Below are 144179 nucleotides of genomic sequence, written 5' to 3'. Positions count from 1 at the left end.
GGCTCGGTGTGAGCGGTGCATCGTTGGTTTCCCTGTGGCCATCTTCCTGAAGCTGTGGGCGGCGATTGCGTGGATAGAGATCTCGGCTGACCTCTTGCACTCCATTTTCCTGAGACTGTGGGCTTGAGAACTCGGTGGCCCTCTGCTTCAGAAAAATGGCCGCCGGAGGCCTCATGTGCGCAGATTGAGATCTCGGCGGCCATTTTCCTGAAGCCGAGGGCCACCAAGATCTGTCTGCGCATGGGCGGCCTCAGAAAGATGGCCGCTGAGAAACCTGTGATGCACTCGGTTCTGCTTGCCGTGGTCACTGGGCCACAACGTTGCCACATTTCCTGAAGGAAGGGACCCTGCTCCATGCAACGCACTCTGCTCTGCCTCACTGCCGACACCGGACCCGCAGTATCGCACCGCTGGGATACCCTGGGACTGCAGCATTGCCTCACTTCAGCCACCGGCGGCTTCCTGAGGGAGGGACCATGCCTCCTGTGACCACCACTGGTCCTCAAAGTAAGATACCTTAAATTTGGACTCCATCTTATAAAAATCTTTTTCCTGCTACTTTCCACCCCAAAATTTGGGATGCATCTTATGGTCCGGTGCGTCTTATAGTCCAAAAAATACGGTATGCTATTACTTTTTAATGTACATTGAGCAGAGAGATGAGCAGATGTAGGAAAACCTGGTAAAAGAAAGTGCATAATTTTGGAGAATCGGTTCACAATCACCAAAGCACTGAACAGTCTAATCAACTAGGTAAATCTGTTAGAAAGTCCATAGTCAAATGGGTCTATGGGGAATACGGAGCAGGTAAAATGAGCAACAGGCAGGTGGGATTTTGGAAAGCACTCATGTTTAGATGTAGAAATATCCTTGGAGAAATATCTCTAGTATGAAATCTGCTTTCTTCAATTTTGTTAAAGGGAGTCTGGCACCCATTTTTCGTGATATGATGTAAAAATATCATTCAACTTAGTGTCACATAAGCATTATAGCAGCACTTTTGATACTCCTGACTCCCCACCTTTGATGCATAAATACAATTTTTAACTCTACTGGTGTGTATGTAAATCTCCTCGGTATGGTCCGATGGGCGGGGTTATTCTCCTTTTCTCCCCCCCCCCCCCCCCACAGCTTGCTGTACATATTGTGATCTGTGAATATCACAGATCCTGTAGAGTTGCTGAGCGTGCACATTGAAATGGCCTCTCAACTGCGGGCAAAGCTAAACAGCATTAGTGCGCATGCGCCGGAAGTACTATGTCCTGGAAGTCTTTCTCTGTGTTCTGGGACATAGTTCACCGGCGCATGCGCACTAATACTTTTTGGCTTTGCCCGCAGCTGGGCAAAGCATACTGCGCAGGAGGCAATTTGAAGGCGCACGTGCGGGACCTGTACACGAACAACGCTATTCACAGAACGGAACTCGCACAGCACGCCGATTTGGGTTGGAGAGAGAGACCAGAACCAATACCTATCGGACCGGACCAAGGATATTTCCATACAGCGCGGGAGCAATATAAAAGATTTTATGGGGGATTCATGGGGAGTCAGGGGGTTTCACAAGTAGTTGGGGAATGTATAGCTCACACTCTATTAGATGATGATTTTATTTGATAGGCCAAAAAACTGGTGACAAATTCCCTTTAAAGGAAGGTCTTTCCAGGAGAGATAGCTCAGATGTTAATTAGAGCCTCTGGGATAATATAATTGTGGACAGTGCTGAGGTTCCGTAGCCTGGTTGGTAGGGTCAAAAGAATGAGATATGGTCTGCTTTAACATTCTTGTCTGAAAGGCAAAAGTGTGAGTAAAAATCAAAGTAGGAGAATAGCAAGGAAATTCATATCAGGAGAGACAGAAAAAAGTCTTTAGAGAAAAATCCAACAACGGAAAATTTCCCAGTCATTCTGTGGTTAATGTGAGTGTTAGGACAAAAATAATATGTCACTACATGTTATTTACTTTACATATAGTCGTCACAAAAAATGTGGACTAGGCCAGCACTCCTATAGCATTGAATGAATGAATACATGATGCTAAATTAAGGATCAAAGATGAATTGAAACAATAATCCTTAACCAATTGAGGGCTGAACTATTATTTGCCTCAAAAATCAATGTAAAAATTAGAAATCACTTGTGGATCCAGTTTGCATTAATTTAATCACGGAAAGTCAAAAAGTGACTCCGGAGTGTGTAAGGTGCTGATGTGCCAGTATTTTACTTCTACAGTATTTGTTAAGGGTAAAGATGTGAACCAAATTACTCTATTTTTCCATCTACAGGACAATCCTTACTATTAGACAAACTCCAGTTTTTGATGGTAAAAAAAACAGAAATAAGACATTTCTTACTAATTAAAACTTCCCAGTTGCTGTAGTGGAGGGGTAAATATCACTAATTTTAAAACACTAAAGTAGAATAGGAAGAGAATAGATCTATTGCTAATGTTTCTCAGTAGCATATGTATTGTACTCCAGTACAACAACACTGTTGCATGTATGGTGGCTCAGTGGTTAGCACTGCAGCCTTACAGCACTGGGTTCCAATCCCACCAAGGACAACATCTGCAAGGAGCTGGTATGTTCTCCATGTGTTTGCGTGGGTTACCTCCCGGGTACTCCGGTTTACCCCCACACTCCAAAGAAAAATAAGAGAGTTAAAATAAGTAAATTAATAAATGTACAGTACATGCACACTCAGATTTGCTACACAAACACATCTCTGCCACCCTCTCAGAGATCTACTTAACATACACTCTCAGCTCAAATATATAATCAAAACAGACACATAGCTCAGTTATGACACTCAGCTCACATACATCATCAAAACTCCTCACAGCTCAACTACAGCACACTTAGATCACCTATATCATCAAAACACATACATCTCAGCTACAACACACTCAGACCTTGTACCTCATCAAAAACACACAGCTCAGCTACACCATCAAAGCACACACCTCAGCTATACCACAATCAGCTCAGCTACATCATCATAACACACACACATACAGACATATTTATTGTATACGTTAGCATGATTTAAAGTTCCTTGCATGCATGTGTGACTGACCTCATTGTTGTGAATTTGCTTTTTGCTCCCTCTAGTGGTTACTAGTTTTTTGACTCTGGTTTTTCTGTCATTCCTTTTATCCGCACCTGGGTCGTTAGTTAGGGGTGTTGCTATATAAGCTCCCTGGACCTTCAGTTCAATGCCTGGCAACGTAGTTATCAGAGCTAGTCTGCTGTGCTCTTGTCTACTGATCCTGGTTCCAGTTATATCAGCTAAGTCTGCCTTTTGCTATTTGCTATTTGTTTTGGTTTTGTATTTTTGTCCAGCTTGTTCCAAAACTATATCCTGACCTTTGCTGGAAGCTCTAGGGGGGCTGGTGTTCTCCCCCCGGACCGTTAGACGGTTCGGGGGTTCTTGAATTTCCAGTGTGGATTTTGATAGGGTTTTTGTTGACCATATAAGTTACCTTTCTTTATTCTGCTATCAGTAAGCGGGCCTCTCTGTGCTAAACCTGGTTCATTTCTGTGTTTGTCATTTCCTCTTACCTCACCGTCATTATTTGTGGGGGGCTTCTATCCAGCTTTGGGGTCCCCTTCTCTGGAGGCAAGAAAGGTCTTTGTTTTCCTCTACTAGGGGTAGCTAGATTCTCCGGCTGGCGCGTGTCATCTAGAATCAACGTAGGAATGATCCCCGGCTACTTCTAGTGTTGGCGTTAGGAGTAGATATATGGTCAACCCAGTTACCACTGCCCTATGAGCTGGATTTTTGTATTCTGCAGACTTCCACGTTCCTCTGAGACCCTCGCCATTGGGGTCATAACAGTTTGCCAGGCCACTATTAAATGTTTAATGCATTGCAGAAGAGGGATTATAAGAAAGAAGATTCTGAGTTTTTTTTTTTTTTCTTCTTCCCCTTTACCTCAGAGTGGCTATGCTTGCTGCAGACATGAATGTCCAGACCTTGATTACAAGTGTGGACCAGCTGGCTACTCGTGTGCAGGGCATACAAGACTATGTTATCAGAAATCCTAGGTCAGAACCTAAAATACCGATTCCTGAACTGTTTTCCGGAGACAGGTTTAAGTTTAGGAATTTCGTGAATAATTGTAAATTGTTTTTGTCCCTGAGACCCTGTTCATCTGGAGATTCTGCTCAGCAAGTAAAAATTGTTATTTCGTTCTTACGGGGCGACCCTCAGGATTGGGCTTTTTCGCTGGCGCCAGGAGATCCGGCATTGGCTGATCTTGATGCGTTTTTTCTGGCGCTCGGTTTACTTTATGAGGAACCCAATCTTGAGATTCAGGCAGAAAAGGCCTTGCTGGCTATGTCTCAGGGGCAGGACGAGGCTGAAGTGTATTGCCAAAAATTTCGGAAATGGTCCGTGCTGACACATTGGAACGAGTGTGCACTGGCCGCTAATTTTAGAAATGGCCTTTCTGAAGCCATTAAGAATGTTATGGTGGGTTTTCCCATTCCCACAGGTCTGAATGATACTATGGCACTGGCTATTCAAATTGACCGGCGGTTGCGGGAGCGCAAAACCGCAAATTCCCTCATGGTGTTGTCTGAACAGACACCTAATTCGGTGCAATGTGATAGAAAAACCGCAAATTCCCTCATGGTGTTGTCTGAACAGACACCTGATTTAATGCAATGTGATAGAATCCTGACTAGAAATGAGCGGAAAATTCATAGACGCCGGAATGGCTTGTGCTACTACTGTGGTGATTCTACACATGTTATCTCAGCATGCTCTAAACGTATAGCTAAGGTTGTTAGTCCTGTCACCGTTGGTAATTTGCAACCTAAATTTATTCTGTCTGTAACTTTGATTTGCTCACTGTCATCTTATCCTGTCATGGCGTTTGTAGATTCAGGTGCTGCCCTGAGTCTCATGGATCTCTCATTTGCTAAGCGCTGTGGTTTTACTCTTGAACCATTAGAAAATCCTATTCCTCTTAGGGGTATTGATGCTACACCATTGGCTGCAAATAAACCGCAGTATTGGACACAGGTTACCATGTGCATGACTCCTGAACACCGCGAGGTGATACGTTTCCTGGTTTTACATAAAATGCATGATTTGGTTGTTTTAGGGCTGCCATGGTTACAGACCCATAATCCAGTCCTGGACTGGAAGGCTATGTCAGTCTCAAATTGGGGCTGTCGTGGTATTCATGGGGATTCCCTGCCTGTGTCTATTGCTTCTTCTACGCCTTCGGAAGTTCCGGAGTATTTGTCTGATTATCAGGACGTCTTCAGTGAGTCTGAGTCCAGTGCACTGCCTCCTCATAGGGACTGTGACTGTGCTATAGATTTGATCCCAGGCAGTAAATTTCCTAAGGGAAGACTGTTTAATCTGTCGGTACCTGAACATACCGCTATGCGTTCATATATCAAGGAGTCTCTGGAGAAAGGACATATTCGTCCGTCTTCTTCCCCTCTTGGTGCGGGATTCTTTTTTGTGGCAAAAAAGGACGGATCTTTGAGACCTTGTATTGATTATCGGCTTTTAAATAAGATCACTGTCAAATTTCAGTATCCTTTACCGCTGTTGTCTGACTTGTTTGCCCGGATTAAGGGTGCCAAGTGGTTCACCAAGATAGACCTTCGTGGTGCGTACAACCTTGTGCGCATTAAGCAAGGTGATGAATGGAAAACCGCATTCAATACGCCCGAAGGTCATTTTGAGTACTTGGTGATGCCTTTTGGTCTCTCCAATGCGCCTTCAGTTTTTCAGTCCTTTATGCATGACATTTTCCGGAAGTATCTGGATAAATTTTTGATTGTTTATCTGGATGATATTTTGTTTTTTTCTGATAATTGGGATTCGCATGTGGAGCAGGTCAGGTTGGTCTTTAAAATTTTGCGTGAAAATTCTTTGTTTGTCAAGGGCTCAAAGTGTCTCTTTGGTGTACAGAAGGTTCCCTTTTTGGGGTTCATTTTTTCCCCTTCTGCTGTGGAGATGGACCCAGTCAAGGTCCGAGCTATTCTTGATTGGACTCAGCCCTCGTCAGTTAAGAGTCTTCAGAAGTTCTTGGGCTTCGCTAACTTCTACCGTCGTTTTATCGCTAATTTTTCTAGCATTGTGAAACCTTTGACGGATATGACCAAGAAGGGCTCCGATGTAGCTAACTGGGCTCCTGCTGCCGTGGAGGCTTTCCAGGAGTTGAAACGCCGGTTTACTTCGGCGCCTGTTTTGTGCCAGCCTGACGTCTCACTTCCCTTTCAGGTTGAGGTGGATGCTTCGGAGATTGGGGCAGGGGCCGTTTTGTCGCAGAGAGGCCCTGGTTGCTCTGTTATGAAACCTTGTGCCTTTTTCTCTAGGAAGTTTTCGCCTGCCGAGCGAAATTATGATGTGGGCAATCGGGAGTTGTTGGCCATGAAATGGGCATTTGAGGAGTGGCGTCATTGGCTCGAGGGTGCTAAGCATCGTGTGGTGGTCTTGACTGATCACAAAAATCTGATGTATCTCGAGTCTGCTAAACGCCTTAATCCGAGACAGGCCCGCTGGTCATTGTTTTTCTCCCGCTTTGATTTTGTTGTCTCGTATTTACCTGGTTCAAAGAATGTGAAGGCCGATGCTCTTTCTAGGAGCTTTGTGCCTGATGCTCCTGGAGTCGCTGATCCTGTTGGTATTCTTAAAGATGGAGTTATCTTGTCAGCTATTTCTCCGGATCTGCGACGTGTGTTGCAGAGATTTCAGGCTGATAGGCCTGAGTCTTGTCCACCTGACAGACTGTTTGTCCCGGATAAGTGGACCAGCAGAGTCATTTCCGAGGTTCATTCCTCGGTGTTGGCAGGTCACCCGGGAATTTTTGGCACCAGAGATCTGGTGGCCAGGTCCTTTTGGTGGCCTTCCTTGTCAAGGGATGTGCGGTCATTTGTGCAGTCCTGTGGGACTTGTGCTCGAGCTAAGCCTTGCTGTTCTTGTGCCAGCGGTTTGCTCTTGCCCTTGCCTGTCCCGAAGAGACCTTGGACACATATCTCCATGGATTTCATTTCTGATCTTCCGCTATCTCAGGGCATGTCCGTTATCTGGGTGATATGTGATCGCTTCTCCAAGATGGTCCATTTGGTTCCTTTGCCTAAGCTGCCTTCCTCTTCCGATCTGGTTCCTGTGTTTTTCCAGAACGTGGTTCGTTTGCACGGCATCCCTGAGAATATTGTGTCTGACAGAGGATCCCAGTTCGTTTCCAGGTTCTGGCGATCCTTTTGTAGTAGGATGGGCATTGATTTGTCGTTTTCGTCTGCTTTCCATCCTCAGACTAATGGACAGACGGAGCGAACTAATCAGACTTTGGAGGCTTATTTGAGGTGTTTTGTCTCTGCTGATCAGGACGATTGGGTGACATTCTTGCCGTTGGCTGAGTTTGCCCTTAATAATCGGGCTAGTTCCGCCACCTTGGTTTCACCTTTTTTCTGCAACTCTGGTTTCCATCCTCGCTTTTCTTCGGGTCATGTGGAGCCTTCTGACTGTCCTGGGGTGGATTCTGTGGTGGATAGGTTGCAGCAGATCTGGAATCATGTGGTGGACAACTTGAAGTTGTCACAGGAGAAGGCTCAGCGCTTTGCCAACCGCCGCCGCGGTGTGGGTCCCCGACTACGCGTTGGGGATTTGGTATGGCTTTCTTCCCGCTTTGTTCCTATGAAGGTCTCCTCTCCCAAATTTAAACCTCGTTTTATTGGGCCTTACAAGATATTGGAAATCCTTAATCCTGTATCTTTTCGTCTGGATCTTCCTGTGTCGTTTGCTATTCACAATGTATTTCATAGGTCCTTGTTGCGGCGGTACATTGTGCCTGTAGTTCCTTCTGCTGAGCCTCCTGCTCCGGTGTTGGTTGAGGGCGAGTTGGAGTACGTGGTGGAGAAGATATTGGATTCTCGCCTCTCCAGGCGGAGGCTTCAGTACCTGGTCAAGTGGAAGGGCTATGGTCAGGAGGATAATTCCTGGGTGGTCGCCTCTGATGTTCATGCGGCCGATTTAGTTCGTGCCTTTCATGCCGCTCATCCTGATCGCCCTGGTGGTCGTGGTGAGGGTTCGGTGACCCCTCACTAAGGGGGGGGTACTGTTGTGAATTTGCTTTTTGCTCCCTCTAGTGGTTACTAGTTTTTTGACTCTGGTTTTTCTGTCATTCCTTTTATCCGCACCTGGGTCGTTAGTTAGGGGTGTTGCTATATAAGCTCCCTGGACCTTCAGTTCAATGCCTGGCAACGTAGTTATCAGAGCTAGTCTGCTGTGCTCTTGTCTACTGATCCTGGTTCCAGTTATATCAGCTAAGTCTGCCTTTTGCTTTTTGCTATTTGTTTTGGTTTTGTATTTTTGTCCAGCTTGTTCCAAAACTATATCCTGACCTTTGCTGGAAGCTCTAGGGGGGCTGGTGTTCTCCCCCCGGACCGTTAGACGGTTCGGGGGTTCTTGAATTTCCAGTGTGGATTTTGATAGGGTTTTTGTTGACCATATAAGTTACCTTTCTTTATTCTGCTATCAGTAAGCGGGCCTCTCTGTGCTAAACCTGGTTCATTTCTGTGTTTGTCATTTCCTCTTACCTCACCGTCATTATTTGTGGGGGGCTTCTATCCAGCTTTGGGGTCCCCTTCTCTGGAGGCAAGAAAGGTCTTTGTTTTCCTCTACTAGGGGTAGCTAGATTCTCCGGCTGGCGCGTGTCATCTAGAATCAACGTAGGAATGATCCCCGGCTACTTCTAGTGTTGGCGTTAGGAGTAGATATATGGTCAACCCAGTTACCACTGCCCTATGAGCTGGATTTTTGTATTCTGCAGACTTCCACGTTCCTCTGAGACCCTCGCCATTGGGGTCATAACACTCATGCCCTGCAAGTTCTTTTAGCTAGTCAGGTGAAAGCTGATTCAGCTAGTCAGGACATACAGCGTTTGTGCACGTCTTGGTAGTTTTCTCTCCAGCCCTGCACCGATCAGATAGATCAGTGTCTGGCAGGAGGAGAGCAGTTTGCTCATGGATGAAGAAGGATGCTGTGTCTCTATATTCTCACAAAATGGCCTGAGTCTTAATATTGTGTCTATATTCTTGAGACTTTGCTGAGAGATACAGAAAATCTTCATTCATGGTATTTACGAGCTTGCAATCCCGAAGGAGTTGGTCTACGTCAAGTATTATTTATTTTTAGAGCACCACTGATTCCATGATGCTGTACGTGTAGAAAGGGGTTACATGCAAAACATGAATATGGATTGCATGAACAAACTAACAATGGCAGACTGGAACAGGGGGATAGAGGGCCCCTGCCCTTGGGGCTTACTATCTACAGGATAATACAGAAGAAAACAGTAAATTTGGGGGTTGCGGCAGCTCCCGGTGGTGAGGTGACAGTGAAGTCATTGCAGGCTGGCAGCTTTCTTGAAGAGATGGATTTTCAAGTTCCGGCTGAAAATTCTGAATGTGGTAGATAATTGGATTTGTTGGGTCATAGAATTCTAGAGAATCGAGGATACTCATGAGAAGTTTTGGAGGCAATTGAGTGAGTAACCTACCAGTGCGGAGGACAGAAGGAGGTCTTGAGCGAAACTGAGCTCAATGATATTTAGGTACTACCTAATGCCTCCTTTTTCAGCATTGTCTTGCTGTTTCCTCTCTGGCTCTCCTATAGTTACTTTCATTTAGAACAGAACAGAATATATTGATTCACAATTGCTATTGCTTCCTAACTGCACAGATTAATATCCCTGAAATTTGTCCGAGTTGGGATTATACAGTGCAAGTGTTCCCATTTTTGACCAGTGTATATATTTTAAGTTGTCTTTTAATGTTTTAAAAGGTGGAGCCTTAGTAGGGATGTTGGACTGGCTCAGTGATAAACTGGCTATTGGATTTAGGAGGGCACTCTATTTCTGTGCATGTTTCCAGAAGGACCATCCCCGCTGCTTGTAGCATGTGTACTCCCCATCAGGCATGTTCACTGAGCGCGTCTCCCTAAATCAGATTCTAACACGTCTGAAGGGCGGCAGAAGTAACATTTTTCATGAGATAATCTACCCATACACTATAAAATAATGACGAAGCTGCAGTGTCTGGGAAGTAAAACAAAAAGCGAGAACCACAGAAAAACCAATCAAAAAGTCCCGTATATTATAATGTGAAAACATAATAGTTTATTAGTTGAACAGGTACAATAACGGAAAAAACATGAATAAGGATTTTACATTAAAATTGCACACAAACAAGGACCAGGGGAATAAAATGCTGAATAGAAATGCCAGAGTAAATATAAACAAACAAAATTTAATAAAGTAAAATTAAAACCAATGCTAAAGAGCACAGAAATATGTGAAAAATGAATAAAGTGCTTGTGCAAGAAAAGAGGAAGAATCTAAATCGCGATTAATATAGTGTAGCATGGCTAAAGGGTGTGTAGTCGACGGGAGATATGTGTCGCATAGGTGGCTTGTTGCTGTAATGTAGCCCGGAGTATTTCTTTGTTGCACATAACCATGTATATATATCTGTTTCAGGACCTGTGGTGATGTCAGACCACATGGCTAATCATGTGATGGGTTACTGGGTGTGGTTAGCTCTATATAAGACAGGCTAATGCTTAACACAGTGGATATGTGTGGAGGTGCTAGCCTCCAGAGGATGTTAAGGCTCTAGGTCTGAGCCTGAAGGAATGGACAGTTGTTTTTTCCTTTTGCCTGAGTTAAAGGCAATTTGTTTTTCTGTTTATGCTAACTGGTTTATGAAGCAATAAACCTCTGAACTTTTGTTGGAACCTGCCTCCTAAGTGTCAGCCGTCGCACCTGAGTGAGTGAAACCCCTACAATTGGTGGTAGACATGCGGGCAGCGTTCCCAGTGGAGACGTAAGTCTATTTTTGAATGTCCTGGGTCAAGTCGGCTGTAAGGCTACTTTCACACTAGCGTTAACTGCAATACGTCGCAAATGCGTCGTTTTGCCGAAAATACGCATCCAGCAAAAGTTCTTGCTGGATACGTTTTTTCGTCATAGACTAACATTAGCGATGCATTTGCGACGCATTGCCAAACGTCGCGTCCGTTTTGCGACGCTTGGGCGTGTGGTAGCGGACCGTCGGGAGAAAAAAACGTTACATGTAACGTTTTTTGCTCACGACGGTCCGCTTTTTCCGACCGCGCATGCGCGGCCGGAACTCCGCCCCCACCTCCCCGCACTTCCCCGCACCTCACAATGGGGCAGCGGATGCGTTGGAAAAATACATCCGCTGCCCCCGTTGTGCGGCGGAGACCACGCTAGCGTCGGGAACGTCGGCCCGACGCACAGGGACGGGTCTTTCCCGACGCTAGTATGAAAGTAGCCTTAGCCAGCAAGCATTGCCGGGGAAAATGGAGGACCTGCTGAAACTCTTGGTCCAGTCGCAGTCACAGCAGAAAGAGGCTAACAGGCTGTTTATGCAGCAGTTGCAACAGAACCAGCAAGAGACCAACAAGCTGTTGATGCAGCAGATACAACAGAGCCAGCAGGAGCAACTGCAGAGCCAGCAGGAGCAACGGCAGAGCCAGCAGGAGCAACGGCAGCAGATGCAGCTTCTGGCAACCGCCATCCAGGGCAAGACGAGCGCCCCAACCCCAGGTTTGGCTGATGACACCCACGTCCGGAAGACGGTAAGACGCGCATTACAGAAAATGACTCCCGGGTATGATGTTGAGGCCTTCCTGACGGTGTTTGAGAGGGTCGCTGAGAGGGAAAAATTTCCGCCAGAGCAGTGGGCAGAGGTGTTGGCACCTTACCTGACGGGGGGAACCTCAGAAGGCATACTATGATTTGACCTTGCAGGATGCCAAGGAGTATGACAAATTGAAAGCTGAGGTTCTCGCACGTTTGGGGGTGACACTGACTGTTAGGGCACAGCGAGTTCACTGCTGGGCCTATCACAGGGACAAACCGCCTCGCTCCCAAATGTTTGACCTGTTACACCTGATCCAGAAATGGCTGCAGCCAGAGTCCTCTACGCCTGCACAGATGGTAGAACGGGTGATGATGGATCGGTTTGTGCATTCCCTCCCGAAGTCCATACAGACTTGGGTTGCCCAGGGTGATCCCCAGAATGCCGACGAACTGATCGGACTGGTCGAGAGATACCAAGGGATGGAAGGCTCCTTTGGGAGGCAGCCCATACCGTACTGGGGGTCCCAGAAAGCTGCTGAGTCCCAAAAAGGGGTGGCGCATCCAAGGTCACAAAGGGCGGGGGAGGTGGTGCCCAAGGTCCCTACGGGTGATATTATTTGCTGGAGGTGCCACGGGCCAGGACATATAGCTGCCCGTTGTTCCCAGACCACTGAGCAGATGGACTGCAGCATGGGATGCCGTAGTTCATACTATGCGTATCCAGCCTGCAGTGTGAACTCTCCGCCCAACGAGGGACCTCAAGCGTGTCCCGTAAAGGTGAACGGTCGAGCAGTCACGGCACTGTTAGACTCGGGGAGCCTAGTGACCCTGGTGAGGGCCACTTTTCCTCTCCTCCTGCTCCCGGGAAAGAAGGTCGGAGTGCGGTGCATACATGGTGATGCAAAGGACTACCCTTTGGCCAGGGTGGACATTGAAACGGCATGTGGCACTGAGTCCCACATAGTCGGCGTCGTGCAGGACTTGTTGCACCCTATAATTATTGGCCGGGATTTCTGTTTGTTTTGGGATTTGTGGGGAAAAGGTTCTGAGCTCCCTAGCAAGAGTAGGGAACCAATGAACCCTGGAAGGGTGTCGCCACACCCAGAGACAGACAGGTTTCCTTTTTGTGTTCTGGTTGGGGATGAGGAGGAAGTGTCTCCTGCATCTGACATTATGGAGTTAGAGGTAACTGGTGAAAATTTTGGGACTGCCCAACATAGGGACCCCACTCTGAGGGAAGCCTTTAATAATGTCACAGTTATTGATGGGGTGGTACAGGAGCCGGGGGCAGGCACAAGATTTCCCCATTTTCTGATGAGTGGGGAGTTGTTGTACCAGGTCACGAAAATAAGGGAGGAGTTGGTAGAGCAGTTGGTAGTGCCGGGTCCATATAGACGGAAGGTGTTGGACATGGCCCATTCACACATCTTGGGTGGACACCTAGGGGTGGAAAAAACGCAGGAACGGGTTGTGCAGAGGTTCTATTGGCCGGGTGTCACCGGGAAATAGTGAACTATTGCAAGTCCTGCCCTACATGTCAGCTAACTGCTCCCACTCCTCATTTCCGGAACCCCCTTGTGCCACTGCCCATTATTGAGGTGCCGTTCGAGAGAATTGCCATGGACTTGGTTGGTCCCTTAGTTAAATCAGCCCGGGGCCATCAGTATATATTAGTCATCCTGGACTATGCCACACGCTATCCTGAGGCAATTCCCTTGAGAAATTCTTCCTCGAAGAGTATAGCCCGCGAGTTGGTCCATGTCTTTTCCCGGACAGGTCTGCCGAAGGAGATCCTGACTGACCAGGGGACACCTTTCATGAGCAAGGTGATGAGGGAGTTATGCAAAGCCCTGAAAATCTCCCAGTTGAGGACCTCGGTGTACCATCCCCAGTCAGATGGCCTTGTTGAGAGATTTAACAAGACACTGAAGAGCATGCTGAGAAAAGCTATAGAGAAAGATGGTAGAGACAGGGTAAGAGACAATCCCAATCTGATGTTTTCCATTCGCGATGTTCCACAGGCCTCCACAGGGTTCTCACCGTTTGAGCTTCTATATGGTCGACATCCGCGAGGACTCCTGTATATAGCCAAGGAAACCTGGGAAGCCGAAGTCACGCCCCACAGAAGCGTCATTGAGCATGTGGCACTGATGCAGCAGAGGATTGCAAAGGTGATGCCTATCGTGAAAGAACACCTCCTCCAGGCACAAGAAGCTCAGGCCAGAGTCTACAACCGGTCTGCAAGAGTGAGGCAGTTCAATCCGGGAGACCGAGTTCTTGTGTTAGTTCCGACGGTGTAAAGCAAGTTCTTGGCCAAATGGCAAGGGCCATATGAGGTTGTCAAGAAACTTGGTGAAGTAAATTATAAAATTCACCAACCAGGAAGACGGAAACCATTCCAAGTATACCATGTCAACCTCATCAAGCCGTGGCAAGATAGAGAGCCGACAGTAACTCCATCGTTGTTAAGCAACCCAGAAGGTGAGGTTGGAGTGGTTACTATAGCGGAGACGCTATCGAAGACCCAGAAACAGCAGTGCCGGGAGTTACTCCAGAAAAACAGGGACCTGTTTTCAGAGTTGCCAGGACACACGAAGGTCATAGAGCACGAGGTCCTAACAGAGCCACATGTGCGGGTGAACGTGAAGCCCTATCGTATTCCTGAGGCTCGTCGAGAAGTTATCTCCAAGGAAGTGGAACGTATGTTGAAGCTTGGAGTCATTGAGGAATCCAAGAGCGATTGGTCGAGCCCAATTGTCCTGGTCCCAAAACCTGATGGAGAGTGGAGGTTTTGCAACGACTATCGGAAGTTGAATGAGGTCTCCAAGTTTGACGCTTATCCCATGCCCCGCGTTGATGAGCTCATCGAAATGCTTGGGCACGCCAGATATATATCCACCTTGGATTTGACAAAGGGGTATTGGCAGATCCCCATGGCACAGGAAGCCAAGGAGAAGACGGCCTTTTCGACACCTGATGGATGCTTCCAGTATGTCCAGATGCCGTTTGGCCTACAGGGAGCTCCGGCGACTTTCCAGAGGGCTATGGATAGAGTCCTTGCACCCCATAAGGCCTATGCTGCTGCGTACCTAGATGATATCGTCATCTTTAGCCCAGACTGGGAGAGTCATCTGGAGAAAGTCCAAGTGGTGTTTGATGCTCTGAGAGGCGGGGTTTACAATAAACCTGAAGAAGTGTGCCTTGGGTAAGGAAGAAGCTAAATACCTAGGCTATATTGTGGGTCGGCGAGAAATAAAGCCCCAAATCAGGAAAGTGGAGGCAATCCAAACATGGCCGAAACCACTCTCCAAAAAGCAAGTTAAAACCTTTCTGGGAATCGTGGGATATTACAGGAGGTTCATCCCGAACTTCGCCACAGTGGCTGCGCCTCTGACTGATCTGCTAAAGGGGACAAAATCGGTGATGTTTAAATGGTCTGAAGAGACAGAGTCAGCCTTCCAAGAGTTGAAAGGGGCTCTATGTAAGCAGCTCGTTCTGATGGCACCGGACTTCAAGAAAGAATTTCTTCTTCAGACAGATGCCTCGGATGTTGGGGTAGGAGCAGTCCTTTCCCAAGAGCTACATGGGGAGGAGCATCCTGTTCTCTATCTGAGTAGAAAGCTGTCCTCATCTGAGAAGAACTACTCAGTCGTAGAAAAAGAGTGTTTGGCCATAAAGTGGGCGGTGGACAAGTTACGGTGCTATCTGCTGGGTTGTAAATTCAGACTAATATCTGACCATGCCCCACTTAGATGGATGAGGGAAACAAAAGGTAGAAATGCTAGGGTCACCCGTTGGTTCTTAGCCTTGCAGGACTTCAGTTTCCATGTGGAACATAGGGCCGGAAAGCTGCACGGTAATGCGGATGCCCTATCAAGAATCCCTTGTTTAGTGGGGGAAAGTGCCAAGCCCCACGGCTTTAGGCAGAGGGGGGAGGTGTTGTGAATTCCGCTCTTGGGCTCCCTCCGGTGGTTGTAAGTGGCACTTTTGCAAGTTCTGCTCTTGGGCTCCCTCCGGTGGTTTTAAGTGGTACTGCTGCTCCTTGGATTTAGTAGTCAGCAGCTGCTTCCACTGATTGTCTTTCTGGCTCGGCTATTTAGCCTGGTTCCATCCTTCAGCCTGTGCCAGTTGTCAATGGTTCCTTGTTGGATTCACATCTCTGCTTGGATTTCCCTGATATTCTGACCAGTTCAGCAAAGATAAGTCCTTGCTTTGTTCTTTTGTAGTCCACTTGTTGTGGACTTAATCTTTCTGCACTTTCTATGTTTTTTCTTGTCCAGCTTGTCAGTATGGATTTATTCAGTTAAGCTGGAAGATCTGGGAAGCAGATTTACCCTCCACACCTTTAGTCAGGTGTGGAGATTTTTGTAAACTCTGTGGTGGATTTTTCTAGTTTTTAATACTGACCGCACAGTAGTCTGTCCTGTTCTTTTTATCTAGCTAGAATGGCCTCCTTTGCTACATCCTGGTTTCATTCTGCGTATGTCATTTCCCTCTTCACTCACAGTCAATATTTGTGGGGGGCTGTCCTATCCTTTGGGGATTTTCTCTGAGGCAAGATAGCTTTCCAGTTTCTATCTTTAGGGGTAGTTAGTCCTCCGGCTGTGACGAGGTGTCTAGGGAGTGACCGGAACATCCCACGGCTACTTCTAGTGTTGTGATAAGCTCAGGAACTGCGGTCAGTACAGGTACCACCTCCTCCAGAGCACGTCCCATGTTGCTCCTAAACCACCAGTTCATAACAGGGAGGTATGTAGCATGGCTAAAGGGTGTGTAGTCGACGGGAGATATGTGTCGCATAGGTGGCTTGTTGCTGTAATGTAGCCCGGAGTATTTCTTTGTTGCACATAACCATGTATATATATCTGTTTCAGGACCTGTGGTGATGTCAGACCACATGGCTAATCATGTGATGGGTTACTGGGTGTGGTTAGCTCTATATAAGACAGGCTAATGCTTAACACAGTGGATATGTGTGGAGGTGCTAGCCTCCAGAGGATGTTAAGGCTCCAGGTCTGAGCCTGAAGGAATGGACAGTTGTTTTTTCCTTTTGCCTGAGTTAAAGGCAATTTGTTTTTCTGTTTATGCTAACTTGTTTATGAAGCAATAAACCTCTGAACTTTTGTTGGAACCTGCCTCCTAAGTGTCAGCCGTCGCACCTGAGTGAGTGAAACCCCTACAATAGGTACATGGTAAATATCCAACTGTAGGTCATTAGATTCAAAAGTGCTCATTGTGAATGTGAAAAAATAATTAGCATAATGCAGCACTGAGTAAGGTGTGTGTAGATGCACACCTGGAAGATAGTAATCAATTTTAAAAAGGAACTAAGTAGAAAGTAACTTACAGTGGCAATAAGGATCCCTGACACCCGGATGGTGTCCACTCCAATGTGCATTTCGGCACGCTGCCTTCATCAGGGAAGTGAACGTAGAGGACGTTGTTACTCTTCTATCTCTATAGCTTTGTAATGATGAAGGCTTTATGATTCTATGTCTAGGCTAGCCAAACTCTGTATTAAAATACAGTACAGATCGCTATAGTACTGACATACTCCATGACAAATGTATACATCATGAAGAAGGTCAGGTGTGTGAAGCTGCTCAGGAACTCAGAATGTTCCACAAATGGCAATTGCCAGCTTTGTTATACAGTCTGCATTTTCTGATAACAGCAGGGATTGTTTTTAGCTAATGGTTTGTTTCAATAGCAAAGTTAAAAAATAAAAATACCACAACCTGTTGACCTAATATAACCTATTAGTCCCCGCTTTGACGTTTACTGCTGCCACCACTGCTTTTAATTGAATTATACTACAATCTGTATAAAATTATTTATGTAGAAATGTTATAACATATATACAGTGGGGCAAAAAAGTATTTAATCAGTCAGCAATAGTGCAAGTTCCACCACTTAAAAAGATGAGAGGCGTCTGTAATTTACATCATAGGTAGACCTCAACTATGGGAGACAAACTGAGAAAAAAAAATCCAGAAAATCACATTGTCTGTTTTTTTAACATTTAATTTGCATATTATGGTGGAAAATAAGTATTTGGTCAGAAACAAAATTTCATCTCAATACTTTGTAAAATATCCTTTGTTGGCAATGACAGAGGTCAAACGTTTTCTGTAAGTCTTCACAAGGTTGCCACACACTGTTGTTGGTATGTTGGCCCATTCCTCCATGCAGATCTCGTCTAGAGCAGTGATGTTTTTGGCTTTTCGCTTGGCAACACGGACTTTCAACTCCCTCCAAAGGTTTTCTATAGGGTTGAGATCTGGAGACTGGCTAGGCCACTCCAGGACTTTGAAATGCTTCTTACGAAGCCACTCCTTCGTTGCCCTGGCGGTGTGCTTTGGATCATTGTCATGTTGAAAGACCCAGCCACGTTTCATCTTCAATGCCCTTGCTGATGGAAGGAGGTTTGCACTCAAAATCTCACGATACATGGCCCCATTCATTCTTTCATGTACCCGGATCAGTCGTCCTGGCCCCTTTGCAGAGAAACGGCCCCAAAGCATGATGTTTCCACCACCATGCTTTACAGTAGGTATGGTGTTTGATGGATGCAACTCAGTATTCTTTTTCCTCCAAACACGACAAGTTGTGTTTCTACCAAACAGTTCCAGTTTGGTTTTATCAGACCATAGGACATTCTCCCAAAACTCCTCTGGATCATCCAAATGCTCTCTAGCAAACTTCAGACGGGCCCGGACATGTACTGGCTTAAGCAGTGGGACACGTCTGGCACTGCAGGATCTGAGTCCATGGTGGCTTAGTGTGTTACTTATGGTAGGCCTTGTTACATTGGTCCCAGCTCTCTGCAGTTCATTCACTAGGTCCCCCCGCGTGGTTCTGGGATTTTTGCTCACCGTTCTTGTGATCATTCTGACCCCACGGGGTGGGATTTCGCGTGGAGCCCCAGATCGAGGGAGATTATCAGTGGTCTTGTATGTCTTCCATTTTCTAATTATTGCTCCCACTGTTGATTTCTTCACTCCAAGCTGGTTGGCTATTGCAGATTCAGTCTTCCCAGCCTGGTGCAGGGCTACAATTTTGTTTCTGGTGTCCTTTGACAGCTCTTTGGTCTTCACCATAGTGGAGTTTGGAGTCAGACTGTTTGAGGGTGTGCACAGGTGTCTTTTTATACTGATAACAAGTTTAAACAGGTGCCATTACTACAGGTAATGAGAAGAAGTTACAGGTCTGTGAGAGCCAGAAATCTTGATTGTTTGTTTCTGACCAAATACTTATTTTCCACCATAATATGCAAATTAAATGTTAAAAAAACAGACAATGTGATTTTCTGGATTTTTTTTTACTCAGTTTGTCTCCCATAGTTGAGGTCTACCTATGATGTAAATTACAGACGCCTCTCATCTTTTTAAGTGGTGGAACTTGCACTATTGCTGACTGACTAAATACTTAGATGACTGTAGCTCAGAGGAACATTTGATATTTTCAGATTTGAAAGCAGATGATCGTGTTATCACACCAGATACATGTGAAGAACATGCCATTATCCCAGGCAAACCTCCAGCTATTCACAGTAATAATCTACCATCTGATCCTTTTCAATGGCTCCCATCATCTGGTTCATCGACTCTTAAGCAGAAGAATAATAACAGAAGAGATGATAAACATAAGAGTCCAGACTGTGGAGAAGTCACATCCATGTTTGCAGTGTGGGAAATGTTTTTCAAGGAAATTAACTCTTGTCACGCATATGAGAAGTCACACAGGGGAGAAGCCATTTCCATGTTCAGAATGTGGAAAATGTTTTACACAGAAAAACCATCTTAGGGCAGTCTCACACGTCCAGATAATTCCGGTACCGGAGTTATCCGTGTCCGTGTGCCCGTGAGCTCACGTAGGCCATACGTGCGGCACACGTGTGCCGCCCGTGTGGCGAGCGGGTACCACGCAGAGTGTGCAGGAGACAGCGCTAAAGTTTAGCGCTGTCCCCTGCATCGTGCTGAAGCCGCGATTCATATCTTCTCTGCAGCAGCGATTGCTGCATAGAAGATATGAATAATAGTGTTTAAAATACAGATCTGTGTCCGCCGCCCCCCCACTCCCTGTGCGCCCCCCCCGCTGTTCAGAAAATACTCACCCGCTTCCCTCGTTGGCTGTCGCTCCTTCCTGGTCTGGCCGCGGCTTCCACTGTATGCGGTCACGTGGGGCCGCCGATTACAGTCATGAATAGGCGGCTCCACCTCCCATAGGGGCGGAGCCGACTATTCATGATTGTAAATGAGCGGCCCCACGTGACCGCATACAGTAGAAGGCGCGGGGCAGAGAGGAAGCAGCGACAGCCAACGTGGGAGCGGGTGAGTATTTTCTGAACAGCGGGGGGGCGCACAGGGGGTGGGGGGGCAGTGGACACATAGATCTTTCATTTAAACACTATTATTCATATCTTCTATGCAGCAAACGCTGCTGCAGAGAAGATATGAATTGCGGCTTCAGCACCATGTGGGGGGGACAGCGCTTACTGTAGCGCTGTTTCCTGCATGCCACACGGAGAACGTCCGTGTGAGGTGCGTGTTTTACACGGACCCATTGACTTTAATGGGTCCGTGTAATACGTGCGCTCCCACAAACACTGACATGTCTCCGTGTTTGGCACACGGAGACACGGTCCGCAAAAAATCAATGACATCTGCACAGATGCATTGATTTGAATGTGTCTACGTGTGTCAGTGGCTCCGGTACGTGAGGAAACTGTCACCTCACGTACTGGAGACACTGACGTGTGAAACCGGCCTTATTACACATATGAGAATTCACACTGGGGAGAAGCCGTTTTCATGTTCCAAATGTGAAAAATGTTTTACAGATAAATCAAATCTTGCTGTACATCAGAGAAGTCACACAAAAGAGAAGCCTTTTTCATGCTTAGAATGTGGAAAATGTTTTGCAGGGAGATCAGGTCTTGTAATACATCAGAGAAGTCACACAGGGCGAAAGCCATTTTTATGTTCAGAATGTGGGAAATGTTTTAATGAAAAATCAGGTCTTGCAAAACATCAGAGGACTCACACAGGGGAGAAATATTCATGTTCAGAGTGTGGGAAACGTTTTTCAGAAAAATTTTCATCTTGCAACACATCAGAGAACTCACACAGGAGAAAAGCCATTTTCATGTTCCATATGTGGGAAATGTTTTACAGCAAAAGCATACCTTGTTGCACATCAGAGAATTCACACAAAGGAAAAGCCATTTTCATGTTCCGTATGTGGGAAATGTTTGACAGAGAAATCAAGTCTTGTAATACATCAGAGAAGTCACGCATAGGAAAAGTAATTTTGATCTTCAAATTATGGAAAATGTTTACTCACTAATCATATTTTCATGATCTTCAGAGAACGGACACGGGAGAAGCCATACTCATGTTCAGAATGAGAGAATATCTGTACAAAAATACTGTCATGTTAAACAGAAGAGAAGTTATTTTATTTTTAAAATCATTTTATTGACATTCTACAAGAAAAAAATGCAGTACATTAGTTCATATACAAGAAAAAGGGAATGCAATTTAGAGCACCAGCTGATAGTTTGGAAATGTATGCAATTACCAATAAACATCTCTAATTGGAGAGCAAACAATCTAAATAATACATATACGGTAATCATATGTTAAATATATTCTACATTTATATTGTGAGTATATCTGTTTTAAAAGGGTTGTCCAATGATGCACTCTTCCTCACAATTTAACATCTGTCGTGAACTGAGGCTGCTAAACTTGATTAAAACAGTTACCCAGTCAACCATCCAATACCCCACTTGTCTAATCATATGAACAGGATGTCCTTTTAATTAGATGAGTCCACCAGGAACTGCTCACATAAATCATTGTTTATCCACTCTTGATATCAGATCAAATGTGAGTGGTGGTCCAACAATGTTATTAAAACCTGTCATTATTAAACAATTTGCTGTTAAAACTTTTACCTTTGTGTTTGGCCTGTATTTCTTTATTTTTTCAATGTTAAGATATTTCCTTGGAGCCTATGAAATTGAGGGAGAACTGATATTTTGTATTTATATTACTGCACAAAAAATTAAGTAGGTGTGGGAAAAAATGCTGCAAAGTAGGAAATCCTTTAAAAATAGAAGTTTTAATAGTTTAATTTTAACAATTAATACAATGAAAAGTGAATAAACAAAAGTCAATAATTAAGTCAAATCAATATTTGGTGTGACTACGCTTTATCTTCAAAACAGCATACATTTTTCCAGGAAAAGAGGAAACTCAGTATGTTTAAAGGTGTAAACAGACCTTGATATATATAGGGCAAGGCCGAGTGTAGCGATCCAGCGGCATTCAAGCTGGGTCAGTTTCCATTTCAAATCACCTCCTGAAACCCACTACATATTCTGTCAATCCCCCTAGCTTTTAGGTGCTTAGGATCACACTGATGGTGTAGCCTAAAATGTCGGGAGGTTGTTTTGAGGAGTGTTATGTCAGAGACATCCCATGCTGCCATGATGTCCATCACGAGGTGAGTCCGATGTATATAAGTCCAGAATTGCATGTTGTGTAATATACAACAAAACCAGTGCTGCATAAAATGTAATTTAACACTACCAAAATAAGGCAACATACTAGATACTAGGAGAGGTGAGATAGCGCTAAATAGTGCCAAACTACCCCTCACCATAGAAAACCAACTCCATATAAGCCATAAGAGAAAAGGAGAAACTCTGGAGTATATAGGTAATAAATACTTTATTGATACAAATACATAATAGTTCATCCATACAAAAGAGGATCATTAATAAAATACACAACCAGGATGGTAAAAAACATGAGTGGGGATCACCAGGTGTGCACCACCTATGGGGCCAGCATGCAAGCCATAATTAGTAAGAGACCCATTGCTACAATAGCATGTGAATCTATAAGCCAAACTGGCATGAAAAAGACCAATAGTGAAGGTAACTCTTACCGCTGCTGGACACCCCAGTGGCGCACACCCGGACAGATCCTTAGGCACAGTCCCCTGACGCACGTTTCGCCCACGATGTTGAGTTGCTTTATCAAGGGGAGATGCCCCTGAGCGTAACCGCCATCTTTTTAATGTGGCCGACAGGAACCCATGTGACCGGTCACATGTGATACGGCAACCAATAGAAGCTGGATGTGTCGGCGCATGCGCACGCCGCACGCCGAGTCCCAGGCCGCAGAGGGCGTCATGCATCGCAGGCGCGCCTGGGACCAAAGACCCCAGAGCGCACGCGCGAGGCAGAGGAGACGCCGCTACGGCAAAGGACAGGGGGAGAGGCGGCGCATGCGCGCTCCAGCATGTGATAAGTCAGTAAATATACTTAGAGAGTAAAAGCTCATTACAGGCTCAAAACAAGCCGAAGAATCCATGTCACAAATGATTATAATACATAAGGAACAATTGATGGCATAGATAGAAAAAGCCGCGCCCATTAATAAACATTTCCGCCGCAGAGAAATATATCTGGCAACAGTATGGGACATCATAGTTGAAAATCAGAAGAGTCGAGTCCATTTTGTTGTGGAGCAGTGGAGATTACAACGTGATGAAAACCATTCTGCCACGGACAGAGATGATATAAATATGAGATGGTAAAAGAAACGCTCAGACAGCAATACGTTAAAACTGCAAGAAAAATGTAATCAAAAAAGAAGAAAAGAAACACATTAATAAAGTATAAAAACAAGTTAAAAAGCCGTAATGAGATCCTACGTGGATACCCACCCACGGGGGGAGATGGTAAAGGGGGCACAAAGTGGTAGAGACGACAGAGGCGTAATTGAAAACAATACTATTTAGTGTGTACTTGACTAACATGTGATACTAGGAACCAAGACCTTCACAAAAAGGAAGAAAAACTTAAGGACTCATTGAGTCCTTTTGGTGTCATCGTGTCCACTCGGACAATCCAGCTAGCCTCACGCTGAGCAAGAACCCTTTTATAGTTGCCACCTCTTAATCCCAGGTGGATATTCTCGATGCCTCTGACCTGAAGAGTCCTCGCATCACAATCGTGAAACAGTTTGAAATGGCGAGGAATTGTCTTCAGGTCAGAGGCATCCTTTACAGTCCTGGCCGCCTGTATATCCCTGACGTGTTCACGGACTCGAATCCGTAACTCCCTAGATGTCAATCCGATGTAGATCAAAGAGCATCCACATGTGGCGTAATACACCACATTGGATGTACCGCACGTAATGCGCTGCCGAATTGAAAACTCCTTGCTACCATCAGAGGATTTAAAAGTTGTGGCCCGAATGATGTTTTCACACGCCAGGCAGTGGCCACACTGAAAGGAGCCCAAGATCGGGCCCCTAGTACTAAAGGGGTTAGTATGAGGTGCGATGTAATGGCTACGGACAAGTAGGTTACTTAGGTTTGGGGATCTTTTTGCAGTCATTAGAGGGAAGTCACCCAGTATCTGCAAGGGAAGGTTCAGTCTTTAAAACCGGCCAATGTTTTTTTAAAATCTCTCTCATATGTGACCATTCATGGTTATAAGTTGTTATGAACCTAACCTTGTCGTCATTTAACCTTCTTCCACGTTTACTGCCATCAGTATATAGGAGATCTCTCCGGGGCGTCCGCCTGGCCCTATCGAAGCCCTTCCTGATGCTTCTACGGCTATATCCTCGATCCCTAAAGCGTCCCTCTAAGTCAACCGCCCGCGCAGCAAACCTATCCTCTGTAGAACAAATCCGCCTCATTCTAAGGAACTGTCCGACTGGGACAGCCCCAATGGTGGAGGGGTTATGTGCCGAATCGGCACTTAATAGAGCATTGACGGATGTCGACTTCCTGAACACGTCGGTCTGGATACGGCGGGTAGTGTCGATTTCCAACGTTATGTCCAGGAAGTCGATACGCTGTAAATCAGAGTTATACGTCAGCCTGATGTTAAAAGGGTTCGCATCAAGCTCCCTCATAAAATCCCCGAGCTGCTGCGCCGTCCCCCCCCACAGAAAAAGGACGTCATCTATATATCTGAGCCAGCACAGCACATGGGCAGCGGCCTGCACCCCCCCATCCCCAAAAATGTGCCTCTCCCATGAGCCCAGGAAGAGGTTGGCGTATGAGGGGGCACAGGCCGCGCCCATGGCCGTGCCACACTTCTGCAGATAGAATGCGTCCTTAACCCCTTCACCCCAAAGCCTGTTTTCACCTAAGTGACACGGCCAATTTTTACAATTCTGACCACTGTCACTTTATGAGGTCATAACTCTGAAACGCTTCAACGGATCCTGGTGATTCTGAGATTGTTTTCTCGTGACATATTGTACTTTATGATAGTGGTAAAACTTCTTCGATATGACTTGCATTTATTTGTGAAAAAAACAGAAATTTGTCGAAAATTATGAAAATTTAGCAATTTTCAAATTTTTCGTTTTTATGCCCTTAAATTAGAGAGTTATATCACATAATATAGTTAATAAACAACATTTCCCACATGTCTGCTTTACATCAGCACAATTTTGGAAACATAATTTTTTTTTGTTAGGGAGTTATAAGGGTTAAAAGTTGACCAGCGATTTCTCATTTTTGCAACAAAATTTGCAAAACCATTTTTTTTACGGACCACCTCACACTTGAAGTGACTTTGAGGGGTCTATATGACAGAAAATGTCCAAAAGTGACACCATTCTAAAAACTGCACCCCTCAAGGTACTCTAAACCACATTCAAAAAGTTTATTAACCGTTCAGGTGCTTCACAGGAATTTTTGGAATGTTTAAAAAAAATTGAACATTTAACTTTTTTTTCACAAAATTTTTACTTCAGATCCAATTTGTTTTATTTTACCAAGGGTAACAGGAGAAATTGGACCAAAAAAGTTGTTGTACAATTTGTCCTGAGTACGCCGATACCCCACATGTTGGGGTAAACCATTGATTGGGCACATGGCAGAGCTCGGAAGGGAAGGAGCGCCATTTGACTTTTCAATGCAAAATTGGCTGGAATTGAGATCGGAACCCATGTCGTGTTTGGAGAGCCCCTGACGTGCCTAAACAGTGGAAACCCCCACAAGTGACACCATTTTGGAAAGTAGACCCTCTAAGGAACTAATCTAGATGTGTGGTGAGCACTTTGAACCTCCAAGTGCTTCACAGAAGTTTATAATGTGGAGCCGTAAAAAAAATTAATATTAATTTTCACAAAAAATGATCTTTTTGCCCCAAATTTTTTATTTTCCCAAGGGTAGCAGGATAAATTGGACCCCAAAAGTTGTTGTGCAATTTGTCCTGAGTACGCTGATACTTCATATATGGGGATAAACCACTGTTTGGGCGCATGGCAGAGCTCGGAAGGGAAGGAGCGCCATTTGACTTTTCAATGCAAAATTGGCTGGAATTGAGATCGGAACCCATGTCGTGTTTGGAGAGCCCCTGACGTGCCTAAACAGTGGAAACCCCCACAAGTGACACCATTTTGGAAAGTAGACCCTCTAAGGAACTAATCTAGATGTGTGGTGAGCACTTTGAACCTCCAAGTGCTTCACAGAAGTTTATAATGTGGAGCCGTAAAAAAAATTAATATTAATTTTCACAAAAAATGATCTTTTTGCCCCAAATTTTTTATTTTCCCAAGGGTAGCAGGATAAATTGGACCCCAAAAGTTGTTGTGCAATTTGTCCTGAGTACGCTGATACTTCATATATGGGGATAAACCACTGTTTGGGCGCATGGCAGAGCTCGGAAGGGAAGGAGCGCCATTTGACTTTTCAATGCAAAATTGGCTGGAATTGAGATCGGAACCCATGTCGTGTTTGGAGAGCCCCTGACGTGCCTAAACAGTGGAAACCCCCACAAGTGACACCATTTTGGAAAGTAGACCCTCTAAGGAACTAATCTAGATGTGTGGTGAGCACTTTGAACCTCCAAGTGCTTCACAGAAGTTTATAATGTAGAGCCGTAAAAAAAAATTAATATTAATTTTCACAAAAAATGATCTTTTTGCCCCAAATTTTTTATTTTCCCAAGGGTAGCAGGATAAATTGGACCCCAAAAGTTGTTGTGCAATTTGTCCTGAGTACGCTGATACTTCATATATGGGGATAAACCACTGTTTGGGCGCATGGCAGAGCTCGGAAGGGAAGGAGCGCCATTTGACTTTTCAATGCAAAATTGGCTGGAATTGAGATCGGAACCCATGTCGTGTTTGGAGAGCCCCTGACGTGCCTAAACAGTGGAAACCCCCACAAGTGACACCATTTTGGAAAGAAGACCCCCTAAGGAACTTATTTAGATGTGTGGTGAGCACTTTTAACCCCCAGTTGTTTCACTAAAGTTTAGAATGTAGCGCTGTGAAAATCAAAAAATAATTTTTTCTTTCCACAAAATGATGTTTTAGCCCGCAATTTTTTTCCCCCCAAGGGTAACAGGAGAAATTGGACAACAAAAGTTATTGTCCAATTTGTCCTGAGTACGCTGATACCCCATACATTGGGGGGAACCACTGTTTGGGCGCACGGCAGAGCTCGGAAGGGAAGGAGCGCCGTTTGAAATGCAGACTTAGATGGATTGGTCTGCAGGTGTCATGTTGCATTTGCAGAGCCCCTGATGTACCTAAACAGTAGAAACCCCCCACAAGTGACCCCATATTGGAAACTAGACCCCCCACGGAACTTATCTAGATGTGTTGTGAGAACTTTGAACCAACAAGTGTTTCACTACAGTTTATCACGCAGAGCTGTGAAAATAAAAAATATTTTTTTTTCCACAAAAATTATATTTTAGCCCCCACATTTTTATTTTCCCAAGGGTAACAGGAGAAATTGGACAACAAAAGTTGTTGTGCAATTTGTCCTGAGTACGCTGATACCCCATATATGGGGGGGAACCACTGTTTGGGCGCACGGCAGAGCTCGGAAGGGAAGGAGCGCCGTTTGAAATGCAGACTTAGATGGATTGGTCTGCAGGTGTCATGTTGCATTTGCAGAGCCCCTGATGTACCTAAACAGTAGAAACCCCCCACAAGTGACCCCATATTGGAAACTAGACCCCCCACGGAACTTATCTAGATGTGTTGTGAGAACTTTGAACCCCCAAGTGCTTCACTACAGTTTATAACGCAGAGCCGCGAAAATAAAAAATATATTTTTTGCCACGAAAATTATATTTTAGCCCCCATGTTTTTATTTTCCCAAGGGTAAGGCTGGTTTCACACTTGCGTTTTTTAAAAAAACGCATGTGTGAAAAAACGCATGTAATCGCGGTAAAACGCATGCGTTTTTTTAGACGCATGCGTTTTTATAGAAAAACACAAGAAAACAAGAAAAAACCAAAAAACCCTAACCCTACCCCTAACCCTACCCCTACCCCTAACCTGAAATACGTGGCACTGAAATACGTGGCACTGAAATACGTTTATATACGTATATACGTATATACGTATATAAGTGCCACGATATTTCAGTGGCCACGTATATAAGTGCCACGTATATAAGTGCCACGTATATAAGTGCCACGTATATAAGTGCCACGTATTTCATGTACATGCCATGATATTTAAGTGCCACGTATTTAAGTGCCACGTATTTAAGTGCCACGTATTTAAGTGCCACGTATTTCACGTAAATGCCACGATATTTCAGTGCCACGTATTTCACTGAAATACCGTGGCACTTAAATACGTGGCACTGAAAATCGTGGCACTGAAATACGTGGCACTGAAATACGTGGCACTGAAATACGTGGCACTGAAATACGTGGCACTGAAATACGTGGCACTGAAATACGTGGCACTATGACTGTCAGAAAATGTTCATTAAACGGTTAGGGATGAGTTTAGGGGTAGGGTTAGGGTTAGGGTTTGGATCCCTTTATCACCTTGATGGTGGTGGGTGACTTTTCAGTGTGTGTTCTGTTTTTTTTCTATAAAAACGCATGCGTTTTTAACGCAAACAAACGCGTTGCGATCGGACGCCATGTCGCGTTTGGAGAGCCCCTGATGTGCCTAAACAGTGAAAACTCCCCAATTCTAACTGAAACCCTAACCCCAACCCTAACCCTAGTCCTAACCCTAGCGCTACTTTCACACTAGCGTTTTTTTGCATACGTCGCAATGCGTCGTTTTGGCGAAAAAACGCATCCTGCAAAGTCATCTGCAGGATGCGTTTTTTCCCCATAGACTAACATTAGCGACGTATTGACACACGTCGCAAGCGTCGTGCGACGGTTGCGTCGTGTTGTGGCGGACCGCCGGCAGCAAAAAACGTTACATGTAACTTTTTTTGTGCTGACGGTCCACCATTTCCGACCGCGCATGCGCGGCTGGAACTCCGCCCCCACCTCCCCGCACCTCACAATGGGGCAGCGGATGCGTGGAAAAACAGCATCCGCTGCCCCCGTTGTGCGGCGCTTGCACAGTATGTGTCGGTATGTCGGGCCGACGCAGCGCGACGGCCCCGTACCGACGCTAGTGTGAAAGTAGCCTAACGGGAAAATGGAAATAAATATATTTTTTAAAATTTTATTATTTTTCCTAACTAAGGGGGTGATGAAGGGGGATTTGATTTACTTATATAGCGTTTTTTGGGCGGATTTTTATGGTTGGCAGCCGTCACACACTAAAAGACGCTTTTTATTGCAAACAATAGTTTTTGCATCACCACATTTTGAGAGCTATAATTTTTCCATATTTTGGTCCACAGAGTCATGTGAGATCTTGTTTTTTGCGGGACGAGTTGTCGTTTTTATTGGTACCATTTTCGGGTACATGACATTTTTTGATCGCTTTTTATTCCGATTTTTGGGAGGCGGAATGAACAAAAACCAGCAATTCCTGAAATTCTTTTAGGGGGTGCGTTTATACCGTTCCGCGTTTGGTAAAAAGGATAAAGCAGTTTTATTCTTCGGGTCAGTACGATTACAGCGATAACTCATTTATATAATTTTTTTATGTTTTGGCGCTTTTACACAATAAAAACTATTTTATATAAAAAATAATTGTTTTTGCATCGCTTTATTCTGAGAGCTATAACTTTTTTATTTTTCTGCTGATGATGCTGTATGGCGGCTTTTTTTTTGTGGGACAAGATGACGTTTTCAGCGGTACCATGGTTATTTATATCCGTCTTTTTGATCGCGTGTTATTCCACTTTTTGTTTGGCGGTATGAGAATAAAGCGTTGTTTTTTGCCTCGTTTTTTTTACGGTGTTCACTGAAGGGGTTAACTAGTGATATAGTTTTATAGGTGGGGTTGTTACGGACGCGGCGATACTAAATATGTGTACTTTTATTGTGTGGTGTTTTTTTTATTTAGATAAAGAAATGTATTTATGGGAATATATTTATTTTTTTTTCTTTATTTAGGAATTTTTTTTTTTTTTTTTACACATGTGGAAAAAATTTTTTTTTACTTTTTTACTTTGACCCAGGAGGGGACATCACAGATCGGTGATCAGACCGTGTGCATAGCACTCGGTCTGATCACCGATGTGACAGGCACGTTCCACAGGCTTGCCGGCGCCTGCTATGAGGATTCTCAGCAGACGCCGGCAAGCAGGGTCATCTTATGACCCGGAAGGAGTCCTGCGGCCATCTTGGATCCGGGGACTCCTTCCAGGTCACCGGAGCAGCGCGATCTCATCGCGCTGCTCCGGTGGGAGAGCGCAGGGAGCCCCCGTCCCTGCGCGATCCCCCTCTATGCCACTGTCACTATTGACAGCGGCATCAGAGGGGTTAAATGCCCGCGATCGGCGACAGCGCCGATCGTGGGCATTGCTGCGGGGTGTCAGCTGTCATATACAGCTGACACCCGCACCCGATCACCGCGGCGCTCAGCGTGAGACCGCGGTGATCGGGGCGCCGTACTAGTACTGCGGCTGGCACTAATGCAGTGCCGGCAGCGCCGTACTAGTACGGCGCATGGCACGAAGGGGTTAAATGTAAAAAAAATTATGGGTCAGGGCAAAGCGCAGCAACTCGAGGATTAGTTCACACATGGGGCTGCCCAAGTCGGAGGCCCCCAAGAAGAGGCGGACTGCTGCTAAGCCATGCTCGTGGTCAATGCACGTATATAATGTCTGTACGTCGGCGGTGACCAGAAGGACGCCAGGCTCCACAAAGACGCCGTCAACCCGTGTGAGGACGTCCGTCGTGTCCCTAACGTACGATGGTAATACTTCTACAAGAGGTTTTAAGAAGAAGTCTATGAATTTACAAATTGGGTCACATAGGCCCTCAATGCCCGACACGATCGGACGCCCCGGTGGGTTGACGGGATCCTTGTGGACCTTTGGGAGCAAGTAGAAAGTTGGTATCCTTGGGAACCTCACCGTTAGGCCATCTAGCACCTTCCTGTCAATAATGCCATCCTCAAAGGCCCTACCCAAGATAGCCTGGAGTTGAGAGGAGAAGGAGGACAAAGGGCTATGTGTCAATTTAGTATATGTGGAGGTGTCCCGCAACTGGCGGAACACCTCTTTCTCATATTTGTCACATGGCCAGACTGTGCCTAAGGATCTGTCCGGGTGTGCGCCACTGGGGTGTCCAGCAGCGGTAAGAGTTACCTTCACTATTGGTCTTTTTCACGCCAGTTTGGCTTATAGATTCACATGCTATTGTAGCAATGGGTCTCTTACTAATTATGGCTTGCATGCTGGCCCCATAGGTGGTGCACACCTGGTGATCCCCACTCATGTTTTTTACCATCCTGGTTGTGTATTTTATTAATGATCCTCTTTTGTATGGATGAACTATTATGTATTTGTATCAATAAAGTATTTATTACCTATATACTCCAGAGTTTCTCCTTTTCTCTTATAAAATGTAATTTGTGATCCTATATTCTTGTTTTAGATCTGAGGAAGTAAAGGATGTGCAGCGGATCATGTTTCTACATGCTAAACAATCCCCACGGGGTAAAAGCCCCACTTCTGTTTACCTGCATTGAAAAAAATCCCTGGTTTTACTCACGTAGTAGCTTCTGACTAGAATAGCTCGAAGGTTTTTGCTCCTCCTAGCTGTCATTAGGGGGTACTAGACAGATATTTAGAAAGTGGGGGTTCTGTTGTAAGAATGGGCCAATGACGATAGCGCATCTTACGCATCGTTTCCCACTGGTGATTATTGGTCGAAATATAGTGTCTGGCTGTTTTGTTTTTTCGGTCTTAGAGTGGATGATTGTATCATTTTGTTAAAATTTTTTGACATATAAGTATCCCTTTTTCACGCATCTCCTTCTGTACCGTCTATCCATAAACCTCTCCCCAAGGTCTCTGGCCTGCATCTTGAACATGTTATCAGAGGAACATATCCTCCTAGCATGGAGAAAGTGTCAGATCACCACGTTCCCCCACTGTCCGCCGAGGCATGTGCACCCTCGTACACTAATCTCTTTCTGGGCTACTGGGAGAGAACTGTGTTCTCTGGGGAGCACATTCTGCTCCTCAAATCCTTAGATGTTATAGACATATTGATGATATTTTGTTTATTTGAAAGGGTTCTGTTCAGGACTTAAATACGTTTATGTCATCACTGAATCGCAAATTGCAACAGGTCCAGCATCAGGCTTACATATAATTACCATCACAGAGAGATCCAAGGTCTATGACAATGGGTATGTTCACACTGATCTTTTCCGCAAGGAGACATCAGTGAATGCCCTCTTACATGCCTACTCAGCATATACAACATCTACCACCCAAGCGGTGCCCATTGGACAATTTCTCCGTGCTAGGAATGTGAATGTCACTTTGTGATTGGTGTATGAGTAATTTAAATAATTGTGAGTCTTTCCACCAAAACACGCCCCAGAAGATTAGGCAAAACGTGCGTCGGGGTTAGAGACACAGCTGATACTCTGACTTCTGTGGTTTCTACCAGGTAAATAAATGCACTAGCACTAATCGCAATGTGGTATTAATCTAATATGTATTTTGCTGCCAGTATTCATGGCACTATTTTGTCTTATGGAGTTTGCCTATCTACATATGGAATGTTCTTATTGCCTGAGATATGAGTTACACTTATAATCCATATGCACTGAGGCACCTTTCTGCAGTTCGGTTTATCCTGTGGTTACATATACATCTATGTTTACATAGTGGAGGGCATTTGGCTCTGTGACTTTTTCCATCCCTAGGCATACATTTAAATCTACATGCACTGAAGCACCTTATGGCAGTTTGGTTTACCTGTTTATGATCCTCTGGTTACATACACATTTATGTTTGCATAGTGGAGGGCACTTGGCTCTGTGACTCTTTTCCATCCCTAGGCAAATGGTAATGTAATAAACATTACCATGGGAGTGGACTCCACAAGACCATACAGTTGTTGCACATTTAATTTTTTATGGAAAAATCTATTTTATGATTTACATATCTTGCTGCATCCCTTTTGATGACATGAGGCATCTGATTTTAATCTGTGATTTATTAATAAAAATTTGTTCTACTGTTTTATATACACTCCCTGATCTTGGAATTTTTTTCTGGATTCTGGTTTCATGATGTTATACGGAGTGTGACCTTCTGTTGAAAAAGTTATTTTTTTGGACGAATATGTATGCCGTTGTATTTATATGCTGTGTTGTCCGCCGCATTTATCTATGTCTGAGCGTGACAGCCAGTTGTCAATTAGCATGACATGAGCAGTGGCATCCCATCGACATAGCAGTGTGGAAGAAAAGAAACAATTCTGTCAACGAGGCATCACAGGAAGTAAGAGAATCACCACAAAGAGTGGTCCGTGACAGCTTTGAGCTGGGAGAGAATGTCATATTGCACAACTGGAAGCTATTGGGGCTGCATTATACTCTATTGATGACTATTGGTTGCATCACACTGTATGGGGGCTGCATTATACTGTATCACGGACCATGGGAAATGCATTATACTATATGGGACCTGCATTATACTGTATTGTGGACTATGGGATGCATTATACTATATGGAGGACTATGGGGAGCATATTATACTATATGGAGGACTGTTATGACCCCAGTGGACAGGGTCTCAGAGGAACGTGTAAGTCTGCGAGATTCAAAAATCCAGCTCATAGGGCTGTGGTAACTGGGTTGACCAAATAGCTACTCCTAACGCCAACACTAGAAGTAGCCGGGGATCATGCCTACTGATCGCTAGATGACTCGCGCCAGCCGGAGAATCTAACTACCCCTAGGAGAAGAAAACAAAGACCTCTCTTGCCTCCAGAGAAAGGGACCCCAAAGCAAGATACAAGCCCCCCACAAATAATAACGGTGAGGTAAGAGGAAATGACAAACACAGAAATGAACCAGGTTCAGCAAAGAGAGGCCAGCTTACTAATAGCAGAATATAGCAAGATAACTTATCTGGTCAACAAAAACCCTATAAAAATCCACGCTGGAGATTCAAGAACCCCCGAACCGTCTAACGGTCCGGGGGGAGAACACCAGCCCCCTAGAGCTTCAGCAAAGGTCAGGATACAGATTGGAACAAGCTGGACAAAAATACCAAACAAAACAAAAGCAAAAAGCAAAGAAGCAGACTTAGCTTGAAATACAGGAACCAGGATCATAGGACAAGAGCACAACAGATTAGCTCTGATTTCAACGATGCCAGGCATTGAACTGAAGGTCCAGGGAGCTTATATAGCAACGCCCCTGAACTAACGGCCCAGGTGAGGATATAGGAAAAGACAGAAGCTCCAGAGTCAAATCACTAATGACCACTAGAGGGAGCAAAAAGCAAAATCACAACAGTACCCCCCCCTTAGTGAGGGGTCACCGAACCCTCACCACGACCACCAGGGCGATCAGGACGAGCGGCGTGAAAGGCACGAACTAAATCGGCCGCATGAACATCAGAGGCGACCACCCAGGAATTATCTTCCTGACCATAGCCCTTCCACTTGACCAGGTACTGAAGCCTCCGCCTGGAGAGACGAGAATCCAAGATCTTCTCCACCACGTACTCCAACTCGCCCTCAACCAACACCGGAGCAGGAGGCTCAGCAGAAGGAACCACAGGCACAACGTACCGCCGCAACAAGGACCTATGAAACACGTTGTGGATAGCAAACGACACAGGAAGATCCAGGCGAAAGGATACAGGATTAAGGATTTCCAATATCTTGTAAGGACCAATAAAACGAGGTTTAAATTTGGGAGAGGAAACCTTCATAGGAACAAAGCGGGAAGAAAGCCACACCAAATCCCCAACAAGTAGTCGGGGACCCACACCGCGGCGGCGGTTGGCAAAGCGCTGAGCCCTCTCCTGTGACAACTTCAAGTTGTCCACCACAAGATTCCAGATCCGCTGCAACCTATCCACCACAGAATCCACCCCAGGGCAGTCAGAAGGTTCCACATGACCCGAAGAAAAACGAGGGTGGAAACCAGAGTTGCAGAAAAACGGCGAAACCAAGGTGACGGAACTAGCCCGATTATTAAGGGCAAACTCAGCCAACGGCAAGAAGGTCACCCAATCGTCCTGATCAGCAGAGACAAAACACCTCAAATAAGCCTCCAAAGTCTGATTAGTTCGCTCCGTCTGTCCATTAGTCTGAGGATGGAAAGCAGACGAAAACGACAAGTCAATGCCCATCCTACTACAAAAGGATCGCCAGAATCTGGAAACGAACTGGGATCCTCTGTCTGACACAATATTCTCAGGGATGCCGTGCAAACGAACCACGTTCTGGAAAAACACAGGAACCAGATCGGAAGAGGAAGGCAGCTTAGGCAAAGGAACCAAATGGACCATCTTGGAGAAGCGATCACATATCACCCAGATAACAGACATGCCTTGAGACACCGGAAGATCAGAAATGAAATCCATGGAGATATGTGTCCAAGGTCTCTTAGGGACAGGCAAGGGCAAGAGCAACCCGCTGGCACGAGAACAGCAAGGCTTAGCTCGAGCACAAGTCCCACAGGACTGTACAAATGACCGCACATCCCTAGACAAGGAAGGCCACCAAAAGGATCTGGCCACCAGATCTCTGGTGCCAAAAATTCCTGGGTGACCTGCCAACACCGAGGAATGAACCTCGGAAATGACTCTGCTGGTCCACTTATCAGGCACAAACAGTCTGTCAGGTGGACAAGAATCAGGCCTATCAGCCTGAAATCTCTGCAACACACGTCGCAGATCAGGAGAAATAGCTGACAAGATAATACCATCCTTAAGAATACCAACAGGTTCAGCGACTCCAGGAGCATCAGGCACAAAGCTCCTGGAAAGAGCATCGGCCTTCACATTTTTTGAACCTGGTAAATACGAGACAACAAAGTCAAAACGGGAGAAAAACAATGACCAGCGGGCCTGTCTAGGATTCAGGCGTTTAGCAGACTCGAGATACATCAGATTTTTGTGATCAGTCAAGACCACCACACGATGCTTAGCACCCTCGAGCCAATGACGCCACTCCTCAAATGCCCATTTCATGGCCAACAACTCCCGATTGCCCACATCATAATTTCGCTCCGCAGGCGAAAACTTCCTAGAGAAAAAGGCGCAAGGTCTCATAACAGAGCAACCAGGGCCTCTCTGCGACAAAACGGCCCCTGCTCCAATCTCTGAAGCATCCACCTCAACCTGAAAGGGAAGCGAGACATCAGGCTGGCACAAAACAGGCGCCGAAGTAAACCGACGTTTCAACTCCTGGAAAGCCTCCACGGCAGCAGGAGCCCAATTAACCACATCGGAGCCCTTCTTGGTCATATCCGTCAAAGGTTTCACAATGCTAGAAAAGTTAGCGATAAAACGACGGTAGAAGTTAGCGAAACCCAAGAACTTCTGAAGACTCTTAACTGACGAGGGCTGAGTCCAATCAAGAATAGCTCGGACCTTGACTGGGTCCATCTCCACAGCAGAAGGGGAAAAAATGAACCCCAAAAAGGGAACCTTCTGTACACCAAAAAGACACTTTGAGCCCTTGACAAACAAAGAATTTTCACGCAAAATTTTAAAGACCATCCTGACCTGCTCCACATGCGAGTCCCAATTATCAGAAAAAAACAGAATATCATCCAGATAAACGATCAAAAATTTATCCAGATAGTTCCGGAAAATGTCATGCATAAAGGACTGAAAAACTGAAGGGGCATTAGAGAGCCCAAAAGGCATCACCAAGTACTCAAAATGACCTTCGGGCGTATTGAATGCGGTTTTCCATTCATCCCCTTGCTTAATGCGCACAAGGTTGTACGCACCACGAAGGTCTATCTTGGTAAACCACTTGGCACCTTTAATCCGGGCAAACAAGTCAGACAACAGCGGCAAAGGATACTGAAATTTGACAGTGATCTTATTTAAAAGCCGATAGTCAATACAAGGCCTCAAAGATCCGTCCTTTTTAGCCACAAAAAAGAATCCCGCACCAAGAGGGGAAGAAGACGGACGGATGTGTCCTTTCTCCAGAGACTCCTTGATATATGAACGCATAGCGGTATGTTCAGGTATCGACAGATTAAACAGTCTTCCCTTAGGAAATTTACTGCCTGGAATCAAATCTATTGCACAGTCACATTCCCTATGAGGAGGCAATGCACTGGACCTGGATTCGCTAAAGACATCCTGATAATCAGACAAATACTCCGGAACTTCCGAAGGCGTAGAAGAAGCAATAGACACAGGCAGGGAATCCTCATGAATACCACGACAGCCCCAACTAGACACTGACATAGCCTTCCAGTCAAGGACTGGATTATGGGTCTGTAACCATGGCAGCCCCAAAACAACCAAATCATGCATTTTATGTAGAACGAGAAAACGTATCACCTTGCGGTGTTCAGGAGTCATGCACATGGTAACCTGTGTCCAATACTGCGGTTTATTTTCTGCTAATGGCGTAGCATCAATACCCCTAAGAGGGATAGGATTTTCTAATGGTTCAAGAATAAAACCACAGCGCTTAGCAAATGAGAGATCCATAAGACTCAGGGCAGCACCTGAATCTACAAACGCCATGACAGGATAAGATGACAGTGAGCAAATCAAAGTTACAGACAGAATAAACTTAGGATGCAAATTACCAACGGTGACAGGACTAACAACCTTAGATATACGTTTAGAGCATGCTGAGATAACATGTGTAGAATCACCACAGTAGTAGCACAAGCCATTCCGGCGTCTATGAATTTTCCTCTCATTTCTAGTCAAGATTCTATCACATTGCATCAAATCAGGTGTCCGTTCAGACAACACCATGAGGGAATTTGCGGTTTTTCTATCACATTGCATCACATCAGGTGTCTGTTCAGACAACAACATGAGGGAATTTGCGGTTTTGCGCTCCCGCAACCGCCGGTCAATTTGAATAGCCAGGGACATGGTATCATTCAGACCTGTGGGAATGGGAAAACCCACCATAACATTCTTAATGGCCTCAGAAAGGCCATTTCTAAAATTAGCGGCCAGTGCACACTCGTTCCAATGTGTCAGCACGGACCATTTCCGAAATTTTTGGCAATACACCTCAGCCTCGTCCTGGCCCTGAGACATAGCCAGCAAGGCTTTCTCTGCCTGAATCTCAAGATTGGGTTCCTCATAAAGTAAACCGAGCGCCAGAAAAAACGCATCAATATCAGCCAATGCCGGATCTCCTGGCGCCAACGAAAAAGCCCAATCTTGAGGGTCACCCCGTAAGAATGAAATAACAATTTTTACTTGTTGAGCAGAGTCTCCAGACGAACAAGGTTTCAGGGACAAAAACAATTTACAATTATTCCTGAAATTCCTAAACTTAAATCGGTCTCCTGAAAACAGTTCAGGAATCGGAATCTTGGGTTCAGACCTAGGATTTCTGGTAACATAATCTTGTATACCCTGCACACGAGCGGCAAGCTGGTCCACACTTGTAATCAAGGTCTGGACATTCATGTCTGCAGCAAGCTTAAGCCACTCTGAGGTAAAGGGGAAAAGAAAAAAAAAAAAAAATGAGAGAGGGAAAAAAAACCTCAAAATTTTCTTTCTTATAATCCCACTTCTGCAATGCATTAAACATTTAATACTGGCCTGGCATACTGTTATGACCCCAGTGGACAGGGTCTCAGAGGAACGTGTAAGTCTGCGAGATTCAAAAATCCAGCTCATAGGGCTGTGGTAACTGGGTTGACCAAATAGCTACTCCTAACGCCAACACTAGAAGTAGCCGGGGATCATGCCTACTGATCGCTAGATGACTCGCGCCAGCCGGAGAATCTAACTACCCCTAGGAGAAGAAAACAAAGACCTCTCTTGCCTCCAGAGAAAGGGACCCCAAAGCAAGATACAAGCCCCCCACAAATAATAACGGTGAGGTAAGAGGAAATGACAAACACAGAAATGAACCAGGTTCAGCAAAGAGAGGCCAGCTTACTAATAGCAGAATATAGCAAGATAACTTATCTGGTCAACAAAAACCCTATAAAAATCCACGCTGGAGATTCAAGAACCCCCGAACCGTCTAACGTTCCGGGGGGAGAACACCAGCCCCCTAGAGCTTCAGCAAAGGTCAGGATACAGATTGGAACAAGCTGGACAAAAATACCAAACAAAACAAAAGCAAAAAGCAAAGAAGCAGACTTAGCTTGAAATACAGGAACCAGGATCATAGGACAAGAGCACAACAGATTAGCTCTGATTTCAACGATGCCAGGCATTGAACTGAAGGTCCAGGGAGCTTATATAGCAACGCCCCTGAACTAACGGCCCAGGTGAGGATATAGGAAAAGACAGAAGCTCCAGAGTCAAATCACTAATGACCACTAGAGGGAGCAAAAAGCAAAATCACAACAGAGGACTAAGGGTAGTCTACTAAAGTATATGGAGGGATATAGGGATATGGGGCACATTATACTATATGTAGGACTATGGGGTACATTATACTATATGGAGGAATATGGGGTGTATTATACTATGTGGAGGACTATGGGGTGTATTGCACTAAAAAAGCAAAATGCTGCCAATTCATCAAGTTATTGTATTGGTTATGCCTGGACAAAAATCATTGTTCTCGGCAGCATATCACCCAGTGAAAACTGCAGATAAGATGATAGTGTATGGGTACAGATTGATCTGCTAGTGATCGTTCTGTGCCCATCATTCTTCCTCAGCTGGTGTAAAGAGGCTGGGAAACAAGCATTGAACAACTTCATTATTGTCGATCACACTCGTTTAACTGCCTAAATTCAGCACATGTAAATACAGCCTAAATGTTTCTGTGTGGTGGTGCAATATGTAAGCATTTGGGGCCCCACTTAAAACTTTTGCCAAGGGCCTCACTTTGTCTAAAACTGGCCCTGCCCTGAGTGTTAACCTTTTGTCCATCAGGACTCTTTGTAGGTAAGGACCCAGTGCCTTGTAGGCCCTGGGAACCTAATCAGACTGCTCTTTGTACTATAAAATGTTATAGCAATAGCTTATTTGAATTGGGCGATAACAGGCTATCTATAGGTTTGTTCTCATGTTTAATTGCTATTTATTTACCTGCTTTCCACGGGCTATTCTACTAATGTTTGAATGTCGGTAGTTTAACTCCTTAGTGACAGAGCCAATTTGGTACTTAATGACCGAGCCAATTTTTACAATTCTGACCAGTGTCACTTTAAGAGGTTATAACTCTGGAACGCTTTATCGGATCCCACTGATTCTGAGATTTTTTCGTGACATATTGTACTTCAAGTTAGTGGTAACATTTCTTCTATATTACTTGCGATTATTTATGAAAAAAATGGAAATATGGCGAAAATTTTTAAAATTTTGCAATTTTCAAACTTTGTATTTTTATGCCCTTAAATCAGAGAGATATGTCACAAAAAATAGTTAATAAATAACATTTCCCACATGTCTACTTTACATTAGCACAATTTTGGAAACAATTTTTTTTTTGTTAGGGAGTTATAAGGGTTAAAAGTTGATTAGCAATTTCTCATTTTTACAACACCATTTTTTTTTAGGGACCACATCTCATTTGAAGTCATTTTGAGGGGTCTATATGATAGAAAATAACCAAGTGTGACACCATTCTAAAAACTGCACCCCTCAAGCTGCTCAAAACCACATTCAAGAAGTTTATTAACCCTTTACGTACTTCACAGGAACTGAAACAATGTGGAAGAAAAAAATGAACATTTAACTTTTTTTTGCAAACATTTTACTTCAGAACCATTTTTTTTAATTTTCACAAGTGTAAAAACATAAATTTAACCACAAATTTTGTTGTGCAATTTTTCCTGAGTACGCCGATACCCCATATGTGGAGGTAAACCACTGTTTGGGCGCACCGCAGAGCTTGGAAGTGAAGGAGCACCGTTTGACTGTTTCAATGCAGAATTGGCTGGAATTGAGATCAGACGCCATGTCGCGTTTCGGGAGCCCCTAATGTGCCTAAACAGTGGAAACCCCCCACAAGTGATACCATTTTGGAAACTAGACCCCTTAAGGAACTTATCTAGATATTCGGTGAGCACTTTGAACCCCCAAGTGCTTCACAGAAGTTTATAACGTAAAGCCGTGAAAATAAAAAATCGCATTTTTTCTACAAAAATGATCTTTTTGCCCCCAAATTTTTATTTTCACAAGGGTAACAGGAGAAATTAGACCACAAAAGTTGTTGTGCAATTTCTCCTGAGTACGTCAATACCCCATATGTGGGGGTAAACCACTGTTTGGGCGCACCGCAGAGCTTGGAAGAGAAGGAGTGTCGTTTTACTTTTTCAATGTAGAATTGGCTGGAATTGAGATCGGACGCCATGTCACGTTTGGAGAGCCGCTGATGTGCCTAAACAGTGGAGACCCCCCACAAATGACACCATTTTGGAAACTAGACCCCTTAAGGAACTTATCTAGATGTGTGGTGAGCACTTTAAACCCCCAGGTGCTTCACAGAAGTTTATAACGTAGAGCCATGAAAATAAAAAAATCGCATTTTTTCTACAAAAATGATCTTTTTGCCTCCAAATTTTTATTTTACCAAGGGTAACAGAAGAAAATGGACACCAGAAGTTGTTATACAATTTGTCTTGAATACGCCGACACCCCGTATGTGGGGGTAAACCACTGTTTGGGTGCATGGCTGAGCTCGGAAGCAAAGGAGCGCCATTTGACTTTTCAATGCAAAATTGACTGGAATTGAGATCGGACGCCATGTCGCGTTTGGAGAGCCCCTGATGTGCCTAAACAGTAGAAACCCCCCAAAAGTGACCCCATTTTGGAAACTAGACCCCCCATGGAACTTATCTAGATGTGTAGTGAGAACTTTGAATGCCCAAGTGCATCACAGAAGTTTATAATGCAGAGTCGTGAAAATAAAAAATATATTTTTTTTAACAATAAAGATTTTTTAGCCCCCAAGTTTTTATTTTCACAAGGGTAACAAGAGAAATTGGACCCCAAAAGTTGTTGTCCAATTTGTCATGAGTATGCTGGTATCCCATATGTGGGGGTAAACCACTGCTTGGGCGCACGGCAGAGCTCGGAAGGGAAGGAGCGCCATTTTGGAATGCAGACTTTGATAGAATTGTCTGCGGGCGTTATGTTGCGTTTGCAGACCCCTAATGTATCTAAACAGTAGAATCTCCCAACAAGTGACCCCATTTTGGAAAATAGACCCCCCAAGGAACTTATCTAGATATGTGGTGAGAACTTTGAATGCCCAAGTGCTTCACAGAAGTTTATAATGCATAGTAGTGAAAATAAAAAATATTTTTTTTTCCCACAAAAAAAGATTTTTTTAGCCCCCAAATTTTTATTTTCACAAGGGTAACAAGAGAAATTGGACCCCAAAAGTTGTTGTCCAATTTGTCCTGAGTATGCTGGTACCCAATATGTGGGGGTAAACCACTGTTTAAGCGCACGGCAGAGCTCGGAAGAGAAGGAGCGCCATTTTGGAATTCAGACTTTGATAGAATTATCTGTGGGTGTTATGTTGTGTTTGCAGAGCCCCTGATGTACCTAAACAGTAGAAACCCCCCACAAGTGACCAAATTTTGGAAACTAGACCCCCTAAGGAACTTATCTAGATATGTGGTGAGAACTTTGAATGCCCAAGTGCTTCACAGAAGTTTATAATGCATAGTAGTGAAAATAAAAAATATTTTTTTTCCCACAAAAAAAATTTTTTTAGCCCCCAAATTTTTATTTTCACAAGGGTAACAAGAGAAATTGGACCCCAAAAGTTGTTGTCCAATTTGTCCTGAGTATGCTGGTACCCAATATGTGGGGGTAAACCACTGTTTGGGCGCACGGCAGAGCTCGGAAGAGAAGGAGCGCCATTTTGGAATTCAGACTTTGATAGAATTATCTGTGGGTGTTATGTTGCGTTTGCAGAGCCCCTGATGTACCTAAACAGTAGAAACCCCCCACAAGTGACCAAATTTTGGAAACTAGACCCCCTAAGGAACTTATCTAGATATGTGGTGAGAACTTTGAATGCCCAAGTGCTTCACAGAAGTTTATAATGCATAGTAGTGAAAATAAAAAATATTTTTTTTCCCACAAAAAAGATTTTTAGCCCCCAAGTTTTTATTTTCACAAGGGTAACAGGAGAAATTGGACCCCAAAAGTTGTTGTCCAATTTATCCCGAGTACGCTGATGCCCCATATGTGGGGGTAAACCACTGTTTGGGCGCACGGCAGAGCTCAGAAGGGAGGGAGCACCATTTGACTTTTTTAGCGCAAAATTTGCTGTCGTGTTTGGAGACCCCCCTGATGTACCTAAACAGTGGAAACCCCCAAATTATAACTCCAACCCTAACTCCAACACACCCCTAACCCTAATCTTAACCCGATCCATAATCCTAATCACAACCCTAACGATAATCACAACCCTAACCCCAAAACAGCCCTAATCTCAACCCTAACCATAACCCTAATCAAAACCCTAAATCCAACACACCCCTAACCCTAATCCCAAACGTAACCCTAATCCCAACCCTAATCCAAACCCTAATCCCAACTCTAACCCTAACTTTAGCCCCAACCCTAACCATACCTTTAGCCCCGTCGTCACAAAAAAAGTTCAATGTAACCTTTTTTTTGTACGTCGCGTCCGCCATTTCCGGGCATGCGTGGCCGTAACTCTGCCCCCTCCTCCCCAGGACATAGACTGGGCAGCGGATGCGTTGAAAAACTGCATCCGCTGCCCACGTTGTGCACAATTTTCACAACGTGCGTCGGTACGTCGGGCCGACGCATTGCGACCGCCCCGTACCGACGCAAGTGTGATAGAAGCCTAAGGCTACTTTCACACTAGCGTCGTACTCGGCCCATCGCAGTGTGCCAGGCCGACGTACCGACGCTGGCGTTGTAAGCGCCGCACAACGGGTGCAGCGGATGCTGTTTTTTCAACGCATCCGCTGCCCCATTGTGAGGGGAGGCGGGGGCGGAGTTCCGGCCGCGCATGCGCGGTCGGAAATGGCGGACACGTCGCACAAAAAAGTTACATGTAGCTTTTTTTGTGCCGACGGTCCGCCAAAGCACGACGCATCCGTCGCACGACGGATGCGACATGTGGCAATCCGTCGCAATGCGTCGCTAATGCAAGCCAATGGAGAAAAAACGCATCCTGCAAGCACTTTTGCAGGATGCGTTTTTTCTCCGACGCATTGCGACGGAAGCCAAAAAACGCTAGTGTGAAAGTAGCCTAACCCTAACCCTAGCCCTAACCCTAAATGTAGCCCCAACCCTAACCCTAGCCCTAACCCTAGCCCTAACCCTAACCCTAAATTTAGCCCCAACTCTAACTCTAACCCTAACTCTAACCCTAACCCTAATTTTAGCCCCAACTCGTCTTCTCCTGCCGGCCGGCAGATGGCAGCAGATGGCGGGCGCACTGCGCATGCGCCCGCCATAAGGAAAAAGCCGGCTGGCAGGAGAAGACAGAAGAGGACCCAGGGACACCGGGTGAGTATGATAGGGTCCCCGAATCCCCCTATTTCTCTGTCCTCTGATGTGTGATCACATCAGAGGACAGAGAAATACAGATCGCTTTTTTTTTTTTTTTTGCGGTCGCCGGTAAACTGTTAATTACCGGCGATCGCAAAACAGGGGTCGGTGCAAACCGACCCCGATCATGTTCTTTGGGGTCTCGGCTACCCCCGGCAGCCGAGACCCCAAACATCTTCCGGGTGCCGGGCGGCGGGCGTACTGCACGTGCGCCCACCATTTTTTCCCGGAAAAAAGATGGCGGCGCCCATGGGGACCCACGAGGAGCACCGGGGGAGGTAGGTAAGTATCGGGGGGCTATTGGGGGCCATCGGGGACCCTATTTCTCTGTCATCCGATGTGTGATCACATCGGAGGACAGAGAAATTAAACGGCACATTGCGTTTTGTTTTTTTTGTTGCGACCGCTGGTAAACGGTTAATTACCGGCGATCGCAACTCGGGGGTCGGTAAAAAAACCCCGAATCATGTTCTCTGGGGTCTCGGCTACCCTCGGCAACCGAGACCCCAGAGAAAATCCGACTCTGGGGGGCGCTATTCACTTTTTCCACAGCGCCGTTAATTAACGGCGCTGTGGTTTAAGTACCCTTAGCGGCCGCCGTTAAAAGGCGTATCGGCGGTCGTTAAGGGGTTAATATGTCAAATGTGTCTAATTTATCTAGGAGCTACTTCATAGCATGCTTTCCTATTCTCCCCCTGTTTAGGCTGGAATATTGGTTTAGTTCCTGATGTAGGGGATCACCACCCTGCTTTTGTTTTCTCTACTGATTTTACATGGCTTAATTCCTTCCTAATCATTCTTCTTCTTTTTTCTCTTTTTTTTTTTTACTTGGGACCTAGCGGCATTCTTCCACAACTAACGTCCATCCAAACATAAATGGTGGATCTAAACATCGCCTCTTTTAAAGCAAAGGGACTCAACACCGCCAGAAAAAACACTCCCCGTTTCTCCTTGATTTTCATCGGTGTAAGGTACACACTATCTGCTTCCAGGAAACACACTTCAAAGCCAGTAACTCGCCACTAATCTAACAAACATTACACAACCTGGTATTTAGGCACTCACTTGCCTTCTGACCTTGCAAAACTGTTTTCACGCAATTTCCACCCATTTTCATCTAAACTTGAAGAATGTGTCAAATCCTGGAATCAAGGTCAATTCTTCTGGTTCGGTAGGATTAATATTCTTTAAATGGCTGTTGTTATACTTATTGCAAAATATTCATGCACCCATTGTTAAATTCTCTTTACATGTATAATTTCACTGTGTTTGATGTTTCTTTAACCCCTTAGTGACAGAGCCAATTTGCAGCGCAAAAGTGACACTATTCTAAAACTGCACACCTCAAGGTGCTCAAAACTACAAATGTAAAAAGAGAAAATTAACCACAAAAGTTTTTGTGCAATTTCTCCTTAATACACTGATACCTGATATTTGGGTGTAAACCAGTTTGGTCACATGGCAGATCTCGGAAGGGAAGGAGCATCGTTTGACATTTTCAATGCAGAATTGGCTGGAATTGGGATCGGACGCAATGTCGCGATTGGAGAGCCCCTGATGTACCTAAACACTAGAAACACCCACAAGTCACACCATTTTTGAAACTAGACCCCCCCAAGGAACTTATCTAGATGTGTGGTGAGAACTTTGAGCTCCCAAGTATTTCACTAAAGTTTATAACGTAGAGCCGTGAAAATAGAATTTTTTTTCCACAAAAATGATTTTTTAGCTACCAATTTTTTATTTCCACAAGGGTCACAGGAGAAATTAGACTACCAAAGTTGTTGTGCAATTTGCCCTGTATGCGGAGATACACCATGTGTGGGGGTAAACCACTGTTTGGGTCCACGGCAGAGCGTGGAAGGGAAGGCGTTCCATTTGACTTTTTCAATGCAGAATTGGCTGGAAATGAGATCGGACAACATGTCGTGTTTGGAGAGCCCCTGATGGGTCTAAACAGTGGAAACCCCCCACAGGTGACCACATTTTGGAAACTAGACCACCCAGGGAACTTTTCTAGATGTGTGGTGAGCACTTTGAACCCTCAATTGTTTCACTAAAGTTTCTAATGTAGAGCCGTGAAAATTTAAAAAAAAAAAATTCCTAAAAGTTGTGAAATTTGTCCCGAGTATGCCGATTTCTCATGTGGAAGGAGGGGGGGGAACCACTGTTTGGGCGCATAGCGGAGCTCGGGAGGGAAGGAGCACCGTTTTGGAATACAGATTATGATAGAATGGTCTGCCGGCGTCATGTTGTGTTTGCAGAGCCCCTGATGTGCCTAAACAGTAGAAACCCCCCACAGTTGACCCCAATTTGGAAACTAGACCCTCCAAGAAACTTATGTAGATGTGTTGTGAGAGCTTTGGACCCCCAAGTGTTTCACTAAAGTTTATAACAGAGCTGTGAAGATAAAAATAAAAACTTTTTTCACAAAAATGATTTTTTTTAGCCCCCATTTTTTTATTTTCACAAGGGTCACAGGAGAAATTGGACTGCAAAAGTTGTCCAATTTGTCCAGAGTACGCCAATACCCCATATGTGGGGGTAAACTACTGTTTGGACGCACGGCAGAGCTCGGAAGGGAAGGAGCAGTTTGACATATTCAATGCAGAATTTAGATCGTATGTCATGTTGTGTTTGGAGAGCCCCTGATGTGCCTAAACAGTTGAAACTCCCCAATTCTAACTCCAACCCTAACCCTAAAACATCACTAACCCTAATCCCGACTCTAGCCATAACCCTAACCACACCCCTAACCTTAATCCCAACCCTAACCACCAACCTTATCCTAATCTCACCTCTAACCCTAATGCCTATCCTAACCTAACCCTAATCAAACTTCTAACCCTAATCCCAACCCTAACCCCAACCGCAAACGTAATCCAAACCCTAACTCTAGCCCCAACCCTAACTTTAGCCCTACCCTAACTTTAGCCCCAACCCTAACTTTAACTCCAATCCTAACTTTAGCTCCAACCCTAACTTTAGCCCAACCCACTTTAGCCAACCTCTAACCCAAGTGAAAAAATGGAAATATATATTTTTCATTTCATTATTTTTTCCTATCTAAGGGGGTGACAAAGGGGGGATCATTTACTATTTTTTTTTATTTTTATCACTGTGTTAGGGTCTATCACAGTCATCAAAATGAACCAATAGGAAAAAATCCCCTATTGTTGCCGGGTGCCGGCCGGCAGATCTCGGGTTGGCGGGTGCACTGCGCATGCGCCCACCATTTTCTTACTGGAAGAAGAGGCAGGAGGACTCAGGGACACTGGTAAGTATCGGGGGATCCTATTTCTCTCTACTCTGATGTGCGATCACATCGGAGGAGAGAGAAATTTAATCGCAAATCTGACTTTATTTTGCAGTCGCCGTTATACGGTTAAAAACGGTGATCTCAACCCTGGGGTCAGAAAAAAACATCCTAAATCATGTTCTCTGGGGTCTCGGCTACCCCAGGCAGCTGAGACCCCAGAGAAAATCCGACTCTGGGGGGCGCTATACACTTTATCCACAGTGCTGTTACTTAACGGAGCTGTGGTTTACCCTTAACTACCACCGTTAAGACGTATTGCGGTAGTTAAGGAGTTAAAATGTCAATAACATTTTAATATTAAAATAAAAATATTAACAACAACCAAATGGACTCCATGTATTTTTTAAATGCAGTATAAAAAATGCTGTTCTTCTAAAATGATTAATCATAATTCAAAACACATAATATCTAATAGCACAGGTGAAATTTGTGATGTTAAATCAAAGACTGTCTTGTAACTCGGATTATGTCATTTATGTGGTTAACTGTAAAGGCTCGATGCAGGTGTAAGGTGTAGTGTTTTTTAATTAACAGTATTTACTTTACATAATACTTTTGTTTTATCTGCACTATTCCATTTCATCTCAACGAGAGCATCTTTATCTGGTTTGTTTCACTTCAAACCACATTTCTTCTTATCCAGAGGCTTAGCTAGGGTTTAGGTTGAGGGGGGCGAAGCTTCTGAGTGGGCCCCTAACCAGGTAACCTTGATTACAATTCGGTGATGCGCCCTAATAGTGGAGGAGAACCTCAGCAGATGATGGCGCTATTACTGAAGATAATCTCTATATAAAGACCAACATAGATATTACCGCCATATGGTCAGTGGTAGATACCAGTCCTGCAGAACATATAAGAGATCACAGCAGTTACAGATAATGACTTACCGCTGACGTTCTCTAATGGAATCGTCACTTTTCCCGTCTTTTCCATCTGCCCAGACCGACATGATGACTTCTTCCAGCCACGACTCGTCTGCAGAGAATACAACAAAGACATGTTTCACTTCTCACATTCCAGCCCCATCTCCATCTATTCCCAACCTGCACAATCTCCTCATCCTGCTGATACCCCAGAGCCGCTGCTGCCGTATGTGTCCCTATTACTGCACCTGATACCCCAATACTGAGCTGCTGCTGCTGTATGTGACCCTATAACTCCACCTGATACCCCAATACTGAGCCGCTGCTGCCGTATGTGTCCCTATTACTGCACCTGATACCCCAATACTGAGCTGCTGCTGCCGTATGTGACCCTATTACTGCACCTGCTGTGTAAATTCTAAAGCACCCCTCTATGATATAGTAATGCCGGGTGCAAGTGCCCTAGAAAACAGTGCCTGTATTTTGCCCCCTAGAAAGTAATATTGCCCTGTGTGCCCCTTTGATAGTCACAGTAACCCGAGTTCCCCTATAACAATAAGTGCCCACTTTACATATAATAATATCCCAAGTCTCCCCCTGTACAGCTCCCATATACACAGTATAATGCCCCCTCACTGTATAGAACCACCCACACAGTATATTGACCCCTTAGTAGACTCCAAACTGTTTGATGGCTCCAACACTGTATGATTGCCCCATAGATAACCTCCATATAGTATAATGTGTGTTATGATCCGGTGGCTTTGGAGCCGCATGAGACTTTCTCAGGAGAAGTGGAATCTATACTGACCGCAGACCCTGAACTGACACCGCAACTAGAAGTAGCCGTGGGGTGTGCCTAACAAAACCCTAGACACCTCGACACAGCCGGAGGACTAAATACCCCTATAGATAGAAATAGGAATACTATCTTGCCTCAGAGCAGAACCCCAAAGAATAGGCAGCCCCCCACAAATATTGACTGTGAATAGGAGAGGAAAGACACACACAGGCAGAAAAACAGATTTCAGCAAACGAGGCCACTCTAGCTAAACAGGGAAAGATAGGACAGAATACTAAGCGGTCAGTAATAAAACTCTAAAAATATCCACAGCATAAAATACAAAAAGATCCACAATCTAACTAAAGACATGGAATTTATATCTGCAACTCCTGAGAATCCAGCAAGACTAAGAAAATACTGATACAATCTAAGCTGGACAAAAAAACACTGAATAGCACTAAACTGTTAAGCACACGGCATGTGTGCCACAAGAACCAGACACTTATCTTTGCAGATTTGGCAGCAAGGCAGGAAGGAACCAGGCAAAGACAAAACCTCCAAAAACAATGGACAACTGGCAAGGACCAATGAATCCTGCAAGCCTAAGTACCCCAGTCAGAACTGCAATTAGCAGAAACACCTGACCAGGACTGCAACTCAGGGACAACTGCACTACCACCCACAACCACCGGAGGGAGCCCAAAAGCGGAATTCACAACAGTACCCCCCCTTGAGGAGGGGTCACCGAACCCTCACCAGAGCCCCCAGGCCGATCAGGACGAGCCAGATGAAAAGCATGAACCAAATCAACACAATGTGAATGAGCGGGCACCATCCACTTAAAATTAAGATAAGGGGATCACCATATGCATACTCTATATAATATACCAAGCAAAAGAATGTGTATGCACAAAGATAGGGATCACCACAACGGTATTGAAAAAAATATAAACAATCTTTATTTTGAAACAGTACACACAAGAAAATATTAAAAACATTTAAAAACCACACAGCCTTTCTGATCGGATAGACCGGACATCATAGGGTTGCAGGGTATTTTCACCCCGGAAGGTTAGGTAAGAGCCCTTCCTTTGCTGAGGGGTTGGAGTGGGTATAAGGCATTAAGGCATTTTTGCCTCTATATTTCCACTATTTGGGACTTCGTTTTTTGCTGTCCCCCCCCCCCTCTCTGCAAGTATCTATAGGTAGGAGATTAGGATTAGGTGGCTCTATTATACCTGCCAATCATACTGGCACACAGGGTGATTGGAAATTCAACCTTCGTGTATGGACTGGCATACGTGATCTGTTTATGTGCATTTGTACTATATCAAGCATTTGGCTGCTGTGTGATTTACACTTATTTTGTGATATTTATCTGTTATTGATGTGGACCCAGTACCCAACAATAATGGTGTGGGGTTTTAAATGTTTTTAATATTTTCTTGTGTGTACTGTTTCAAATTAAAGATTGTTTATATTTTTTTCAATACTGTTGTGGTGATCCCTATCTTTGTGCATACACGTTCTTTTGCTTGGCATGAACCAAATCAGCAGCATGGACATCAGAGGCAAAAACCCAAGAATTATCCTCCTGGCCATAACCCTTCCATTTGACAAGATACTGAAGCCTCCGCCTCGAAAAACGAGAATCCAAAATCTTCTCAACCACATACTCCAACTCCCCATCAACCAACACAGGGGCCGGAGGATCAACAGACGGAACAACGGGTACCACATATTTCTGCAATAAAGATCTATGGAAGACATTATGGATAGCAAAAGAGGCCAGAAGCGCCAATCGAAAAGACACCGGATTAATAATCTCAGAAATCCTATAAGGACCAATAAACCGAGGCTTAAACTTAGGAGAAGAAACCTTCATAGGAACATGATGAGAAGACAACCAGACCAGATCCCCAACACGAAGCCGGGAACCAACACCCCGACGACGGTCAGCAAAACGTTGAGCCTTCTCCTGAGACAACACCAAATTGTCTACCACATGAGTCCAAATCTGCTGCAACCTGTCAACCACAGAATCCACACCAGGACAGTCAGAAGGCTCAACCTGCCCAGAAGAAAAACGAGGATGAAAACCAAAATTACAAAAAAAAGGCGAAACCAAAGTAGCCGAACTAGCCCGATTATTAAGGGCAAACTCGGCCAATGGCAAAAAGGCCACCCAATCATCCTGATCAGCAGACACAAAGCATCTCAAATAAGTCTCCAAGGTCTGATTAGTCCGCTCAGTTTGGCCATTTGTCTGAGGATGAAATGCAGAGGAAAAAGATAAATCAATGCCCACCCTAGCACAAAAGGCTCGCCAAAACCTAGAAACAAACTGGGAACCTCTGTCAGACACAATATTCTCTGGAATACCATGCAAACGGACCACATGCTGGAAAAACAACGAAACCAAATCTGAGAAGGAAGGCAATTTAGGCAAAGGCACCAAATGAACCATTTTAGAGAACCGGTCACAAACAACCCAGATAACCGACATCTTCTGGGAAACCGGAAGATCAGAAATAAAATCCATAGAAATATGCGTCCAAGGCCTCTCAGGGACCGGCAACGGCAAAAGCAACCCACTAGCACGGGAACAACAAGGCTTGGTCCGCGCACAAGTCCCACAGGACTGCCCAAAAGAACGCACATCACGTGATAAAGAAGGCCACCAAAAGGACCTACCAACCAAGTCTCTGGTACCAAAAATACCAGGATGACCAGCCAACACCGAAAATGAACCTCAGAAATCACTCTACTAGTCCATCTGTCAGGAACAAACAGTTTCCCCACTGGACAGCGGTCAGGTCTGTCAGCCTGAAATTCCTGAAGAACCCGTCGTAAATCAGGGGAAATGGCAGAAAGAACCACCCCTTCTTTCAAAATACCGACCGGTTCCAGGACCTCAGGAGAATCAGGCAAAAAACTCCTAGAAAGGGCATCAGCCTTAATATTCTTAGAACCCGGAAGATACGAGACCACAAAATTAAAACGGGAAAAAAACAAAGACCATCGAGCCTGTCTAGGATTCAACCGTTTGGCAGACACGAGGTAAATCAGATTCTTTTGATCGGTCAAGACCACAATACGGTGCTTAGCTCCCTCAAGCCAATGTCACCACTCTTCAAACGCCCACTTCATAGCCAGCAACTCCCGATTGCCGACATCATAATTGCGTTCAGCAGGCGAAAATTTACGGGAAAAGAAGGCACACGGTTTCATCAAGGAACCAACAGGATCCCTCTGAGACAAAACAGCCCCTGCCCCAATCTCAGAAGCGTCAACCTCAACCTGAAACGGAAGAGAAACATCAGGTTGACGCAACACCAGAGCAGAAGTATATCGACGTTTAAGCTCCTGAAAGGCAGAAACAGCCGCAGAGGACCAATTCGCCACTTCAGCGCCTTTCTTAGTCAAATCGGTCAAGGGTTTAACCACGCTGGAAAAATTAGCAATGAAACGGCGATAAAAATTTGCAAAACCCAAAAATTTCTGAAGGCTCTTTACGGACGTGGGTTGAATCCAATCATGAATGGCCTGAACCTTAACCGGGTCCATTTCAATAGATGAAGGAGAAAAAATAAACCCCAAGAAAGAAACCTTCTGCACCCCAAAGAGACACTTAGACCCCTTCACAAACAAAGCATTGTCACGAAGGATCTGAAACACCATCCTGACCTGTTCTACATGAGACTTCCAATCATCAGAAAAAATCAAAATATCGTCCAGATATACAATCATGAATTTATCAATATAAGTCCGGAAGATATCATGCATGAAAGATTGAAAAACAGATGGAGCATTAGTGAGCCCGGATGGCATCACAAGGTACTCAAAATGGCCTTCGGGCGTATTGAACGCAGTTTTCCATTCATCACCCTGCTTAATACGAACAAGATGGTCAATCTTTGTAAACCAACGAGCCCCCTTAATCCTGGCAAACAAATCGGAAAGCAAGGGTAAAGGGTATTGAAATTTGACCGTGATCTTATTCAAGAGGCGATAATCAATACAGGGTCTCAAGGAGCCATCCTTCTTAGCAACAAAAAACAAAACCCGCTCCCATCGGTGAAGAAGATGGCCGAATATGCCCTTTCTCCAAAGACTCCTTAACATAACTCCGCATCGCGGTATGTTCAGGCACAGACAGGTTGAAAAGTCGGCCCTTAGGAAACTTACAGCCTGGAATCAAATCAATAGCACAATCACAGTCCCTGTGTGGTGGAAGAGAACTGGACTTGGGCTCATCGAATACATCCTGAAAATCAGACAAAAACTCTAGAATTTCGGAAGAGGAAGAAGAGGAGATGGACATTAAAGGAACATCATTATGAACCCCCTGACAACCCCAACTAGTCACAGACATAGACTTCCAATCCAACACAGGATTATGTACCTACAACCACGGAAAACCCAGCACGATAGCATCATGCAAATTATGCAACACCAGAAATCGACAATCTTCCTGATGGGCTGGCGCCATGCGCATGGTCACCTGAGTCCAAAACTGGGGCTTATTTTTAGCCAAAGGTGTAGCATCAATGCCCCTTAAAGGAATAAGATTCTGCAAAGGCTGCAAGGGAAAACCACAACGCCTGGCAAACTCGAAGTCCATTAAGTTCAAAGCGGCGTCTGAATCCACAAACGCCATGACAGAAAATGACGACAATGAGCAGATCAGGGACACAGATAACAGAAATTTAGGTTGTACAGTACTGATGGTAAATTAACTAGCGATCTTCTTTGTCCGCTTAGGGCAGACTGAAATGACGTGAGAAGCGTCGCCACAATAACACAACTTATTCTGACGTCTGAATCCTTGTCGTTCTGTTCTAGAATCCTATCGCACTGCATTGGCTCAGGACTCTGCTCTGAGGACAATGCCACAGTACGCATAGTTCTGCGCTCCCGCAAGCACCGATCAATCTGAATGGCCAGAGACATAGAATCACTCAGACCGACAGGCGTGGGAAACCCCACCATAACATCTTTAACGGATTCAGAAAGACCCTTTCTGAAAATTGCCGCCAAAGCATCATCATTCCATTTAGTCAACACTGTTATGACCTGGTGGTTAAGGAGCCACACTGATATGACGTGGTAGCTAAAATGCAACATGGGACGAGCTCTGAGGAGGTGGTATCTCTACTGACCGCAGTTCCTAATCCTAACAACAACACTAGTAATAGCCGTGGGATGTTCCTGACTCTCCGTAGACACCTCGCCACAGCCTAAGAACTAACTACCCCTAAAGAAGGAAATAGAAAGCTATCTTGCCTCAGAGAAAACCCCAAAAGGAAAGATAGCCCCCCACAAATATTGACTGTGAGTGGAGAGGGAAATGACGTACACAGAAATGAAATCAGATTTTAGCAAAGGAGGCCAATACTAAACTTGATAGAGTAGAAAAGATACTGTGCGGTCAGTATTAAAAACTAAAAAATCCACGCAGAGTTTACAAAAATGAACTCCACACTGACTCACGGTGTGGAGGGGAAAATCTGCTTCCCCAGAGCTTCCAGCTAGCCTGAATATGACATAATGGCAAGCTGGACAAAAAGAGACATATTTGCAGAGCAATAGAGTCCAAAGCAAATGGACAAACAAGAATTAGCAAAAACTTATCTTTTGCTGAAAAGGACAGGCCATATGAGAAATCCAAGGAGAGAACCAAATCCAACCAAGAACATTGACAGCTGGCATGAACTAAAGCCCAGAGCAGGTTTAAATAACAAACCCAGGCAAGGCGATTAGTGAAGGCAGCTGCTACACCTACCTAAAGGAGCAGCAGTTCCACTCAAAACCACCAGAGGGAGCCCAAGGGCAGAACTCACAAAAATACCATTAGCAACCACAGGAGGGAGCTCCAGAACGGAATTCACAACAGTACACCCCCTTTGAGGAGGGGTCACCGAACCCTCACCAGAGCTCCCAGGCTGATCAGGATGAGCCAAATGGAAAGCACGAACCAAATCGGCAGCATGAACATCGGAGGCAACAACCCAAGAATTATCCTCCTGGCCATAAGCCTTCAACTTGACCAGATACTGAAGCTTCCGCCTCGAAAAACGAGAATCCAAAATCTTCTCCACCACATATTCCAATTCCCCCTTAACCAACACCGGAGCAGGAGGATCAACGGAGGGAACCATAGGTACCACATATCTCCCCAACAAGGATCTATGGAACACATTATGAATGGAAAAAGAAGCTAGAAGGGTCAAACGAAAAGACACCGGATTGAAAATTTCAGAAATCTTATAAGGCCCAATAAAACAAGGCTTGAACTTAGGGGAAGAAACCTTCATAGGAACATGACGAGAAGACAACCAGACCAAATCACCAACACGAAGCCGGGGACCAACACACCGACGACGGTTAGCAAAACGTTGAGCCTTTTCCTGAGACGTCAAATTGTCCACCACATGAGTCCAAATTTGCTGCAACCTGTCCACCACAGAATCCACACCAGGACAGTCAGAAGGCTCAAGCTGCCCCGAAGAAAAACGAGGATGAAAACCAAAGTTACAAAAGAAAGGCGAAACCAAGGTAGCCGAATTAGCCCGATTATTAAGGGCAAACTCGGCCAATGGCAAAAAGGTCACCCAATCATCCTGATCAGCAGACACGAAGCATCTCAAATAGGTTTCCAAGGTCTGATTGGTTCGCTCCGTTTGGCCATTTGTCTGAGGATGGAATGCTGAAGAAAAAGACAAATCAATGCCCATTCTAGCACAAAAGGACCGCCAAAACCTAGAAACAAACTGGGAACCTCTGTCAGACACAATATTCTCTGGAATACCATGCAAACGAACCACATGCTGAAAAAATAATGGAACCAAATCAGAGCAGGAAGGCAACTTAGGCAAAGGTACCAAATGGACCATCTTAGAAAACCGGTCACAAACCACCCAGATGACAGACATCTTCTGAGAAACAGGAAGATCAGAAATAAAATCCATGGAAATATGCGTCCAGGGCCTCTCAGGAATAGGCAAAGGCAAAAGCAACCCACTAGCACGGGAACAGCAAGGCTTAGCCCGAGCACAAGTCCCACAGGACTGCACAAAAGAACGCACATCCCGCGACAAGGAAGGCCACCAAAAGGACCTAGCCACCAAATCTCTGGTACCAAAAATCCCAGGATGACCAGCCAATACCGAACAATGAACCTCAGAAATTACCCTGCTAGTCCATCTATCAGGAACAAACAGTTTCCCCACTGGACAGCGGTCAGGTTTATCAGCCTGAAACTCCTGAAGTACCCGCCGCAAATCAGGGGAGATGGCAGAAAGAATCACCCCCTCCTTGAGAATCCCAGCCGACTCAAGAACTCCCGGAGAATCAGGCAAAAAACTCGTAGAAAGGGCATCATCCTTCACATTCTTAGATCCCGGAATATACGAGACCACAAAATCAAAACGGGAGAAAAACAGAGACCACCGAGCTTGTCTAGGATTCAACCGCTTAGCAGACTCGAGGTAAATCAGATTCTTATGATCAGTCAAGACCACCACGCGATGCTTGGCTCCCTCAAGCCAATGTCGCCACTCCTCAAATGCCCACTTCATAGCCAACAACTCCCGATTGCCGACATCATAATTACGCTCAGCAGGCGAAAACTTTCTGGAGAAGAAAGCACACGGTTTCATCAAAGAGCCATCAGAGCTTCTCTGAGACAAAATGGCCCCTGCCCCAATCTCAGAAGCGTCAACCTCAACCTGAAAAAGGAGAGAAATATCTGGCTGACGCAACACAGGGGCAGAAGTAAAATGACGTTTAAGCTCCTGAAAGGCCTCAACAGCCGCAGAGGACCAATTCATCACATCAGCGCCTTTCTTCGTCAAATCGGTCAGAGGCTTCACCACACTAGAAAAATTAGCAATAAAGCGGCGATAAAAATTAGCAAAGCCCAAAAATGTCTGAAGGCTCTTTACAGATGTGGGTTGAGTCCAATCATGAATGGCCTGGACTTTAACAGGGTCCATTTCAATAGCCGAGGGAGAAAAAATTAAACCCAAAAAAGAAACCTTCTGAACTCCAAAGAGGCACTTAGACCCTTTCACAAACAACGCATTAGCACGAAGGACCTGAAATACCATCCTAACCTGCTTCACATGAGATTCCCAATCATCGGAAAAAACCAAAATATCATCCAAATATACAATCATGAATTTATCCAGATAATTCCGGAAGATATCATGCATAAAGGACTGAAATACCGATGGAGCATCAGAGAGCCCGAATGGCATCACAAGGTATTCAAAATGGCCTTCGGGTGTATTAAATGCTGTTTTCCATTCATCACCTTGTTTAAATGGCACCTGTCACCCCGTTTTTTGAAGATGAGCTAAAAATAGCGTTAAATAGGGGCAGAGCTGGGCGTTACATTAGTGTCTTTGTGTGCCTTTATTACCTACCTAAGCTGCCGAAATACCTTTGTAAAGTCGCCGTTTTCTGCTGTCACTCACGCTGGTCTGGTCCTATGGGCATGGTGACAGCGCTGTTTCTCCCCCAGAATCCTGCTCATCATTACGTTGGTGGCGTAGTGGTGTGCGCATGTCCAAAGAGAAGATCCACTGCCCAGGAGATTCAAAACAGCGCGGTCTTCGCTATTCGCCGTTTACCGGTGGGCGCGGCCATCTTTCCTGTGGCTGCGCGTGCGCAGATGAAGCGCTCTGCTGCCCAGGGCTTCAGGAAAATGGCCGCCGCGATCTCCATCTGCGCACGCGCGGAATCCCACGGCCATTTTCCTGAAATCCCGGGCAGCAGAGCACTCCATCTGCGCACGCGCGGCCACAGGAAAGATGGCCGCGCCCACCGGTAAACGGCGAATAGCGAAGACCGCGCTGTTTTGAATCTCCTGGGCAGTGGATCTTCTCTTTGGACATGCGCACACCACTACGCCACCAACGTAATGATGAGCAGGATTCTGGGGGAGAAACAGCGCTGTCACCACGCCCATATGACCAGACCAGCGTGAGTGGCAGCAGAAAACGGCGACTTTACAAAGGTATTTCGGCAGCTTAGGTAGGTAATAAAGGCACACAAAGACACTAATGTAACGCCCAGCTCTGCCCCTATTTAACGCTATTTTTAGCTCATCTTCAAAAAACGGGGTGACAGTTTCCCTTTAATACGAACAAGATTATACGCCCCTCGAAGGTCGATCTTAGTAAACCAACTAGCACCCTTAATCCGAGCAAACAAATCAGAAAGCAAAGGTAAAGGGTACTGGAATTTGACCGTGATCTTATTGAGAAGGTGATAATCTATACAGGGTCTCAAGGAGCCATCCTTCTTGGCAACAAAATAGAATCCCGCTCCCAACGGTGATGAAGACGGGCGAATATGCCCCTTCTCCAAGGACTCCTTTACATAACTCCGCATAGCGGCATGCTCTGGCACAGACAGATTGAAAAGTCGGCCCTTAGGGAACTTACAGCCAGGAATCAAATTAATAGCACAATCGCAGTCCCTATGAGGAGGCAGGGAACTGGACTTGGGCTCATCAAATATATTCTGGAAATCCGACAAAAACTCAGGAACTTCAGAAGAAGGGGACGAGGAAATTGACATCAAAGGAATATCACTATGTATCCCTTAACAACCCCAACTAGTTACAGACATAGATTTCCAATCCAGCACTGGATTATGTACCTGTAACCATGGAAAACCCAGCACAACAACATCATGCAAATTATGCAACACCAAAAAGCGAATATTTTCCTGATGTGCTGGAGCCATGTAGATGGTTATCTGTGTCCAGTACTGAGGTTTATTCTTGGCCAATGGCGTAGCATCAATCCCCCTTAAGGGAATAGGGCTCTGCAAAGGCTCCAAGGAAAAACCACAGCGCTTGGCAAATTCTAAGTCCATTAAGTTCAGGGCAGCGCCTGAATCCACAAATGCCATAACAGAAAAGGACGACAATGAGCAAATCAGGGTAACAGACGAGAAATTTAGGCTGTACAGTACTAATGGTAACAGACCTAGCGACCCTCTTAGTACGCTTCGGACAATCAGAAATAGCATGAGTAGAGTCACCACAGTAAAAGCACAGCCCATTCTGACATCTGAATTTCTGCCTTTCTGCTCTAGTCAAAATCCTATCACATTGCATAGGCTCAGGACTCTGCTCAGAGGACACTGCCATATGGTGCACCACCTTGCGCTCGCGCAGGCGCCGATCAATCTGAATGGCCAAAGACATTGATTCATTCAGACCAGCAGGCGTGGGAAACCCCATCATAACATCTTTAAGGGCTTCAGAAAGACCCTTTCTGAAAATCGCTGCCAGGGCATACTCATTCCATTTTGTGAGCACAAATCACTTTCTAAATTTCTGGCAGTATACTTCTGCTGCTTCCTGACCCTGACACAGAGCCAGCAAAGTTTTTTCTGCCTAATCCACAGAATTAGGCTCGTCATACAGCAATCCGAGCGCTTGAAAAAATGCGTCAATATTGAGCAATGCAGGATTTCCTGGCTCAAGGGAGAATGCCCAGTCCTGCGGGTCACCACGCAGCAAACAAATAACAATCTTCACCTGCTGAATGAGGTCACCAGAGGAACGGGGTCTCAGAAAAAAACAATCTGCAATTATTTTTAAAGTTCAAAAATTTAGATCTATCCCCAGAAAACAAATCAGGAATAGGAATTTTAGGCTCTAAAACCAGAGTCTGGACAACATAATCTTGGATACTCTGTACCCTTGCAGCAATCCACACGCAAGGACAGACCCTGAACCTCCATATCAGCACCAGAATCCTGAACCACCCAGAGATTAAGGGGAAAAAAAGACAAAACAAGCTACAAAGGAAAAAAAAAGGACTCAGAACTTTCTTTTCCCTCTTTTGAGATGCATTTAACACATTGCGGGCCAGCTGTACTGTTATGACCTGGTGGTTAAGGAGCCACACTGATATGACCTGGTGGCTAAAACGCAACATGGGACGAGCTCTGAGGAGGTGGTATCTCTACTGACCGCAGTTCCTAATCCTAACAACAACACTAGTAATAGCCATGGGATGTTCCTGACTCTCCGTAGACACCTCGCCACAGCCTAAGAACTAACTACCCCTAAAGAAGGAAATAGAAAGCTATCTTGCCTCAGAGAAAACCCCAAAAGGAAAGATAGCCCCCCACAAATATTGACTGTGAGTGGAGAGGGAAATGACGTACACAGAAATGAAATCAGATTTTAGCAAAGGAGGCCAATACTAAACTTGATAGACAGAGTAGAAAAGATACTGTGCGGTCAGTATTAAAAACTAAAAAATCCACGCAGTTTACAAAAATGAACTCCACACTGACTCACGGTGTGGAGGGGAAAATCTGCTTCCCCAGAGCTTCCAGCTAGCCTGAATATGACATGGTGACAAGCTGGACAAAAAGAGACATATTTGCAGAGCAATAGAGTCCAAAGCAAATGGACAAACAAGAACTAGCAAAAACTTATCTTTTGCTGAAAAGGACAGGCCATATGAGAAATCCAAGGAGAGAACCAAATCCAACCAAGAACATTGACAGCTGGCATGAACTAAAGCCCAGAGCAGGTTTAAATAACAAACCCAGGCAAGGCGATTAGTGAAGGCAGCTGCTACAGCTACCTAAAGGAGCAGCAGTTCCACTCGAAACCACCAGAGGGAGCCCAAGGGCAGAACTCACAAAAATACCATTAGCAACCACAGGAGGGAGCTCCAGAACGGAATTCACAACACAACACAGACCATTTTCTAAATTTCTGACAATACAATTCTGCCGCCTCTTGGCCCTGAGACAGAACCAACAAGGTCTTCTCCGCTTGATCCACAGAATTAGGTTCATCATACAATAGTCTTAAAGCCTGCAAAAAGGAATCTACATTAAGCAAAGCAGGACTCCCAGATTCCAGGGAAAATGCCCAATCCTGTGGATCGCCACGCAGCAGGGAAATAACGATTTTAACCTGCTGAATGGAATCACCAGAGGATCGAGGTCTCAAAGCAAAAAACAGTTTACAGTTGTTTTTAAAACTCAGAAATTTAGACCTTTCACCAAAAAACAAATCAGGAGTAGGAATCTTCGGCTCTAAAACAGGAGTCTGAACAATATAATCAGAAATTCCCTGCACCCTAGCAGCAAGCTGGTCTACACGAGAAGCTAATTCATGAACATCCATGCTAACACAAAACTCCTCTGCCACCCAGGGAAAGAGGGAGGAACAGGCAAAACAGACTACAGAAAAAAAAATGCCTCAACACCTTTCTTCCCTTCTTCTGAGATGCATTTAACTCATTGTTGGCCAGTTGTACTGTTATGATCCGGTGGCTTTGGAGCCGCATGAGACTTTCTCAGGAGAAGTGGAATCCATACTAACCACAGACCCTGAACTGACACCGCAACTAGAAGTAGCCGTGGGGCGTGCCTAACAAAACCCTAGACACCTCGACACAGCCAGAGGACTAAATACCCCTATAGATAGAAATAGGAGTACTATCTTGCCTCAGAGCAGAACCCCAAAGAATAGGCAGCCCCCCACAAATATTGACTGTGAATAGGAGAGGAAAGACACACACAGGCAGAAAAACAGATTTCAGCAAAAGAGGCCACTCTAGCTAAACAGGGAAAGATAGGACAGAATACTAAGCGGTCAGTAATAAAACTCTAAAAATATCCACAGCAGAAAATACAAAAAGATCCACAATCTAACTAAAGACATGGAATGTATATCTGCAACTCCTGAGAATCCAGCAAGACTAAGAAAATACTGATACAATCTAAGCTGGACAAAAAAACACTGAATAGCACTAAATTGTTAAGTACACGGCATGTGTGCCACAAGAACCAGACACTAATCTTTGCAGATTTGGCAGCAAAGCAGGAAGGAACCAGGCAAGGACAAAACCTCCAAAAACAATGGACAACTGGCAAGGACCAATGAATCCTGCAAGCCTAAATACCCCAGTCAGAACTGCAATTAGCAGAAACACCTGACCAGGAAAGCAATTCAGGGACAACTGCATTACCACCTACAATCACCGGAGGGAGCCCAAAAGCAGAATTCACAACAAATGTGCCAGATAGTCCTCAATATAGTACAAGACAGTACCCCTATAGGCAGACCCTGTAGATAAGACAATACCCCTATAGGCAGACCCTGTAGTATAAGGCAGTACCCCTATAGGCAGACCCTGTAGTATTAAGCAGCACCTCCATAGGCAGACTCTGTAATGTAAGACAGCATCCCCCATAGGCAGATCCTGTAGTATAAGGCAGCACCCCATAGGCAGATCCTGTATTATAAGGCATCACCCCCCGTAGGCAGATCCTGTAGTATAAGGCAGCACCCCCCCATAGGCAGGTCCTGGAGTATAAGGCGGCACCTCCCCCCATAGGCAGATCCTGTAGTATAAGGCAGCACCCTCGCTATAGGCAGATCCTGTAGTATAAGGCAGTATTGTTGTGAATTCCGCTCTTGGGCTCACTCCGGTGGTTGTAAGTGGCACTTTTGTGAGTTCTGCTCTTGGGCTCCCTCCGGTGGTTTTGAGTGAAACTGCTGCTCCTTGGATTTAGCAGTCAGCAGCTGCTTCCACTGATCGTCTTTCTGGCTCGGCTATTTATCCTGGCTCTATCCTTCAGCCAGTGCCAGTTGTCAATGGTTCCTGGTTGGATTCACATCTCTCTTGGGTTTCCCTGATATTTTGACCAGTTCAGCAAAGATAAGTCCTTGCTTTGTTCTTTTGCAGTCCACTTGTTGTGGACTTTATCTTTCAGCACATTCTGTTTTTTCTAGTCCAGCTTGTCAGTATGGATTTATTCAGTTAAGCTGGAAGCTCTGGGAAGCAGATTTACCCTCCACACCTTTAGTCAGGTGTGGAGATTTTTGTCAACTCTGTGGTGGATTTTTCTAGTTTTTCATACTGACCGCACAGTATTCTGTCCTGTTCTATCTATCTAGCTAGAGTGGCCTCCTTTTGCTACATCCTGGTTTCATTCTGTGTATGTCATTTCCCTCTTCACTCACAGTCAATATTTGTGGGGGGCTGTCTGTCCTTTGGGAATTTTCTCTGAGGCAAGATAGCTTTCCAGTTTCTATCTTTAGGGGTAGTTAGTCCTCCGGCTGTGACGAGGTGTCTAGGGAGTGACAGGAACATCCCACGGCTACTTCTAGTGTTGTGTTAAGCTCAGGAACTGCGGTCAGTACAGGTACCACCTCCTCCAGAGCACGTCCCATGTTGCTCCTAAACCACCAGTTCATTACAGTACAACTGGGCAAAAATGAATTAAATGCATCTCAAAAGAAGGAAAAAAAAGGTTCTGAGCCATTTTTTTTTGCAGTCTGTTTTGTCTTTTTTTTCCTCTTAATCTCTAGGTGGTTCAGGATTTTGGCGCTGGCATGGATGTTCAGGGTTTGTTTTCTCGTGTGGATCAACTTGCTGCAAGAGTACAGAGTATCCAAGATTATGTTGTCCAGACTCTGGCTTTAGAGCCTAGAATTCAAACTCCTGATTTGTTTTTTGGGGACAGATCCAAGTTTTTGAACTTTAAAAATAACTGCAAATTGTTTTTTGCTTTGAAACCCCGTTCCTCTGGTGATCCCATTCAGCAGGTTAAGATTGTCATCTCTCTGCTGTGTGGTGACCCTCAGGACTGGGCATTCTCCCTTGAATCAGGGAATCCGGCATTGCTTAATGTAGACGCATTTTTTCAAGCTCTCGGATTATTGTATGACGAACCTAATTCTGTGGATCATGCAGAAAAGACCTTGTTGGCCCTATGTCAGGGTCAGGAAGCAGCAGAATTATACTGCCAGAAATTTAGAAAATGGTCTGTGCTCACTAAATGGAATGAGGATTGTTGTGAATTTGGATTCTGGGCTCCCCCGGTGGCTACTGGTGGAATTGAACTTGTGTCATCATCTTCCCTGTTCACCTGTTCTCATCAGATCTGGGTGTCGCTATATAACCTGGCTTCTCTGTTAGTTGCTTGCCGGTCAACAATGTTATCAGAAGCCTCTCTGTGCTTGTTCCTGCTCCCAGACATCAACTAGATAAGTTGGACTTTTGTCCATGTTTGTTTTTGTTTTTTGGTTCCAGTTCACAGCTGCAGTTTCGTTACTGTGTCTGGAAAGCTCTTGTTGATCAGGAATTGCCACTCTGGTATTATGAGTTAATGCCAGAGTTCTAAAGTAATTTCTGGATGGTGTTTTGTTAGGGTTTTCTGCTGACCATGAAAGTGTTCTTTCTGTCTTCTGCTATCTAGAAAGCGGACCTCAAATTTGCTAAAACTATTTTCCTGCTGCGTTTGTTATTTCTTCTAAAATCACCGCCAATATATGTGGGGGGCCTCTGTCTCCTTTTTGGGTATTTCTCTAGAGGTGAGCCAGGTCTTATATTTCCCTCTGCTAGCATTATTTAGTTCTCCGGCCGGCGCTGGGCATATAGGGATAAAAAGTAGGACATGCTACCTGGCTACTTCTAGTTGTGCGGTAGGTTTAGTTCATGGTCAGTACAGTTCCCATCTTCCAAGAGCTTGTTCATATGTAGGCTTATGCAATGTTCTCTGGCCATGGAGATCATGACAGTTTGACCGGCCCACTAAAGGGTTAAAATCCTTGGCTGAGAAAGGAGAGAAATAAGAAGTCTGCTGAGAGTTTTTTTTTTTTTTTTTTTTTTTTGTGCTCTTAATTGGATCACTTGCCAGTCTGTCTATGCTGCAGTCTTTCTTTTTTTTTCTCTCTCCTTCTAATCTTTGAATGGCTCTGTGTTCACCTGTTTATAATGGATCTTCAGAGTGTAACTGCAGGTTTGAATAATCTCACCACGAAAGTACAAAATTTGCAAGATTTTATTGTTCATGCTCCGGTATCTGAGCCGAGAATTCCTTTGCCGGAATTTTTCTCGGGGAATAGATCTGGTTTTCAGAATTTTAGAAATAATTGCAGGTTATTTTTGTCCCTGAAATCTCGTTCTGCCGGAGACCCTGCACAGCAGGTTGGGATTGTGATTTCCTTGCTCCGCGGCGACCCTCAAGACTGGGCTTTTTCATTGGCACCAGGGGATCCTGCGTTGCGCAATGTGGATGCGTTTTTTCTGGCCTTGGGGTTGCTTTATGAGGAGCCTCATTTGGAACTTCAGGCAGAAAAAACTTTGATGTCCCTATCTCAGGGGCAAGATGAAGCTGAAATTTACTGCCAAAGATTCCGTAAATGGTCTGTGCTTACTCAGTGGAATGAGTGTGCCCTGGCGGCTACTTTCAGAGAGGGTCTCTCTGATGCCATTAAGGATGTTATGGTGGGGTTTCCTGTGCCTGCGGGTCTGAATGAGTCCATGACAATGGCTATTCAGATCGATAGACGTTTGCGGGAGCGCAAACCAGTGCACCATCTGGCGGTGTCCACTGAGAAGACGCCAGACAGTATGCAGTGTGATAGAATTCTGTCCAGAAGCGAGCGGCAGAATTTTAGACGGAAAAATGGGTTGTGTTTCTATTGTGGGGATTCTACTCATGTTATATCAGCATGCTCTAAGCGTACTAAAAAGCTTGATAAATCTGTTTCCATTGGCACTTTACAGTCTAAATTTATTTTGTCTGTGACCCTGATTTGCTCGTTGTCATCTATTACCACGGACGCCTATATCGACTCTGGCGCCGCTTTGAGTCTTATGGATTGGTCCTTTGCCAATCGTTGTGGGTATGATTTAGAGCCTTTGGAGACTCTTATTCCTCTGAAGGGGATTGACTCCACCCCATTGGCTAATAATAAACCACAATACTGGACACAAGTAACTATGCGTATTGATCCGGATCACCAGATTATTCGTTTTCTGGTGCTGTATAATCTACATGATGATTTGGTGCTAGGATTGCCATGGCTGCAGTCTCACAACCCAGTCCTTGACTGGAGAGCTATGTCTGTGTTGAGCTGGGGATGTAAGGGGACTCATGGGGACGTACCTTTGGTTTCCATTTCATCATCTATTCCCTCTGAAATCCCTGAGTTCCTGTCTGATTATCGTGACGTCTTTGAAGAACCCAAGCTGGGTTCACTACCTCCGCACCGCGAGTGCGATTGTGCTATAGATTTAATCCCGGGTAGTAAATACCCAAAGGGTCGTTTATTTAACCTGTCTGTGCCTGAACATGCTGCTATGCGTGAATATATAAAGGAGTCCTTGGAAAAGGGACATATTCGTCCATCGTCATCTCCCTTAGGAGCCGGTTTTTTCTTTGTGTCAAAAAAGGACGGATCTTTGAGACCATGTATTGATTATCGGCTTTTGAATAAAATCACGGTTAAATATCAATACCCATTGCCGTTGCTGACTGATTTGTTTGCTCGCATAAAGGGGGCCAAGTGGTTCTCTAAGATTGATCTCCGTGGGGCGTATAATTTGGTGCGGATCAGGCAGGGGGATGAGTGGAAAACCGCATTTAATACGCCCGAGGGCCACTTTGAGTATTTGGTGATGCCTTTTGGTCTTTCTAATGCCCCTTCAGTCTTCCAGTCCTTTATGCATGATATTTTCCGCGAGTATTTGGATAAATTTATGATAGTGTATCTGGATGACATTCTGATTTTTTCGGATGACTGGGACTCTCATGTCCAGCAGGTCAGGAGGGTTTTTCAGGTTTTGCGGTCTAATTCTTTGTGTGTGAAGGGTTCTAAGTGCGTTTTTGGGGTTCAGAGAATTTCCTTTTTGGGATATATTTTTTCTCCCTCTTCCATTGAGATGGATCCTGTCAAGGTTCAAGCTATTTGTGATTGGACGCAGCCCTCTTCTCTTAAAAGTCTTCAGAAATTTTTGGGCTTTGCCAACTTTTATCGTCGATTTATTGCTGGTTTTTCGGATGTCGTTAAGCCATTGACCGATTTGACTAGACAGGGTGCTGATGTTGCTAATTGGTCCCCTGATGCTGTGGAGGCCTTTCAGGAGCTTAAGCGCCGTTTTTCTTCTGCCCCTGTGTTGCGTCAGCCTGATGTGGCTCTTCCTTTTCAGGTGGAGGTCGACGCTTCTGAGATCGGAGCTGGGGCAGTGTTGTCGCAGAAAAGTTCTGACTGCTCCGTGATGAGGCCTTGTGCCTTCTTTTCCCGTAAATTTTCGCCCGCTGAGCGGAATTATGATGTTGGGAATCGGGAGCTTTTGGCCATGAAGTGGGCGTTTGAGGAGTGGCGCCATTGGCTTGAGGGGGCCAGACATCAGGTGGTGGTATTGACTGACCACAAAAATTTGATTTATCTTGAGACCGCCAGGCGCCTGAATCCTAGACAGGCGCGCTGGTCATTATTTTTTTCTCGGTTTAATTTTGTGGTGTCATACCTACCGGGTTCTAAGAATGTTAAGGCGGATGCCCTTTCTAGGAGTTTTGAGCCTGACTCACCCGGCAACTCTGAGCCCACAGGTATCCTTAAGGATGGAGTTATTTTGTCAGCCGTTTCTCCAGACCTGCGGCGGGCCTTGCAGGAGTTTCAGGCGGATAGACCGGATCGTTGTCCGCCTGATAGACTGTTTGTTCCTGATGATTGGACCAGCAGAGTCATCTCTGAGGTGCATTCTTCTGCATTGGCAGGTCATCCTGGAATTTTTGGTACCAGGGATTTGGTGGCAAGATCCTTCTGGTGGCCTTCCCTGTCACGAGATGTGCGAGGCTTTGTGCAGTCTTGTGACGTTTGTGCTCGGGCCAAGTCTTGTTGTTCTCGGGCTAGTGGATTATTGTTGCCCTTGCCTATTCCTAAGAGGCCTTGGACGCACATCTCGATGGATTTTATTTCAGATCTGCCTGTTTCCCAGAAGATGTCTGTCATCTGGGTGGTGTGTGACCGTTTTTCTAAGATGGTCCATTTGGTTCCCCTGCCCAAATTGCCTTCTTCTTCCGAGTTGGTTCCCCTGTTTTTTCAAAATGTTGTTCGTTTGCATGGTATTCCTGAGAATATCGTTTCTGACAGAGGAACCCAATTTGTGTCTAGATTTTGGCGGGCATTCTGTGCTAGGATGGGCATAGATTTGTCTTTTTCGTCTGCTTTTCACCCTCAGACTAATGGTCAGACCGAGCGGACTAATCAGACCCTGGAGACATATCTGAGGTGTTTTGTGTCTGCTGACCAGGATGATTGGGTTGCTTTTTTGCCATTGGCGGAGTTCGCCCTCAATAATCGGGCCAGCTCTGCCACTTTGGTGTCCCCGTTTTTCTGTAATTCGGGGTTCCATCCTCGATTTTCCTCCGGTCAGGTGGAATCCTCGGATTGTCCTGGAGTGGATGCTGTGGTGGAGAGATTGCATCATATCTGGGGGCAGGTGATGGACAATTTGAAGTTGTCCCAGGAGAAGACTCAGCTTTTTGCCAACCGTCACCGTCGTGTTGGTCCTCGGCTTTGTGTTGGAGATTTGGTGTGGTTGTCTTCTCGTTTTGTCCCTATGAGGGTCTCTTCTCCTAAGTTTAAGCCTCGGTTCATCGGTCCGTATAAAATATTGGAGATTCTTAACCCTGTTTCCTTCCGTTTAGACCTCCCTGCATCCTTTTCTATTCATAACGTTTTTCATCGGTCGTTATTGCGCAGGTATGAGGCACCGGTTGTGCCTTCCGTTGAGCCTCCTGCTCCGGTGTTGGTTGAGGGTGAGTTGGAGTACGTTGTGGAGAAAATCCTAGACTCCCGTGTTTCCAGACGGAGACTCCAGTATCTGGTCAAGTGGAAGGGATACGGCCAGGAGGATAATTCTTGGGTCACTGCATCTGATGTTCATGCCTCCGATCTGGTGCGTGCCTTTCATAGGGCCCATCCTGATCGCCCTGGTGGTTCTGGTGAGGGTTCGGTGCCCCCTCCTTGAGGGGGGGGTACTGTTGTGAATTTGGATTCTGGGCTCCCCCGGTGGCTACTGGTGGAATTGAACTTGTGTCATCATCTTCCCTGTTCACCTGTTCTCATCAGATCTGGGTGTCGCTATATAACCTGGCTTCTCTGTTAGTTGCTTGCCGGTCAACAATGTTATCAGAAGCCTCTCTGTGCTTGTTCCTGCTCCCAGACATCAACTAGATAAGTTGGACTTTTGTCCATGTTTGTTTTTGTTTTTTGGTTCCAGTTCACAGCTGCAGTTTCGTTACTGTGTCTGGAAAGCTCTTGTTGATCAGGAATTGCCACTCTGGTATTATGAGTTAATGCCAGAGTTCTAAAGTAATTTCTGGATGGTGTTTTGTTAGGGTTTTCTGCTGACCATGAAAGTGTTCTTTCTGTCTTCTGCTATCTAGAAAGCGGACCTCAAATTTGCTAAAACTATTTTCCTGCTGCGTTTGTTATTTCTTCTAAAATCACCGCCAATATATGTGGGGGGCCTCTGTCTCCTTTTTGGGTATTTCTCTAGAGGTGAGCCAGGTCTTATATTTCCCTCTGCTAGCATTATTTAGTTCTCCGGCCGGCGCTGGGCATATAGGGATAAAAAGTAGGACATGCTACCTGGCTACTTCTAGTTGTGCGGTAGGTTTAGTTCATGGTCAGTACAGTTCCCATCTTCCAAGAGCTTGTTCATATGTAGGCTTATGCAATGTTCTCTGGCCATGGAGATCATGACAGAGGATGCTCTGGCAGCAATTTTCAGAAAGGGTCTTTCTGAAGCCCTTAAAGATGTTATGGTGGGGTTCCCCATGCCTACTGGTTTGAGCGAATCTATGTCTCTAGCCATTCAGATTGATCGGCGCCTGCGCGAGCGCAATGTTGTGCACCATATGGCAGTGTCCTCTGAGCGGAGTCCTGAGCCTATGCAATGTGATAGGATTTTGACTAGAGCAGAACGGCAGGGATTCAGACGTCAGAATAAGCTGTGTTTTTACTGTGGTGATTCTGCTCATGTTATTTCTGATTGCCCTAAGCGTACTAAGAGGGTCGCTAGGTCTGTTACCATCAGTACTGTACAGCCTAAATTTCTCTTATCTGTGACCCTGATTTGCTCATTATCGTCCTTTTCTGTCATGGCATTTGTGGATTCAGGCGCTGCCCTGAACTTAATGGACTTGGAATTCGCCAGGCGCTGTGGTTTTTCCTTGCAGCCTTTGCAGAGCCCTATTCCTTTGAGGGGCATTAATGCTACACCGTTGGCCAAGAATAAACCTCAGTACTGGACTCAGCTGACCATGTGCATGGCTCCAGCACATCAGGAAGATTGCTGTTTTCTGGTGTTGCATAACTTGCATGATGTTGTTGTACTGGGTTTTCCATAGTTACAGGAACATAATCCGGTGCTGGATTGGAAATCTATGTTTGTGACTAGTTTGGGTTGTCAAGGGGTACATTGTGACGTTCCTTTGATGTCAATTTCCTCTTCCCCCTCTTCTGAAGTCCCTGAGTTTTTGTCGGATTTCCAGGATGTATTTGATGAGCCCAAGTCCAGTTCCCTTCCTCCACATAGGGACTGTGATTGTGCTATTAACTTGATTCCTGGCTGTAAGTTCCCTAAGGGCCGACTTTTCAATCTGTCTGTGCCAGAGCATGCCGCCATGCGGAGTTATGTCAAGGAGTCTTTGGAGAAGGGGCATATTCGGCCGTCTTCATCACAATTGGGAGCGGGATTCTTTTTTGTTTCCAAGAAGGATGGCTCCTTGAGACCCTGTATTGATTATCGCCTTCTTAATAAGATCACGGTCAAATTCCAATACCCTTTACCTTTGCTTTCTGATTTGTTTGCTCGGATTAAGGGGGCTAGTTAGTTTACTAAGATTGACCTTCGAGGGGCATATAATCTTGTTTGTATTAAACAGGGTGACGAATGGAAAACTGCATTTAATACGCCCGAAGGCCATTTTGAATACCTTGTGATGCCTTTCGGGCTTTCTAATGCTCCTTCAGTATTTCAGTCCTTCATGCATGATATTTTCCGCAATTATCTTGATAAATTCATGATTGTGTATTTGGATGATATTTTGATTTTTTCTGATGATTGGGAGTCTCATGTGAAGCAGGTCAGGATGGTATTCCAGATCATTCGTGATAATGCTTTATTTGTGAAGGGATCTAAGAATGTTAAGGCTGATGTCCTCTCTAGGAGTTTTTTGCCTGATTCTCCTGGAGTCCTTGAGGCGGTTGGCATTCTTAAGGAAGGGGTGATTCTTTCTGCCATCTCCCCTGATTTGCGGCGGGTGCTTCAGGAATTTCAGGCTGATAAACCTGACCGCTGTCCAGTGGGGAAACTGTTTGTTCCTGATAGATGGACTAGTAAGGTAATTTCTGAGCGTCATTGTTCAGTGTTGGCTGGTCATCCTGGGATTTTTGGTACCAGAGATTTGGTTGCTAGGTCCTTTTGGTGGCCTTCCTTGTTGCGGGATGTGCGTTCTTTTGTGCAGTCCTGTGGGACTTGTGCCCGGGCCAAGCCTTGCTGTTCCCACGCTAGTGGGTTGCTTTTGCCTTTGCTGGTCCCTGAGAGGCTCTGGATGCATATTTCCATAGATTTTATTTCGGATCTTCCTGTTTCCCAGAAGATGTCGGTTATCTGGGTGGTTTGTGACCGGTTCTCTAAAATGGTCCATTTGGTACCTTTGCCTAAATTGCCTTCCTCCTCTGATTTGGTTCCATTGTTTTTTCAGCATGTGGTTCGTTTGCATGGCATTCCGGAGAATATTGTGTCTGACAGAGGTTCCCAGTTTGTTTCTAGGTTTTGGCGGGCCTTTTGTGCTAGGATGGGCATTGATTTGTCTTTTTCTTCGGCGTTCCATCCTCAGACAAATGGCCAAACTGAGCGAACTAATCAGACCTTGGAAACCTATTTGAGATGCTTTGTGTCTGCTGATCAGGATGATTGGGTGGCTTTCTTGCCGTTGGCCGAGTTTGCCCTTAATAATCGGGCTAGTTCGGCTACTTTGGTTTCGCCTTTCTTTTGTAAGTTTGGTTTTCATCCTCGTTTTTCTTCGGGGCAGGTTGAGCCTTCTGATTGTCCTGGTGTGGATTCTGTGGTGGACAGGTTACAGCAGATTTGGACTCATGTGGTAGACAATCTGACGTTGTCTCAGGAAAAGGCTCAACGTTTTGCTAACCGCCGTCGGTGTGTTGGTCCCCGGCTTCGGGTGGGGGATTTAGTCTGGTTATCTTCTCGTCATGTTCCTATGAAGGTTTCTTCCCCTAAGTTCAAGCCTCGGTTTATTGGTCCTTATAAGATTTCTGAGATTATCAATCCGGTGTCTTTTCGTTTGTCCCTTCCAGCCTCTTTTGCCATCCATAATGTTTTCCATAGATCTTTGTTGCGGAGATATGTGGTGCCCGTTGTTCCCTCAGTTGATCCTCCTGCCCCGGTGTTGATTGAGGGGGAGTTGGAATATGTGGTGGAGAAAATTTTGGATTCTCGTTTTTCGAGGCAGAGGCTTCAGTATCTTGTCAAGTGGAAGGGTTATGGCCAGGAGGATAATTCTTGGGTTGTTGCCTCCGATGTCCATGCCGCCGATTTGGTTCGTGCCTTGGCTCGCCCTGATCGGCCTGTGGGCTCTGGTGAGGGTTTGGTGACCCCTCCTCAAGGGGGGGGTACTGTTGTGAATTCCGTTCTTGGGCTCCCTCCGGTGGTTGTAAGTGGCACTTTTGTGAGTTCTGCTCTTGGGCTCCCTCCAGTGGTTTTGAGTGGAACTGCTGCTCCTTGGATTTAGCAGTCAGCAGCTGCTTCCACTGATCATCTTTCTGGCTCGGCTATTTATCCTGGCTCTATCCTTCAGCCAGTGCCAGTTGTCAATGGTTCCTGGTTGGATTCACATCTCTCTTGGATTTCCCTGATATTCTGACCAGTTCAGCAAAGATAAGTCTTTGCTTTGTTCTTTTGCAGTCCAGTTGTTGTGGACTTAATCTTTCAGCACATTCTATGTTTTTTCTAGTCCAGCTTGTCAGTATGGATTTATTCAGTTAAGCTGGAAGCTCTGGGAAGCAGATTTACCCAACACACCTTTAGGCCGGTTTCACACGTCAGTGTCTCCAGTACGTGAGGTGACAGTTTCCTCACGTACCGGAGACACTGACACACATAGACCCATAAAAATCAATGCATCTGTTCAGATGTCATTGATTTTTTGCGGACCGTGTCTCCGTGTGCCAAACACAGAGACATGTCAGTGTTCGTGGGAGCGCACGTATTACACGGACCCAATAGAGTCAATGGGTCCGTGTAAAACACGGACCTCACACGGACGTTCTCCGTCTGGGGTCCGTGTGCGTGCCGGAGACAGCGCTACAATAAGCGCTGTCCCCCCCACATGGTGCTGAAGCCGCGATTCATATGTTCCCTGCAGCAGCGTTTGCTGCAGAGAAAATATGAATAATAGTGTTTAAAATAAAGATCTATGTGTCCGCCGCCCCCCCACCCCCTGTGCGCCCCCCGCTGTTCAGAAAATACTCACCCGCTCCCACGTTGGCTGTCACTCTTTCCTCTCTGCCCCGCGCCTCCTACTGTATGCGGTCACGTGGGGCCGATCATTTACAATCATGAATAGTCGGCTCCGCCCCTATGGGAGGTGGAGCCACATATTCATGACTGTAAATAATCGGCCCCACGTGACCGCATACACTAGAAGCCGCGGCCAGACCAGGAAGCAGCGAGGGAGGCAGGTATTTTCAGAACAGCGGGGGGCGCACAGGGGGTGGGGGGGCGGCGGACACATAGATCTTTATTTTAAACACTGTTATTCATATTTTCTCTGCAGCAAACGCTGCTGCAGGGAACATATGAATCGCGGCTTCAGCAGGATGCAGGGTACCACACGCGTGGGTACCACACGCTCCGTGTGGTACCCACTCGCCATACGGGCGGCACACGTGTGCCGCACATATGGCCTACGTGAGTTCCCAGGCACACGGACATGGATAACTCCGGTACCGATTTATTCCGGTACCGGAATTATCTGGACGTGTGGGACAGCCCTTAGTCAGGTGTGGAGATTTTTGTAAACTCTGTTGGATTTTTCTAGTTTTTAATACTGACCGCACAGTATTCTGTCCTGTTCTATCTATCTAGCTAGAGTGGCCTCCTTTTGCTACATCCTGGTTTCATTCTGTGTATGTCATTTCCCTCTCCACTCACAGTCAATATTTGTGGGGGGCTGTCTGTCCTTTGGGTATTTTCTCTGAGGCAAGATAGCTTTCCAGTTTCTATCTTTAGGGGTAGTTAGTCCTCCGGCTGTGACGAGGTGTCTAGGGAGTGACAGGAACATCCCACGGCTACTTCTAGTGTTGTGTTAAGCTCAGGAACTGCGGTCAGTACAGGTACCACCTCCTCCAGAGCACGTCCCATGTCGCTCCTAAACCACCATTTCATTACACAGTATGCCCCATAGGCACATACTGTAGTATAAGGCAGCACCCCCTATAGGCAGACCCTGAAGTATAAGGTAGGACCCCCTACAGGCAGACCCTGAAGTATAAGGCAGCTCCCCCCATAGGCAGATCCTGTAGTGTATAAGGCAGCACCCCCATAGGCAGATCGTGAAGTATAAGGCATCTCCTCTATAGGCAGGCCCTGAAGTATAAAGCAGCACCCCCCTATAGGCAGACCCTGAAGTATAAGACAGCACCCCCCATAGGCAGATCCTGTAGTGTATAAGGCAGCACACCCCATAGGCAGATCCTGTAGTGTATAAGGCAGCACCCCCCATAGGCAGATCATGAAGTATAAGGCAGCACCCCCCTATAGGCAGACCCTGAAGTATAAGGCAGCACCCCCCTATAGGCAGGCCCTGAAGTATAAGGCAGTACCCCCCATAGGCAGATCCTGTAGTGTATAAGGCAGCCCCCATAAAAAAACACAATACTCACCTCACTTCCTCCTTGTTCCAGCGGTGCTCCCTGCTCCCGCTCTTGTCCTGACATAATCGCGCCCGCTGTCAGTGTCTGCATCTGTGACATCAGGGGAAAGATGGGAGGAGCGCAGCGCTCCTTCCCTCATCACTGCGGTGAGCTGTATCGGCTAGATGCCGATACAGTTCACCATGCGATGACGTGCAGAGGGCCCACTGCTGGCACTGGGCCCCCCCGCCTGCTCAGGGGACCCATAGGGGCAGGGCAGGGAGATTGATTCTCCCTGCTCTGCCGCAGAACGTATTTGTATCGGCGCGCTCAGAGCGCGGGGCCCTGGGCGACAGCCCCCTCTGCCCCCCCGGTAGTTACTCTGCTTTTCTTATCCTTCTATTTTTTCCCCACTTCTGGTTTCAACTCCATTTCATGTTATGCCTCACTTCCGATTTTCACAAGATTTCTTTCTATGCTACAGTTCCTGTTCTAGAATATCGGCTCATTATGACCCGCAATAATCACTTCTATGGAGCATGATCCTCCTGGAGACTGATTTTCATCTACCTTCAATTTACTTCTCATATACTTTACAAACATATGGATTATAGGGAATGCTCATAACATGTTCTTTTAATGTAATATGTTTTAAAGCATACATCCTACATTATCATACATAAATGGACGCCATATACTTTTGATCACATAATTCTCTTTTTCATTTTTTTATTATGGCCAACAATCAACAGTTGCAAATCATGCAGCTGTGGCAAGGAAAACTAAATCTCCGAGCAGTCACAAATGTCCCTCTTATTGTATAAATAGTTTGCAAACAATGATCGATTCAATATCTAACTTTGAAATTGAGGAAGGTAACAATCCCAGTTGATGTGGTTGTTGCAGCTTGTTTCATTACCCATAGGATGGAGATGCGTTAGGTGTTGTGTTACTTTAGTCTCTGACCCATTCCTTTGCTTGGGTGGTAGGGGGCGCCATTTGCATCATCTGCCTAGAGCACCAAGATATCTTGTCCAGGTCCTGGCAGCACATAGGAACATGGCTAGCTTATTTTTTTATTATTAATATTGTGTCTGTGCACTTGTCTGCAAGGAGAGGAAGAACATTAAATTGCATTGGGGAGCACAGCGATGGTCTCATAGTTTACTGGACGGCACAGTGGAGAGCCCAATGGGGTCTCAAGGTAAATTGAGGCACACAGTGGGAGCATCATACTGTATTGGGTAGAGGATAGTTGCTTTTTACTGTATTGGAGACACTGAGGGAGCCTCTTACTGTATTGGAAGCACTCTAGGAGTACGATAATGTGTGAGGGGCACCCGAGGAAGGGAATCATACTATGATGTAGGGCGGACTATGATAAATAATTTTGTTTGCGGGTGAGAAGTTTGAAAGAGTTTCCAATTCAGACTTAATTTGGGACCCCATAATTGCTATGAACGCCCTTGATCACATCAAATTATAAGGTCACTCTATTAATTGGATGAGACAAGCTGATCATTGGACGAATACCTTAGCAGCTCATATATAGCATCTCTCCATTATCAGTTTCAAATAGGATGGAAAAAGCATCACTCGACAACCTTTTAAAGCTGCAGTTGTAATGTAAAAGTAAAATATATTACACATTGTAGATATGTAAGTCTATATGTGTATTATTTAGATACCAATTAGTTTTCAAAAACAAATGGTCAATGGCAAGTGTTTTTGCTTTCTTTTGGAGAATTGAATATGAATTGTATCTTTTTCTTTTACGTTTTGTCAATAAGACAAATAAAGAAAAAAGCTACTTTTTTGTGTGCATTTTCTGATGTGTAGCAAGATTTTTTTTCCAATTAAAACATTTCCCACAAATTGAACACGAAAATGGCTTCTCCGCTGTGTGAGCTCTCTGATGTATAACAAGTCTTGATTTAGTATCGTAACCTTTCCCACATTCTGAACATGAAAATGGTTTCTGACCTGTGTGAATTCTCAAATGCCTAATTAAAACGGATTTTCGTTTAAAAATTTTCCCACATTCGGAGCATGAAAACGTCTTGTTGTCTGAGTGACTTATCTGATGCTCAACAAGACTTGATTTCTGTGTAAAACATTTCCAACATTCTGAACACGAAAATGGTTTCTCCCCTGTGTGAGCTCTCTCATGTATAACAAGTCTCGATTTAGTATCGTAACTTTTCCCACATTCTGAACATGAAAATGGTTTCTGACCTGTGTGAATTCTGAAATGCCTAATTAAAACGGATTTTCGTTTAAAAAATTTACCACATTCGGAGCATGAAAACGTCTTGTTATCTGTGTGACTTATCTGATGTTTAACAAGACTTGATTTCTGTGTAAAACATTTCCCACATTCTGAACATGAAAATGGCTTCTCCCCTGTGTGAATTTTCTGATGTCTAATAAGAACATGTTTGTGGTTAAAACATTTCCCACATTGTGAACATGGAAAAGGCTTCTCTCCTGTGTGAATTTTCTGATGTCTGAGGCTGGGGTCACACATGGCGTAAGAAAATACGCCACGTATTATACGTCCGTACTACGGCCGTAATACGGAGAAATGTCCCCAAAATATTGATCCGTAGTCAGGGTGTTTCAGCGTATTTTGCGCATGGCATCCTCCGTATGTAATCCGTATGGCATCCGTACTGCGAGATTTTCGCGCAGGCTTGCAAAACCGACATCTAATGGATTTATGTGCTCAAATGTTAGGGAAAACATATATACAGTATATATATATATATATGTCATTGAGACACATATATATATATTCTGTATTTAGATTTCATTCAGCGCGATATCTGTGAACAGCCGCTAATTCAATTGCCGGCTTTTCATTTCTCCTGCACAAACCCGACAGGATATGAGACATGGTTTACATACAGTAAACCATCTCATATCCCCTTTTTTTTTGCATATTCCACATTACTAATGTTAGTAGTGTGTATGTGCAAAATTTCAGCGCTGTAGCTGCTGAAATAAAGGGTTAAATGGCGGAAAAAATTGGCGTGGGCTCCCGCGCAATTTTCTCCGCCAGAGTGGTAAAGCCAGTGACTGAGGGCAGATATTAATAGCCAGGAGAGGGTCCATGGTTATTGGCCCCCCCGTGGCTAAAAACATCTGCCCCCAGCCACCCCAGAAAAGGCACATCTGGAAGATGCGCCAATTCTGGCACTTGGCCACTCTCTTCCCACTCCCTGTAGCGGTGGGATATGGGGTAATGAAGGGTTAATGCCACCTTGCTATTGTAAGGTGACATTAAGCCAGATTAATAATGGAGAGGCGTCAATTATGACACCTATCCATTATTAATCCAATTGTAGGAAAGGGTTAAAAAACACACACACACATGATTACAAAGTAGTTTAATGAAATAAACACAGCGGTTGTTGTAATAATTTATTGTTCTCCCATTCCATTTCCAGGACCTCGCTTGGCAACATAATAAACGCACAAGATACATACCTTCTGCTGTCAGATCTCGTCCCACGAAGTAATCCATCTGAAGGGGTTAACTAATATTACAGGCAGGAGCCCTGCAAATGCAGCTGTGCTCCGTGCTTGTAATCCCCGGGGAATGAATGAAATGTAGGTCATTGACCTACATTTCCTTCAGTCGCGGTGATGCGCCCCCTGGTGGATGTCCTCATATGACCTGGAGCGTGGGAAAAAGTTCCCAGGCTGCAGTTCATGAGAACATCCAGCAGGGGCGCATCACCGCGACTGAAGGAAATGTAGGTCAATGACCTACATTTCATTCATTCGCTGGGGATTACAGGCAGGGAGCACAGCTGCATTTGCAGGGCTCCTGCCTGTAATATTAGTTAACCCCTTCAGATGGATTACTTCGTGGGACGAGATCTGACATCAGAAGGTATGTATCTTGTGCGTTTATTATGTTGCCAAGCGAGGTCCTGGAAATGGAATGGGAGAACAATAAATTATTACAACAACCGCTGTGTTTATTTCATTAAACTACTTTGTAATCATGTGTGTGTGTGTTTTTTAACCCTTTCCTACAATTGGATTAATAATGGATAGGTGTCATAATTGACGCCTCTCCATTATTAATCTGGCTTAATGTCACCTTACAATAGCAAGGTGGCATTAACCCTTCATTACCCCATATCCCACCGCTACAGGGAGTGGGAAGAGAGTGGCCAAGTGCCAGAATTGGCGCATCTTCCAGATGTGCCTTTTCTGGGGTGGCTGGGGGCAGATGTTTGTAGCCACGGGGGGGCCAATAACCATGGACCCTCTCTAGGCTATTAATATCTGCCCTCAGTCACTGGCTTTACCGCTCTGGCGGAGAAAATTGCGCGGGAGCCCACGCCAATTTTTTCCGCCATTTAACCCTTTATTTCAGCAGCTACAGCGCTGAAATTTTGCACATACACACTACTAACATTAGTAGTGTGGAATATGCAACAAAAAAGGGGATATGAGATGGTTTACTGTATGAAAACCATGTCTCATATCCTGTCGGGTTTGTGCAGGAGAAATGAAAAGCCGGCAATTGAATTACCGACTTTTCACTAACAGCGCTGCGTATTTCTCGCAAGTCACACTGCAGGTCCGTGTGGAATCCGTATTTTTCGTTCCCCCATAGACTTTCATTGGCGTATTATTTGCGCAGTACGCTGACAAACGCAGCATGCTGCGATTTTGTACGGCCGTAGAAAGCCGTATAATACTGAACCGTAATATACGGCTAATAGGAGCAGCCCCATTGAGAATAATTGTGCCGTATGTAATGCGAGTTTTACGGACGTAGTTTCTGCGCTCTTACGTCCGTAAAACTCGCATGTGTGACCCCAGCCTAATAAGAACATGTTTTTGGTTAAAACATTTCCTACATTCTGAACATGAAAATGGCTTCTCCTCTGTGTGAATTATCTGATGTCTATTAAGACGTGCTTTTTGGTTAAAACATTTCCCACATTCTGAGCATGAAAATGGCTTATCCCCTATGTGATTTCTCAGATGTCTAATTAAAGCGGATTTGTTTTTTAACAATTTCCCACATTCGTAGCATGGAAATGTCTTGTTGTCTGTGTGACTTAGCTGATGTATAACAAGACTTGTTTTATCTTTAAAACATTTCCCACATTCTGAACATGAAAATGGCTTATCTCGTGTGTGAATTTTATGATGTCTAATAAGATTTACTTTTTGGGTAAAACATTTCCCACATTCTGAGCAAGAAAATTTCGTATCCCCTCTGTGAGTTCTCTGATGTTTAGCAAGAGAATATTTTGAATAATAACAATTCCCACATTCTGAACATAAAAAAGGCTTCTCCCCTGTGTGAATTCTCTGATGTGTAACAAGACGTGTTTTCCAATTAAAACGTTTCCCACATTCTGAACATGAATATGGCTTCTCTCCCGTGTGAAGTCTATGATGTGCGACAAGATATGATTTAGTAGTGAAACATTTCCCACATTCTGAGCATGAGAATTGATTATCGCCTCGGTGAATTCTTTGATGTTTGTCAAGAGAATATTTCCAATAATAACATTTCCCACATTCTGAACATAAAAAAGGCTTTTCCCCTGTGTGAGTTCTCTGATGTGCAACAAGCCTTGATTTAGTATTGAAACATTTCTCACATTCTGAACATGGAAAGGTTTTCTTCCTTCTGTCAGCTATTTCATATTCAACATCCATTCTGTGACTTTTGTTTAGAATATTTGTTTTTGAAGAAGCAGAAAAAAGGGCCCGTTGATCAGGATCAGATGACAGATTTTTTCTGAGAAGGTCCTCGGGTGTATCTGATACAATGTCATGCTCCTCACAAGTATCTGATAAAATGTCAAGATTATATGCTGGAAAATCTGAAAATATCATACGTCCCTCTGCGCTCTTGGTGCAGTTATCTGCCAAAAATAAAAATGATTTTATTATTTTTCAGTAATAATGCACTGGAATTATATTACTACTAGATGGTGGCCCGATTCTAACGCATCAGGGATTCTAGAATATGCATGTCCACGTAGTATATTGCCCAGTCACGTAGTATATTTCACAGCCACGTAGTATATTGCACAGCCCACGTAGTATATTGCCCAGCCACGTAGTACACAGCACAGCCCACGTAGTATACAGCACAGCCCACGTAGTATATTGCCCAGCCACGTAGTATAGAGCACAGCCCACGTAGTATACATCACAGCCCACGTAGTATATTGCCCAGCCACATAGTATATTGCCCAGCCAAGTAGTATATTGCACAGCCCACGTAGTATACAGCACAGCCCATGTAGTATACAGCACAGCCCACATAGTATATTGCCCAGCCATGTAGTATATTGCCCAGCCAAGTAGTATATTGCACAGCCACGTAGTATATTGCACAGCCCATGTAGTATATTGCACAGCCCACGTACTATATTGCCCAGCCCACGTAGTATATTGCACAGCCCACGTAGTATATTGCCCAGCCACGTAGTATACAGCACAGCCCACGTAGTATATTGCCCAGCCACGTATATTGCACAGCCACGTAGTATATTGCAAAGCCCACGTAGTATATTGCCCAGTGACGTAGTATATTGCCCAGCCACGTAGAATACAGCACAGCCCACGTAGTATATTGCCCAGCCACGTAGTATATTGCCCAGTCACGTAATATATTGCCCAGTGATGTAGTATATTGCCCAGTCACGTAGTATATTGCCCAGTGATGTAGTATATTGCCCAGCCACGTAGTATATTGCCCAGCGACGGAGTATACAGCACAGAGCCACGTAGTATACAGTTAAAATAAAAAATAAACATATACTCACCCTCCGAAGGCCCGTTTAAGTCCTGACCTTGTGCGCGGTGCAGGCGTCAGATTCCAGTCCCAGGGTGTGATGACGTCGCGGTTACATGACCGTGACGTCATGGCAGGTCCTTCTCGCGCAGGACCTGTGATGACGTCGCGGTCACATGACTGTGACGACCGCAGGCGGCAGCTTCCGGTCCCAGGATGGTATGCCAGAAGGACCTTCCATGACGTCACGGTCATGTGACCGCAACGTGATCACAGGCCCTGCGAGAGGGACCTTCCATGATGTCACGGTCATGTGACAGCGACGTCATGGAAGGTCCTTCTGGCAGACCATCCATGGGACTGGAACGTGCCGCTTGCATGGACCGGCTGGAGCATCGCGAGGAGGGGGAAAGGCAGCGGAAGGTGAGTATATAATGATTTTTTATTTTTTTTAATTATTTTTAACATTAGATGTTTTTACTATTGACACTGCATAGGCTGCGTCAATAGTAAAAACTTGGTCACACAGGGTTAATAGCGACAGTAACGGAGTGCGTTACCCGCGGCATAACGCGGTCCGTTACCGCCAGCATTAACCCTGTGTGAGCTTTGACCGGAGGAGTGTATGCGGGCGCCGGGCACTGAGTGCGGGGAGTAAGGAGCGGCCATTTTCTTCCGGACTGTGCGCGTCGCTGATTGGTCGTGGGCGTTTTGCCACGACCAATCAGCGACTTGGATTCCATGACAGACAGGGGCCGCGCCAATGAATATCCGTGACAGACAGAAGGACAGACAGAAAGACGGAAGGGACCCTTAGACAATTATATAGATTTATATTATCATATACTTTACATTATTTCCATGCAAACTGTAATACAATTGAATTATTGACAGACTAAGACAATAAACCACAAAGAGGGACTCAGATTACAGTGTTTGGCCACCAGGTTATGTCCTTACAAATGTTCACTTCTATTATAGCCATCTTCTCGGTTCATGTTTCACCGTGTGTCATGAAATTGGTTCCAGTTAACATGTTCAGAGGAGACTCATAAAAAAGATCTGTGATCTGTTTTCCTAGGCGATTTAATCTCATACATACTCTGACAGATACAATCACTATAGCACAGAGCAAAGCACATTGGAGGAGACTGGTCAAGTACCCAAGTCATAGTGTCAGGACAAGCACTCCGCATCTCACCAATTTCTCAGTGAAACCACGAAGAGATCCCATCGCTGCCACTAATTTGTCAAGAACCAACACTACTAATCCCACAATTGCAATTGAAACTGATAAACGATGCAATGGCTACTATTGCAACTAGGCAGGTTATTGGGCTATACGTTTACTGCGAAAGAGTATATAGTACATACACCTTTATAATCAAAGGTATGTAGGCGTGAGGGGGTGTTATACACCCTATGAATCAGGCAATGTTGTGAAAGTCTCTGGGCATCACTCATTGATACTAGGGGCATTAACTATAAAATATCTACCCATATACCCTCACTAATATGGCCCACATCCTTAGTTTTGAGATTACTACTTCTTTCCTTAAGGATCTGTTCCATAAGGCACTTATAATAATAATAATAATAATTTTTATTTATATAGCGCCAACATAGTCCGCAGCGCTTTACAACTTATAGAGGGGACTTGTACAGACAATAGACATTACAGCATAACAGAAATCACAGTTCAAAACAGATACCAGGAGGAATGAGGGCCCTGCTCGCAAGCTTACAAACTATGAGGAAAAGGGGAGACACGAGAGGTGGATGGTAACAATTGCTTTACTTATTTGGACCAGCCATAGTGTAAGGCTCGGGTGTTCATGTAAATCTGCATGAGCCAGTTAACTGCCTAAGGGTACGTTCACACAGGACTTTTTTGCTGCTTTTTTTTGCTGCTTTTTTTTATGCTAATTTTCAGCTGCTTTTTACAGTACCAGTAAAGCCTATGAGATTTCAGAAATCTCATGCAGACACGTTGGTTTTTTGTTTGATCAGTTTTTTCTGCTTTGCTGCTTTTTTTGGACATAGGGCATGTCACTTCTTTCAGCGTTTTTGCTGCGTTTTTGCAGCGTTTTTTCACCCATTGACTTGAATGGGTGATGAAAAAAACGCTGCAAAAACGCTGAAAAAACGCATGTAGCATTATTTGCTGCGTTTTTTGTGCAGAAAATCATGGCCAGCAGGAAGGGATCTCACAGCCAAGAGCTTAGGGGTGTGGTTAGTGAGGTGTGAAGAGCCATTGTGAGCCATTGTGAGGTGTGAAGAGCCATTGTGAGGTGTCCTGTTTGTGATCTATTGTGAGGGAGTTCCTGGTAGTGAGGTGTGAAGAGCCATTTGTGAGCCATTGTGAGGTGTGAAGAGCCATTGTGAGGTGTCCTGATTGTGATCTATTGTGAGGGAGTTCCTGGTAGTGAGGTGTGAAGAGCCATTGTGAGGTGTGAAGAGCCATTGTGAGGTGTCCTGATTGTGATCTATTGTGAGGGAGTTCCTGGTAGTAAGGTGTGAAGAGCCATTGTGAGGTGTCCTAGCAGCTGAAAATTGGCATAAAAAAAGCAGCAAAAATCTGCAGCAAAAAAGTCCTGTGTGAACGTACCCAAAAAACGCACCAAAAACGCACCAAAAAAACGCACCTAAATTAGCATAAAAAAAAGCAGCAAAAAAGTCCTGTGTGAACGTACCCTAAGTGTGTAGCAGTACAGACACAGAGTGCTATTAACTGCATAAAGTGTATGAGAACATGATGCGAGGAACCTGATTGTTTTTTTTTTTTTTTTTTTTTTAATAGGCCACACAGGGATAGTTAGGTTAATGCATTGAGGCGGTAGGCCAATCTGAACAAATGAGTTTTTAGGGTATGCTTAAAACTGTGTGGATTGGGGATTAATCGTATTAACCTGGGTAGTGCATTCCAAAGAATCGGCGCAGCACGTGTAAAGTCTTGGAGACGGGAATGGGAGGTTCTGATTATTGAGGATGCTAACCTGAGGTCATTAGCGGAGCGGAGGGCACGGGAAGGGTGGTAGACTGAGACCAGAGAGGAGATGTAGGGTGGTGCTGAGCCATGGAGTGCTTTGTGGATGAGGGTAGTAGTTTTGTACTGGATTCTGGAGTGGATGGGTAGCCAGTGTAATGACTGGCACAAGGTAGAGGCATCGGTGTAACGGTTGGTGAGGAATATGATCCTGGCAGCAGCATTCAGGACAGATTGGAGCGGGGAGAGTTTGGTAAGAGGGAGGCCGATTAGTAGAGAGTTACAATAGTCCAGATGAGAATGAATAAGTGAGACAGTAAGAGTTTTTGCAGAGTCGAAAGTAAGAAAAGGGCGAATTCTAGAAATGTTTTTGAGATGCAGATAAGAAGAGCGAGCCAGTGATCGGATGTGGGGGGTGAATGAAAGCTCAAAATCAAGGATGACCCCAAGGCAGCGGGCATGTTGCTTGGGAGTAATGATTGAACCGCACACGGAGATGGCAATGTCAGGCAAAGGTAGGTTAGTAGAGGGAGAGAACACTAGGAGTTCAGTTTTTGACAGGTTCAGTTTCAGATAGAGGGAGGACATTATGTTAGAGACAGCGGTAAGACAATCACTGGTGTTTTCTAAGAAGGTCAGAGTGAAAGCAGGAGAAGAGGTGTATAATTGGGTGTCGTCAGCATAGAGATGGTACTGGAAACCAAATCTACTGATTGTTTGTCCAATAGGGGCAGTATACAAAGAGAAGAGGAGGGGCCTAGGACTGATCCTTGAGGAACCCCAACAGTAAGGGGAAGGTGAGAGGAGGAGGAACCAGCAAAACATACAGTGAATGATCGGTCAGAGAGATAGGAGAACCAAGAGAGAACGGTGTCCTTGATGCCGATGGAGTGGAGTATAGTGAGGAGGAGCTGATGATCCACAGTGTCGAATGATGCGGAAAGATCCAATAGAATTAGCATGGAGTAGTGACCATTAGATTTAGCTGTTAGTAGGTCATTGGAGACTTTAGTGAGGGCAGTTTCAGTAGAGTGTAAAGAGCGGAAGCCAGATTGAAGAGGGTCGAGAAGAGTTATCTGAAAGATAGCGGGTAAGACGGGAGTGGACCAGGCATTCCAGGAGTTTAGAGATGAAGGGAAGATTAGAGACAGGTCTATAATTAGCGACACAGTTTTGGTCGAGGGAGGGTTTTTTAAGTAATGGATGTATGATGGCTTGCTTAAATGAGGGAAAAATACCGGAAGTGAGGGAAAGGTTGAATATTTTTGTTATATGAGAGGTGACGGCCGGGGAAAGGGACTGGAGGAGATGTGACGGAATGGGGTCACTGGTGCAAGTGGTCAGGCGAGAAGATGCAAGGAGCCTGCTTACTTCTTCTTCAGTAACTGGTTCAAAGTCAGAGAGTGAACTAGATGCAGTGGGGGAGGGAGGACAGTGCCTGGTATGAAGAGATTGGGAGATGATTTCCTGTCGAATGTGGTCAATTTTTTCTTTGAAGTAATTGGCCAGATCGTCAGCGCGGAGATCTGTGGTTGGGGCCTGCTCTCTTGGGTTGAGTAGGGACTGGAAAGTGTCGAAGAAACGTTTAGGGTTATTGGACAGTGAGGTGATGAGGGTGTTTAAATAGGTTTGTTTGGAGAGGTGAAGGGCAGAGTTGTATGTTTTTAGCATGAACTTATAATGGATGAAATCTTCGGGTAGATTAATTTTCTCCAGACGTTCGGCGCACCTGGAGCACCGCTGCAGAAAACGTGTTTGCAGCGTGTGCCACGGTTGTCGCCGTCTGTGTCGAGTTGCTCTATGTATAGGAGGAGCAGCTTCATCCACTTGTAGTGAACTGAAATTACCCCTCTGGTCGATCCCTTCCCCACCACAGTGTCCAAGAAAGCCGCTTCCCTATTTTGAAAGAGGGAATTGTCTAGATTGCGGATGTGTAAGGCTAGGTTCACATTGCGTTAAGTACATTCTGTTAAACGCATGTACAGAAAAGAGCCAAATTTGTAGAAAATTTGGCTTCACGTTAACGCTTGTGTTAACGCACGTGACTGCGTTATGCCATTCTGAAGTCCATTCGTGAAGCATCCGTTTGTCTGCGTTTGGCACTGTCAAAGTTGTTTGTTCTCTTTTTTTCCTTTTGTCAGCGTCGGGTGTGGGTGCATACACATTCTCCATTTTGAAAGCATTGAGTGAACTTCTGCTAGCAAGATGTTTGTGTCTGAGCTCGTTACGATTTCGCTTGATGCGGTTGCGACTTCGGCAGAGAAAGCGTATTTCTCAAAGGAGATATTGGATCCATGAAGTGAATTTCTTACGGAATACATATGGTGCCTTTCACACCCTGTATGTTCAGCTTCATCCCTCCAAATTCCAAAGTTATCTACGGATGTCCATTGAGACCTTTGATTCCTGTCACATGACCACATGTACCACCCTCAAATGCAATTCAAACGTATGGTTTTATTTGGGAATTTCGCCTGATTTGCATCTGGCTGCGTTTGCAATAGCCTTCAATGGCAGAATTAATGCTTCCGTTAGTCTTGCGTTACCTTGACTGGACCCGAAAACGCTGCAAACCGCGTTCCAAGGTCCGTCATAAAAAAAGTAATGTGACAAACACATGCCAATTTTGGCATGCGTCACGATGCTTGAGACAATGCAAGTCTATGGGTGCGTTACAATGTCCGTTACATTGCGTTTTCACTACTTAAAAACGTGTCCGTTAGACGGACTCACCTAGCGCAATGTGAACCTAGCCTAAGCATGTCTTAACTGCAAATATTTGTAAAATCCTTTAGGCTGTGTGCACACGTTCAGGATTTTTCACTATAAAAATGTGATAAAACCGCGAAAAAACCCCACATACATTAAGCATCCTATTAGAATGCAATCCACAATTTTTGTGCACATGTTGTGTTTTTTTCCACGGCGGAATCACATTCCGGAAAAAAACGCAGCATGCTCATTCTTTGTGCGGAATAGCGGGGATTCCGCACACATAGGAATGCATTGATCCGCTTACTTTCTGCATGTGGCTATGCTCACCATGCGGGAAGTAATAGGATCGTGTGCGGTAGGTACCCAGGGTGGAGGAGAGAAGACTCTCCTCCAGGCCCTGGGAACCGTATAATCGTTAAAGAATTAAAATAAAAAATTGTGATATCCTCACCTTATGGCGTTCCCAGCAGCCGTCCCGCTCCTCACGATGCTCCCGTTCCCAATAATGCATTGCGAAAATGACCTGTGAGGACGTAGCGGTCTCACGAGACCGCACGTTCTGGGGTCATTGCTGCAATGCATTATTGGGACCGAAGCATTGCGAGGAGTGGGACAGCTGCCAGGGACGCCGGAAGGTGAGAAAAATCACGACTTTTTTTATATTATTTTTAACTTTCTATCTTTTTACTATTGATGCTGCATAGGCAGCATCAATAGTAAAAAGTTGGTCACACTTGTCAAACACTTATGTTTGACAAGCGTGACCAGCCTGTCAATCAGTTTTCCAAGTGATGCTACAGATCGCTTGGAAAACGCTAGCATTCAGCAAGCTAAAAACGCTTGCAAAACGCTAGTGTTTAGCGGGAATATGCATGCCAATTCCGCATGCAATATACTCGTGGCAGGAGTTGCGGAATTGCCGCGGAAAATCTGCAACATGTGCACTTAGCCTTACTTGGGATTCCCAGATCTTTCTGAAATTCCTGAAAGATCTTAAATATGTTGTCTTTAATGAGTTGTGTGATCCTGGTGAGCACCTTTTCCTGCCACTTCTCAAAACCTTTCGATTTACCAAACTATGGATAATCTGAGTTGCTCCGAATAGGCAAATATTTTAAGTATCCTGTTATGCCCACCGTCTCTTTATCTTTAGTCCATATTTTGTGTATCCCTCTAAGGGCTTGTGAACACGCTGCGGATTCCATTGCAGAATTTTCCGCAGCGGTTTTGATAAATGATAAATCCGCAGTGCAAAACCGCTGCGGTTTTTACTGCGGATTTATCACGGTTTCCGCTGCAGGTTTTCACCTGCCGTTTTCTATTGGAGCAGGTGTAAACCCGCAGTGGAATCCGCACAAAGAATTGACATGCTGCGCGTTTTTTTCTGCAGCATGTGCACTGTGGATTTAGTTTCCCATAGGTTTACATTGTACTGTAAACTCATGGGAAACCGCTGCGGACCCGCAGCTGCGGAAACGCTGCGGACCCGCAGCTGCGGAAACGCTGCGGATCCGCAGAAAAATCTGCAGCGTGTGCACATACCCTCATTGCTATACCCAAGTGATTATAATTTCAAAACACTACTCCCTCCAAAGCCTCCATCAAATTCCTTACGCCCAGCATGTGTCTAATCTTTCTAGAGGAGGAGGACGTACGCTCCTGGCTATTCCACCCCCTCAGATGCTGCCAATTGTGAGGAGCAAAAAATACATCAGGGGGTCTCGAACATCCAGACCGCATCCTCTTTAGGTCTCTGCAGGGTCACAAGTTTTATTCTTGGAGTGTTCATGTCCCAGATAATACGGGTTAGGGCTTGTTTCCACTTGCAAGAAACACGTCCGTGTCACGCATGTGAAAACCAAGCTCTGCCGCCGGCACTTTGGAGCGGAGCGTGCGGCTCCATGTGTTGCTATGTGGCCGCACACTCCGCTCTGGAGTGCCGGCGCCAGAGCTTGGTTTTCACATGCGAGACACGGACGTGTTTCTCGCAAGTGGAAACAAGCCCTTACTCTATAAAAAAAAATCATAGGGGAAGCACTGTTGCTGCATTGTGAAGTAAGTAAAGTAACTGGCATGAGGACCATTTTAATTATGTTGGCACTTCCTATCGCCGACAGAGGCAGTTTACACCAGGCTGTTATTTTAGTCTGAAATATAATCAAGATGGGATCAATATTTAAGGACTCATACTCTGAAGTATTATATCTAGATATTTAAATGAGTAAACCACCTTAACCCCCTCCTGACATTTGCAGTACATGGTGACCAGAAAAATGCCCACAGGAAAATTGCCCACATGAAAATTCCCCACAGGAAAAATTCCCCCCACGGAAAATTGCCAATTACAGCATCACAAAGTTTCAGATCTATGATATTTCAGGTGCAAGGTGTTCACATGTTATGTGAAAAGTGCCCACAGACATGAATACCCACAGGAAAACAGTAGAGTTATAGGTGAGATGCTCTGCAGAACAGAGAATAGCATAGAGCTATAGGCTAAATGCTCTGCAGGACAGGGGGATAGTATGCAGGTATGGGTACAGCCACACTAGCGCCATTTTCAGGGGTGGCAACCAAGCAAAAACACCGTTCAGATTGAGGAAACGCAGTCTGACTGCAACAGCCAATCACAGAGGCTCTCACAGAGTGTGCGCTTCTGTGATTGGCTGTTTGCCAGTCAATGCAGTGAATATGCATGAGGCTTAATGGGTGGGAGACTGGTAACCCTGATCTACCTTTTACAGCATTTATCTGTCTATTCTATTCAATATATCTATCCTATCTGTCTGTCTTCTCTTTTCGAACGTTATACAGCACTAGATGGAGGCCACATGCTATCGCATCGGGAGGGCGGTAATGTCCCGATGGGGGCAGGTTTCGCAGCATTGAGAATCTCTCTTCCCATGTGCTGACTTCTCCCGTCTGTGCTCTCTTCTTTGACCTGTCTACCCCATGTGCTATCCCTCTTGTCTGCTGTCTCTCTCCTTCCTGTGCTGTTCTCCCATGTGCTGTTCTGTTTGAGCTGTCTCCCCCCTGTGCTGTCTCTCTCACCCCTGTGCGCTTTCTCTCTACCCCATTTGCTGTCTTCTCTCATCATCTCTTCTTTGACCTGTGTACCCCATGTGCTCTCCCCCTTGTCTGCTCTCTCTCTCCACCACTATTTTACCTGACAAAATGAATCCTCTGTGATCCCCTGCTGTAATGTCAGTATTGTCTTTTGCTTCCTCCCCTGCCCAGGAGATGTGCTATGCTCCGTACACGGTCAGACACAGACAATTTTTAAAATGAACTTTCGTTCGTGGGAAAACCTCTTTAATGTGACCGGCTTCCTCTGACTGTAGATACGTCGCCCATCTGCCTCTGGGATCACCCTAATGATTCACTGCGCCTGCGCGGAATTCACGCAAGCGCAGTAAATCAGACCGCCAGCATCTTTGTGCAGACAGATAGCGGCGGTCACATTAAAACTGCGCATGCACTCCTCCTGTACAAAGATGGTGGCGGTCAGTGAATCATTCGTCTGATCCAGGCGGCGTTGTGTTCACGACGGTGTTCCGCTGGTGGTACCACACAAGAGGCTGCATACGGCTTATACAGTGTGTGTGTGTGGGTGCGTTGCGTACGGCGTATACAGTGTATGTTTTTGTGGTGCGACGGTGTTCTGCTGGTGGTACCGAGCAAGAAGCTGCGTATGGCATATACAGTGTGTGTGTGTGTGGGGGGTGCGTACGGTGTATACAGTGTGTGTGTGTTGCGTGTGGCATATACAGTGTGTGTGTGTGTGTGTGTGTGTGTGTGTGTGTGTGTGTGGTGCGTACGGCGTATACAGTGTGTTGCGTGTGGCATATACAGTGTGTGTGTGTGTGGTGCGACGGTGTTCCGCTGGTGATACCGCACAAGAGGCTGGTACCACCAGCAGTTTCTATATTGAGACACCCATCACTTGGGTGTCCCAATATGGAGGTTTTTGAACTTCCGCCGCTTGGAATTCTGAGATCCGGACACATCTGGACTAAACAGGATGTGAAAACATTACAAGGTAAGTATATATTAAGATGAGAAAGACCATGTTAAAAACGCATAGCACACAGACACCACACAGATGTCACACTGATGTTAGCCGAGAAAAAAAAGCAAAATCGCATCACACTCACATGACGATACGGAAAGCACTTGCGCGACTGTCATGCATTAAAATCGCTCCGATAACGCATACCCTAGTGTGCCTCTAGGTGAGATGCTCTGCCGGACAGGAGAATAGTATAGAGTTATAGGTGAGATGCTCTGCAGCACAGAAGAATGGCGGCAAAAATTGCCCACACAGAAAATTACCAACAAGTTTATTAAGAATAGTTTATTAATGAGGTCTAATAACAACAACTTCAATTTATTAAGCAATCATTGTACACCTGGAAATAATTCGCCACCTGGTGATAGTCCTGAACAGGAACAGTTTATTAAAGAGGTCTAATAACAATAACTCCGGTTTAGTAGACAATCACTGCATACCTGCAAAATAGCCATATTAACCCCTTCACCCCCGGAGCTTTTTCCGTTTTTCCATTTTCGTTTTTCGCTACCCTCCTTCCCAGAGCCATAACTTTTTTATTTTTCCGTCAATTTGGCCATGTGAGGGCTTATTTTTTGCGGGACGAGTTGTACTTTTGAACGACATCATTGGTTTTAGCATGTCGTGTACTAGAAAACGGGAAAAAAATTCCAAGTGCAGTGAAATTGCAAAAAAAGTGCAATCCCACACTTGTTTTTTGCTTGCCTATTTTGCTAGGTTCACTAAATGCTAAAACTGACCTGCCATTATGATTCTCCAGGTCACTACGAGTTTATAGACACCTAACATGACTAGGTTATTTTTCACCTAAGTGGTGAAAAAAAATTCCAAACTTTGCAAAAAACAAAACAAAACAAAATTGCGCCATTTTCCGATACTCGTAGCGTCTCCATTTTTCATGATCTGGGGTCAGGTGAGGGCTTATTTTTTGCGTGCCGAGCTGGCGTTTTTAATGATAGCATTTTGGTGTAGATACGTTCTTTTGATCGCCCGTTATTGCATTTTAATGCAATGTCGTGGCGACCAAAAAAACGTAAATCTGGCGTTTCGAATTTTTTTCTCATTACGCCATTTAGCGATCAGGTTAATGCTTTTTTTTTATTGATAGATCGGGCGATTCTGAACGCGGCGATACCAAATATGTGTAGGTTGGGTTTTTTTTTTATTGATTTATTTTGATTGGGGCGAAAGGGGGGTGATTTAAACTTTTATATTTTTTTTATTTTTTTCACATTTTTAAAAACTTTTTTTTTTTACTTTTGCCATGCTTCTATAGCCTCCATGGGAGGCTAGAAGCAGGCACAGCCCGATCGGCTCTGCTATGCAGCAGTGATCATAAGATCGCTGCTACACAGCAGATTTGCAGGTGTGCTGTGAGCGCCGACCACAGGGTGGCGCTCACAGCCACCGGCAATCAGTAACCATAGAGGTCTCAAGGACCTCTATGGTTACAATGGAGGAGCATCGCAGACCCCCGATCATGTGACGGGGGTCGGCGATGCGCTCATATCCGGCCGCACGGCCGGATGCGGTAGTTAAATGCCGCTGTCTGCGTTTGACAGCGGCATTTAACTAGTTAATAGTGGCGGGTGATCGCGATTTCACCCGCCGCTATTGCGCGCACATGTCAGCTGTAAAAAACCGCTGACATGTCGCGACTTTGATGTGCGCTCACCGCCGGAGCGCACATCAAAGCGGGGGTCCCGACATGTGACGTACTATACCGTCACAGGTCGGGAAGGGGTTAATGCAAATTAGCTATTCTCCTTAAGTACTTTAGTTTATCTTCAATCTGGGGGTAGTCCTGTACAGAAGTTGCCACCATATGATACAGCGCCTCATACTTCCTCTTTTTTATCTCAAGGCAACCCGCCTGTGCATTAGCCAGTGTTAATTTGTGGCAAGCCAGGTCCTTCTGCAATCCATCAAAGAGAAACCACAAGCTGGGATGACTGCAGTGGAACATGGAATTAAGTGCATTGTGAAATCCCTCACAACAGTTAGTGGTTTTTGGTGACTGTTCCAGGGCTGCATCATGATGATTCCATATTCTTATAGGAAACTGAGGATCTCTACCAGCTGCACCCTCAATATATGTAGAAAAAAAGTATGTGAGCACCTCATTATAGCATTCTTCATCTGGGAATGTGGCAGCAAGCTTATCAAAAACACATCTCACATCTTCAATTGGCACAAAGGCTAATGCAGCAAGAGACTTCAGTGTAATTTTTATGTTGATATTAGATTCATATTCTGTTTTCAAACCAACATTTTTTATTTTTCTAATGAGACTCTGACAAAGATGAAAATAACACCCTTTAACATCAGCATGTGGAAAGGCAATCCTTACTGCAGTCATACAAGCCTTCTCAAAATCCACTAAAACCTTTTGAGGTGCCAGATTTGGAATCAATAGCTTCATTATTTCAAACATTCTCTTATACGTGTTCATGTCCTTTCTTTGTAGTAAAATGTACAAACATGGCGGATATGAGTTACCCACCTTGGCATGCCAAGTGTACAGTTGGTAAAACAGATTGGGCACTTTAGCAAAGGTGCCATCTCCATAGATTGTATCTTTGTTCAGTTCAAGCATAAGATCTCTATCTCCTAAAACCAGAATTCTGTTTTGATCTTCCTTTCCTGAATCATGAAGTATCAGTTGACTATACTTTTCCGGAATGCAAAAATGTATAGTTTTTGGGTTAGGCAAATTACCATCTGTTCTATGATAGACCAGACTTCTCGCAAGAGATGATTGTCTTGGCATATGGGCCAATACATCATTACTCAATACAGACAACACCTTTCCCATCACGTTGCGAGGAGTAGCACTTACTGCTCTCATGTCTTCTCTCATTTTGCTTCTGGCAATGTTTGCTTCTGCTTTTTGAGGGCAGGAGTCATGACAATGTTCTGTTGGTTCTTGGACTACGTTGCCATCTTTTGTTTTGAGAATTGAATGGCACTTTGAAGAGCGGTACAGTCGGCATCTCCAAGTCACCACTGCTTTGATAGTACGAAATGCAAGATATTCAAACCCCAAGTAAATCATAACTTTGTTGTTTCTCTGGCTTTTTGAAAACTCCATTGTTAGCACTACAAGAAGAAATAGAATACTTTAGATGAACTCAAAATACACTTTTATTGAAAATAAATTAACAAATGTGGGGATAGATAAGACTATTGGTTCACCAATACAAAAAAACACAGATGTGTAACGACTGTGGTCGCAGGCATCAAGTCCACAACCAGGCAAGGGGGTACAGGTGCCTGCTTCTGCTGGATCTGCGTCTTCACTGAAGATGCAGATCCAGATGACATGCATCATGTTGCAGAGACCCGTGGGGTCCCTGCACTGCGATACATGCTGCCGGCGTGTTGGCTGTGAGCTGACATCAGAGGTGCAGCCACAGGGAGCGGTGCATGAAATGGCGCACTCCGATGTCAGCTGCCGGGCTGTGCGGTGGCTACAAAAGACACTGGGCGACGTGGGAGCAGAGGAAAGTGAGTAGAATGTTACTGACACATACACTAGGATTGGGAACCATGTAAATCAGGATAGGGAAGCCCAGAAGGCACAGCAGAAAGGTGAGATTCTGTCACTTGTACCACTTTGTGTTCTTGCTGAGAATGTATGATATGCTTTTGCAGTGGAGTCCGATGGGCCCCAGTGCGAAATTTGGCCTGGTTGTGGACTTGATGCCTGCGACCAGTCGTTACACTTATGTTTTTTTGCCCTGCAGAGCATCTCACCTATAATTCTATATTATTCTCCTGTCCTGCAGAGCATCTCACCTATAATTCTATATTATGCTCCTGTCCTGCAGAGCATCTCACCTATAATTCGATATCATTCTCCTGATCTGCAGAGCATCTCACCTATAATTCTATATTATTCTCCTGCCCTGCAGAGCATCTCACCTATAATTCTATATTCTCCTGTCCTGCAGAGCATCTCACCTATAATTCTATATTATTCTCCTACCCTGCAGAGTATCTCACCTATAATTCTATATTATTCTCCTGTTCTGCAGAGCCTCACCTATAATTCTATATTATTCTCCTGCCCTGCAGAGCATCTCACCTATAACTTTATACTATTCTCCTGCCCGGCAGAGCATCTCACCTATAACTACACTATTCTCCTGCCCAGCAGAGCATCTCTCCTATAACTCTATACTATTCTCCTGCCCAGCAGAGCATCTCACATATACCTGCATACTATCCCCCTGTCCTGCAGAGCATTTAGCCTATAGCTCTATGCTATTCTCTGTCCTGCAGAGCATCTCACCTATAACTCTCTACTGTTTTCCTGTGGGTATTCATGTCTGTGGGCACTTTTCACATATCATGTGAACACCTTGCACCTCAAATATCATAGATCTGAAACTTTGTGATGCTGTAATTGGCAATTTTCAGTGTGGGGAATTTTCCGTGTGGGGAATTTTCCTGTGGGCATTTTTCCGGTCACCCTCAAAAACACCTTCAGGATCTCCCAGCCCACAGGTAATGAGGCTGATGACCTATTGACCTCAAGGAACTCTTTCAATAATGTTGAAATGTTATTACCTGGCGGCAGGATGTTCAGCTAAAAATGGTTAAGGGTATGTGCACACGCTGCGGATTTTGCTGCGTTTCCGCAGCTACGGGTCCGCAGCGGTTTCCCATGAGTTTACAGTACAATGTAAACCTATGGGAAACAAAATCTGCAGTGCACATGCTGCGGAAAAAAACGTGCAGAAACGCAGCGGTTTATATTCTGCAGCATGTCTATTCTTTGTGCGGATTCTGCTGCGGGTTTACACCTGCTCCAATAGAAAACTGCAGGTGAAAACCCGCAGAGGAAACCGCGATAAACCCGCAGTAAAAATCGCAGCGGTTTTGCATTGCGGATTTATCAAATCAAATCCGCTGCAGAAAATTCCACAATGGAATCCGCAGCGTGTGCACAAGTCCTAAACCTCCACGACCGGCCCAATAAGCATCCATGATCAGAGGGGATCATCTCCACCAGTAGCGGTGAATGATCCAAAAGTCCCCAAGGCAGGTATTCTATTTTACCTATTATTTTTGCTACCGAGGTATTGCCTACTATAATATCTACACGAGAACGTGAACCGTGTAAAGCAGAGTAGCAAGAAAATATTTTATTCTTAGGGTGCCTTGCTCACCAAATATCTGTTAGCAGCACTTGCACAAGTACTTTTATAAAAAGGGAGTCCTCCCATTTCGTGATCCAACTACATTCCCTCAAAATCTATCTAGCGTATTATGTACTGTTTTGTTAAAAATCGCCCACTTCAATAGGGGGCATCCAGGATTTCTGCCGGCAAATTATAATACATTTTGGAGAACTGACCCTGTTCAGAGTGGGGGAATATTGATTGCAGTAATGGTAATTAAAGTATTGAATAGCTTCCCTAATAAACATATATCATACCTCTGTATCCACTTCTTTATCAATGCATTGAAATTAAAATTTGGAGATTGCTGAGTGATAACTTCCTCCTGGGCAGGTTTAAAGGGAACCAGTCACCCCCAAAATCGAAGGTGAGGTAAGCCAACCAGCATCCGTAATGCTGTAAATAAGCCTCCAATGTATCCTAAAAGATGAGAAAAAGAGGTTAGATTACACTCACCCAGGGACGGTCCCGGTCCGGTCCAATGGGTGTCGTGGTCCGGCGCCTCCTATCTTCATCAGATGACGTCCTCTTGTCTTCACGCTGTGGCTCCGGCGCATGCGTACTTTGTCTGCCTGTTGAGGGCACAGCAAAGTACTGCAGTGCGCAGGCGCCGGGCCTCTCTGACCTTTCCCGGCGCCTGCACACTGCAGTACTTTGCTCTGCCCTCAACAGGGCAGACAAAATACGCCTGCGCCGGAGCGTTAAGACAAGAAGAGGACATCATCGTAAGAAGATGGGAGGCCCCAAAACGGACCGCGACGCCCATTGGATCGGACCGCCCACCCAGGTGAGTATAATCTAACCTCGTTTTCTCATCTTTTAGGATACATCGGGGGCTTATCTACAGCATTCCAGCTGTAGATAAGCCCTTGATGCTGGTGAGCTTAGCTCACCTTCGATTTTGGGGGTGACAGGTTCCCTTTAAGCTAACAAGTTTGTGTTCTGTGCTGTTGCACTAGTCTCCTTAAGAGATATTATTGAAGGCTGATATTTTTTAACACTGTCAAAGAACTGCCGTCACTTTACTAGCATCATTCATTCCAAGATACTATATTGATTTTCCTAGCCTAGACATCTCTCTAACCACAGCAATATATAGCAGTAGTGTGATGAAAACAAACTCCATCCATCTTCTTTGAACCTGAGCATTAATAATCCGAGAGCCTGTGCTACCTCATCTAAACCTAAACAGAAGCCCAAATTTAGCTGTAACAACTTAACCCCAGGAAATGTACACCAACAACTGCTCCCAAAGGGACTAGGCTCTAATACATATCCATAGATGTGACATGCAGCCATACGGGGAAGGGGGGAGAATTTTAAAACCCAAGTAAATAACATATAGCTTCTTAAGAATCAAATGTCTTCCATAGAGACTATACTCCTGGCCGAAGAAATTCATTTTCTCTGTCAGCATAGCTAACCGGCCTCAGCAATGTCAACCCTTTTAGCTTGCACTTTCTTCTCATTTTGATCCAGCCACAGGAGAGCGTCCTTAGGTGAATCAAAGAAGAATGTGGAGTTCATGGCTGCAATTCTTAAGCGAGCTGGATACAGCAACCAGTCGTCAATGAATTCAGTAGCTCTTAGTGATGAGCGAGTATACTTGTTGCTCGGGTTTAACCGAGCACACTCGGGTGATCTCTGGAGTATTTTTAAGTGTTCGGAGATTTAGTTTTTGTCACCTCAGCTGAATGCTTTACGGCTACTAGCCAGGCTGAGTTCATGTGGGGGTTGCCTGGTTGCTAGGGAATTCCCACATGTGTTCAGCCTGTCTAGCAGCTGTAAATCTTTCAGCCGAGGTAAAACAAAATCTCCGAGCACTCACAAATACTCGGAGATCACCAGAGCGTGCTTGGGAAAACCCGAGCAATGAGTATAGTCGTTCCTCACTAGTAGCTCTAGCTCCTTCAGTTTTCTTAGGGTCTCCTACAATGTGCATATTATTCTTACGGAGATGATTCTCAATATCACCCTGTTTAAGCCGCACTACCTCCAGAAGTTATCCATGCTGACACACAACCCTTCTCATGGGGACTAAAGTGTCTTCTGTTTCATTAACCCTTTCCTCCAGAGCCATCGTTCTTTCTGAGATATTGCACATTTCCTTTTTAATTTCACAAGCACAAGTGATAGGAAGGTGCCACATCCTTTAATAGTGTATAATGTCCTTAAGTGTGGGTTCACTGTCCACATTCTTTTGCAAGGGAATCATGAGAAGTTTCCTGACTTTTTTTATTCAGCCTATTCTCCGGCTAGGGTTAATGCCGATCAAGATCCAGCAGACGGTAAAAAGGGATTTGGGTCTGGGCATATCCCACTAGTTACCTCTCTACCCATGCACTCTTTCTCTGCCCTTGCAAACCTCTCAAGCTGGGCTTCAGCTTCTCTCTGCCGGTCCCCAGAGAGACTTGTTCTTCCTGCCGCACACGTCGGCGCCATCTTGTGCCTCCCGCTATGACCCTTTAGCCGTTTTTCCTCTCTTCATGTCGGGTGCCAGTCTGCCAGAGAGCCCTCACGTCGTGCTGGATGTGTTCAGGTGAGTATACCCAACTCCTGGTCTGTTACTCCAGTCATTTTAGGATTTTACAAGGATCACCACACGGAGCTTGTGTGAAGTGCGTTTTCTCACATTCCTCTCCAGCTCCGGCCCCCCATAACTCACGTGCTTAGTGAAAGGAAGTCCACTGTGTGTTTGTGTGTATAATATAATATATATATATATATATATATATATATATATATATATATATATATATATATATATATATACACACACATATACATATACATATATACATACACACACACGAGGGGTGATGCAAAAGTAATGATAATCGGTTATTTCTATTGCACACAGAAATTAAAATAAAATGTTTTCTTCTCTCTTAGGTACCCACTAGTCCAGGAAAAAAAAAAAAAAAAATCACGATTCCTGGGAGCTACATTCATTTGAATATGAACTGCCGAGGAGTGAACATCAAAATGGAAAAAAACGAGCTCAGAGCTGTCAAATACCTCTGCTTGAAAAAAAATGACTACCAAAGACATACACAGCGACTTGGTGGAAACATTGGGGGACTCTTCTCCATATTCCACAGTTGCACGCTTGCCCAATGAATTTAAGCTGGGAAGAACATCGACGGAAGATGAACATCGTGAAGGATGCCCATCCACGTCCCTCAATGAAGAAAACGTGAAAAAAGTTGAAGAAGTTGTATTGGCAGATTGAAGAGTGACTATCAGGCATGTAGCTGAGCTCACAGGGATCTCATATGGCAGTATTCAAAGAATCCTTGCAAAAGAATTGCATATGAGAAGGGTCTCCGCGTGTTGGGTGCCAAAAAATGTTAACCGACGAGCAAAAGAAGAAACGAGTTGACATTTCAATAGCAAATCTCGAAAAGTTCCAAGCAGACAAGGAACATTTTTTGTCACGTTTTTTGACCATGGACGAGACCTGGATCCACCACTTTGATCCCGAAACTAAACAACAATCGATGACATGTAAACGAGCCGACGCCGAAAAAATTCAAAGTGTCAAGCTCAGCAGGGAAGGTTATGGCGTCTGTTTTTTGGGACGCTGAAGGAATTATTATGGTGGACTATTGGGAGAAGGGAGCCACTATTAAGGGCTCCTACTACGCAGAACAAATAAGAAGATTGCGGAAGGCTATCAAGCAGAAAAGCCACGGCAAACTGCGAGCTGGAGTGCTGTTTCACCAAGATAACGCACCGGCTCACAAAGCTGCAGTTGCCATGGCTACCATTCAAGAAGCGGGCTTTGAATTGGTGGAACACCCCCCCTATTCGCCAGATCTAGTCCCCAGTGACTTCTCTTTCCTCGGCTCAAGGAACACCTCCTGGGCAAGAAATTTGACGACAATAGCGACGTGATAACCGCTGTTGGGGATTTTTTTTGAGGGTCAAGAACAAAAAATTTTTTCGAAGGGAATTCTAAGTTTAGAAAAGAGATGGACTAAATATATAGACTTGTTAGGAGACTATGTAGAAAAATATATATATTTTTTTACTATATTCATTGTGTTTAGTATTGATACTCATTACTTTTTGATCGCCCCTCGCGCGCGTGTGTGTGTATATATACATACATACATACATACTCACACATATATACATACATACACACACACACAAACGCCTTTTCTAAAAGGCCACAGCATCATTAAGCAAGAGTAACTACTAACCAAGTAATACCATGAAGGCCAAGAAGATCTCCAAATAAGTTAGGGACAAAGCTTTTGAGAAGTACATGTCCGTGTTGGGTTATAAAAAAAAATCCCAATCTCTGATGATCCCCTGGAGCACCATCAAATCCACTGTCATCAAATGGAAAGAACATGGCAACGCTACCTGCCATTCGAGGGCCGCCCACCAAAACTCTCAACCCAGGAAAGGAGAGCATTAATCAGAGAGGCCACACAGAACAAGGCAAAGAAAATCCTGAAATAGCTGCAGAGTTCCCGAGCAGAGACTGGAATATCTGTCGATACGACCACAATAATCCATACACTTCATAGAGGTGGACTTTATGGAAGAGTGGGCAGAAAAAAGCCTTCATTTACACACAAAAATTGTAAGGCTCATTTTGAGTTTACTAAAAGACATATGGGAGACTCCCCAAATGTATTGAGGAAGGTGCTGTGGTCAATTGAGACCAAAATTAAACATTTTGGCCTAAACGACTCACCGGACCATAAGACGCATTTAGGTATTAAGAGGATGAAATTAGAAAAAAAAAATTGAAGCCAAAAATTAAGTAAATTCTGTAATTATTATCCCCTATCCTGGTATATATGGTCCCCTCATCCCTATACTTTTATTCATGGCTCCCTCATCCCTATCCTGGCATGCATGGCACCCTAATCCCTATCCTGGTATGTATGGCCCTTCTCATGATGTGCATGGCCCCCTCATCCCTATCCTAGCATGCATGGCCTGCTCATCCTAACCCTGGTATGCATGGCACCCTCATCCCTATCCTGATGTCCCTGTCATGCGCTGCTTAGAAGCTAAAATCAGCTGCTGGCATCGGAACAGGAAGCTGCCAGGGAGCACAGGAAGGTAAGTAGAATTATTTATTTTTTATGTTTTTCTGATGGGGCCATGGATAGCAGGATGGGAATGGGGGCCAATCATACTAGGATAGGGATGGGGCACAATCATACCAGGATAAGGATGGGGCCATGCATACCAGGATGCTTAAAAAGAGAAAATGAATATTCACTGCCCTCCACGCCTATGGGCTCCTGGTCTCTTAGACAGTGTACAAAATCCACAAGTGTTCCCAGCCAATGACTGGGTATCACTTATTTAAGGCACCTCCACCCATTGAGAGGTGCCTGAGCAATGTGCATTTCTATGCCAGTCTGTGACTTTTCTAGTTTCTCTGTATCTGCAAGGCTAAGTCCTCTTCTAACATCAGGTCTAGCCTGCAATGCTTGGAGAATATATGGACCAGGGTCCAGGTAGCAGCTCTGCATATCTGCTCGATGGAAGCACTGGCTTTCTCGGCCCAGGAGACAGATGATGCGCTGGTAGAGTGAGCAGTAAATTTCTCTGACGGTGGATGGCCCTGATATGCCTCCGAGATTGCTCTCTTGATCCAGTTGGCGATTTTGAATCTGGAAGTCTTCTTCCACTTATTCTGGCCTCAAAGGTGAACAAACAGGTTCTGGTCCTTCCTAGTTTTTTTCGTCACCTGAATGTAATGGAGTACCGTTCTCCGAACGTCCAAAGTGTGGAACTGTTCTTCTTACTTATTTCCCGGCTCTTGACAGAAAGAGGGAAGAATTATCTCCTGAGACTTGTGAAACTCTTAAGACTACTTTAAAGGGAACCTATCACCCCGTTTTTTAAAGATTAGATAAAAATAGTGTGAAATAGGGGCAGAGCTGGGCTTTACATTAGTGCCTTTTTGTTGCCTTTATTCCCCCGTTAGGCTGCCGAAATACCTGTGTGAAGTGGCCGTTTTGTCCTGTCACTCAAGTTGGTCAGGTTGGATGGGCGTGGTTACAGCGCTGTTTCTCCCCCAGAAACCTGCTCATCATTACGTTGGTGGCGTAGTGGTGTGCGCATGTCCAAAGCGAAGATCCACTGCCCAGGAGATTCAAAACAGCGCGGGCTTCGCTATTCGCCGTTTACCGGTGGGCGCGGCCATCTTTCCTGTGGCCGCGCGTGCGCAGATGGAGCGCTCTGCTGCCCGGGCTTCAGGAAAATGGCCGCCGCGATCTTCATCTGCGCACGCGCGGAATCCCGCGGCCATTTTCCTGAAGACCGGGCAGCAGAGCGTTCCATCTGCGCACGCGCGGCCACAGGAAAGATGGCCGCGCCCACCGGTAAACGGCGAATAGCGAAGCCCGCGCTGTTTTGAATCTCCTGGGCAGTGGATCTTCGCTTTGGACATGCGCACACCACTACGCCACCAACGTAATGATGAGCAGGTTTCTGGGGGAGAAACAGCGCTGTAGCCACGCCCATCCGACCTGACCAACTTGAGTGACAGGACAAAACGGCCACTTCACACAGGTATTTCGGCAGCCTAACGGGGGAATAAAGGCAACAAAAAGGCACTAATGTAAAGCCCAGCTCTGCCCCTATTTCACACTATTTTTATCTAATCTTTAAAAAACGGGGTGATAGGTTCCCTTTAAGAAATGACGAATCCAATCGCAGAATAAGTCGGTCCTGCAAGATCTTCATGTAGGCTTCATTGATTGAGAGAGCTTGTAATACGCCCACTCTTCTGGCTGTAGTTATTGCTACTCATTCCCTCCTAGACCCTTCACAGTCTGGGTTCCGCCCCCTACATTCGACAGAAACTGCACTCATCAAGGTGACCAATGACCTTCTGACAGCAAAATGTAACGGTGACCACTCGCTGCTCATTCTCCTCGATCTTTCTGCAGCTTTCGACACTGTTGACCACCCTCTCCTACTCTCTAGGCTCCAGTCACTAGGCATCAAGGACACTGCTCTCTCCTGGTTTTCTTCCTATCTTTCTGAACGCTCCTTCAGTGTTCTGTTCTCCGGCTCCACTTCATCTCCTCTTCCTCTCACTGTCGGGGTACCTCAGGGCTCAGTCCTTGGCCCCCTTCTCTTCTCCCTCTACACGGCCCAAATTGGACAGACCATCAGCAGATTTGGCTTTCAGTACCACCTTTATGCTGATGACACACAACTATACACGTCAGCCCCTGACCTTACCCCCGCTGTACTACAGAACACCACTGACTGTCCGCAGTCTCTGACATAATGTCCGCTCTCTATCTGAAACTCAACCTCTCCAAAACTGAACTTCTTCTGCTCCCGCCTTCTACTAACCTCCCTAAATCTGACATTTCCCTCTCCGTGGGTGGCACCATAATAACTCCCCGGCAGCAGGCACGCTGTCTGGGTGTTATGTTTGACTCCGATCTCTCCTTCACCTCCCACATACGATCTCTTGCCCGCTCGTGCCGCTTACACCTAAAGAACATCTCTAGAATCCGCCCTTTTCTCACCATGGAAACAACAAAAACCCTCACTGTCGCCCTGATCCACTCCCGCCTGGACTACTTTAACACTCTATTAATTGGCCTCCCCCTCTCACGACTTTCCCCTCTCCAGTCCATCCTTAATGCAGCAGCCAGGGTCGTCCATCTGGCTAATCGTTACTCGGACGTGTCAGCTCTTCACCAGTCGTTACACTGGCTGCCCATTCATTACAGGATACAATTCAAAGTACTTGTTCTCACCCACAAAGCTCTCCACAGTGCGGCACCCCCTTACATCTCCTCCCTCATTTCTGTCTATCGGCCTAACAGACCACTGCGCTCTGCAAACGACTTTCGACTAACCTCTGCACTAATCCGTACCTCCCACTCCCGACTCCAAGACTTCTCCCGTGCTGCGCCAATCCTCTGGAATGCTCTACCCCAAGATATTAGGACCATCCACAATTTGCATAGTTTTAGGCGCTCGCTCAAAACACATTTGTTCAGAGCGGCCTATCACATTCCCTAATCAAACTCATTTTATGTTTGTGTGTGTGTAGCCCATTCACTATCTCCATCTACCCCCCACTCCCTGAAGATGGCTGGACTATCATTGTAAATACATCATTGTAAATACATCATTGTAAATACACACCTGTACTTTGTATCTCCCCACCTTATTGTAGATTGTAAGCTCTCACGAGCAGGGTCGACGTATTTTATTTAATTCTGCTTTATTACTGTATTGTTAACATTGTTACCTATAACTGTTGGGTTTGAAACTGTTAAACTGTAAAGCGCTGCGGAATATGTTGGCGCTATATAAATGAAGATTATTATTATTATTGCTACCAGGAAGGCTGCTTTCCAGGAGAGTCTGTCTACGTCTATAGATGACAAGGGTTCGAAAGGTGGTAGTGTGAGCCCCATCAAGACCACATTGAGGTCCCAGGATGGAATTAAGTTCATAGCTCCTAGACGTAAGCAAGACGCTGCTGTGGTAAACATTCAAATCGATCAGTAGTCAGCTAACGTCTAGTCAAAATATGAGCTTAGGTCCGCCACCTGGACTTTAAGGGTGCTAGGCCTGAGACCCTTCTCTAGCCCTTCTTGCAGAAAATCCAGGATCCGAGTTAAGTTCGGCTGGTGTGGGTTAGGTCATTTGGGTGCACTCCACGAGATTATGGACTTCCATATCTTCTGGTATATGGAGTTTGCTACTGCCTTTTGGCTTTAGTGCAGTGTCCTAATGACCCTTTCTGACAATCCTCTGGTCTTCAGGATTGAGAACTCAAAGGCCAGGCCTTCAGAAGTAACCTTTCGGGATACGGATTAAATATTGGCCCCTGGTGGAGGAGGCTTCTGACTGTGGGTAGCTCCACTGGCGTCTACTTTTATAGTGATCGCTGAGTCTTGTGTCCAGGGAACCCCTTTGCTCAAGTTCTCTGTTTTTAGCCACCATGTCAACGAGGTCTTCACCCGAGGTGGCACCTGGATCTTCTTGTCAAAGGATTCTGAGGATCCATCCCAGTTTGCCAGGACATGCATCTGAAGCGTTCTGGTGTGTTCTTGTGCCCATGCTACCATCTGGATGCAAGATGTCATAGATCAGAGAACCGACATGGCCCATCTTAATGACACCATCTTCTTGCTCTGTAGTATCTTTATTTTTTATCTTCACAAGATCTGTTTTTGTTTAGGCAAGAAAGATGCTTGGCTGTGTTAATCTAGTAGGACTACTAAAATGTCTTTGTTGTTGAAGTAACCACATCTGATTTTATTTGTGGTTCACTATCCAGACTAGAGACGATAAGATCTGGGTCATCATCTGTAGATGTTCCTGTAGCATGGGTACTGAAGGAGCCATCAACAAGAGGTTGTCGAGGTATGGAACTATGCATATGTGCGGACCTCTGATGTATGCCATGACATGATCTTTGTGAAGATTCGTGGGGCCGAGGAGAAAACGAATGGGAGGACATTGAACTGATAATGGCCTGTGTGCTCTACCTGGGTGATTGCAAATCTTACGAATCTCCAATAAGTTGGATGGATCGGGATGTAATAATATGCATCCTGTTGATCTATTGTCGCCAAATCCTGCCGAATCAGATGTACTGTTGACCATAGAGATTCCATCTTGAATCTTCTGTATATTATATATATTGATTCAGGGGTTTCAGATTATAATAATAATAATCTTTATATAGCGCTAACATATTCCGCAGCGCTTTACAGTTTAACAATTTCAAACATAACAGTCATAAGTAACAATGATAACAATACAATAATTAAAGCAAAATAAGAGGACTCTGCTCGTGAGAGCTTACAATCTACAATGAGGTTGGGGAGACACAAAGTACAGTTGTGCATTTACAATGATGTATTTACAATGATGGTCCAGCCATCTTCAGGGGGTGGGGGATAAATAGAGAGATAGTGAATGGGCTACACACACAAACATAAAATGACTGATTAGGGAGCGTGATAGGCCGCTCTGAAAAAATAGCGCCTAAAAAATTGCAAAATGTGGTTGGTCCTAAAATCTTGGGGTTGAGCATTCCAGAGGACTGGTGAGGCATGGGAGAAGTCTTGGAGTCGGGAGTGGGAGGTATGAATTAGAGCAGAGGTTAGTTGAAAGTCGTTTGCAGAGCACAGCGGTCGGTTAGGCCGATTGAGGGAGGAGATGCAAGGGGGTGCTGCACTGTGGAGAGCTTTGTGCGTGGTACCCCAACAGCAAGAAGAAGAGGAGATGAAGTGGAGCTAGCAAACCAAACACTGAAGGAGCGGTCAGAAAGGTAGGAAGAGAACCAGGAGAGAGCAGTGTTCTTAATGCCTAGCGATTGGAGCCTAGAGAGTAGGAGAGGATGGTCAACAGTGTCGAAAGCTGCAGAAAGGTCGAGAAGAATGAGCAGAGAGTGGTCACCATTGCATTTTGCTGTCAGAAGGTCATTGATTATAACCTGATGGGACCTGTTTGGTTTCTTTAGGAGGAACAGGTTTGAGTAATGTCCCCTGTTCCTTTCCGGGACTATGGAGACTACCTTTGTGGATAATAGGTATTTTACTCCCGCTATCAAGGTGGATTGTAGCTCTGGAGAGGAGAGTCGCGTTGTTGTTACAGTTTCTGGAGGATAGGAGGCAAACTCTGTCTTTATTCCTTCCCTGACTGATCTTAGAGTCCATTGATCTGAACAGATCTTGTGCTACTGCGGAAGGAAGTTTGAGATGCAACCGCCTACCATGTTGGAGTCATGGCTTCTTTTGTGTCTGGGAGTGGGGAAGAAAAAGATTTCTGTCTTTTCCTCCTTTCGGGTAGCTCCAGCGGCCTGACTTGCTCTTCTCCTTGTACTGAGGTGTATGCCGTTGCTGGGGGCAAAAGGGTATTTTCCTAGTATTACTAGGTTCCAGTAAGGTCTTCTTTTTGTCCGAAGCCTTTTCTAACAGCTCATCAAGGACAGGACCAAACATGTATTTCCATTTGAAGGGGATAGAACACAGCTTCATTTTTGAAGTCATGACCCCGCTCCAAGATCTCAGCCAGAGTGCTCATCTCACAGAGTTTGACAACCCTGGCGATCTTGCTGCCGCTCTCACGGATTGTGCAAAGGCATCTGCTAGGAACCCTGTTACCTTCTGGAGGAGAGGTAGAGAAGCTAGGATGTCCTCTATGGGAGTATCTGTGGACAGGTGTTCCTCCAGCTGCCCCAGCCAACGGTAGATCGATCGGGCCACATAGGTAGATACGGCATTGGTATTCACTAAAGATGCTGAGGTTTCCCATGATTTCCTCAGTAGCTTCTCCATTTTGCATTCCAGAGGGTCCTTCAACTGTGAGGCATCCTTAAATGGTAGTGTGGTCTTATTCGCTACCCGAGCAATCTGGACGTCGACCTTTGGAGTCTCTGACCAGCATGATGCCATCTCGTCATCTACAGGTAACCTGTCCTTCATCTCCGCTGGAATTGTCAGTCGCTTTTCTGGGGATTCCCACTCTTCTTGGACCAGGTCTCGGATGTTTTTATGAATGGGAAATACCTGCTTCTTTCCTAAAACGGAGACCCCCGAACACTTCTTCCTATACCGTCTGGGCAGTCTTCTCCTCCTCAATATCCATGGTCCTCCTTACTGCTGTGAGGAGTTCCTCTATATTACCTGAGGAGAAATAATATCTCTCCAGTTGGGAGACCTCTGGGTCCAGGATTAACTCGCCTTCTTCCAGAGGTTCATCTGGGATTGAAGTTTCATCCTGAGAGTCCTCATCCCTTTCCTCCTCTAAATTAAGCTTCCTCATTTTGGCTTCTGGAGGAACACTGGGAGAGGGTGCGGGCTGGGAAAAAGGGGCTAGGGAGGTTTTTATCTCCTGTTGAATTAGGCCCTGAATTTCTTCCATCAAGGATGGTTTTGCTCTTCCCTGATGACTTTCTCAGTGCACTCTTTGTATAATGTCTTCTTATGCGAAGAGGCCAGCTTTTGGGTACAGACTGTACAGCTCCGTGGTCTTGGACTTGCTTCCTGGTGCAGGGGAGAATAATAATAATAAAGCTCTACACCTGCACACAGGGAATGGACATCAGTGCCAGAGTAATTCCTGGGACCGGGAGGGTGCTGGGATCTGCAGACAAAGCAAAAAAGCGGGTTCCTGAGTAATAAGTATTAAAACGTAACTTTTACTAAGAGTCTAAAAAAGTGTAAACATATAGTGCTGACACAAAGTGCTAGGTGCATACAAACAAACAAAAGACACATAAAAAGGGGAGTGTCACCGCCAGAGAGTAATGTCCGATTTAAAGTTTGATACTCGGTTTCTCTTATATATCAAAATAGTGCTTCTGGGTAAATAACCATAATAACAACAAAGCGAACAGTCTATATGTTCACAAAGAAGGTAAATTCACTAAATCTTGACATATATCTTTCATGGTAAAGGGGAATCATGACAATAACACTTGTCCCATTGCACATATGGCTATATTGAAACACAAAGTGGTTGATACCTCCCAAACAACCACTTTTAACCCCTTCCCGACCCATGACGCCTATGTGGCGTCATGGAATGATCGCATCCCTGCAGATCGGGTGAAAGGGTTAACTCCTATTTTACCCGATCTGCAGGGAGAGGGGGAGTTGTATATCAGCCTAGGGGGGTGGCTTTGCCCCCACGTGGCTACGATCGCTCTGATTGGCTGTTGCACTTTCAACAGCCAATCAGAGCAATTTGCAATATTTCACCTATGAAAATGGTGAAATATTGCAATCCAGCCATGGCCGATGCTGCAATAGCATCTGCCATGGCTGGAAATCATGTTCTGGCCCCCCCCACCGCCCCCGATCTCCTCCCCAGTCCTCCGTTCTGTCCGGTACCCCCCTCCGTCCCCCTGTTCGCTCCCCCGTGCTCCTGTCCGCTCCCCCGTGCTCCTGTCCGCTCCCCCCGTCCTCCGATCCCCCCCCCTGTGCTCCGATCCACCCCCCCACCACCCCCTCATACTTACCGAGCCTCCCAAAGTCGGTCCGTCTTCTCCCTGGGCGCCGCCATCTTCCAAGATGGCGGGCGCATGCTCAGTGCGCCCGCCGAATCTGCCGGCTGGCAGATTCGTTACAAGTACATTTTGATCGCTGTGGTAGGTTCTATCACAGCGATCAAAATAAAAAAAATAATAAATAAACCCCCCCCCCCTTATCACCCCCATAGGTAGGGACAATAATAAAATAAAGAAAATATTTTTTTTTCTTTTTCCACTAGGGTTAGGGTTAGAACTAGGGTTAGAACTAGGGGTAGGGTTAGGGTTAGGGTTATGGCATGTGCACACAGTGCGGATTTGGCTGCGGATCCGCAGCGGATTGGCCGCGGATCCGCAGCAGTTTTACATCAGGTTTACAGTACCATGTACACCTATGGAAAACCAAATCCGCTGTGCCCATGGTGCAGAAAATTCCGTGCAGAAACGCTGCGTTGTATTTTCCGCAGCATGTCAATTCTTTGTGCAGATTCCGCAGCGTTTTACACCTGTTCCTCAATAGGAATCCGCAGGTGAAATCCGCACAAAAAAAACACTGGAAATCTGCTGTAAATCCGCAGGTAAAACGCAGTGCCTTTTACCTGCAGATTTTTCAAAAATCGTGCGGAAAAATCTCACACGAATCCGCAACGTGGGCACATAGCCTTAGGGTTAGGGTTGGAATTAGAGTTAGGGTTGGAATTAGGGCTAGGGTTAGAAATAGGGTTAAGATTAGGCTTGTGGTTAGGGTTACGGATAGGGTTAGGGGTGTGTTGGGGTTACAGTTGTGGTTAGGGTTGGGATTAGGGTTAGGATTAGGATTGGAATTAGGGTTACGGGTGTGTTGGGGTTAGGGTTGTGGTTAGGGGTGTGTTGGGGTCAGGGTTGTGATTAGGGTTATGGCTACAGTTGGGATTAGGATTAGGGGTGTGTTGGGGTTAGTGTTGAAGTTAGAATTGAGGGGTTTCCACTGTTTAGGCACATCAGGGGTCTCCAAACGCAACATGGCGCCACCATTGATTCCAGCCAATCTTGCGTTCAAAAAGTCAAATGGTGCTCCCTCCCTTCCAAGCCCCGACGTGCGCCCAAACAGTGGTTTACCCCCACATTTGGGGTACCAGCGTACTCAGGACAAACTGGGCAACAACTGTTGGGGTCCAATTTCTCCTGATACCCTTGCAAAAATAAAAAATTGCTTGCTAAAACATCTTTTCTGAAGAAAGAAAAATGATTTTTTATTTTCACGGCTCTGCATTGTAAACGTCTGTGAAGCACTTGGGGGTTGAACGTGCTCACCACACATCTAGATAAGTTCCTTGGGGGGGTCTAGTTTCCAAAATGGGGTCATTTGTGGGGGGTTTCTACTGTTTAGGCATATCAGGGGCTCTGCAAACGTAACATGATGCCCGCAGACCATTCCATCAAAGTCTGCATTTCAAAACGTCACTACTTCCCTTCCGAGCCCCGGCATGTGCCCAAACAGTGGTTTACCCCCACATATGGGGTATCAGCGTACTCAGGAGAAACTGGAAAACAACTTTTGGGGTCAAATTTCTCCTGTTACCCTTGGGAAAATAAAAAAATGTGGGCTAAAAAATCATTTTTGAGAAAAGAAAAATTATTTTTTATTTTCATGGCTCTGCGTTATAAACTTCTGTGAAGCACTTGGGGGTTCAAAGTGCTCACCACACATCTAGATTAGTTCCTTCGGAGGTCTAGATTCCAAAATGGGGTCACTTGTGCGGGAGCTCCAATGTTTAGGCACACAGGGGCTCTCCAAACGCGACATGGTGTCCGCTAATGATTGGAGCTAATTTTCCATTCAAAAAGCCAAATGGCGTGCCTTCCCTTCCGAGCCCTGCGGTGCGCCCAAACAGTGGTTTACCCCCACATATGGGGTATCATCGTACTCAGGACAAACTGGACAACAACATTTGGGGTCCAATTTCACCTATTACCCTTGGGAAAATAAAAAATTCTGGGCTAAAAAATCATTTTTGAGGAAAGAAAAATTATTTTTTATTTTCACGGCTCTGCGTTATAAACTTCTGTAAAGCACCTGTGGGTTATAAGTGCTCACTATGCATCTAGATAAGTTCCTTGGGGGGTCTAGTTTCCAAAATGGGGTCACTTGTAGGGGAGCTCCAATGTTTAGGCACACAGGGGCTCTCCAAACGCGACATGGTGTCCGCTAATGATTGGAGCTAATTTTCCATTCAAAAAGCCAAATGGCACGCCTCCCCTTCCGAGCCTTGCCGTGCACCCAAACAGTGGTTTACCCCCACATATGAGGTATCGGCGTACTCAGGAGAAATTGCCCAACAAATTTTAGGATCCATTTTATCCTGTTGCCCATGTGAAAATGAAAAAATTGAGGCTAAAAGAAATTTTGTGTGAAAAAAAAGTACTTTTTCATTTTACGGATCAATTTGTGAAGCACCTGAGAGTTTAAAGTGCTCACTATGCTTCTAGATAAGTTCCTTGGGGGGGGTCTAGTTTCCAAAATGGGGTCACTTGTGGGGGAGCTCCAATGTTTAGGCACACAGGGGCTCTCCAAACGTGACATGGTGTCTGCTAGCGATGGAGATAATTTTTCATTGACAAAGTCAAATGGCGCTCCTTCCCTTCCGAGCCCTGCCGTGCGCCCAAACAGTGGTTTACCCCCACATATGAGGTATCAGCGTACTCAGAACAAATTGGACAACAACGTTCGTGGTCCAGTTTCTCCTTTTACCCTTGGGAAAATAAAAAAAATTTCGCTAAAAGATCATTTTTGTGACTAAAAAGTTAAATGTTCATTTTTTACTTCCATGTTGCTTCTGCTGCTGTGAAACACCTGAAGGGTTAATAAACTTCTTGAATGTGGTTTTGAGCACCTTGAGGGGTGCAGTTTTTAGAATGGTGTCACTTTGGGGTATTTTCAGCCATATAGAAACCTCAAACTGACTTCAAATGTGAGGTGGTCCCTAAAAAAAATGGTTTTGTAAATTTTGTTGTAAAAATGAGAAATCACTGGTCAAATTTTAACCCTTATAACTTCCTAGCAAAAAAAAAAATTTGTTTCCAAAATTGTGCTGATGTAAAGTAGACATGTGGGAAATGTTATTTATTAACTATTTTGTGTCACATAACTCTCTAGTTTAACAGAATAAAAATTCAAAATGTGAAAATTGCGAAATTTTCTAAATTTTTGCCAAATTTCCATTTTTTTTCACAAATAAACTCAGAAATTATCGACCTAAATTTACCACTAACATGAAGCCCAATATGTCACGAAAAAACAATCTCAGAATCGCTAGGATCCGTTGAAGCGTTCCCGAGTTATTACCTCATAAAGGGACACTGGTCAGAATTGCAAAAAACGGCAAGGTCATGAAGGGGTTAAACAATGTACCTCCTATTACCCTTCATAGCAGTGGTAACATTTTTATATAACAGCATGCTCATAAATGTGAGAATATATCTCCTTACATGTATAACAAATGAGCATCTCGCTATGATGGTGACGCATTCCCCGATGATTCTAAGCTGTATGAAACGAGTTGGGAGGCACTATTCATCAAGATGGACCTTTAAAGAATAATGCGGATATAGGTTGAAAACCGCTGAAAGGATCCATACTAACTCAAACCGTACCGAGTCAGTGAGATGACCGTTAGAAGGCAGATGAGTATAAAATGATCTGAAATGTACTGGAAGCGCACGTGACAGCGTATGTGAAAGTATGTACCCTTGATGACAGAAGCGGTATCCTGTTTACTTTTTGGCTGTGCGGTCGCTATATGTAAGGAGATATATTCTCACATTTATGAGCATGCTGTTATATAAAAATGTTACCACCGCTATGAAGGGTAATAGGAGGTACATGACAATTGTTTAAAAGTGGTTGTTTGGGAGGTATCAACCACTTTATGTGTTTCAATATAGCCATATGTGCAATGGGACAAGTGTTATTGTCATGATTCCCCTTTACCATGAAAGATATATGTCAAGATTTAGTGAATTTACCTTCTTTGTGAACATATAGACTGTTCGCTTTGTTGTTATTATGGTTATTTACCCAGAAGCACTATTTTGATATATAAGAGAGACCGAGTATCAAACTTTAAATCGGACATTACTCTCTGGCGGTGACACTCCCTTTTTATGTGTCTTTTGTTTGTTTGTATGCACCTAGCACTTTGTGTCAGCACTATATGTTTGCACTTTTTTAGAATCTTAGTAAAAGTTACGTTTTAATACTTATTACTCAGGAACCCCTTTTTTGCTTGAGGGAATATTTTGGTTCTTGTATCATCTAGAGTCCAGCTACTCTCTGATCTGCAGACAAAGAGCTAGAGGAACCTGACATCTCCATGCTGTTTACCATACAGTGGTCTTACCTTAGATGTCTTCCTTGTCCGGGGTTCTTATATGGGCGACCGGACTTCAGCACCTGATCTCTAATCAGAGGACCTCCTCCCTCCGATGTCCAGGTGTGGGGGGAGGGTGGAGGAGGGACCCATCTGCGTTGTAATCTGGCTATACGTTGCAGCGTGGAATGCAAAAATCCTCTCTGTATGCCGAAGCCAGCCGGCTTCAGACCCGGAAGTCTTTGCGAATGCGCGCCCAGCACGACACACTACTCCACAATGCCAGAGGAGGAGAGGGGCTGGAAAGCCCAGAGGCCTACAGCGGAAGAATCCCCCACAGACCTTATCCGAAGGTGCGGACTGAAGGGGGGGTCCTGAGCCCAAAATGGAGATGGGAGCAGCACTTGGGGAGGAGAGGTAAGTCTGCTCCCCTGCTGCCTGGCCTGAATCTCTTCCCCCCCCCGATGACTGTTGCAGGCACATCACACCATTGATGACCTCTTCATCCCTAGTAGGGACAGGAAAGAACACTGAGGGGAGGACGTGGGAGGGGTTATTTAACCTTTTTGTCATTTCCTGTCCCTATTAGGAAAGGGGTAACATCCTCCAGTGTGCTGTCGTGGGGGGTTACTAGAGAAAAAAAAATCTAGTGATTTTTTAAAGCTACCAATATCAACTACTGAGCGAAGAATGGACAGCACTCATAACACAAAGATCTCGGATGAAGATACAGGAATATTGGGATCCTTCTGGTTTGCGATATGTTTCCATTTTTAGAATGGAAAACAAAGTTGTGCATGATATGCTTATTTCATAGTTATACAAACTGACATAGTTAAAAACAAAATCAATCATTTTTAGTCACAGCATTTATCGACTACCATGATAACATTTGTTTGCTATATTGTACACACTTACACAAAGTATGTCATGTTTATTGTAATTGTTTTGCATCTTTATTTTACATTAGAATGTACTGACATACAGATATATATGTTTAGAACAGTATATTATCTACTATATAATTGTCTAAGGGTAACTTCCGTCTGTCCTTCTGTCTGTAACTGTTATTCGTTCGCTGATTGGTCTCGCCAGCTGCCTGTCATGGCTGACGCGACCAATCAGCGACGTGCACAGTCCGGAAGAAAATGGTCGCTCCTTACTCCCCGCACTCACTGCCCGGCGCCCGCATTAACCCTGTGTGAGCGGAGGGGTGTATGTCGGCTGTAACGGACCGCGGTATGCCGCGGGTAACGCACTTCGTTACCGCTGCTATTAACCCTCTGTGACCAAGTTTTTTACTATTGACGCAGCCTATGCAGCGCCAATAGTAAAAACATCTAATGTTAAAAATAATAAAAAAATAAATAAAAAATGATTATACACTCACCTACACCGCCTTTCCTGCTCCTTGCGATGCAACCGGCACGTTCCGGTCGCACGGATGATCTGGCAGAAGGACCTGCCATGACCGCTACACGGTCATGTGACCGCGACGTCATGACAGGTCCTGCACGACAAGGACCTGCCGTGACGTCACGGTCATGTGACCGCGACATCATCACACCCTGGGACCGGAAGATGCCGCCTGCACCCCACACAGGCGACAGTGCTACAAGGCGCCTGTGGAAGGCGAGTATATGTTTATTTTTAATTTTTTTAACCTGTGTCATACGTGGCTGGGCAATATACTACATAGCTGGGCAATATACTACATGGGCTGTACAATATACTACGTGGCTCTGTGCTGTATACTACGTCACTGGGCAATATACTATGTGGCTCTGTGCTGTATACTATGTGGCTCTGCTGTATACTATGTCACTGGGCAATATACAATGTAACTGGGCAATATACTACGTCACTGGGCAATATACAATGTAACTGGGCAATCTACTACGTGGCTGGGCAATATACTACGTGGCTGAGCAATCTACTACGTCGCTGGGCAATATACTACGTGGCTGGGCAATATACTACGTGGCCATACATATTCTAGAATACCCGATGCGTTAGAATCGGGCAACCATCTAGTAACATATAAAGAAGAACGCTATTAAGGTTTTTAGGCTGACAAAATTCTCTAGAACATTCAATGGGGAAAATAAGTACTTGATCCCTTGCTGATTTTGTAAGTTTGCCCACTGACAAAGACATGAGCAGTCTATAATTTTAAGGGTAGGTTAATTTTAACATTGAGAAATAGAACATCAAAAATAAAATCCAGAAAATCACATTTTATAAATTATATAAATGTATTTGTATTTTGCAGTGAGGAATAAGTATTTGATCCCTCTGGCAAAGAAGACTTAAATAATTGGTGGCAAAACCATTGTGGCAAGCACAGACGTTTTTTTGTAGTTGATGAGGAGGTTTACACAGATGTCAGAAGGAATTTTGGGCCACTCCTATTTGCAGATCATCTCTAAATCATTAAGATTTTGAGGTTGCCGCATGGCAAGTTGGAGCTTCAACTCCTTCCATAAGTATTCTATGGGAATAACATTTGGAGACTGGCTAGGCCACTCCATGACATTAATGTGCTTATTTCTGAGCCACTCCTTTGTTGCCTTTGCTGTATGTTTTGGGCCATTGTCTTGTTGGAAGACCCAGCCATGACCCATTTTTAATGTCCCGGCGGAGGGAAGTAGATTGTCGCAGGATTTTACGGTACATGGCTCCATCCATTCTCCCATTGACACAGTGAAGTAGTTCTGTGCCCTTAGCAGAGAAACACCCCCAAAACAATGTTACCACCTCCATGCTTAACAGTGTTCTTTGAGTCATAGGCAGCATTTCTCTTCTTCCAAACACGGCGAGTTGAATTAATGCCAAAGACCTAAATTTTTGTCTCATCTAACCACAGCACCTTCTCCTAATCAGTCACAGAATCATCCAGGTGTTCATTGGCAACCTTCACACGGGCCTGCACATGTGCCTTCTTGAGCAGGTGGACCTCATGGGTACTGCAGGATTTTAAACCTTTACGGCATAATGTGTTACCAATGGTCTTCTTGGTGACTGTCGTCCCAGCTACCTTGAGCTCATTAACAAGTTATCTCCGTGTAGTTTTAGGCTGATCTCTCACGTTCCTCATGATCAATGATACCCCACAAGATGAGATTTTGCATGGTGCCCCAGATCGGTGTCGATTGACAGTCATTTTGTATTTCTTCCATTTTCTTACTATTGCACCAACAGTTGTCTCCTTTTCACCCAGCATCTGGGTTTTGTAGCCAATTCCAGCTTTGTGCAGGTCCATGATCTTGTCCCTGACATCCTTATAAAGCTCTTGCCCATGTTGTAGAGGTTAGAGTCTGCCTGGTTAGTTGAGTCTGTGGACAGGAGTCTTTTATAAAGGTGACTATTAGACAGCTGTCTTTAATGCAGGTAAAGAGTTAATTAGGAGCATCTAACTGGTCTGTAGGAGCCAGAACTCTTAAAAGGGAACCTGTCACCCCCAAAATGGCTGGTGAGGTAAGCTCACCGGCATCAGGGGCTTATCTACAGCATTCTGTAATGCTGTAGAAAAGCCCACGATGTTACCTGAAAGAGGAGAAAAAGACGTTAGATTATACTCATCCAGGGGCGGTCCGGTCAAATGGGTTGTCTCCGGTCCGCTCTGGCGCCTCCCATCTTCATTCCATGACGTCCTCTTCGGGTCTTTACGCCGTGGCTCCGCCGCAGGCGTACTTTGTCTGCCCTGTTGAGGGCAGAGCAAAGTACTGCAGTGCGCAGGCGCCGGAAAGGTCAGAGAGGCCCAGCGCCTGCGCACTGCAGTACTTTGCTCTGCCCTCAACAGGGCAGACAAAGTACGCCTGCGGCGGAGCCGCGGCGTAAAGACCCGAAGAGGACGTCATGGAATGAAGATGGGAGGCGCCAGAGCGGACCGGAGACACCCATTTGACCAGACCGCACCGGACCGCCCCTGGGTGAGTATAATCTAACGTCTTTTTCTCCTCTTTCAGGTAACATCGGGGGCTTATCTACCGCATTACAGAATGCTGTAGATAAGCCCCTGATGCCGGTGAGCTTACCTCACCAGCCATTTGGGGGTGACAGGTTCCCTTTAATGGTTGGTAGGGGATCAAATACTTATTTCTCACTGCAAAATGCAAATACATTTATATAATTTATACAATGTGATTTCTGGATTTTATTTTTGATATTCTCTCTCTCAATGTTAAAATTTACCTACCCTTAAAATTATAGACTTTTCATGTCTTTGTCAGTGGGCAAACGTACAAAATCAGCAAGGGATCAAATACTTACTACCCTCACTGTAACATTGAAGCCTGTGACTGGTAATGTTTTTGCCTTACATATCAGGTCACCAGCACTAGTAAGCATCAGAACAATATTTAGAGACATCCATTGAACACAGTGACTTGTGATTTGCAGGACTGTGAACAAAGAGTTATCTCCTTTAAAGTTGCTCAGAAACCTGCTATGGATGCAGCGGAGAAACCTTTGTACAAAGCAGTGTAAAAAAGAATTTTTTTAAGCGCTTTGGGGATAATTTATCAACGTGTGTATGCCACTGCATTAGCATAATGTCATGGGGACAATACAACAGAGAGAGGCCAGAAGATTGTGGAGTATGTTTACCTGAACTCCTGCACTAGTTAGAACTGCTTCACCATCATAATAAACAGTGCAGGATGTTATGGTTAATCAAGTCACTTAATCTTCTGGAGCTCTCCATCATGAATTGCCTCAGCTGTTCTGTGTTCGACACTCCCCTCTGGTATATGCTTGCCACTGGCAAGTTGGAGTAGTTGTTCGCTGTATGGAGATTTGTTCTGGAGGTTTCTGAGTGGAGTTGGTTTGCATGTTCATCCTAATCCTCTCCTATTTGGTTTCACCTACATTACTCTCCCCTATGTTCCACTCTGTTTGGTAAGTGTATTTTGTATGATTGCAGCTTTCATTTATTCCTGTGTGTTTTCCCTGGTCTGTCTGGTTAGTATAATCCTATACACCACAGCATCACACCTTCCTGGGTGGGAGAGGGAACAGATAAGTGTAAATCAGGAGCACAGCAAGGCACATGACCTCAGCATCACCACCGTAATCCGGGGACAGATAGACTAGGGCGCTCCCTAGTGTGAAGGATGGGGAAGGAGCTCCTTTCACAGAGAAATCGTGGAACAGCACCGTGACACATAAGCTACGCCCGTCAGAAATGCTGCTCCAGTCCGGTCCTAACTTGAGCCATTGAGATGATGTGACAAATTGACTAAGTGTCATGCACATCCTAATGAATTCAACATCTCTTACCCCACTAATTCCCCCCACCCCCCAAATTGAACATCTAGCTATAGTTATTCTACAAGCCAGTGAGTAAAACCTATGACTGCTATGTATTTAGTGGTCACTACTCACCTGTGCGGTTATCTGTAGAAATCTCTTTACACCGCTCATCACCCCTCACATATGTCCCTGTAGTATTAATATGGGTCAAATCTTTACCCTAAAATAAAATTGTAAGAGTCACACACATATGAAGATGTTTGGTGAGATGATTTGGAAAAACAACAACGATCAAACAAAATCCAAACTATTTGTTGGATTTTTGAAAAAGCAATCTGGACAAAAAGGAAAACGGGCCGAACAAACATGCAATCCCTGCATGTGTTGCAGCGGTCGAACAGCCGAGAGACATGTCACGGCACCTGAAGCATAGTATACGTGCACGAAGATTCTGTCAGCACAGGAGCGTGCTCAGATAACACCTTGAAGATTTCTCATTCATCACATGTCACATCATTCATCAGTATACTCGTCACATCATTGCATGTTAAAAAAAACAAAAAAAAAAACATAAGTTTGTCAATTTTTAAAATACTTGTGCTGTGACAGTATTCAAAGTAATTCAGATTGCTCAATGTTGCCATTCTGAAAACCGATCACGCTGATTTACGGCACAGACGTCTAAATCAGACTGAGATTGGAAAGCAGTGCATGAACTGGTCGGCGGCTCTCCCAACCTGACAGTGACAGCGATATGTATGGAGCTGTCACACTGCGGTTCAGAGAGTTACCGGCCAGCACATTCACAGCATTTTGACCCCGATTTATACAGCCATCTGACTGCACCTTTATACTGTACTCCATGGTCACATGTCTAACTGGTTTCAGGTAGGAGTGTGAAAGTGTCTGTAATAAATTGGCCGTTCAATGTGTAAACTACTAGTGGATAAAACAACACTGGGCACAAGACTTTCACAGCCTTCTAACACCTTCTCTCCATCTACCTGATGATCCAGAGGAACATTGGGATCTTCTTGTTTACAGTCCTGTGGATGAAGAGGATGAGGACATCTCTCTGGTGTTGTCCTCTTACTGGATAGACCTGGAGGAAACACATACAGGGACTAAATTCATTCCTTACATACAGATAATTATAGGCCGTGTGTATTTAGTCCTATTACCTGGTGTTGTGAAGGGCTGGGGAACCTCCATCATGACGTCCTTGTACAGATCTTTGTGTCCTTCTAAATACTCCCACTCCTCCATGGAGAAATAGAAGGTGACATCCTGACACCTTACAGGAACCTGACACATACAATGATACCGTCATCCCCCTGATCCCTTCATAGCGTTATGGTATAATGTCCCAGCATTCCCAGCAGTGTCACCTCTCCAGTCAGCTGCTCAATCATCTTGTAGGTGAGTTCTAGGATCTTCTGGTTAATGATATCCTCATGTATCAGGGAGTGAGGTGGAAACCCTGTGATTGGGCTCAGGGGTCTTCCCCATCCCTCATACACAGGGGCCTGACAGCGCTCACTAGAGGTCTTCTTCACTACTGTGTAATCCTGGTTATGGAGAGACACATTAATAAATCTCACTACAGACATTTCCAGAGTCCTCACCTCTCCAGTTCTGTCCATCTGTTATTCCCATAGATAAGAATGATGTAATGTGACGTCATCAGAATCTCTCACCTCTCCAGTAAGCCGGAAGAGGATCTCAAGGATGAGGTGTAATATCGTCTCCGTCATCTTGTCCCTCTCCCTATTCATCCTTGTAGGGTCACTCAGGAGAATTTGCTTATATAGAAGATCTCTACTGAGAGGATCCGATATTGTAGGGACCTGAATGGGGAGAAGATGACGACATAACATCTTAAAGACCCATGTAAGAAATCTCTTGAGTGGTTACCGGCATCACATGATCACTACATCCAGTCATGGCCCCGCCCTGCCTCTGGTATAACACACAGTCCAGTAATAGTTGCATAAAGACATACATACAGGTTTTCCCTAGACAGCTAAATAGCATCAGCATAAAGGGGTTAATGGCGCCTGTGCCCAGTAATGAGGAATCTCTGCATGCCTACACCTGCAGAGCAGCACACTATATATAGCTGTGACTAAACACTAGTGGGCGATAGCATCTGGTGCCTTTTTCCACTAGAATTTAGATGTCTTATGTAGAGCAGGTTGAATGCTAATGGACAGTCTAATAAGTTTCAGATCGGAATGTGAAAGGATTTCTAATAAACTGGTCATTCAGTACAGAATACTGGTGGATAAAACAAGACTGAACACAAGACCTTCACAGCCTTCTACACATGAAAAGGAGAGAAGGTGCCATGAGATCTCTCCATCTACCTGCTGATCCTGAGGAACATTGGGATCTTCTTGTTTACAGTTGAGTAGAAGAAGAGGACAGGGACATCTCTCTGGTGTTGTCCTCTCACTGGATAGAACTGGAGGAAACACATACAGGGAGTTAATTCTTTACATATAAATATACACTGTGTATATTTAGTCCTGTCTATTACCTGGTGATGTGAGGGGCTGAGGAACCTCCATAACAAAGTCCTTGTAAAGATCTTTGTGTCCTTCTAAATACTCCCACTCCTCCATGGAGAAATGGACAGTGACATCCTGACACCTTATAGGAACCTGTCACATACAATGATACCGTCATCCCCCCGATCCCTTCATAGCATTACTGTATAATGACCCAGCAGTGTTACCTCTCCAGTCAGCAGCTTAATGATCTTGTAGGCCAGTTCTAGGAGATTCTGCTCATTGATATCCTCATGTATCAGGGCATGAGGTGGAGGCCCCGTGATTGGAATCAGGGGTCTTCCCCATCCGTCAGACACAGGGATCTGACAGCGCTCCCTAGAGGTTTTCTTCACTACTGTGTAATCCTGGTTATGGAGAGACACATTAATAAACCTCACTACAGACATTGCCAGAGTCCTCACCTCTCCAGTTCTGTCCATGTTATTCAGAGAGATAAGAATGATGTAATGTGACATCATCAGAACCTCTCACCTCTCCAGTAAGCCGGAAGATGATCTCTAGGGTGAGGTGTAATATCCTCTCCGCCATCTTGTCCCTGTCCCTATCCATCCTTGTAGGGTCACTCAGGAGAATTCTCTTATATAGAAGATCTCCACTGAGAGGATCCAATATTGTAGAGACTTGAATGGGGAGAAGATGACGATGTAACATCATAATGATCCGCCTTCACATATCCTGGTGATTCGTGTACTGTAAAAAAACAAAACTGGTGTGATCTGCGGTCCATTTCCCATCAATGTGTACATATGTGACATAAATATGACATCCATTTGTCAGAGTGACACATATGGAATGAAATGCAGCATAGAAATTAAAGAGTTTAATGTATTAAAGATGTTCAAAGATACAGGTACATAGCGATGAGGAACACCATAGATAGGTAGATAGATAGTAAGTGTGATATAATAATAATTATTATTATTTATATTGCACCAACATATTCCGCAGCACTTTACAATTAAGCAGGGACATGTACAGACAATAAATTCAATACAAGTTTAGACAATTTAAACAGTGACATTAGGGGTGAGGTCACCGCTTGCAAGCTTACAATCTACAAGGAAATGGGAGGAAACAATAGGTGAAAAGTACTCGTTATTTCAGGTCTGGCAATTATAATAAATAGGGATTTTCATATAAAGCTGCATGATCCGGTCATCAGCCTGTGTGTTTAAGTGCAATAGTCAAGTATCAAGTGCACTTATGTGCATGGAGGGTGTGGAGACAGATGAATAGTAGGGTGCAGATTCAGAATAATATTTGGAGGGAGGTAACAGGGCAAAGTTAGTTTACTGAGTACGGTAGTTGATGTGGTAGGCTTGTTTGAAGAGATGGGTTTTCAAAGCACGCTTGAAAAAGTCGGGGCTAGGTATCAGTCTGATCGTCTGGGGAAGTGCATTCCAGAGAGCTGGCGCAGCACGAGAGAAGTCTTGTAGATGGAAGTGCGGGGTTCAGATTACGGGGGATGTTAGTCTTAGGTCATTTGTAGAAAGGAGGGCACGTGTAGGGCGATAGAGATGAGACATAAGGGGGTGCAGAGCTGTGGAGAGCTTTGTGGGTGAGAGAGATGAGTTTATACTGGACCCTGTAGCAAATGGGTAGCCAGTGTAATGACTGGCACAAGATGGAGGCATTGGTGAAGCGGCAGGACAGAAATATGACCCTGGCTGCCGCATTCAAGATGGATTGGAGAGGAGAAAGTTTGGTAAGAGGGAGACCGATCAGAAGAGAGTTGCAGTAGTCCAGACGAGAATGAATAAGAGCGACAGTAAGAGTCTTAGCAGTTTCAAAGGTGAGAAAATGTCGGATTCTGGAGATGTTTTTAAGATGCAGGTGACAAGAGCGAGTGAGTGATTGGATATAGGGAGTAAAGGAAAGTTCGGTGTCGAATATGACCCCAAGACAGCGGGCATGCTGCTAGGGAGTTATGGCTGAACCCTCCAGGGTAATTTCGATGTTGGGTAGAGTGAGGTTAGTAGAAGGGAGAAACACAAGAAGTTCCGTTTTGGAGATATTTAGTTTCATATAGAGGGAGAACATGATGTTAGAGACAGCAGACAGGCAATCCTTGGTATTTTGAATTAGGGTAGGGGTGATGTAAGGGTATAATTGGGTGTTGTCAGCATAGAGATGATACTGGAACCCAAATCTGCTGATTGTTTGTCCAATAGGGGCAGTGTATAGAGAGAAGAGGAGGGGGCCTAGGACTGAGCCCTGCGGAACCCCGATAGTAAAAGGAAGAGGAGCCGGCAAAAGATACAGTGAAGGAGCGATCAGAGAGGTAGGAGGAGAACCAGGAGAGAGCTGTGTCCTTGAGGCCTATGGAGCTGAGGATAGTGAGCAAGAGCTGGTGATCCAGTGTCAAATGTGGCAGAGAGATCTAGGAGAATCAGCAGGGAGCAATGATCTTTGGATTTAGCGGTTATTAGATCATTAGTGACTTTAGTGAGGGCAGTTTCAGTGGAGTGTAAAGAGCGGAAACCAGACTGTAAGGGGTCGAGAAGAGAGTTATCCGAGAGATAGCTGATTAGACGGGAGTGGACCAATCGTTCCAGGAGTTTAGGGATGAAAGAAAGGTTAGAGACAGGTCTGTAGTTAGCAGTGCAGTTCTGGTCCAGGGCTGGCTTATTAAGTAAAGGGGTTATGATTGCATGTTTAAATGAGGAGGAAAAGATACCCGAAGAAAGAGGGAGGTTAAATATTTTAGTCAGGTGTGTGGTGACCACTGGTGAGAGACTGCAGGAGATGTGAAGGAATGGGGTCACTGTTGCAGGTTGTAGGCCGAGCAGAAGCGAGGAGCTTGGAAACTTCTTCCTCTGAAACAGGCTCAAAGATGTCTAGTGAGCTTGAGGTGCGGCAGGGAAGGGGATCCAGGCAGTGAGGAGATTGGGCTGAGATATCCTGATGGATGTGGTTGATTTTTTCTAGGAAATAAGTGGCCAGATCCTCACCGCTGAGGTTGGTGATGGGGGCCTGTACTTTAGGTTTCAGGAGGGAGTTTAAGGTTTCAAAAAGTCGTTTTGGGTTGTTGGATAGTGAGGTGATGAGGGTGGTGAAGTAGGATTGTTTGGCCAGATGAAGGGCAGAGTTATAGGTTTTGAGCATGAACTTATAGTGGATGAAGTCTTCTGCTAAGAGAGATTTTCTCCACTGCCACTCTGCACACCTTGAGCAACGCTGAAGAAAGCGTGTTTGCATAGTGCGCCAGGGCTGCCGTTGTCTGTGTCAGGTCTTTCTGCGTGTAGATGGTGCTACTTCATCTAGGGCATTCTTCAGTGTATTATTGAAGTGTGACAATGCTAAATCTGGACAGGAGAGGGAGGAGATGGGGGCTAAAGAGGTGTGGAGATTGTCCATAAGCAGCTGGGTATTACTGGTACGTGTATTCCGATAAGTGTGGTAAGTGGGGGTGTCCTGGGTGAGGAGACAATTCTTGACAGAGAAGGAAAGAAGGTTGTGGTCCGAGAGGGGAGTTAGTAAAGTCGTGCAGTGAGCCGGGACGGGAGAAAACCAGGTCTAGAGTATTCCTGTCCTCATGCGTAGGAGAATTAGCAAACTGTGAGAGGCCGAATGAAGAAGGTAGAGAAAGAAGAGGAGAGGCAGATTGGGAGAGGGGGATGTTAAAGTCTCCCATGATGAGGGCGGGGATGTCACAGTGTTTAGCGTGCTTATTTTTTGTACTTGTATTTATTGTTTAAATAAATAAAAAACACGGAGTGGAGTGACCGGTGGTAACCTTAATGATGTAACCAGCGGTTACACCCAGCAAGGTCCTCACGCTCAGCGTGAGGTCACATCACTCATCTGACCGCTCACCAAACCATCTGGATCGTCATGGGACATCAGCAGTATGGATCATCAACAGACAGGTAATAATTACTTTGATTTTTTATTCTCCGGTTAATAAATGGGTAAAATTGGGTTATTGTGGGAGACAGTTTTTTTTTTTCAATTAACCCATTCCCGACATGCGCTGTACATATACGGCTCTGCAGGTACTGTGTTCCAGCAAAGAGAAGTATATATGGCGCAGCGATCGCATAGGCTCATGCTGAGCACGTCGGCGATTGGCTGGGGGTGTCCGCTCTATGCGAAAGCTGACATCCTCCAGCAATGCCTACGATTAGTGCTAGCACCGATCCTGGACATTTAATCCCTCTGATACCACGGTCATCAGTGACATCGAGGAGCATCGCACAGGGAGTGGGCTCCCTAAGTTATTCCATCAAAAAGACGCGATGCGATCGCATTGTGCTGATGGCCTCCTTGGAGACCCCTGGCCACAAGATGACCGAGGAGTCCTTCAGGGAAGGTGGCATGTGAGTACCTGCTAAGAGCAGGAGCTGACACTCCCCCTCCACCCCTGCCTGTCAGACACTGCTCTGATGTTCTGCAGTGTAGAAGCATTGTAGAGTATCAGATCAGCAATCTGCTACTATATAGTGATGTTACATCCTGGGACAATGTAAAAAATTTTTAAAAACAAAGTTATTACAAAGTGTAAAAATATTTAAAAAATTGTTCATGATTATGGGTGGGCAGTCACCGGAAACGCATCGATGTCGCACACCATGTAACATGCATCGCTGATTCTGTATCTTCTGCTGAGCACTTTCAGTGAATAAAGAAAGAAGTTTGTTCCCAAGTTCGTTGAGTTGGATGTTCTTCTGTTTAGTGATAAAATAAAGAACAAAAAAAAATAGAAAATATTATTCCAATAAATAGATTTAAAAAAAAAAAAAAAAAAAAAAAAAAAAAAGTATATATTTGGAATCGCCACGCCCGGAATAACCCGACCTATAAAACGGTCCCACTAGGTAACCCCTTTCAGTGAACGCCGTAAAAAGAAAACAAACAAAAAGACACAAGGCAAAAAAACTATGCTTTATCATCATACTGCCGAACAAAAAGTGCAATGAAACAAGATCAAAAAGACCAATGTAAATAGAAATGGAATAGCTGAAAAGGTCATCTTTTCCCGCAAAAAACAATCCCCCATGAAGCTCTTTCAGCGGAAAAATAAAAAAAGTTAGCTCTCAGAATAAAGTGATGCAAAAATAATCTTTTTTTATAAAACAGTTTGTATTGTGTAAAAGCGCCAAAACATAAAATATATAAATGTGGTATCTCTGTAATTGTACTGACAAAAAATAATGCTACCTTATTAATTTTACCACACATGGAACGGTATTGAAAAAAAAGCACAAACATAAAAAAACACTTCCCGAATTGCTGTTTTTTTGTTTATTCTACATCACAAAACTCAGAATAGAAAGCGATCAATAAAAGACATGTGCCTGAAAATGTCATTTCGGCCTGCAAAAAACAAGCCCTCACATGACTGTCGGCTGAAATATGGAAAGATTATTGCTGTCTAAATATGGCAATGCGCAATAAAAGCGTCTTTTCGTGTATGACAGTAATCAAACCTAAAAATCGACTTAAATCTACTGTCACTGTAATCGCACCGATCCAAAGAATAAAGTCATCTAATCACTTATACGAACAAGGAACGGCATAAAAAATAAAAACAAATTCTTCATATGCTGTTGATTTTTTTCATTCTGCCTCCCAAAGATCGCAGTAAGGCTCAGCGCATATTTATCCTGCACTCTTCGCTTACACCGGGGTTTCGTGAAATCTCTGAAATACGGAATTCAGACGGAACCCCCGGAGGGAGATTCTCTATTATTATTATTTATTTATATAGCACCATTGATTCCATGGTGCTGTACATGAGAAGGGGTTACATACAAGTTACAGATATCACTTACAGTAAACAAACTAACAATGACAGACTGATAGAGGGGCGAGGACCCTGCCCTTGCGGGCTTACATTCTGCAGGATTATGGGGAAGGAGACAGTAGGTTGGGGGTGCAGGAGCTCCGGTGTTGGTGAGGCGGTAGCTTCGGTAGTGATGAGGAGGCAGCGGGGTCAGAGCAGGCTGTAGGCTTTCCTGAAGAGATGAGTTTTCAGGTTCCGTCTAAAGGATCCGAATGTGGTGGATAACCGGACGTGTTGGGGCAGAGAATTCCAGAGGATGGGGGATATTCGGGAGAAATCTTGGAGGCGATTGGAAGAGGAGCGAATAAGTGTGGAGGAGAGAAGGACGTCTTGGGAGGACCGGAGATTACGTGAGGGAAGATATCGGGAGATTAGGTCAGAGATATATGGAGGAGACAGGTTATGGATGGCTTTGTAGGTCAGTATTGGTAATTTGAACTGGATACACTGAGGGAATGGGAGCCAGTGAAGAGATTTGCAGAGGGGGGAAGCAGAGGAGTAGCGAGGAGAGAGATGGATTAGTCGGGCAGCAGAGTTAAGGATGGACTGGAGAGGTGCAAGGGTGTTAGCAGGGAGGCCGCAGAAAAGGATGTTGCAGTAGTCAAGGCGGGAGATGATGAGGGCATGCACAAGCATTTTAGTAGATTGAAGGTTGAGGAAAGGACGGATTCTGGAGATATTTTTGAGCTGGAGGTGACAGGAGGTGGAAAGAGCTTGGATGTGCGGTTTGAAGGACAGGGCAGAGTCGAAGGTTACTCCGAGGCAGCGGACTTCCGGTACGGGGGAAAGCATGATGTCATTGATTGCGATAGATAGGTCAGGTAAGGAAGATCTGTGGGATGGAGGAAAGATGATGAGTTCAGATTTGTCCACATTGAGTTTGAGGATGCGAGAGGAGAAGAAGGAGGATATGGCTGATAGGCACTCTGGGATTCTGGACAGCAGAGCGGTGACGTCTGGGCCAGAGAGGTAGATCTGAGTGTCATCAGCATAGAGGTGGTACTGCAATCCATGGGACTTTATGAGTTGTCCCAAGCCAAGTGTATAGATTGAGAAGAGTAGGGGTCCTAGAACAGAGTCTTGGGGGACTCCAACAGAGAGAGGGTGGGATGAAAGAGGTAGTGTGGGAGTGGGAGACTGTTGTGAATTCTGCTTTTGGGCTCCCTCCGGTGGTTGTAGGTGGTAATGCAGTTGTCCCTGAGTTGCAGTCCTGGTCAGGTGTTTCTGCTAATTGCAGTTCTGACTGGGGTATTTAGGCTTGCAGGATTCATTGTTCCTTGCCAGTTGTCCATTGTTTTTGGAGGTTTTGTCCTTGCCTGGTTCCTTCCTGCCTTATCTGCAAAGATAAGTGTCTGCTTCTTGTGGCACACATGCTGTGTGCTTAACAATTTAGTGCTATTCAGTGTTTTTTTGTCCAGCTTAGATTGTATCAGTATTTTCTTAGTCTTGCTGGATTCTCAGGAGTTGCAGATATACATTCCATGTCTTTAGTTAGATGGTGGATCTTTTTGTATTTTCTGCTGTGGATATTTTTTAGAGTTTTATTACTGACCGCTTAGTATTCTGTCCTATCTTTCCCTGTCTAGCTAGAGTGGCCTCTTTTGCTGAAATCTGTTTTCCGCCTGTGTCTTTCCTCTCCTATTCACAGTCAATATTTGTGGGGGGCTGCCTATTCTTTGGGGTTCTGCTCTGAGGCAAGATAGTATTCCTATTTCTATCTATAGGGATATTTAGTCCTCCGGCTGTGTCGAGGTGTCTAGGGTTTTGTTAGGCACACCCCACGGCTACTTCTAGTTGCGGTGTCAGTTCAGGGTCTGCGGTCAGTATAGATTCCACTTCTCCTGAGAAAGTCTCATGCGGCTCCAAAGCCACCGGATCATAACAGGAGACGCTGAAAGTGCGGTTGGAAAGGTACGAGGTGATCCAGGATAGGGCGAGGTCTTTGATGCCAAAGGAGGAGAGGATCTGTAGTAGGAGGCAGTGGTCAACTGTGTCAAAAGCAGAGGACAGGTCTAGAAGGAGGAGTACAGAGTATTGTCCAGTAGCTTTGGCTGTAAGTAGGTCGTTAGTGATTTTGGTCAGGGCAGTCTCAGTTGAGTGATGGGGGTGGAAACCAGATTGTAGATTGTCGAACAACAAGTTAGATGAGAGGTGGGAGGAAAGTTCAGCGTGGACGTGCTGCTCCAGGAGTTTGGAAGCGAATGGGAGCAGCGATATTGGGCGATAGCTGGACATAGCAGTAGGATCGAGGGTTGGCTTTTTAAGGATAGGTGTGATTGTGGCATGTTTTAACGCAGAAGGGAAGGTGCCAGAAGTTAGTGATAGGTTGAACAGGTGGGTTAGGGATGGGATCAGTGTGGTGGTGAGGTTGGGGAGGAGGTGGGATGGGATGGGGTCGAGCGCACAGGTGGTGAGGTGCGATTTGGAAAGGAGACAGTTAAGCCCCCCTTCAGTGATGTTGGATAGGGATGTTATGGGGTTTGGGCATTGGTGTGGTATACAGAGGGGTTGTGGTGGTTGAACAATGAAGACTTGCCTTGTCTGGTCGATCTTATTTTTAAAGTGTGTTGCAAAGTTCTCAGCAGAGATGAGGGAGGTTGGAGGGGGCAGTGGGGGCGGAGGAGGGAGTTAAAGGATTTGAATAACTGTTTGGGGTTGTAGGATACGGAAGATATGAGGGTTGTGAAGTAGGCCTGTTTAGCAGAGGTGAGAGCAGATTTAAAAGCGAGAGTTGCTTGTTTGAATACAGTGAAGTCATCTTGCGAGTGTGTTTTCTTCCAACGCCGCTCCGCAACCCTGGACACTTGCCGGAGCTTTTTAGTGGTGTTATTGTGCCAAGGTTGTCTATTGATACCATGGACGAGAGGGGCAACCGTGTCAATAGCTGATGCGAGAGTGACATTGTAGGAAGCAGTGGCAGTGTCTGTGTCGTGGACTGAAGATATAGATGCCAGTGGTAGGATGGAGTCAGAGTGTGTGGGTGTCTAGGTGTGCAAGGTTTCTGCGGGGGTGCACGTTGCTGGACATGGATGACCGGTGAGGAGGACAGGGATGAGAAGGTGAGCAGATGGTGTTCGGATAGAGGGAGAGGGGAGGTGGTGAAGTTAGATAGAGAGCAGAGACGGGTGAATACCAGGTCTAGTGTATGCCCGTCTGTGTGGGTGGCTGCGGAGGAGCGTTGAGTAAGTCCAAAGGAGTAGGTAAGGGACAGATGTTTGGAGGCTGTTGACTGAAGGGTATCAATGGGGATGTTGAAGTCACCCATGATGATGGTGGGAATGTCAGCAGAGAGAAAGTGAAGCCAGGTGGAGAATTGGTCAATAAAGGCAGTGGCCGGGCCTGGAGGTTGGTATATGACGGCCACTTGGAGGGAGAGTAGATGCGGACAGAATGGACTTCAAAAGAGGGGAGGATAAGGGAGGGAAGAGGCGGGATTGGGTTAAAGGTGCAGTTTGAGGAAAGAAGAAGACCCACTCCTCCACCATGTTTGTTGTTGGGTCGAGGAGTGTGGGTGAAGCGGAGGCCTCCGTAACACAGCGCAGCAGGGGGGGCGGTGTCAGAGGGTGTTAGCCATGTTTCTGTGAGGCCAAGGAAGACAGGATTGCGGGAGAGAAAAAGGTCGTGAATCACATGAAGCTTATTGCAGATTGAGCGGGCATTCCAGAGTGCTCCAGAGAGAGGGAGCAGGGGGGTGGGCGTTAGGGGCACAGGTTTTATGTTGGAAAGATTGCGGTAGTTCATGTTGGATAGGGAGCGATAGGAGGGAGTAGTAATGGGAGGTATGAGATGTGGGGGTCCAGGGATGGGAGATATGCCTCCAGCAGTGAGGAGAAGCAGAGAGAGAGAGAGAGAGAGAGAGAGCAGGTGGGAGAAAGAGAGTGGCCGACTTGTTTAGGTTTTCTTAGGACAGTTTGAGGTTGAGGAGCAGGTCAGCAGAGGAGGACAGGTGGGGAGGAAAGAGGGAAGGGGAGATGATTACTAGGTTAGAGAGTGCTGGGGTTTGTGATATCGAAGGAGAGAGAGGATGAGTGGAGCAAACACTGTAAGGGCACATGTAAACATGATGGAGTAAGAAGGGTTAATAGAAAAGCTAGGTCCAAGTAAATAAGTGCTTACTCAGAAGACATACCCAAAAGAGACAGTCATGGCAGGAGACAGGACCCCACTTTATGTATCTAACTGCCGTTGAAATAACTGCGGCGTCTGTATGCTTAGCTACAGGGATGCGCGTGCCTGACCCCACAAGCATGCCCCCCTTAAGATGCTACTGAATTTATAGGACTGAGTAAAGGATCAGGTGAGAGGGATTGCTGGTCCTTATTTAGGATAAATTAGCAATTGGCCAACACCCCAGGGGAGGTTACATGATCAAAGGCACTGAGCCTGGCCCCAACCATATGCTCCAACACCTTGACCACAATAATATCTCCTGTGACCCCAGCATGGATGTACAGCAGTAAGTAATACAACGCAACAAGTGAATTTAGCAAACATTCAACAGGCACATTAAAGGTAAGGTTGCAGGATGGAGTCATTGTGGACGTCAGGCCTATAATATGGTGGGGGTCTGTCTTTTCAGGTGTGCATAAAAGTGCATTCGACCACAGTTTTGTGCACCTCTGAAAAGAAGGACAAAGCTGAACAGAGGCCAGCCGGAGTTCTTAAGACTCACATTAAATCTAATACCTAAAAAAATTTTTTTAATTTGATCCCTTAAAACAAACACAGCAAACATATACTAATTTTACACCTTCAACCGGCAAGATTGTCCAATACAATTGATAGTGGTAAAGATTACCAAACTACCCTTCGTGTCCTTAATGTCCCCTATTACACCCCTTCTTGCTGCAGAGGTTGGCACTCTAACTTAGACGCAAAGTGGTGCCCTTGCTCACCGTCGGCTCACCCTAGATCTTCTCTGGAAGACCCTGACTATCAAAAAATCACTATTAACTTAAAGGAATGAAAAACGAATGAAAAACTCCTACAATGGCAACCAGTGCTCAAATATGTGCCGCGGTATCAGGAAAGAGGAAAGAAACGGGGTGGGTAGTAAAAATCAATCTGATTAACGCAAAGGAGGGTGCCCTAAAATAGGGTTACCTGTACAATAAACCATTCAAAAATGTAGACAATTTGGGACCCCTGCATTCAATACCCTCTATATATCAGAATATACACATTCTATATATTTATCCAACCGATAACCAGAAATAAGCCAAAAAATTGATATGGGGATTAACGGTAGGGCAAATATTCACATAACTCACCTTCTGGTATCCCTAGTCGGTTGTCCTACCTTGCCACGGAGGTTGACAGCCTATACTTGTACGCAAAATGGCGTCTCCGCTCAATGTCGGCTTCCCCTCAACACTCACCCTTTCAACTTTTTATCAAAATATAAAGGATGAGGATAGTAAGGGGGGGGGGTGAGGAAAAGGGGGTGAAGATGGCTTAAGATCAATTAAGTAATTTAAAAAGCTTCATCCCCACATATAAGGCTGGTTTCACACTTGCGTTTTGATCTGCAGCGTTTTTTACCGAAAAAAACGCATGCTTTTTTTCCCCTATGTTTAACATTAACCCCTTCACCCCCAAGGGTGGTTTGCACGTTAATGACCAGGCCAATTTTTACAATTCTGACCACTGTCCCTTTATGAGGTTATAACTCTGGAACGCTTCAATGGATCTTGGCGATTCTGACATTGTTTTCTCGTGACATATTGTACTTCATGTTAGTGGTAAAATTTATTCGATATAACTTGCGTTTATTTGAGAAAAAAATGGAAATTTGGCGAAAATGTTGCAATTTTCCAACTTTGAATTTTTATGCCCTTAAATCACAGAAATATGTCACGCAAAATACTTAAGTAACATTTCCCACATGTCTACTTTACATCAGCACGATTTTGGAACCAAAACTTTTTTTTGTTAGGGCGTTCTAAGGGTTAAAAGTTGACCAGCAATTTCTCATTTTTACAACACCATTTTTTTTTTTAGGGACCACATTGAGGGGTCTATATGATAAAAAATACCCAAGTGTGACACCATTCTAAAAACTGCTGCACCCCTCAAAGTGCTCAAAACCACATTCAAGAAGTTTATTAACCCTTCAGGTGTTTCACAGGAATTTTTGGAATGTTTAAATAAAAATGAACATTTAACTTTTTTTCACACAAAATTTATTTCAGCTCCAATTTGTTTTATTTTACCAAGGGTTACAGGAGAAAATGGACCCCCAAAGTTGTTGTACAATTTGTCCTGAGTACGCTGATATCCCATATGTGGGGTAAACCATTGTTTGGGCGCATGGCAGAGCTCGGAAGGGAAGGAGCGCCATTTGACTTTTCAATGCAAAATTGACTGGAATGAAGATGGGACGTCATGTTGCGTTTGGAGAGCCCCTGATGTGCCTAAACATTAAACCCCCCCACCAGTGACACCATTTTGGAAAGTAGACCCCCTAAGGAACTTATCTAGATGTGTTTTGAGAGCTTTGAACCCCCAAGTGTTTCACTACAGTTTATAACGCAGAGCCGTGAAAATAAAAATTCTTTTTTTTTTTTCTCACAAAAATGATTTTTTAGCCCCAAGTTTTGTAATTTCACAAGGGTAACAGGATAAATTGGACCCCAAAAGTTGTTGTCCAATTTGTCCCGAGTACCCTGATGCCCCATATGTGGGGGGGAACCACTGTTTGGGCGCATGGCAGAGCTCGGAAGGGAAGGAGCGCCATTTGGAATACAGACTTAGATGGATTGGTCTGCAGGAGTCACGTTGCATTTGCAGAGCCCCTGATGTACCCAAACAGTACAAACCCCCCACAAGTGACCCCATATTGGAAACTAGACCTCCCAAGGAACTTATCTAGATGTGTTGTGAGAACTTTGAACCCCCAAGTGTTTCACTACAGTTTAGAACGCAGAGCCGTGAAAATAAAAAAATCTTATTTTTCCCACAAAAATGATTTTTAGCCCCCCAAATTTTTATTTTCCCAAGGATAAAAAGAGAACTTGGACCCCAATAGTTGTTGTGCAATTTGTCCCGAGTATGCTTATACCCTATATGTTGGGATAAACCCCTGTTTTGTTTGGGCGCACGGGAGAGCCCGGAAGGGAAGGAGCACTGTTTTACTTTTTCAACGCAGAATTGGCTGGAATTGAGATCGGACGCCATGTCACGTTTGGAGAGCCCCTGATGTGCCTGAACAGTGGAAACTCCCCAATTCTACCTGAAACCCTAATCCAACAACACCCCTAACCCTAATCCCAACGGTAACCCTAACCACACCCCTAACCCTGACACACCCCTAATTCTAATCCCAACCATAAATGTAATCCAAACCCTAACCCTAACTTTAGCCCCAAGCCTAACCCTAACTTTAGCCCCAACCCTAACCCTAACTTTAGCCCCAACCCTAACACTAGCCCTAATGGGAAAATGGAAATAAATACATTTTTTTTATTTTATTATTTTTCCCTAACTAAGGGGGTGATGAAGGGGGGTTTGATTTACTTTTATAGCGTTTTTTATATCGGATTTTTATGATTGGCAGCTGTCACACACTAAAAGACGCTTTTTTATAGCAAAAAAGTTTTTGCGTCTCCACATTTTGAGACCTATAATTTTTCCATATTTTGGTCCACAGAGTCATGTTAGGTCTTGTTTTTTGCGGGACGAGTTGACATTTTTATTGGTAACATTTTCGGACACGTGACAGTTTTTGATCGCTTTTTATTCCGATTTTTGTGAGGCAGAATGACCAAAAACCAGCTATTCATGAATTTCTTTTGGGGGAGGCGTTTGGTAAAATTGATAAAGCAGTTTTATTTGTCGGGTCAGTACGATTACAGTGATATCTCATTTATATCATTTTTTTGTGTTTTGGCGCTTTTATACGATAAATATATATATATATTTTTTTATTTAGGAATTTTTTATTTTTTTACACATGTGGAAATTGTTTTTTTTTAACTTTGTCCCGGGGGGGGGGACATCACAGATCGCCGATCTTACAGTTTGCATAGCACTCTGTGAGATCGGCGATCTCACTCATCGCTGCAGCCTGCTCCTGACCCGGAAGTACTCCCTGCAGGACCCGGATGCAGCCCCGCGGCCATTTTGGATCCGGGGCCTGCAGGGAGGAGACGCTCGGTACAAGGTGAGTACATTCCCTTGTACCGATCGTCTCAGGGAAGCACGCGGGGAGCCCCCTCCCTGCGCGATGCTTCCCTGTACCGCCGGTACACTGCAATCATATTTGATCGCAGTGTGCCGGGGGTTAATATGCCGAGGGCGGTCCGTGACCACTCCTGGCACATAGTGCCGGATGTCAGCTGCGATAGTCAGCTGACACCCGGCCGCGCTCCCCCTGTGAGCGCGGCCGATCGCTGACGTACTATCCCGTCGGTGGTCATACGGGCCCACCCCACCTCGACGGGATAGTACGTCCAATGTCAGAAAGGGGTTAAAAACGCATGCTTTTTTTTGTACGCGTTTTGCCGCGTTTAACGACGCATGCGTTTTTTTGCTGCATGCGTTCTTTTGCAGAAATGCAACATGTAGTAGTTTTCAGAGGCGATTTTTTGCGTTTGATTTGCGTCAAAAAATACATTGATGTCTATGGAAACGCATGCGTTTTTGCATACATGCGTTTGCTTGCGCTTTAAACGCATGCGTTTTTATAGAAGAAAACAATAATACACCCTGATAAGCCACCCCCCACCATCAGGGTGATAAAGGGATCCTAACCCTAACCATACCCCTGGGGATCCAAACCCTAACCCTACCCCTAACAATATGACAGTGAATACTCTCCGAGTTTATATTTTTAGTACTCTATAGCAATACCGTATATCTTGGGGTGTCCACATTGAACAAAGCTTTTTATTAGAAGAATGTCCTGGTCTCCAGGTCAACATAATAGCCAATCCCTATGGATCCCTAGGGTTAGGGTTATTGTTTGGATCCCTAGGGTTAGGGGTAGGGTTTGGATCCCTTTATCACCTTGATGGTGGGGGTGGCTTATCAGTGACCTGGTGACCAGGACATTCTTCTAATAAAAAGCTACCCCTAACCCTAATGTTGTGAATTCCGTCTGGGCTCCCTCTGGTGGCCTTTAGCAATACTGCGGGTCTGTAGCAGGGCTCAGCTGCCTCATTTCCTGCTATGCTGGTTCCTATTTAACTCCACCTGGACCTTTACTTGTTGCCTGCTGTCGTTGTATTCAGTACTGGTTCTGATCTCTCCTGGACTTCCCTTGTGACCTGTCTCCTTCTGGAGAAGCTAAGTCTTGCTAGTTCCTTTTGCTCATTGTTTCCTTGAAAATGTTTCTCAGTATATGATGAGTTCAGTCCAGCTTGCTTATATGTGATTTTTCGCTTGCTGATAGCTCTGGGGTGCAGAGTGCGCCCCTCACATCGTGAGTCGGTGTGGGGGTTCTTGTATTTTCTGCGTGGATAGTTTTTGATAGTATTTTGTACTGACCGCACAGATCCCTTGCTATCTTCTGTCTATTTAGTGTTAGCGGGCCTCATTTGCTAAAACCTGTTTCATTTCTACGTTTGTACTTTCCCCTTAACTCGCCGTTATTATTTGTGGGGGGCTGTCTAAACTTTGGGGTCATTTCTCTGAGGCAAGTGAGGCTTTGCTTTCTCTCTAGGGGTAGCTAGTTTCTCAGGCTGTGAAGAGGCGTCTAGGTTTTTAGGTAACGCTCCACGGCTGCCTTTAGTGTGTGTGGATAGGATCAGGGTTGCGGTCAGTATAGTTCCCACATCCCCAGAGCTTGTCCTAATATTCAGGTTTACCTATCAGGTCAGTTTTGTGATCCTAACCACCGGATGATAACACCCTAGGGATCCAAACCCTAACCCTACCCCTAACACTAACCCTACCCCTAAACCTAACCCTAGGGATCCTAACCCTAACCCTACCCCTAACACTAACCCTACCCCTAGGGATCCTAACCCTAACCCTAGCTAATTCTATTAATAGTGGGTTTTCTAGTTGATTTTGTTGATTGGCAGCTGTCACACACTTCTCCGCATGCGTTTCAAAAACGCAAACGAAGGAAAAAACGCATGTAAATGCGTCAAAACGCAGCGGTTTGCACGCGTTTACATGCGTTTTTTCACCACATGCGTTTTTTTACAAACGCTGCAGATCAAAACGCAAGTGTGAAACGAGCCTAAATACAAAATACCTGGTGTAAGGGTAAAAAGTATTATAGTGCCATGCATGAGCTACAAGTCCCTCCCCAATCATGGTATGACTTTGCAGACGGGGTTATCGCCTTTTAATACTCAGTACATGAGTCTCATGTTGGTATAGTTTAAAATATGCATGCTAACCAGAAAATTGTAATATGCAAGTCATACAGGTTATCATAGGTAAACAAAGCAAACCCCTATACAGTAACGTCCTGTCACAAAAAATTTTTTTTATTATTCTGTATAGCAAATTGAAAACCCAAATCAAATAACTTATTGCAAGGAAATACAGTTCTGGTAATACCCTGATAATATTGATAATATTTCCCATAAGGAGGTTCTCCAAAGAAAAAGCATGTATTACACTATGCCCAAAATAGCACCATATAATAAAAAATAGCTTATCTGGGATCCAAAGCAGAAAATGCCTCAACGCGTTTCCCTTCCATGATACAAGTTAATCAGGAGGCAAATGGAATATTCAGTGTCAGCAGATAAATGACATCAGGCCGCAGTAACAACCTAGTTGTAGCCTACCCAGTTGTAGCCAGTTGGGAGTTCAGAGTAACTCTGCTGCCTCACTATAGAGAATGGATCACTTGGGGGTTTCACTCGGAAATTTAGATGGAAACCCCAAATGTGTGCTCAGTGCAGAGCGCCAGATAAATGTGATCCTAAATATTATGAAAAATGTTCCCAATAAAAACTTTAACTCAATCAAAAAAAGGCCCATCATCTGTCAATGGAAATATAGGGGGTTTCCACGTTACTGTTAGTACAAAGATTCTGGACAAACAAAATGGCTCCTTGCCAACCAAAAGAAATTCAGCAAATTGTGCGCTCACAAATCCAAATGATTCCTCCCTTCTACATTTAGCACCCACGTTTGGCATTTGTGCACGGATGAGAACCAGCCTAATTTACTGGTGCGTGTCTCCAGAAACATGAGCTGGTCATAATGTACTGGTCACTACAACGCACTGGTCACTACAATGGCAGTTTGCAATTTTCACTCAGCAACATCCACTACTGCATTCTTTCAGGAAAACTTTCATGTAGTCAAATATGTCACTACACCTGTAGATACATTTTTAGGGGGAATTCCACTTTTCTCTAGCACTTAAGGGCTCTGCATATGGAGTCTGCAAACTATTCTAGGAAAATCTGAGCTCCAGGAGGCAAATAGCGCTTCGATTCTCCAGAGTCTCGTCGTGTGATCAAGCAGTACTGTACAGCCATATAAAGGGTTTCAATTTTTTTTTACATTCAACAGAATGGTGCCATTTTTACCTATTTCCCTGTATGAAAATGTAAAATTTGGGGCTAACACAAACTTAGTGGTAAAAATGCAAAAATGTTTTTATTAAGGGTATGTGCACACGTTGCGGATTTCCTGCGGATCCGCAGCATTTTTTGCGGTGCAGAAACGCTGCAGATCCGCAAGTGATTTAAAGTACAATGTAAAGTACAATGAGGAAAAAAAAACAAAAAAAAAACAAAACACTGTGCTAATGGTGCGGAAAATTCCATGCGGAAACGCGGCGGATTAAAAGAAGTAGTATGTTACTTCTTTTTTGCAGATCTGCAGCGTTTTTGTACCATTCCATTATAGAAATCCGCAGGGGTAAAAAACGAAGTAAATCTGCAGTAAATCCACACAAAAAACGCTTCAAATCCGCACCTGCATATTCTACCAAGAGATGCAGAATCCGCACCAAAAATTACTAAGCCTAATCCGCAACGTGTGCACATAGCCTAACTGCCCAATAGTATAAAAGTCTGTGACACAACTGTGGTGTCAATAGGATGACTGCATACCTAGATAAATTGAGAGGTGTAGTTTGTAAAATGGGGTCACTTATTAGAGGGGGTGTTCCGCTGTTCTGGTTCCTCAGGGGCTCTGCCAATGTGACATGAAACCATAAAACCAGTGAAGCAAAATCTGCAAAGTAATCGGACGCTCCTTCCCTCCTGAGCTTTGCACTGTGCCTCAAAAGTAGTTTTTGACCACATATGGGGTATCGGTTAAATTTTACCACTATCATGAAGTACAATACATCACTGAAAAAAAAATAAAAATCTCCGAATCAGTGGGATTCATTGAAGCGTTCCAGAGTTATGACCAGAGTTCCAGAGCCAGCTGTACCCTAATGTGCAGAGTCCCGGTGCCCCCCAGGACTGAGTCCTGTCCCCTCTATCACACAGTCCCTGCTCCCCCATTACCGCTCACCAGTGCAGACTTCTCCCCCAGCTCTTACATGTGGAGCCGGCTGTACCCTAATGTGCAGAGTCCCGGTGCCCCCCAGGACTGAGTCCTGTCCCCCCTATCACACAGTCCCTGCTCCCCCATTACCGCTCACCAGTGCAGACTTCTCCCTTCAGCTCTTACATGTGGAGCCGGCTGTACCCTAATGTGCAGAGTCCCGGTGCCCCCCAGGACTGAGTCCTGTCCCCCCTATCACACAGTCCCTGCTCCCCCATTACCGCTCACCAGTGCAGACTTCTCCCCTCAGCTCTTACATGTGGAGCCGGCTGTACCCTAATGTGCAGAGTCCCGGTGCCCCCCAGGACTGAGTCCTGTCCCCCCTATCACACAGTCCCTGCTCCCCCATTACCGCTCACCAGTGCAGACTTCTCCCCCAGCTCTTACATGTGGAGCCGGCTGTACCCTAATGTGCAGAGTCCCGGTGCCCCCCAGGACTGAGTCCTGTCCCCTCTATCACACAGTCCCTGCTCCCCCATTACCGCTCACCAGTGCAGACTTCTCCCCTCAGCTCTTACATGTGGAGCCGGCTGTACCCTAATGTGCAGAGTCCCGGTGCCCCCAGGACTGAGTCCTGTCCCCTCTATCACACAGTCCCTGCTCCCCCATTACCACTCACCAGTGCAGACTTCTCCCTTCAGCTCTTACATGTGGAGCCGGCTGTACCCTAATGTGCAGAGTCCCGGTGCCCCCAGGACTGAGTCCTGTCCCCTCTATCACACAGTCCCTGCTCCCCCATTACCGCTCACCAGTGCAGACTTCTCCCTTCAGCTCTTACATGTCGCCGCTTCCTACACAGAAAGCAACAGTGTCTGGAATGTAGTTGATTTTTTGAGGGAAGATGTCACCGGAATAGGCGGAGCCTCCCTCAGTCAGTGAAGCTGTGGTGTGTGCTCTTCTGTGGTGACTGCTGAGGCTGCAGCTGGACAGGAAAGGACTGAGGGGCTGCACTATAGGATGGGCTCTGGCAGAGGCGTGACACTACATATTTTACGAAGGGGTTAAAATACTCATCAATTTTGAAGAGTATATTTTAGCCAAGAAGGACGTAATTTGCAGTAACTCAAATCCATGTACTCAGTATACATTAGACCTGTGAAAAGTGCAGCACTCAGGACACATCCAGCTCTCTGGCTGTTCCAGTCTGGTTCCTGCATCAGTAGGCAGCCAAAGGGCTGAAAACGGTAGAAACTGTTGGGCACAGGCTGCACCATATAATAATAATAATTTTTATTTAGCGCCAACATATTCCGCAGCGCTTTACAACTTATAGAGGGGACTTGTGCAGACAATAGACATTACAGCATAACAGAAATCACAGTTCAAAACAGATACCAGGAGGAATGAGGGCCCTGCTCGCAAGCTTACAAACTATGAGGAAAAGGGGAGACACAAGAGGTGGATGGTAACAATTGCTTTAGTTATTTGGACCAGCCATAGTGTGAGGCTCGGGTGTTCATGTAAAGCTGCATGAACCAGTTAACTGCCTAAGTATGTAACAGTACAGACACAGAGGCTATTAACTGCATAAAGTGTATGAGAACATGATGAGAGGAACCTGATTGTGTGGTTTTTTTGTTTTTGTTTTAATGGGCCACACAGGGATCGTTAGGTTAATGCATTGAGGCGGTAGGCCAATCTGAACAAATGCATTTTTAGGACACGCTTAAAACTGTGGGGATTGGGGATTAATCGTATTAACCTAGGTAGTGCATTCCAAAGAATCGGCGCAGCACGTGTAAAGTCTTGGAGACGGAAGTGGGAGGTTCTGATTATTGAGGATGCTAACCTGAGGTCATTAGTGGAGCGGAGGGCACGGGTAGGGTGGTAGACTGAGACAAGAGAGGAGATACGGCACCATGCAATTGCCCTCTCGTCAGGGCCGGACTGGCCATCTGGCAAATGTCAGAAGGTCCTGTCTGGTTGTGGGCACCTTGTCTGCTACTTTGTTAACAGAATCAGTGTTTTCAAGACACCCATACTGTTAAGGGTATGTGCACACGTTGCAGATTTGCCTGTGGAATTTTCTGCACAGATTTTGCATCTCTTGACAAAAAACGCAGTAGAAAATCCATGCGGATTTCATGCGGATTTGTAGGCGTTTTTGTAAGCTAAATAAAGAGCTATTATTTAAGAAAAGGAATTGTGATGTAATTTCTTGTCCATCCTCTTCATTTACATACTCCATTAAAGAATAATGTTTACACACTGAAATATAGATGATAGATAAATCATAGATAACAAAGGTTTTTTTCCCTCGGACTATTTTGAGTGTTCCAGATAGGTTGTTTCATGCTGATTTCTGAAATGAGTTCAGATTTTTCTTATCACGTAAAGTTTTTGAGAAATGATACGAAACATAATATTCTGTTATAATTCTAAAAACACGGATTACAAATGAAAGTCTGTAAAACATTTTTGAACAATTGTTTTTGCTACTGACATCGATGCACATGTATGTAGTGTCTCAGACGTCATAATGTAGACTAAAAACTGTTGTTTCTTAACCGCTTACTGCCAGCTGGTAGAATAGTAGGTCAGATGGCAGTATTCCCTGCTTTGAGGTGGGCTCTGGCGGTGAGCCCACTTCAAAGCCACAACATGTCAGCTGGTTTTAATAGCTGACGTGCCCGCAAAAGGTGCGAGCGGAATCGCGATCCGCCCGCGCCTATTAACCCCTTTACCCCCAAGGGTGGTTTGCACGTTAATGACCGGGCCAATTTTTACAATTCTGACCACTGTCCCTTTATGAGGTTATAACTCTGGAACGCTTCAATGGATCTTGGCGATTCTGACACTGTTTTCTCGTGACATATTGTACTTCATGATAGTGGTAAAATTTCTTTGATATAACTTGCGTTTATTTGTGAAAAAAATGGAAATTTGGTGAAAATTTTGAAAATTTCGCATTTTTCCAACTTTGAATTTTTATGCCCTTAAATCACAGACATATGTCACACAAAATACTTAATAAGTAACATTTCCCTCATGTCTACTTTACCTCAGCACAATTTAGGAACCAAAATTTTTTTTTGTTAGGGAGTTATAAGGGTTAAAAGTTGACGAGCAATTTCTCATTTTTACAACACCATTTAATTTTAGGTACCACATCTCATTTGAAGTCATTTTGAGGGGTCTATATGATAGAAAATACCCAATTTTACACCATTCTAAAAACTGCACCCCTCAAGGTGCTCAAAACCACATTCAAGAAATTCATTAACCCTTCAGGTGTTTCACAGGAATTTTTAGAATGTTTAAATAAAAATTAACATTTAATTTTTTTTTTACACAAAATTTATTTCAGCTCCAATTGGTTTTATTTTACCAAGGGTAACAGGTGAAAATGGACCCCAAAAGTTGTTGTACAATTTGTGCTGAGTACGCTGATACTCCATATGTGGGGGTAAACCACTGTTTGGGCGCACCGCAGAGCTCGGAAGGGAAGAGCGCCATTTGACTTTTCAATGCAAAATTCACTGGAATTGAGATGGAACGCCATGTTGCGTTTGGAGAGCCCCTGATGTGCCTAAACATTGAAACCCCCACAAGTGACACCATTTTGGAAAGTAGACCCCCTAAGGACCTTATCTAGATGTGTGGTGAGCACTTTGACCCACCAAGTGCTTCACAGAAGTTTATAATGCAGAGCAGTAAAAATAGAAAATCATATTTTTTCACAAAAATTATCTTTTCACCCCCAATTTTTTATTTTCCCAAGGGTAAGAGAAGAAATTAGACCACAAACGTTGTTGTGCAATTTGTCCTGAGTACGCTGATACCCGATATGTGCGGGTAAACGACTGTTTGGGCGCAT

The 144179-nt window shown here is 45.0% G+C and overlaps 1 protein-coding gene across 3 annotated transcripts; it reads right to left on the bottom strand.

Moving 5' to 3' along the window:
- Positions 1–75807: 75807 nt before the first annotated feature.
- LOC143767217 (uncharacterized) lies at positions 75808–141290 on the bottom strand. 3 transcript variants are annotated; one of them, XM_077255365.1, is made up of 12 exons: positions 141112–141290; positions 122578–122796; positions 122271–122450; positions 122073–122196; positions 121900–121997; positions 121231–121380; positions 120922–121101; positions 120715–120838; positions 120538–120635; positions 119666–119753; positions 80041–81100; positions 75808–77704 (listed from the first exon to the last, which is right to left on the bottom strand). In XM_077255365.1, the coding sequence occupies exons 2-12, from the start codon at positions 122758–122760 to the stop codon at positions 77005–77007; spliced, it is 2985 nt and encodes a 994-aa protein (XP_077111480.1). In that variant the 5' UTR covers positions 122761–122796; positions 141112–141290; the 3' UTR covers positions 75808–77004. The 3 variants fall into 3 exon arrangements, with proteins under 3 accessions (XP_077111480.1, XP_077111482.1, XP_077111481.1); XM_077255366.1 differs by lacking the exons at positions 75808–77704; positions 80041–81100 and adding an exon at positions 92003–94847 and having other exon boundaries at positions 141112–141267; XM_077255367.1 differs by lacking the exons at positions 121231–121380; positions 121900–121997; positions 122073–122196; positions 122271–122450 and having other exon boundaries at positions 75824–77704; positions 141112–141239.
- Positions 141291–144179: the final 2889 nt, after the last annotated feature.

Source organism: Ranitomeya variabilis, chromosome 4, assembly GCF_051348905.1.
Source record: "Ranitomeya variabilis isolate aRanVar5 chromosome 4, aRanVar5.hap1, whole genome shotgun sequence".
NCBI classification, from domain to species: domain Eukaryota; kingdom Metazoa; phylum Chordata; class Amphibia; order Anura; family Dendrobatidae; genus Ranitomeya; species Ranitomeya variabilis.
The sequence above is the reverse complement of the archived record's forward strand: the minus strand, read 5'-3'. Positions and strand labels throughout refer to the sequence as shown.

Excerpts from the sequence above, each read along its gene's own strand:
- LOC143767217 (XM_077255365.1), bottom strand. The coding sequence starts at position 122,760 with ATGATGTTACATCGTCATCTTCTCCCCATTCAAGTCTCTACAATATTG. Across the intron at positions 122,197-122,270 it reads TTAAGCTGCTGACTGGAGAG|GTTCCTATAAGGTGTCAGGA; the intron begins GTAACACTGCTG and ends TGTATGTGACAG. Across the intron at positions 120,636-120,714 it reads CCAGCCCTTCACAACACCAG|GTCTATCCAGTAAGAGGACA; the intron begins GTAATAGGACTA and ends TGTTTCCTCCAG.